The sequence below is a fragment of the Trachinotus anak genome, unplaced genomic scaffold (genome assembly GCF_046630095.1).
Source record: "Trachinotus anak isolate AG129_WGS33_773 ecotype Australia unplaced genomic scaffold, CSIRO_AGI_Tana_v1 ptg000016l, whole genome shotgun sequence".
Classification (NCBI taxonomy): domain Eukaryota; kingdom Metazoa; phylum Chordata; class Actinopteri; order Carangiformes; family Carangidae; genus Trachinotus; species Trachinotus anak.
The window spans coordinates 22,851,645-22,959,206 of record NW_027273867.1 but is presented as its reverse complement, the minus strand read 5'-3'; the positions used below and the strand labels follow the sequence as shown (position 1 = coordinate 22,959,206).

Sequence of the window (107,562 nt, the reverse complement as noted above, 5' to 3'; positions counted from 1 at the left end):
CACAGTATTAATATAGAACCTAGAGCTGCTTTATAATCACAAACACATGGACATCTACCTTTGGGACCTTATATGGGACCTTTAAATTTTGGTTGGAAATGAAAATCAGGTTCACATTAAATCCCAACGTTAGCTAACTGACATTGTGACATTTCACAGATGTTTAGCAGCTGTTCAGTTTTGCTCACAACTGGTTTGAGACGTTTGGAAGATGATGAATTTTGGCTTCTTAACAACTTACAGCAACAAAATATTAATGTCATCCGTTGTCAGTGTTTTATATCAGATTGACGTTGGTATTAGACGTCGTCCTGACATTGACTTTAAGTCACCTGACATCACAAATTACATTTGACTTTATGAATATCAACGTCTAACAATGTTGGTGGCCAGCTGCTCAAAATTACCTTATGATAGATAGATAGATAGATAGATAGATAGATAGATAGATAGATAGATAGATAGATAGAAAAGGAAACTGTACAGACAGCGACAGGCAGTAATTAAGACAGTGAGGTCTCTTAATAATGCTGAGACGTCCTCGCTGGAGAACAACACAGGGAGGGACTGTCAGCCCAGGGGAAATGTGACAGTTTTTAATCCCACTGACAATAGATCTGCTGGCAGAGCACACTGGAGACTGAGATGTGTTTGGGTGAAGCAGTGAGGAATGTGATTTGGTGTCAAAGTTTTAATTAGTTGGCCTCTCTGTCAGGAATCCTCCTGACGCTACAGTGCCATCTTTGTGTCTTTGTGCAGCAGGAACAGGCACAGCAGCTTCTGCAAAGTCAAGACTTGTCTCTGTATTTCTTCATTCCCACTATATGTCTGTGACTACACAAGGACAAAGGAATCCAAGCATATTTGTGAACTGTTCACAGGGAAGGTTGCTGCAGCACGCTGACGATTGCAATCCTGTGTCATGCTGCTCGTGCTATGTGGATTGTTCCCACTCTGAGAGCTACGAGCTCGTGTTTCAGGCAAAGCAGGTTGAGACACAGTTTATCTCCTAAGCAGAGAGCAGCACAGTTTACATACATGTTACTGCATTTCTGTGAGCAAATTATAAATGTGTTGATCATCAGCTATTGATTGGGAAAGGCAGCATTAGGGCTGGAAAATTGCTTTTCATGCCTCCTGATGCTTTGTCAGCTCATCAGTTTGGATACAGAGTCAAAGGCTCATTGACCCAAAGTGAAAGGTTCCATCTTAGTAATGCACGGTAATTGGAAGATAGATTGAGGTGGTCAAGGTCGGACTGAACCATTGGTCATGTGATTTGGGTTAGAGTTGGGATTAGTGACCGTCAGCTGTGCTCCCATTAAAAAGCCACTTTGGCTCATTTCAGAAACAGTCACGTGAGAGATAGATAAAAACACAGAGGAAAACAAAAAAGTCTTGAGCAATGATTTTAAAAAAAAATTTTAAAAGAGGCATTTTGCTGTTAATTTAGGTCTCACTTTATCCAGGTCAGCAGCTGCCTTTTAGATTCCTTCACACAGCAGGACTTCACTCACACAGAAAGCCCAGTAAATAGAAGACATTAAAGTCTGATGAGTCTTATTCATAGACTGTAAATAAAGATGGACGTAGCCTCTGTCACATCACCCACTGGTTTCTGAATAGGCTAGTGGTTTTTCAAGCTCAGAGTGAGCTGCTTTTCCGTCGCCATCTTGGCAGTGCCTGACTCAACCTAACTCCCAGCAAACAGTTTTTTGTACCAGGCTGTAAACATGTTTATTTCAGCTGTAAAGTTGGACATTTTAACATGAGAGTCTATGAGCATTTTGGAGCCAGACTCTAGTGGGCATCGGAGGAACTGCAGTTTGGCTTCATTTTTCAGCCCCAGATTTTGTTGCTTGGTCTTTTTTATGATTTTTTTTTTCCTGCTGAAACTACTAAAATGAGTTAAATTGGGCCAACAGCTCATTGTGTGCTGGTGAACCATCACATATGTTGAGCCTCTTTTTTCTCTGATTTCTAAGCAGATTTATGGAAGTTATCATGTCTGTGTGCCCAGGTTTGACTAAATAATAACTCATACTTTTTCACATAAAAATTGACACTTATGTGACTTCTGAGGTGTTTTTGGTATAAAATGTGAGTTTAAATTATTGATATTTGTCGACTTTTGAAATTTTCTTATTCATCAGATTTGGTTTGGAGATCAATTTGAGTGTTTTGATACAATATGTGAATAAGACATGAGGAGCTCTCTGCCTCTTTTATTTTGTCAAAGTAGCTCTCTGATTAAAAAACATTGGAGACCTCTCTTAATGTAAAGACTGTGGGACGAGCAGGCGGGGTAAAGGGAAGAGTACTAATGAGCAAAGACACAAGGAAGCAAACCTGGAAGAGAAGATTTGGTTGATGCTCTATATGAGCTTCCTTTGATGGATTAACAGGAACCATGTTGGAGTTCTCATAATCTGGGTCCCACTGCCCTGACACATAGCGGATCGGTGACACATGGGGGAGCAGACAGGCAGGTTTTCTGTAGGTGTATTCAGACAGGAGCCTCCACAACAGCGTCCAGCCTTCAATAACAGCTCAATATGCTGTAACCCTGCACAGCGAGCCATGTCTGCACTGGAGTTCTCCCATGGTTCGCCTGGCTCTCTTGTATTATTATGTCTGCAGCTCACTGCGGAGTTGTCTCACATACAGTGGAGAATGATAATAGCCACCACCCTGAGTCAACAGGAGTCTGCCACCTGTGAAGACACTCTGCATTTAAATTCTGTCTCTCCACTCGGGCTGAAGCTCGCCGTCCGGCCGCCTCCCCTCTCAGGGCTCTGTGGCGGTGAGGGTGCATGCCTGCAGTCACTGATAACGGCCGCAGGCTCGCTGACAGTCGTCCACGAGCCGGTAGGGAGGTCTGTCAGTCAAGATTATGCTCTCATTTCCTCTTGTCCTCAAATCCTTCCTCACACACACAGAGGGAGATCCCGAGATATGAAACCCGGGCATTCAGAGCGGCGCTGACTCTTTACCACACAGACCAGGTTCATACTCTACTTTACTTTACCAACATTCATCTTTTTTAATTTTATACTGCAAATGTCAGGTATTTCTACCAGGATTTAACTGACACATTTCATCTCATAAATTCAAATACATTCTGGTATTTTATTCTCTTGGATTACAATCATGTGTGACGTTAAACATTAACATTTAAACAAACAAAAACACAGTTCTAGGACGTGTGTGTAATACAGTCAAAGTGTCTCACTCCTGGAAAGTACTGATCAATTTCTCAACAAAGGCGTTCAGATATTTTAAGTTTTATGTCTGAAAGTCTAATAATATTATTGAATTACACAAATTTTGAGTCCATGTCTGTTTATTTTCTCCTTAATTCTCAGCTCAATTCTCTCAAATTCAAGTTCAAATTTGCAAAAACCAAACTTCATCATCATCATCATATTTCATTATTAACAACAGTCTCTCTGTTACTTGGGGGAGAAATGATGAGCTGTAGATCCAGAGTGCTGGTGTATGTGTGTGTGTGTCAGGTGTCTGGAGACGACAGTTCACGTTACGGTTGTGTGTGTTTTTAGGTTTGTTCAAGAGACGTGTGTCGACGAGGACGAGAGCTTCGGTTGTGCAAATGTGTAACAGAGAAATAATGTCATTGGTCAAACCAAACATCTGTGGGAGGAGTCTAAAAGAAGCTGAAAAAAAAAGATGTCAGCGGGATTTAAGGTTTTTCAGTCGGTGTTGATCATCTAAACACTTTATGAGATATTTGCTCCTTTTTTGAGTCACTTCAGTCGTTACCTTTTAGTAAATGTAAATATTACAATTTAAAGCCCAGAAACGTGTAACAGTGAGTGGTTTCGTCACAGCTTAGGCTCTGCTCCTCCCCCTGTTTCTGTGTGTGTGTGTGTGTGTGTTGTGGGCGTGGCTACCTCTCCTGGATCCTGCACACCTGATGGTAATCTACTCATCTCCTACTGCTCTACTACTCCGTCTCACCAGGTTGTTCAGCCTGCTCCAGTGGCGGCAGCTCTGTGGGCCACCGAGTGTTTACTTGAGATATCTCTTGCTTTTTTTCTCATGCTCCTTGATAACCTGATTTTCTCCTGTGCTTCGTTGATCCCCTTGTGCCAGACCACAGCTCCAGCCCACGCTGCCCCCTCATCTGCGAGACTACGCCTCAGTCCTCAGCCTGCCTCCACCGTCAACCTTCACCTACCTTCAACCCAGTTCGACTGTTAATAAATACCTTGCCAGCTCTCCCACTGAGACCTGTGTCTGCTGCTGGGTCCAAACATTAATTAGCTTCTTTTCTTTTTTTTGCATGAGTTATTTGATTGTGTTCATGCATGCGTGTGTTTGCATCAACATGTTTTAATCACAAAAATACAAAAGTCTGTTCACCACATGGCCAAGTCGTCACATTGGAGACAAACAGTTGGTCCCCACATGGCTGAACACTAACATGTAGGGTAAACACTAATAGTTGTGGTTTGGTTACTGCAGATATAGTGACTGATGTATTGGGGTAAACTGTGATAATTTAAATCACATGATGATGTGAATCACGCAAAAGCATTTCTCATATTTAACTGAAAGGAAATAATGTGATGACACATGTTTAAAAAATATAAATCCTGTGCAGTGACAGCTGAGCTGTTTTATCTGCGTGGATGTTTGGTTTGTGTTGTATGGGATTAAACCCACTGCCTGTCTGAGTGTGTGAGCACATGCAGGGGTAAAGACACCTGATATTCATGTATTGACCAACAGATGCAGCTGTATTTGTGTGTGAGCATTTAATAAGTGCAAGTAATTCTTTTTTTAGCTCATTACTCATTTAACTCTGTATTTATGATGCCTGTCTAGACATGTGTGACATTCAGGAGATCTCAGTTTAATGTATCTGGTAGGCATGTACAGTGCTGTGTTAGAAACAGTTTAGGTGTGTGTGTGTGTGTGTGTGTGTTGACTGGTGTTACCATAGAGAGACCATTTAGGAAGCTAACTTCTCCTACACACTTCTGTTCTGGACTTGAGCCAATAATGCTGCAAATATTTGAGAGGTTAATATCAGTTTTCGTTGAGCACACTCTTCACTTGTCGGGTTCTCATATTTATTGGAGGAGTGTATTTGCTTTCGGGTGGATTGGGTAACGTTGGGAGTGAACAGCTTTTGGGATTGTATCCTAAATCTAAAGAGTATTAATGTTAAAACATGCAAATTATAATGGGCAAACTTTTAACAAGAAACAAAATCCCCATGTCGAACAGTGCAGAGGGTCACATTGGGCTGAATGTCAGTTAGCAGCAATCAGCACTCGGCATCTTGATATGTGAGTGTAAAAGTAACATGAGACGTATCACAGAGCTCCATGGAGATCATCTGTCCTGTCGTCCAAACCACCTGCGCTCGGATGCAGGTGCATCGGTCCAAAAATATTTCTTTGGACTGTGACTGCACCATAAAGATTTTTTTTTTATTCTCTTCTATCTTCCAACCCTGTGTCCAGGACAGATCATTGACACTGGGAGACTTTGCAAGAGAACATTAATTTCATGTCTGTAACCGGACACAAAGTCCAATGCCGCAGCAGGAAAGTCAGATATATCACATGTCCAGCTACCAACCAAACCAAGGGCACATCTCCCACTGCCTGCTGGGGCTGGATGTAAATTTTGTGTTGTAGGTTTGCACAGTATGAACATGATACTAAGGGACACTGGGCTGAGATTTTGCTGCTGCCTGCTCAAGATAAGAAAATCATTTATTCCAACCCATACATTACAGAAATGTAACATATGGCATATATGTCCCTATATTAAGAGTGATGTTACCATATTTATATTTATACATGCAAGTTTATTAAAGCAACATACATATAAAAATTCTATATGCTTATATGTTTTTCTTTTTTCTAATTTCTTATTCATTTTAAACACATCTATCGAGCATACGAACAGGCTTTGGTATTGAGGTCTACAATAGAAGAGCATACATACATACATTTATATAGGACAGACATATATGTTAATATATGAAATTGTTTAATGTATAATTTTTACAATTGTGCCTTTATTGTATATGTATATGTATTTCATATATGGATATATTTACATTACATTACAAATTATATAACAAGAAATTTACATTTAGAGATGCTTTTATCCAAAGCAACTTACAAGTGGGGGACAAAAGACAACAACATGGCTTTTATTTTTTTGTGACCATATGAGTTTTGATTTACTGTTTTTCTTTTTATTTGTTTATTCCTATTTTAATATTCACTTATTTTATGTCTTTATCTTGTTTTATCCACTGCAAAAAATAAAAAGAATCTCAGCTGAGCTGATCTTTTTATTCTTTCTTTCTTGACTGGAAATTAAATTAAATTGTTAGCGTGGACACGAGTGAGGTGGAACTGACAGGAGTGAAAACATAAAACTAAAGAGTTCGGAGCCTGACAGGCAGCAGACCAAGAGAGAAAAATGGCTGACGCGGTGATGGATCGTTCACTGACAGACCATCTGGACATTAGCTTGTTTGCTTGGTTTTCTACTTAGCAAGCTAACGGTGTCTGATTATCCCCAGAGCTTTCAGACAGCAGAGTGAGTGACAGGTCAAAACTTACCTAACTGAGGAGGAGGAGGAGGAGGAGGAGGAGGAGGAAGGGGGCTAGGCCTGTTGCACACTTTGCTGACTCAAAGAGAAAAGTTGTAACTTTAACAGCGTAGGATCTGGGTTCATGTCATTTAATTGCTTCTAATATTAATTTGAGGAGGATGATTCAAGTCTCTGGGGCGCAGTTAAGTGGACTGGATGACGTCAGGGCTTCATTTTAAAGCAGAATCTGACCGAGCTCCCGTTGTGAGCACTTAACTGTGTATCATGATATTTGTGCATTACTGTGCACACAGGGTAGAGATTCTGTGTGCAAGTGCACATAAGTGCACACATGTATCTGAGAGTGTGTTTGTATGCACAGCTTGTCTCCAGGTTTGTGTTTCTCCTGCGACGTCAGTCCTATTGGCCACGGTCTATATTTAGCCAGGAGGTCGCAGCCAAACAGCGTGGGAGACGCTTCAGAGAGACGTGAGCCTGGAAGGAGGTCAACATGGTGACTGAGATGTGCTGTGAGCAGGATCACAAGAACTGAACCAGCAGTCAGAAGAGGGGGGTCAAAAAAGGACTGGAACCACAAGTCAGAGAAATCCGAACTCTCAAAAAGCCTTCGTATCACTGTTGTAGCTCTTCCCCGTTTAATTCAGTGATCTACCTCCATCCTAAAGTTCACCAGAGACACTAACATGGTTGATTGATTTATAAGAACCAACGCAAGAGGATTCAACTCTGCCAAGATCACTGGGATGTCATGTGATGACACCGCCACATGCCCATACTTCACCTTCCCTGTTGCCTTCAGATGCCGTCGTGGATATCAGCATCATGACTTAAGTGTTCAGTAAGAAGGGCCACGCTGGTGGCGCAGCAGTCGAAGTATGCACTGTATCATGTGACGGCATGTAACATGCAACTGCCACATCCTGAGTTCAAATTTAGCCAGGACCTTTGTTGTACGTTGTATCTCTCTTTCCCCACACTTTACTTTCCCTGCTGCTCTTTACTATTTACTGCCGACAGTTAAAACATAAAAAAGGCAGGCAACACAAGAAGAAAACTGAAATTTTCTATGATCGTGAAGGAGTTGAGATGTGATTTTTATACAGGCAGAGAGTGTGGTGTATGACCACTGATGAACACTTGTATATTTTTTCATCATAGGTTGAATTAAATGGATTTATAACTTACTAACTTTGTGTAACAATCATAACATTAAAATTATATGTTGCTACATATAATTCATATTTTTCTACACAGTAAGCAGTAGGTGTAGTATTTCAGATTTTTAGTCACAGTCTGACACTGGTCTGGTATAACACATAGTGTGTTCACACCTGTTTTATTTTCTTAATAGAGACATATTTTACATGGTTGTATTGGCTAAAACCGAATGCAGAAGGTCTCTGCCAGCACATAAAAACTTGTGAAAAGATGACATCACAGTCTACCACACCATCACCCACCACCTGCTACTGTTTGATTATCATCTGATGAAGATTCAGTGTCACACCTGCCACCTGCACTCTATATAATACCCCCTTTAACAAGCAGCAACATGAAGACAGGAGGGAGGTGAGATTGTTACCTTACCTAAGATGGCATCTGGTTGAATCCTCACTTAATCATCACAAAATACACTTTGATCATTCAAAAGCATTGAATGTCTCAATCTTAAAATTAAAATATTTATAACACCTGTGCAGAGATTATAGTGTGTTTAAATTTGGTTTATTATTACTTAGACCTGACATGCTGATAATTTCCTCCAAATACAAAGAGTTACCTTTCAGAAGGGAACAGGATCATGGCTGGAATCAAATCCAGTCAAGTGCAGTAACCATTTTATCTTGGGTAGGGCTACACATTTTTCATATGTGTGTTGTCATACTTGAATGTTCTTGTTAAAGGCTTCAGCTAAGTGGCACGTCAGCTTGGCCAAATGCAGCTCAGATGTTATGTCACATGGGCTGACAAGGAACTCATTCATTGGACAAAATCATATCAATCACTACGATGATACTGTAGCATGAGGAAGGTGTCAAATTCATTCTGCAGCAGGACGGGTCCAAACATACGGCAGGTTCTCCAAGATGCTGGAACAACGTACCTGCCAAGAATCTGAAAAACTGTGTGCAGGTGAACTGAGAAGAACTGGTGCTATTTTTAAAGGCAAATGGTGATCACAGCAAATATTCATCAGTTTGTTTTTTAATTACCACACGTTGTATGTGTTAATTAGGTTAATTAAAGGTTCCATATAGTATAAAGGTAGATGTCCATGTGATTATAAAGCAGATCTAGGTTCTATATTAATTCTGTGAAAGTATCAAAGCCTCAGGCCACAGAGAAATGCACACAGCCTGTATTCAGAAACTGAGCCTTAAAACCAGCCGTCAGGACTTCTGGAACTTTGTGATGTCACAACAAAGCACCCACCAGCCACGCCCCAAGCCCCGTCCACCTGGATCCATCATTAAACTTTGCAGGATTTGGTTTCTCTTATTGTTTATCTGATATATGTTTATTTGATAACCTACAACAGCAACAGTCAGCCAATGAGAAGAGAGGTTCAGAGCCTCTCTTCTGATTGGTTCACCGACCTGTTGATGCCAGAGCTCCAGATGCTTTTTGGTTCTTAAAATCACAAAAATATCTTGTTATGGATATCAACACTTCAAATAAAACACAGGAAAAGTGTGAAATATAGGATCTTTAATAAATAGAAATGATTCAGGGCATATTTGTTAAATTGTCCTCAGTTTACTTTTACTGCCTTAAACCTTTGTACTGCTCTGTATGTCAGATCTGCAAATGGACTTCATATCTTGTGTTGTTTTAGAATAATTCAGTTGAAGAGATTTGAGCATATTTCAATAATAAATAATTCAAAATAATGACTATAGTTCTGAAAAGGTGTAATAGTTTATTATACTTCTGTATCATTCATATGCAGCATTTAGAACCAATGTACAGAAGCCCAAAGAGGACATACCAAATATGCAGCTAGTCAGTGGGATGGTTCATAAAAGCAGCTTTTGAGGAGGTGGTGACTGTAAGCTGAGAACGTGTTGAGAGTGCAGAATAAGAGAGAAATGGAACCTGAGAGAGGATGACATTAAATATTCATGTCATGTTTAATAATAAAATGAAGTCATTCATACTCAATCAATTCAGTTCAAAAAAGTTGCAGAGACGGTTCACCGCCCATTCAGGCACAGAGAAGCACTTTGTTCTGGCACAAATCATCGGAGGAAAAACACTGAAGGTACAAACATGGCAGCGTCTCACACTTTTAGCTCATTAAACACAGTAGCTTCTACTCCACTATCAGTTTTTACAGTGTTTGAGGCATATGTGCCTGTCGAACACTTGATAAAGTTATTACCTTACACTCCATTTAAAATATTAAACATATATTCTTCTCACAATGTATGTAGTAGCCTACTTCCTATGTAACGCTTGTGTATTATAATGATAAAAAGACTGATAAAAAGTTGTGTTTACAATTATGCTTTTAAGCAGACAGATAAAAAATATATAGGGTGAAATAAATGAAAATGACGTATTGCTAATTAAAGTCTATCTCAATGTTAACTGATGCTCAACAAAACATCCAACATAGACATTAAAAAGGCAGCACTGCAGAAGAGAAGGCACTGGAGGACAAACGTAATATCGCTTTTTTCACATATCACTTAGAATGAACTGGTTTTAAAATGAGGTTCTGAGATTGGAGGACAATAAACTGTTCATTTGGTGTAAGTTTTATTTTGGTGGGTGTTAATGGTCGTCTTGTTGTGTGAACAGACAGGGGCTGTTTTTTAGTAGGCTAATGCCACAACAAATGTCTCATTTGAAAATCTAAAACTTTGGCTATTTTAACCACTGTTACCACATTCAGATTAATGAGCTAATGCTTTAAATTATCCATATGAAAGTTAATGTACTCTTTAAATAGGGGTAGCTAAAGTAACTAGCCAACATTGAATATTGATTTTTTTTTTACATGGTTCATATCATTCTGATTAGCTGAATGCTAACATGCTATCTAGGCTTACACCAAATTAAGATAACATCAAAACTGTTGACTTAAGTATTGTTTGACAATAAGTTCATAACAAAGAGGTGGAATTGCTAGTATTAAAAACATTAGTTAGCATTATGCAAAGGTCTTGTGGTTTTATTGAACAAACAGTAAACAGTAAATTGCCTCCAAACCCTGCAGGATATTTAGTAAGACAATACAGGACTGTTTCCCAAACATGTTTAAGCATTAAGATTACCAAATTTGATAACACTAAAAGGTATAGTTTGCTATAATATGGTGTTGGAGGTTTTAGCACCAAGCTAGCTCCATGTTGGCTAACAGGATGAACATCAGGGTCATAAATCAAAGAACAAACGTCTCAAATTGACTTTTACATGTATAGTGTGCAAAATCACCTTCTTGGCAGTGAAGTTAACAAGACAAAGAGGATGTTTTACACTTAACAACTAGAAGGGCACTTAGAGATCACAGAACTCCATCAAGGCCAGTGTCAAGCAACATACACCAGACGTCAGAGAAATTTAAATTGAATTCATAATAAATAATCCGGATCTGCATCAAAATTTAATGGGTTCTTCCCTGGCCGGTGCCCCATCCGTCCACCAAGTTCAGCGCAAATTAGTCAAGTACTTTCAGCATAATCCTGCTGAGAGGTGAAAACATAACATCCTTCACAGCGAAAATAATATTATTGTGAAAAGTGAATATTCTTTCTTTGGTAAGTACGTAACAGTACTAGAGCATGGGACCTTCGAGCGATCCATTGAAAAAGAATTTTGCACATGCATGACTCCATTACATACTCTGAAAAGGCAATCTGTTTGCTAAGACATCTTAGGGAAGCTTAAAGTGCAACACCCCCTCCGGGCCACTAGCTGCTGTTGTCCTTCTGAGGGAGACACCTCTGCCAGGGGCTGTAGGGCAGCACCAGCAGCACGAAGAGGATCCCACCGACGATGAGGACGGCCCCCGCGCAGCCGATACACGACACCGACCAGGACAGCTCATGGTGGAGAGGAACCGTGTGGTCGCTGGCCAGCAAAGCCAGGACTGACTGATGGAAAACCACGAGACAGAGAAGCACCAGGATACCTGTAGAGGAAACAGCAGAGACAGGTTAGAGAGGTTATCTCCACTTTGTGTACTTCGATTCGTTTCTACATTTATTTTGAGATTATGGGAAAGGTTTGTGACTGTGTTGCTGTCTTCACTGACCTGACAGGATGAAGCAGACTGACGCTGGCTTGAGGAAGAACAGGATTTCTTTACTGAGGGACATGGTGATGCATATAGCTCCCATCACCATCAGGAAAAGGCTGAACATGGCCAACATGGCTGCCGCTACGTTCAGATCTGCACAGGTAAGGAGGACAGTGCTGTTTTCATAAACTCTGTCAGAGTAATCAGAATAATAGAAACTGCTTTTGTTTTTTAACTAATGAGGTGAAATCAATCTTATTAATTTACTTGTGTTTAACAAGGACAGATGTATGTAACACTATTTCATATGTTGAACACGGAACAGACGCTAAAATTAATACACGCTATTTCCATCCAAAACCTGCCATGAAGCTGTTTCACAAAAGTGACTTGCAATAATGAAATAATTGTTACTAATCAATTGCAGATAAATTCTTACAGGAGTGATGCAGGAGTTTTTTATTAGTCAAATGTGTCCAAATGAGTGAGAGAAAATCAGCTCATGTTGCACTCAACAGCTTGTATGTTGCAAAGCTGGTGAAAGAATTTGGCTTTGAGAGAAACTGTAGAGTCACAGATTTGCAGCAGCTTTGAATGTGGCTCAAAATTTGAATTGAACAGGAAGTTGCACCAAATACGCTGCTGAAGGTGTGTTCAGTTTCCTTTCAACAAAGTAAATTTTGGAGGCAGCACAACTGCATAAAAGGCCATGGAAAGATGTGAGCGGATGTCAGGTCAAGTTGATCTGGGTAGTACAAATTAAAGCAAAGAAAATCTTTGAAAATGTTTGTGCTTCAGTAAGAACCCATGTTTTTATCATGACTGTAAGATTAAGGTAGCAAAATGCAAAATACTTGGGCCACTTTCTTAAGTTTCTTCTGGCCCAGTATACACCCTGGTTCCATGGCCCCAGTCTGGCCCATATACAGCATGGTTGTCAAATGCTTCTTCCATATTAGGACCAATTCTGAGGCAGCACACAAAAAAACTTCTGACTGTGAGCCAACAATAGAGGATAAAAGCCAGAGTTTGCTCAGATGTGGCAGTTTATGGGCCAGACTTGGGCCAAGAAACCAGGATTATGTTGGGCTAGAAGGTGCAGAGACCAAATGGAAAAAAAGGTGAGTGGTTGAGGGAAAAGAGCAGAACACTTCTGAAAACGTTAAACACTAAATCAGAATTAGACTTTTTATACAAAGACACAAAAAGACACCCTCCACACACTCATGGTTCAGTGCATAGGTTAATAGCTGCGTAGTAAGTTTCTATTTCCTGTTTGCAGGGAGCATACATTTGGTCTCTATCAATCAAATGTGCACAAATAAGCTGCATAAAAACTTTGCTTTAGCATCTGTGGCATCATCATTCCAGTGATAGAATTATTTTCAAGCAAAAGAAGATTTATACTAATTATTGATGCAAGATATATGTAATTTATTTTACAGTACAAAAGCAAGCAAGCTACCTAATACATTATTTTATACACTCATGACTGTATTTATTAAATGGCTGCACTGAAGCCTACAGCGTGACAGTGAGCAAACAATGAGATTTGAATGTATGTCTGTCTCCGTATGGCACCGTGTGATCTCAGCACATTATGGAGCTGCCAGCAAAATGAGAGGTTAGACGGCAGCTCGGAGACACTTGAACGTTGCGTGGGCGGAATAGATTTCAAACACTCACAGAGCAGACAATGGCCAACCTGAGAGAGCATGGTGAGGAGGTGAAGGGAGACAGGACAGAAAAAGACTGGGATGGATTGTGGGAGAGAAGGGCGAGAGGAGAAGAGGTGGGAGAGAGATGACAGACAGAGGACTGAAGAATAAAGGGAGAGCGGGAGAAGAGGAGGATGAAGGGGCAAAGAAAGGAGGGAGTGGGCGGACGAGGTGGGACAGCAGCTGAGAGAGGCCAAGAGAGCCGAAAGAGGTGCATGACTCACTCTTCTGCGTTGTCTTCTGAAACATCACAGCGTTTTCCCCCGTGGTGAAGAACTTGAAGTAGGTGCAGTTTGATTCTGCAAGAGGAGAAACAGCCGCTGTAAATGACACGGACGTAAACACTGACAGCTAATCTGCTTTAGCTGCAGACAATCCTGATGAACATCTTATTGAAATTCAAGGAGCCACATCTCTCTCAGCCCCTGTACACTTTAGCTTCAATTATTCTCCATCAAACATAATCAGCCGTGAGCGTCAATGACAAGCTGAAGGTGACAATGCGATGCTTCCTGCACAATTAGTATTCTGCCGTCCTGATGATGCGTTACAGTAATTAGAGTTTGGCCGTCAAATAGAACGTGACACCTCTATCTGTTCCCTCGCACATTTGAGCAAAACACGCACACACATCACTCTTAATTAGCGTGATCAAAGCCACATCCTCAAAGTGTCGTCCCCGCAGCTCAACGAAATTTAAATCCACTTTACAAATGGAGAAGGACAGTGAACTTTTCTCTCACTGGTCACTGAGCATGTGCGAACCTTCATCCCTTAAGGAAAACATGGTTCACGCTGTCACAGGTTTCTGACTCGTAAAGAAACACAACATGGATCACTACCTCACCTTTAACTGCCATGTACTGTCATGATTATTTATGCACTGTATCACTTCACTGAATCTCTGAATGTCACTGAATGTCTTTTTTGTAAAAGTGTTTACATTATATTTTACATTTTTATATTTTTATATCTTTTCATACCTTGCCTTTTTGCACTGTGGGCCCGAGAGGGCTGTAATTTCAGTTGTGCTGTATGTCCCGTATGTGTAGCATAATTGATAATAAAGCTGACTTTGACTTTGACTTTGACTTTGAAAAGTCAGAGACCACTTTGTACATAATAGATCTCAAAAATCAGCATTTAAAATCTATTTGGGATGTAGCAGTAATGAAAAGTTACAATATGTAAGGTTTTGCACTTACATTACTGCAGGAATAAGTCCTAGAACCCATAAATTAGTTAGTACTTTTGCACCTCTGGTTCCCTCAGAACTGGGTTGTCCCACAAAAAAACATAAATGCTATATATTAGATTTTGGATGAATTTTAACTTGTGTCTACAATAACATTTATAAATTAGCTGGTGTGGAATCTGAGGTTAACAGTACTGTTGCATGTTTGAACTGCGCCAACATAGAAAGGTTTGATAAAACCCTTATAATTCTGTGATGGCATTTCATTGTTGTGAGATCATTGTTGCTCATAAACATGATTTTATGCAATGATAAAATCAACAGCGTTGAATAGGCTGACATACAGTGTCTGTGGGCGACACCAGGACAGAGACAGTTAACCACAGCATGGACAGGAAACTGCCACATGGTATAATGTACATATATACTGTCCTGTAGGCTGAACAGTTTCAAATAAGAAGGTTTCCCTCACGTTGTTTAGACCAGAGTTACTCTATTATCTTTCTGTCACTTTCTATGCTCAGAAAGTCCCAGGGCGCACAACAACCTCATTACTCTCTAAACCAGTAAACCCTGTGAAACTCTCCCACTTGCTTTGATGAAAATCAAACAGGTATCCTGCCTGAAACTGATGACAAACACACACAGAGCTCTCAGAGGAATTTTCCCAGTCTCTCTCTGTTTAGTTTTTTATATGAGTCATTCTTCAAAAGCAGAGATGATACAGGTGAGTCATGGAAAAGGGAAGACTGCAAAAAGCTTTTCATACTCGAACAAAGAAAGTCTGAAGCAAATCACCCGAATCTAATTTTCAACCCATGGTCCTGCATTATTTGGAGTCCCACTCTCCAAACGAGCCCATAGGCCGTCTGTGCTGCAGGTTATTATGACCCATAGTTAGGTTTTGTTGCAAGGTGACATCTAGGGGTCGCAGTAATTGTGACAGGAGCAAAGGGAAAAGTGCGGTGATGTAGTTTATAGAGTTGACATCAGGAGGAGGTTGGGGTGGATGGATGACAACACAGCATCAACAAAACACAGGAATATGACACAGGAGAGCGGTGTTCGATTCCCATGTCAAAGAAGTAGTTTATGTTGTTTCTGTCATCCATTACCATTCATTGTTATTATTGTAACCATGACAACCAAAGTCTGGAACAGACTTATTTCAGGAGACGCTCCTATGGATCGTATCAGGGGGTTAAAGAAAATGACCTGTATGGTTGTTGAGGTTGGGGGACTGGTTGGTTATGTCCATTAGCTGTTCTTGCAGCTGTCATGAGAACCTGCACTGCAGCTTACAAGTGGAACATGAGGCTGTGCAGCCAGAGCACGTTTATATTTTTCTAAACTCGTGTAAATCACTTGTTTATTCCAGAGAAACCTGCTGTCCAGGCGCTCAGGACTTCCTAAATCCAATGATGCATCCTTCAACTTGACCCAAAAGCATAATGTGGACTCAGTCTTTCACTGTGACTATGTAACAGTGACTCAGGCAGTCAGCCAGCCAGCCTTCAAACAATGAGCCAAGCATTATTTGTCATACCAGAAAGCCAGTAGACCACTCATTCATCTTAAAAAACTTCCTCAAACTGAGCTGTCCAGTGACCAGTCAGCCAGCTGGTCTGTCAATCAGCCGCTCAAACCTCCCTCCCTCACACAGACAAGTCAGTCATCATGAAACTTAGATATCCATCCACCACCAACCAGTCTGTAAATCTCTGAATCACCTCCAGGCAGTTCAGCAGGTCCACAGCTCTCTCTCTCTGGGTCGATATCAGCCACCCACAGGGTCTTGGTGCAGCCCTTCCACAGGCCATAGTGAGCTGTCAGACATGTCTGCAAAATGGAGATCAAAGAGGTTTTTTTAAGACGAGAGCAGCAGTAATATTCTTCCTCCATCCATCACAAAGTCCAGACGCGAAACAGAGATTCATTCCTAACAGGAAATTACTGCTCGGTTGTGATTTTTGTATCCAAGTAAGACAGGTTAATAACATCTAAATGTACAGTATATGAGTGTGTGAGAGAAAATAACTCCATGTTTTATGATGTTCCACCTGATTGTTATAGAAACTCTTCGGGGGTGCCAGCTCCACCCAGAACTCTGTCCCCACCCCGAGCACCGTCAGGACTACGCCCACGATGGCCACAAAGAACGCCAGCTTGATCTGGTGACAGAGCACAAAGAAAAACACTTAAAAGTTTGCAATACTGTGCTAAAGAGTTGTTTAAAAATCTTTCTGCAATCATTTGCCTGGACTCCAGGCTGCCCCGACCGTGAAACAGGTATAACAGAATTCGTAAAGCTTATGATTCTCTTGTCATTTATCCAGTATCCAGATGTTTAGCTCAGTGGGCAGCCAATTCATATAAATATATTGTCTGCATTTCAACACATCACCACACTATCACGCCCATACAAAGTGTAACAAGTGGTTCTGATGTATTTTACTATGCTAACAAGCTAACAACCTAGCCGTGGTGTCACAAAACCTTATACGCTAACAGGCTAACAAGCTAACCATGGTGCTAAAATACCTTATACGCTAGCAGGCTAAAATTCGATGCACATCTGTAAGAGGGACCAGTACATATATGATGTTCCTAACAGTATAAGAACAGACCCGAGCCTCCTGTCAATTATATACATAACGCAACACAATGCAGAGTCAAGGTGTTGTTTGATAACCAGCCAGTTTCAGAGCTGTCTACCGGGGCTCAGTTATTTGAAGTTACACAGGGAAATGCTTGAGTACTTGCTGCATATTTTCTGTAAGTCTGCAATGAACCTGAATGAATCATAGTACAATAATGTTAAAATCACTGTCAGGGGAAATGTGAAATCAAAGAAACTGAAGGAGCTGGAAACAAAAGTTTACACAGTAGTATGCACAGTGGCTAGCTTTTTATTTCTAAGGCGTGATCGTGTGGATTTTTGTTACAACAGATTTCATACTGATTCTACATTTCACCAGCTTCTGTCCAAATAAAAACGATTAAACAAAGTTATGTCTAATTCCTTAGATCCTTTTTCTTAGGCACTTATATTAATCATGTCTGTGACGTCATTTAATGTCTCAGAGAGTTCAGTCCTTAGGGGCTAAACATTGGAAGTGGGCCATAATGTGCTGTGGTATAGAAAGAGAACAAGAGCACTATGATTAAAATAAGCTAGGAACAGATATCCCACAGTAATGTGCAGAGAGGAAGTAACCAAGTCAAAGGGGAACAATCATCTCTGCATGTTGTTTTTAAAGTCCTCAACAGATAAAATATCAACCCTTCAACAGGCAGTGGAGATGTGTGGGTGGGCTTCTCTCTTTGTGTGGACCGGTTTGAGATGATCACAGTGAGGACTTGTCTGGTCCAGGTTTGTTTGAGAGATTTGGTTTGAAGGGGAGAATTAGAGTGTGAGGAAAGGGAATGATTTATGCCACGGTGGTCCTCTGAAGTACAGAGATACAATCTGTGTATGTGTGGGCACATGTCAGAAAGTGATCCAATTTAGGAGTCTGAAGCCTCGGCTCTCTTTGAGTGATTACAACCGTGCTGGGCACCTGCAGATCACTCTTAAGCTTACATGTTATCTCCTTAATGTCAAAGAACTGCATTTGATCTCTTGCAAACACTTATTTTCTAACAGTAGAAGTCATTCATCTGCTGTGGTGGTGTGTTCCCTGCCCTGCAGACCAGCCAGATTTCCAGCCGAAGAGGCAGCTGTGTGATTGATTGGTTCCATTAGCTCCACAGTTCTTTCATGCAGCCTGAGGGAGAACACACATTCACACAATATGAAGCCAGTCACCTTTCCTTCCTGGGCCTCGCTCATTGCGTGTCCCGCTGACGTTGTCCTGCGGCGCTTGTTTCCCCCAAACGTACTGCGTCCGCTCATCAGGTTGGTCAGACCCACCGGACCCTGGGGTGGTCCCCCTGGTACAGGCCCTACCACTGTTCCTGGTGGTTGCTGGCCCAGCGTGCGGCCCTCCTCATCAGTCACAAAAAACGTAGACCACATTTTGTACAAAATGGAGAGCAACTAAGACGACCAAGTGGAATTCACCTAGGCAACCGAGTTTGCTTTGAGGAGTGACCCTCTACAGGGATGGCAAAACTCCACCAATAGAAAAATATTAAAGACAGGAACAAAAAATTGTTGTGTACTCTCAGTTTGTGCCCAAAAAGACAACAATAAAAAGCAGCATGGGACAATGTTGATGTAAAATAAAGTTGTACAAGTGTATCTGACAGAAAGGAAGTGGCAAAGCAAAGAGGTAGAAAGATAAAAACTGAAAAAAACAACTGTATAATAACAACTAACCATCAAAAGCGCAATAGAAAAAATTTAACCCAAAAAGTCTCATTGGTAATAAAAGCTAACTCTACAATGTCTCTGAAAACCTTAGCAGGAAAAGGCAGGAATCAGCCTCCTCTTGATAAAAAGCTTGGTAAAAAATGGCGGCTTGGACGACAGCTGCAAAACTGATAAATGAATCATCATGTAGAAAAGAAAATTACGAGTACGGCAGATGGATAGAAAAGTGCATCCACTGAGAGTCAATAGAGGTAGAGGTCAGGAGTGAAAGAAGGGAGGCTTCCTAGAGATGAGAGAAGAGACAGTAAAAGTCATTCGCACTGTGTAGTAATAATGGTCTGGTCTTGCACAACTTGACCTAACTTCAGTCACAGAGAAGGTCACCCAGAAAAACTGTAGGAGAATAGTTTATGAGCCAGAAAAAACAAGCCAAAATAGGCTGAAAGACTCATCACAGCTGACAGAGCCATGGAGTTGGTTGAGAATTTCCTGATGACATTAATATGATAAAATGTTGACTTAAATAGGTTTAGTTCTAGTTAGTAAAGTTTCAAGATCTCAGAGAGAACTGAGTGTGACGAAAAAAGTGGTTCTTCATGCTTAAAGAGCCAAAAGAATAAAGTCTGGACTGATGTTTCCTCTCCCCTGATATGAGAGAGGGTCAGTTACTGAGTGTCCTACAGACAATCTGAGCTAAGGTTACTGCATCAAGGATTAAGACCAGATTTAAACCAGGATAAAAATTCATCTTATCTCAGTAAGTAAAGACATATAAATGCATGTGTACTGAAAATGCATGCAGTAAGCAGACTGCTTCTAACTGGCTACACGATATATGGAGGTGTCTATAGCTCGCACTGCGATTTGATTTCAACTAGTTATAATTGCAGTCTGCGCCGGCTGGCAACATACTTCCAAAAACTATTTGAAAAACTCCACATCCCTGCAGAGGAAAAATAAGTAGATCCCACAACACTGCAACACTGTCTCCTTGAGCTTGGACACATAATGATTATTGACAAGCCCACCGGGTCCACCACCTACAATGTGGGTAAAAACCTAGATTGATCAGACGTGATTTGACCACATATACAGAAAGGCTTTTAGCTTTTAGGCTTTTAGCTTTCTGGTTTTGGAGGAATGTACTTTTACATTTACTTTTACAATGCTTTAGACAAAAGTATCTGCCAGTAATGCATCTAAATACCAGGTCTGAGTGGGACCTCCTCATTGCCAGAAAGTTTCCACAAATCCAAGTAACTGTGAACTAAAAGAAATGGTTCATCTGTAGTTTTTGCAAAGTGAAATCTAAAAATGTAACTGTGGTTTAGACAACAGAAAATTAAATGTATTTATTATCAAGGATTCAGAACTTTCCTCTGTGTGAACTTACTGTATAAAAAAAGCACAGAAGTGGAAAGGGCTTCCTCGCATCACACATTTATCTGTGGTGTCTGTTGTACTTCTTTCATTAGGACACAGAAGCAATATAAAAGCACTTAGCATAGCAGAATCACAATCACAATCTATTTTGAGATGTTATGCGACAACAAACACGTACAGAAAACCCACTATCTATTCTCAGGCGCTTTGTGAAACCTCAGTGGCACAAAGACACTCATCATGTTCAAGCCATAACCAATTATCTTTTCCGAGAAGCTCTGCCATGGAGAAGTCACGCAGATACGCTGCCGATGAATTGAATCTTAAAACCCTTTGTGTCTGTTGGGCGAGTGAAGCAGCTGTCCTGCCACGTACCACCGGGATGTGGTGACAACAGACATGACATGCAGCCCTCTCTCTTGTTAGCAAAAAATGAAAGACATCCCCTGGGGAGAACTCATAACTTCACTTCCACATCAGCGTCTGTCTTGTTAACAAGCTAACGAGCTGGAGGGAGCAAGTTTGGGCTCATTTTAGAGAGAAATTATCCAACAACTGAAAAATTACCTTATATTTTATTGTTAATTCACATTGTATTAGCAAATCCAAACAATTCACTCTGCTTTTTTGAGGTATTAAAGGTACTTCATGCAAGTATTGAAGAAGGCCCGGTGTCAGATGTTTCCAAACATCATTCCCAATGATCAACCAGATGCTTCATGTACAATATATTCTATGCAGCATCAGTTTTAAGAACATTTATGAACCTTGAGACAGACATTCAAGTCTGTATTTTCTGATGGATTTGTCCTAAATACTGCATCATTTTTATATATAACCTTTTTATCTGGTCAGTTCTTTAGAATAAAATCATGTTTGGAGGAAATCAGCTGTTTGAGGAACCACTGATTAGAGGTTTATTACTTGAAAATATCCGAATAAATAATATGTATGTTGCAGTTGCAATTAGGTTTGATGAAAGATTTCCCATTTTAACGGTTCATGATCGATTAGTTTTGAATGGTTGCACCACATCCATTTTTCATCATGGTTCATTAGGTACATGTCACTTCAAACACTGAGCACAGTAAAAAGTCTGAGTCCCTGGTTTGTGCCAGCACTGATGCTTCAGGTAGCAGCGGTGCACCTGTAGCAGCAGCACCAGACAGGTGGATAATGAGGGAGCAGGTAGGCATGCAGCGTCTTGCTCAGAGGCTCTTTGCACACATCACACGTCGGCTTCAAACCTGCAGCTTTTCTGTTACGTTTGAGTGAAATTTGAAAAATCATGCTGCTCAGACAAGTGCAGTACAGATACAGATACTATAATTATTTAAATTGGTCATTATGGGCTTATATAGATAAAACAACAGCAAAGAAAACTACAGCAACAAAACCTGTTGCACCAGAGCAGGTTAGTTGGTTTAAAACACGATGTTAGTGATGGAAAAAAAAATCAGCTTTTAAGAGCAATAAAATAGAGGAAACTCTGTTGTCCTTACTCATCAAAACTGACTGCGGCTCTCCTTATAAGGCATCCAATTGGACACACTGGAAAAGTGGCATTGAAGCATGAGGAAGAAACTCATTACAGCAGCTGTGACCAGCGACAAGCCCTCTTTAACAAGTTCACTCTCTTAAAATATCCTTGCTACTGTCTCCAAAAATAAGCCGTCATGGAGTCAGCACCGCGAAGAAAGTTCCTGTGTTATATCACACAAACAGCAAACTCCACTCCATAAACACTCTGTCAGGGGAACGTTTGAGGAACAGGCCAGTTCAGCGTTACACCCCCAACACCAATCAGCCAAACCTCCCCCCACACAGTTCAGCAGCCAGAGAAATATCAAGCTGAAATTAGACACATTAGTTTTATTTTGTCACTCTTTAACACGTGCTGTACGCAGGCTCCTCGACCGCTCGCCGCCGCTTCACAAATATCACAATAATGATATTAACAAGTTGCTGACCTGGTTTTTGTGTGTGTGGTTCTGCTCGGAGTGACGGAGGGCGAGGTGAGGCGAGGGAGTGAACGAGGGACAGAGAGAGAGAGAGAGGTGGATGGAGCGAGGGAGGGGAAAAGGGGGTGGAGGTCGAAGTAGCTCAATGTCCTAAGTGTGTGTGTGTGTGTTTGTGTGTGTGTGTGTGTGTGTGTGGAGGTGGACGTGAGAAAGTGCATCAGCTAAATGCCCACATGTGCGTGTGTGTGTATACGTTTGTGTACATTGCATGTGTATAGTGGTGTGTGTACCTGTGCACACATAAATATAGGGTTGCAGGTTACATATCTCTGCGTATGTGTGTGTGTGTATGTGTGTGTGTGTGTGTGTGTGTGTGTCTGTGTGTCTATGTGTGTGTGTGTGTGTGTGTGTGTGTGTGTGCATGTGTGTCAGTCAGAATGCATATGCAGGCCTGCGTATTAGCTTGCAGGCCCCTTGTGTATATGTGTGTTTCATGAGCCAAATGCCTAAATGTGTGTGTGTGTGTGTGTGTGTGTGTGTGTGTGTGTTATGCAGTCACACTGTAGCTTCTGTAAGTGAATCTGTTTGTTTACGATAGTGTGGGCAGCTCTGCTGGACCAGTGTCTCAGCTTTAAAATGTTCTTGTGTGAAAATGTATCACACACACACACACACACACACACATACACTCACACACGCGTACACACACAACCCCATCTCCTCAACTGCGTGTGTGTGTGTGTGTACGTGCACGTTATGCCTCCTCTATCTATTTTTGCCCCCCACCTGTTAATGACATTAAAGCCGACCCGGGGGTAAGAGCCGCAGCCGGGGGCTGGTGTCAGCTCGACCCTGGCTGGGAGGCTCATGTCTGCGGCCGCCACTACGATCGCGCTGATTGAAGAGGGAATTGTTGATTCAACACCTCGAAAACAAGTAACGCTGCTGGTTGGCTGTTGTTTAGATTACATTGTCGGATGCTGGAGCCGTGCGACCAGACAGTGAAACCATGACACCCCCAGCAGTTTATCCACCATGTGTTTGTTCTTTAACAAATGTGTTTAAAGTTAATCTGATTTAAAATATTCATGGTTGTGTTCTCTAATGTGCATTGCATCCACAGTAATGGATGCTTTATGAAAAACAAGAATTGCTGTGGATTTTGTTTCAAGAAAGACAAGTTTTTGTTGCGTTGAAACTGCACCATTTGGATAAGTCATTGTGAACCACTCCTTAGGCTGAAAAAAGTGCATGGATTTGCCAATGAGACAAGCTGGACCTTCCCCATATCAAGAATTAATCAAGAAAATACGAACCTTCAGCGTCTGTTAGAGATTAACAGTCACCTGGACCCATTCCCGTGCAACCCTGACCCAGAAAGGCTGAGTGATTTTTGCCAACTGGGATATTTGCATTTCCCCTGTTACACAATAAGACGTTAGAGCTGTGGCAAAGAAGAAAGGAGGAGGGTGAAGTCAGAGGAGGACTCAGACTTTAACAGGTTCGTGCACAGTCAGGTTCAGACTCATTATCACCAACAGCCTTCAATAGAAGCGTCTGCACCTCAGTTAGCAACCGCTAATGTGTTTCTATTCACACCCACTGTATCTAAAAACCACTTCACTCAACTAGACTCAACTGACCATAGACTGTATATAAAGGTGGACTAATGTTTTGTGATGTCACATAGGTTTCTGAAGAGCGCTGCACCGCCGCTGCCGCCATCTTGGTAGAGCCTGACTCCGCCTACTGCCAGGTAATCCAGAAATGGGCAAAGTGAGGTGTGTCTGGAGCTGAGACTTCAGTGCATGTTTAATAACTCTGACAAGCTTATGCTAATGTTAGCATCATTAGCACAGCTGGATGTCCGGGCGTCTTGCTCGGGGGTTAACCCGAGGTTAATTTATTTGCTGGCTAATTAGCTAGTTAGCAAGCCAGCCAGGTATGGTGAATGCAGACACAGATACCTGCTAATTACAAATAACTAAAATAAAACTAGAATTTCTCTCACCTCAAAATACAGGAGCACAGACTTCCTTGTGTTGTGTCAAATAACTGCACAAGACATAATATTTGTCCAAAAAAAAACCTCCAAAAGCCGCAGAGACAACAAATCCAACCCAGAGGTCACAGTGACTCTGGCTGAGGTGACGTCTAGCAGCAGCCACGCTCTCAGTTGTGCATTCTTTTAAACCTTAAAATAATAAAATCAAAAACAAAAAAAAAATAAATAAAATGTAAACAGGAGAGATGTATGAAATTCACCCTTGTGCAGTTGTCATGAAGGAGGAAATTAGCTATAGAGACTAAAAGTGTTTGTACCAGGCTGTAACCATGTTTATTTCTGCTGTGGTAAAGTTGGACAGACTCTAATGGACATTCGAGGAACTGCAGTTTTTGTTTTCTGTGTTGGCTTCTTGTTTTTAGCCTCGGAGGTTCCAGCTTGGGCCTGCACAAAAACTCACCTAGCAACATTATCATATCTCAGTTTTTCACACATATGTTGATATGATATGTTACCATTACATACTGTATTTTGTAAACCAGAGAGATTAAATTTCAAATGTTAAATGCTTAGTTTATTAGTTTATCTCTGTCCCAGTTCCTTATTAAATGAATGCCAGGGATCCTTCTGAAATATTTTGCTTATATATAAAACACAAATATTTGCTGATACTGCATGTTGTTATCTGATTTTTTTTATTCCAATCTGTATTCATATTGATTAAGTCTGGTTCTGGTAATTTAGTGACACGATCCATAAATAAAACACTATCAAGCTGTTGAATTTGAGCAGTGCTGCTCTCAACAGTCATATCCAACAACCAGAAAATGTCCCTTTCGCTAGAAGGATCAGCTCTGCAAAGTCAATAATGTTTCCATCCGTATGATCAGAGGGTCAGCAGCTGCCTGGTCCTCCTGCAGCCTGAGAGACAGAGAGAACACTGCAGTCAGATGTGCCCTGCATTGTGATAAACACTGTGTGTGCAACCAAGGTCAGACAGACAGAGACGGAGGACTGAATGTGAGGGGGTGAAAGATTAAGGGAAAGACAAGAAGAACCGAGAGGAAACAGAAGAAGCAAGGGAGTGATGGACGGGGAGACAGGCCGGCCACAGACAGTTACCTCACCGCTCAGCCAGAGCAGCCAAATTAAAATGCACAGCGTGCTGAGGTGGACGGCGGAGGCTGACGTGGAGCAGTTCAGAGTCATCAGCTGATTACATGGGTTTTTTAGCAGTAGTAAGTTAACCCCGAAGCCACCAGGAAAAACTGGTTTAACACAAGTTTACGCTTAATGAAGAGGTGTACCGCTGAGACAGATCTTTCAAATACGTTACGTGTAAAAATATATTTCATTTGATCATTTTTTGTTGCTGAGATCCACTTTAATGCACCAACAGCAGAACACAATGTGAAAGCAAGAAAAAGTTGCAGATTTATTTATTTATTGGCTTTTCTGTACTACAGTGATGTTTTATTGCTACTTCACTAAACCTCCGAAGTCGTTAAAAGTCTCCAAAAAGTACAGCGTGGTTCAGTTGCTTCCCTTTTTTTATTTGAGCCATTATTCATACAGGAAAAGGTGACTTCACACCAGACTTAATAGTGTTCTGCTAGTGGCTTCCTGCAGCAACTCAACCATGGGCTGCTTCGTTCAAGGACAATTTCAAGGAAAGACAGCATTACTTATTCACTTTCTATTCCCATGTGCCAGTGACCTTCTGATGTGCTGACTCCTTATCAGCACAATATTAGTTTCCAATAAACGTAGGAGTAAAGTAAATGTAGTCATGTATCTTTAATGGAAAACTGCAGTCCTACATCTGCATGTGTATTTGTCCCCGGTGCAGTAGAGAGCCCTGGCCATAAGATGGCACTACTTGGCAGGGAGGCATGCAGGGAGGGAGGGGTGGAGGGTGCGATACTGAGCTGCCCTGATCCGTCAGACATGCAGAGAGTCAGGACCCTGAACCCTGAACTTGTGTGTTGCAGTGAGGTCTGATGAGATTACAACAACACAAAGGGGTAATAGGATTCATTAGGATGTACGAGGTGGCGAGGATGATGCACACGTCCAGGTTCATGTTTACAGACCGTGAAACTGCTCCGGTGATATTCTCCTCACATCTTGACACATACGCTCTGTGGAGGATGGACGGTGGATTCAGATCAGTTTAGCAAAATAAAAAACTGTCAATTAAAAGTGCTTTGCATAAGGTGAAGAAATGCCTTAGAACAACATTTAAAAGGACAAGGAAGAGGAAAATACTTCCAGACAAAAGATTCATACTCCAAGAGAAAATCGATCAAAGTAAAACAGATTTAATACTTTCAGATGATGCATTATGAGAAATTAAATTTGAACGCTGCAGGAATGGGTCCTAAAACCAGGAAATAAGTTTAGCGCCTTCAGTTAGTTCCCTTATTCTGAAGTTTTGGTTAGATGCCTGTGGTTAACACAAACTCAAGACCTTTTTATATTCTATTCTACAACCTAAAATACATCAGTCAAGACCCCACTCATTATTTTTGATGTCTTTATGTGTCTTATAAAAGGCAGTTGGTAACAAGTGTCTACATGAGACTATTAAACATCATCAGACTAAACAAAAACTGATCTACTCGCCGATCCACCTTTACAGCCTCATTGTGTTTATACTCACACTCTTACAAACTGTTACTAACTTTCTAAGAGAAAAGGTTTTTGTAGAGGAGGTCAGAGCTGAATCAAACTACAAGTTGGAAGCAATTGTGTTTGGTCTTCAAAAATAAAAGAAATTTTTAAAAAAAGTGATGTTCACTTGTGAAGATTATCTTGCTGAGCAAAACACAAAAGTATCATCAACATTATCAAACAACAGTATCTACACACAGAGGTTATTTTCTACAATGATCAAAAGGCCAATGTAAAATCCCATCAGCTTTTTGTTGACAGGACTGGGGTCTACAGATATACGTCGCCCCTTCATCACTGGGCACACATTGCTCTCATGTGAACTCAGCCAGCACATTAGCCATTAGCTAAAACATTAGCATATCCAATAAGCACAATGTAGAAACAGGCAGATAACCATGTATATAACCTTGTTTATAGGGGGAATTCAAACTCTGAGTCTTCACTTAATCCAAATGTTCATGAACATACTATACAGCATCATAACTTCACCATCCTCCGTAGAACCTGCATGGTGCTCCGCTTCACGTGGTAATGTGTAGAGTGTAACTAATAATAATGACCTGATTCCACTGTAACACAAGAATATTGGTTCCGCTATGGAAATATTAGACAGGTCCTTTCAGATACACTGTGTGTTCTTAATTATGTTTTTGTCTTGTATTAAATGTTAATTATTCTTATATTTAACTCAAAACTATTAAATGAACTTTTTCCGCAGACATAAGATCATTATGTTACCGTGGTGGGAGCAGTGTTTCCCGTAGTCGCATTACTGAAGCTATTTTCTTCTGCCTTTATGATTGAATTAAGGCAGTGTCTGATGCAGAGACAGATAAGGAGATTAACATCAAAGGACAGAGCTGGAGAAAAGAGGAGAGATATAAAAAAGTCTGCAAAGCCGAAAAGAGGAGTTTTTTTAAGAAACAAATAGAGATGATGGCAGCCTGCTGGTGTTTCTAATCAAGCTCACCTGTTCCTCCTAATTCCTCCTCTCAGTGTGTGACTCATAATGTACAGATGTAGACAGATGCAGGCAAACAGAGACAGACTTTTCTGAACACTGCGTTTCTTTTGTTCTTCATTCTCCATTTGTGACCTTGTTATCCATCCGCTCCACTCCATCCATCTGCTGCTCCCTTCAATCTTCACCTGTTATTGTGTAATAGACAATTAGGTATAATCATCTGTCTGCGTCAGCGATGACCTGTAGGTCACGGTCCACATCGTCATATGTAAATACTGATTCATTTCCTTGATGATGTGTTGTGGTAATTATGGCCGAACGAAACTCAGAACAAAAGGATTGTCGTGTTTTTTCTGTGTGTGCCATTGATTTTATTTTTTTCTCTACTGAAATCTCACTAAACACACGGCAGAGACAAAGTTTTCAAAGTGTGGTGAATCATCAAGTTTTCTCTAGAATGTGGGGAACACAAAGCCTCACCCCACCCCACCTGCTTTCATCGTGAGTACCAGCCCGTCAATGGGCTTGAAGACCTTTGAAGTAACTTTTGAATGATGGAAAACGTAGACTATATCCAAAGACATTGAAGAGAACTAACAATTTATTTATTTAATTTAATTAATTCAACAAGGTGAACAGAGCTGGATTGTGCAAAAGAATCCGGAGGTATACCCGATTGTGCGTTGACTTTCCAGGTGGTTTCCTGATTTGTTTACACAAACAGGGTGAAGACAGGCCGAGGACTGAGGGTTGAAAGTTGAGAGTGTTGAGCACTTGCGAGCCCGTAGCGTTGGTCGAGCTTGTGCTTGTCCCAGCCCTGAGCTACCACGACCACATTTGTGCAGAGGAAGTAGAATTGCTCCCTCGCTATGATACTTCTCCACTCGTGGATACTGTTATATTTATAGAAAAGAGTCCAGTGGATTTTACATTGTTATGCTCTCTGTCAAAATATTAGCAACAAGTACATGATGTGGTCATAAAACTTCCTATCAGCTTATCACAGTGATAGGTCATAATATGAGAAGAAAAAAAATGATGAAAGGAGTTTTTAAACATCTTTAAAGTTTTTAAAGATCATGTCGATTTATATTTAAAGTTTTTTATAATCACATCTTTTCAATATAATGTAACTGTTTTGCAAATGATCTGTTGGCCCACTTAAAATGCGTTTGGGCCCATTAGTGGGCCGCAGCCCACAGGTTGGGAACTACTGTTTTACAGTATTCTAAAACATCAAATAGTTTAATTCAGTCACATTTATATTCAAAGCTCTCAGTCTCTCTCTCTCTCTCTCTCTCTCTCTCTACTGGCTGAACTTAGAGGTAACATGAGGCCGTTTGTAAAGGCTCTGCAGCTCCTGAACTGTCAGTCAAATGTTTTATCAGACAAACTTTTCTAATCCACAATTTGAACTGAAATATTCAAATTTATTCATAGTTTTGTTCCTGTGTGGTTGTGTTTTTAATATGCGCTTATCTCATTCTGGAAACTATTATGTATCTGTCAGACCTACACTGAAATGCTTTTACCACATGAAAAGCTTTGTTTCATTCTGGCATGAATACATTTGGGAGTAAAATTATTTCCCAACTTCCAGAATTCAGTAGCACCAGAGAAGAGAGAGATGGTTTGTAAAAATAGAATATATGTTCAGACAGACACTCACCATATCTGTTGTCTGCTAGAAAACTAGTATCTCTGCAGAAATTCTACATGAAGAGACAGAAATACATGAGGATCCATCATCTTCAAGAGTAATTACATTTGCATTCAGCTACAGAGAAGAGAGACTATCATTGTGAACTAGGCTAATATGTGCCTATGTATGTTGAAATGCATTGCTTCACTCATTTCATTCAGCTTTATTTATTAATATTTGCAAATTTGCTTTGAATATAATAAGCATGTACGTGTAATTTGAAAGAGCAAATACACAAAGAATTTTTACTTTGTGGCTCTACTGCGTTTTTTTTTTTTACCTCTTTACATCTGCAGCACTTCCACACAGTAACAGCACAGAGCACTTGAATCCATGAAAATTCAGGAGTTACTTTTATTACACACATACACAGACAGAAGTATATAATGTATTTTCAAGAAGACATGTTTAGAGTCTGTGAGTGGATTTTTTCAGTTATGTCAGTGATAATATATCAAGAGTTAATGTCCTTGAAGTCACTGTGGCACAACCACTTCCACAGCAGAAGAGTCTAAACTCAATAAACATAATAGTTTTTTGAAGTTGTTGTCATTTTTCTTGTTCTTCAAAAACAAAGCAGAGAGAGTGGGAACAGGATCACAAGCACTAAATGTATCACTGCTGTTATGAGCACAAACCATTTAAAACCATTTAAATTCCTATTGTTTTGGTAAAGACAGAAGCTCGACACCTGATGCTGCTTCATTGATTGATGATTTATTGGCCTTATAGGTTTGATTCCTGCAGCAGCCAGTTTGCTGAGCTACGGTGAAAGTGGGAGCCTCAAATCCTTTGAGAAGGTTACATAAAGAAACTACACAATTTTTTCTTTTCCAGTAAGTACATTATCTTCTAAGAGGCTTTCTAGACCCCGACTTAAGGTTTGCAGCATTTAAATCCTGCTAAGATGGTAATTTGCAGTGGGTTTCTTCAGGAGGTAGAGTTGATGACTTTCAGGTCTAAGACACTTAGGAGATTATTTACACTTTCCAAAAAAACCCAACAGGGGGGATCCATGGCAAGAAAACGACAAACAAAACCAAAAAAAACCCACAAAAACACAAATACAAATCAAAAGTAAAATAGTTAATATACTATAACATATTAAAAAAACAGTAACAGTGAGCAAAGTCAAATAATTTCTGCTTTTACTTTCCCTTCTTAAGGGACATTTTATAATAAAAAAATTAAGAATTCTTCAAAAATAAAATTCTACAAAAGCACAAATTAAGTATTATTCATTATCAGAGACATTTTTAAACAAAACAATCCGTGTTTGCGTCTTTAGTGAAGCGCTCCCACGTTTATTGTGGCAGGAATATTTCAAATATTTTATCAATGCATGTTTTGAGTGATTCATTTATTCCTTCATCAGACATTTACCTTCAGTACTGAAACATTCAAACAGAATGTCAAGAAAAACTCATCTCTGCGTCTTAGACACAGTTATATATAGTATTTCTTGTATTTGTGAGGGAGCAGGCTAAGCCTCATTAAAGCCAAACACTAAACACATAACTCCCAGCCAACAGGATCTATTTCAAGTATTTCAACTGGTATATATTTTGCACATGTTTCTATATATGGAACAAACTATAGTTGGCTTTACCATGATGACCTCATCTGAAGGTTACAGCAGTGATGGTTAAGTGGTTGTCTGCGCTGTCATAACCAGAATCACAAGGGTCAGAGCAGGGAAAAAGACCTGTATTTAGCCTGCCCCGGGGTTAGGAGGCCAGCCTGCAACAGGCTTATGAAACATGCTTAGGCTGGGGAAAGGCCCAGACCTGCTGTAAAATGTAATGGTGACCACTGTGTCACTTCTTCATGACTCATGGAGTATATAATGATCTCAAACAGAGCCAGGTAGAGGGAGGCTTGTAGTCTGTCCATACTGAGCGTTGATAGTTGTCATAGAAGAGCAGAGTCAGACAATGAGTGAAGGTTCGTGTAGACAGGCTGAGCAGTTGGGTCCATATATTCCTGACATGACATTCCTGACTCACACAGGACTCACATAGTTTCCCCTGAAGATAAAATATTAAAAAATAAAATATTATGTACAAAGTTGTGAATATATATTTGACTCACTATAACTTTAGATAAAAGCATCAAAGCGCCAAATGAGTGAATGTAAATGTAAATAAATATGCAGACAGAAGTTTACTGTGAAAAAAATGACATGCTGGTGAGTCAACAGGCTAAACAGGGCAACAGCCATGTAAACAGAGTTTATCTGTAATCGTGAAATAAAAATTGATGTTAATGATGATGCATCATTATTTCCGGTATTAAAATCAAGAAGTGCAGTGTGTGTCAGGGGTTGGAGAAAGTCTCTCAGAGTCAAGGAGAAAACGACGGCTTCCTTCTACAACCGGTGTAGACGTACAGGGAGAAGAGGAGAGCCGTGCAGATACAGGACCTGTTTTGGTGGCTCTCGTGTTTTTTTTGTTTTTCTGATTTAAACTTACTGAACTTTCACACTTTCGTTCTTAGTGCCACTGCCACACTCCACCTACGTGTACTGTGAAACCCACAGCTGAATGCAACACTTTCACAGCTGCTCTGTAGGGGCTCTTACAAGGGAGACTGAGAATCAAATGAAATCACTGGTGCTGCAGAAGCAGACGGTGACTTTCTACAACATGATCTTCGATTAATATACAGGATCTGTCAGACCCTGTCTCAGCTTCAGTTTGTCTCTGTCTCTCCTCCGAATATGTTCCTGTCTTTATAGCAGTCGGTCTGCGATGATGTGATGATGCCTGCCTGTGCATCAGCCTGGGAGGGTCGTCAAGGCAACCGTCCCCACCTGTAAGATGGGAGCGGTTTTGGCTGTATAAGCTTCCCCACCACTTTAAAACAACACACACACAGACCTCAACTCTTCCAGACACCAGACTCAACCCCTGACTGACACTCTTCACATCTCACATCTTCCATGTTATTTCCTTTGTCGTGTAAATCTTGTTACTTATGACTGCAAATTATTATTTTTTCCTTCAAAAAAAGCCCCAGTCACAGTTTGTGTCTCTCAGTTAAACCTTCTGAAAGCTTTAAAATCCTAAAGTTTAGACTGAGAGGGAGGCAGACACTGAGATAGCTGCAGGGTTTTACTGATGTTGTGTTTGTAAGCATGTACAGGCAGATGTGTTTGTAAGTTGTGCATGCTTTGGGATGCACTGTATGTCTAAAGGTCTTGTAGTTTTTAACGGAGTGACTGGTTTTGTGATAGATTTTTGTATCTTTTCTTGGGTCCTCTTATTTACTTATTGTTTTTTTTCTTTTTGTTTTTTTTCTTTTTGTGAAACCTTGAATCTTGTCCAGCAATTCCTGCCCTGCTGTTGTGCAGCTGCAGTGCTTTGTCTACAGTTCTGTCTCCTTTTCTGAGGATTTTATTCATTTAATGCTTTTTTTTATCAAAGTTGACAGCACCTGACTGTGTCTAATATACTGTCTCAAAATATCTCTGTTTTCCTTATAAATATTCATCTGCATTTCCATCTTATCTGTCCTTACTGGAAAAGCAACAATGTCACAAACTGTTGCTTTCTGCCAGTAAAATCAGATTTGGTTGTCGGCTTGTCGTGCGCTCATTAGTAGGTCTGTCAACCAGCCAATCAGGTATGTGGGACTTTTCCTGTCTGAATCTTCTGCCATGCTGCAGAAGGCAGGTCCAGCTAAAGACCGTAAACAGGTGGGTGTGGTCCATATCCATGGGGGGGCTGGATCAAGACTAGAGGCTCAAGTAAATCTTCAATTAAAAATACGTCAGATGCCAAAGTGATTGGAATCAATTCAAATACTGTTTGACCTAGCTCTGGGATTTCACAGCGACTGCTTACACTCGATCTAAGACACAGAAATGTGTTTACACTTTTAAAGTATAATTAAAGAAAAGAAGAAATATATATATATATATATATAATTTTTTTTTTTTTTTACATAGGGTGATCAATGTCAGTCTATTATGCATTGCAGCTATTGATGAAGAAAATGGTCTGAAAACATCATGTGTTGCAGAACCAGTCTCTAAACTTATCCTAAGAGTTCGCCTGAGACAAAACCACAGTTATGAGCTAGTTAGCTAGCTGACAGAACATAAAATAGGGAAGTGTGTATGTGAGAGAGCCAGAGAGAGAGAGAGAGAGAGAGAGAGAGGGAGAGGGAGAGAGAGAGAGAGTGTTAAAATTATCCACCTAAAGCCAATCCTCCTCAAGCTGATCAGTGAGCTGAATGGACTAACCAGCTCGGGGACTTCAAACTTGCAGGCAGGTAAGAAAACTTTTGTTTCCGTCTCTTAAAATGATTCTATTTATTTTCTTTAAGTAAACCCAGTTCAACAGAAATGCTCCGTGTCATGTGAGCTAATGGATCAGGTATCACTGCAACCCAAAGGTTCAGCTAAACTTCTCAGGTAGTTTGTTTATAGTGATGTAAATAAAGCTGCTACAGACTGAATGAAAATATCATATTATTTAATCATTATTATTTATATTCAGCAGCTTTTTATAGCTTCATGTTGTGAATATAATGTGGCATTCATTGACTTATGTACTGCACTAAAGGATTTTCTCCAATGGCCAGAACTGGACCATAAGCTCACAGCTTATGGTCTATATGTATACACAGCACAGCGCTGCGTAACATACACATTTCTTAAAATATATAATCCGAACTTAATGCAAACCCTCTCTTGAAAACAATGAATTCACAGGCTAAACATATTAAGACAACACAGATAGCTCTATGATTCTCTGTTAAAATTTGCAAATGTTTTTGTTATGAAACTCAAAGGCCGGCCATTTAACAGCGTTCCCTGTCATCGTCACAGCAGGTTTAGCTAAAAACAAGCTCCACCTGAGCAGAAACATGAAACATGAAACATTGTCAAGTTCACATGACTCATTTAGTTTTTTGTCAAGTTGTGTTGAGATGAGCTCAGCGATTGTCTGGTTGATGTAAGTTTGGTTGAGTTGGTTTGAGTTGGACCTGACTGAAGTCTAGAAGTAACAGTCACATGTTGTTCATTATAATTTACCCCTTTGGTGTTTTGACATAATAGTGTTAATTGCCTCTAAAAAATGTGAATTTTATGTAGATTTGAATTGTGGCAGCCTCAGTAAAGTAATAATAATAAAAATTATGATGACAAACTTTATTTATAGAGCACTTTTCATACAAGAGATGTAGCTCAAAATGCTTTACAATGAGAAATGGAATAGTAGAATAAAAATGCAACATATGCAGCATGGGACTGAAATTCATTTTAAGGTTTTTTAGGTGACGTTTTTTTTCTTGTAGTGCCGTTATTTTTTGGTTAAATCCACCCATTAGATATGTTGTAAACACACTTTGTTATTGTCTTATCATACAGTTTCTTTGTACACTGGAAATGCTTTGCTCCCCCTCCCCCTCCCCCTCCACCTCCCCTCCCCCTCCCTGTCTCCATCTCTGCATGTGCCACATATTCAGTGCAGTTTTGATGAGCTTTGGATCACGTGCAGCTAAGATCTTGACGTGTTTGACACCTGCTGGACTTCACGCATGCACATAAATACATATACATTCTATATTCATTTTCTAAGTAGAATAAATAATTAGTAGAAACTATATACTGTAGTAGTTGCAACTTCATTGGTCGTCCATTGTTGTATTTCTGTTCTGCTTGAGAGATTTGTCTTGTAGTTGAGGTTGTATCTGCTCAGCAAAGGAGATGTTGTGATATTATACACATTAATTGTTATTTCAGTGGACATTTCAAAGCCAGTTTGGTTTTTAACAAAGAGGAGTCTGGTTTGTTGAAGCTTTCGCCCTCGCATCTTTTCCAGTCATTGTCTCCCCCTGAGTCTTGGCCGGTTCAGCACTGATGGGCTTGAGGCCACGTGCCGCACCGAGACCTTGGTTTGACTCTTCTTTATTAGCTGCAGCGAGGCCAGCCACAGCTTACAGAGGCCAAACGAAATGTGAGGAGATCCATCACCCTCCAGATCAGAAATCCACCTCTTGACAAGCGTGACGCTGCCCTCACTAAATGACTGACAGCCAAGAACTGAGATAAATTATGGTATTACTTTAAAGACTGGACTGTGGCTTATATTTCCTGGTGATGAGAAGACAGTTCAATCCTGGAAATCACATACACCTTATACAGGACAAATTATTAACTAAAGGTCATGTTCAGTGTCTGATTCTTCACTTTTATAGAAAAGTTGGAGAAGTATAAGTTATATAACTGGCAAAATTTTGCCTTCAGTTGTTTTTTAAGTGTTTTTTCATTCTGGTTCTCCAGAAGAAACCGTCTCAGATGCGGTCTTCATATTGGGCAGCTTTCATAACTGCACTCTATTTGTGGGACACTCAGCGAGAGTGCTTCACAGAAAAAACAAAATCAAAACAAAAAAGCACAGAGTAGGTCTCGGTTTCACATCGAGTGCCTATTAAACTGAAGTTACAGAGAGCCTCACAGAGCGATATGATAGAAAGTACAAACTTGCCCTTCGTTATTGGCGAGAATCAAAAAGGAAACAGAAAAATCATTGTTACCAAGCTGATGATATTTCTGACTTGTAGGTTTGTTTTGGTCATAACTTGTGATTGAAGTTAAGTCTGCACTAAGCCAGTGTTTTGTAACGTTCCTTGGTCAGTGTTTTCGCTCCTGACACTTGAGCTTGAGAGCTTTTCACAGCATCACAAGTATTCCCAGCTGGCCAGACAAGGGTGACCCCAGGAAGGAAGGTCTCTAATGAAGTTGTCCTTGTGTAAAGGTGGTGTTGCTGGTGGTGTGTTTACCTGGGGGTGAAGGCAGGGCGCTGACCTCTGAATCCCTCAGACAGTGGGAAGGAAGTAGTACAGTTCATTTAGGGGCAACATTTACTTTAGAATTACCATCATGGCTGGAAAGTTATTTTGACAACTTTCTTGTTGTTCTTCTTGTGAATCTGGACTTTGTTTAAAAGTTTAAAAGCATCCTGCTCTCCTCAAAAATCTCATTGCTTTGTGAATAGAAATTTTCTTGTCTTGCAGCCAGTTCCCTTTTCTTTTTGCAGCATTTTAGTTAAATATTTCTACAGAATAAGTTCAAGTCTTATAAGATCACATGTACATTACAAATGTACATTGCTGATTATTTTTCTGAGCACCGTCTCAGAAATGTTGAATCTGAGCTGTGGACATGAATTATTGAAGCATGAATATGACACAAACAGGCCGATAAAAGTGTTTTGGTAATGGCTATGTTCAGAAAAATGAAATGGCACTGAGCACATCAGATGTGTTCAGTTTCAGGTTGTGGATGTATTAAATCTGTGCTATAGTTTAAAGTGCTATAGTTTAAAGTGGCGTAAAGGACTGTGTTTTTGTGAAAATTATAAAAGATTACATTTCTGACATTAGAGTGTGCTAAAATTAAAAGTACAAGGGTGCAGCAAAGCCACTCAGCACACGTGGCTCTTAGCAGCTCCACAGTAGAAGCCTGTTGACCAAGGCAGCTCTAAACTGTAATTACCTGTATCCGTGGGAATGTGAGGCAGTGCTGGGTTCAAAAAGGGCATCAGAAACCCGTCTTTAACCCTTTCAAGTTGATTTTAATGGAACTGGTGCCTGTTTTGAAGTGACACGAAGACAGATCTTTATTTTACATCCACAGTATTACTGTTTTAGTGGATATATTTGCTCACAGTGTGTTTGTCTTTGTTCAAAAGAAGCTGTTTTTGTTATACTAGATAGTGTTTGTCTGTCAGCTGGACGCACTCTCCTGGACTCTTACCAGATATAGCAGAGATAAGTTACAGTATCTTTGCAGGGTCAGGAAATCAGTTTAACTCCAACTTAGACAAACAGAGCAGTAGTAGTAGTAAAATAGCAGTCTTTGATATATAGATATATTGTCAGTATATGTCTAGTAAGTTAGCCAGTTTAAATCAAGGGTAATTTTATATGTGATGTTTCTATTAAAGAAGCGACATTTACCAACTTTTCACATTTTATTATCAACTGTAATTAGCAGTATGTTTTACTGGGGGATATTGATCAATAATAGGATGATGGTTAGGTTAAAGTTAAAAAAGCAGAAGTATTATATTGGCTGTGACATTATATTACAGTGTTGGATCTTTTGTAAGAAAATGATAAAACATAATAATGAAAAGTCCTCCTAATGAAAATTTCCTCATAATGAAGAGTCCTCATAGCGAAAATGTTCTCATAATGAAAATTCCTCACAATGAAAAGTCCTCACAATGAAAAGATCTAATAATGAAAGACCTAAAAATGAAAAGTCCTCATAATGAAAAGTCCTCACAACAAAAAGTCCTCACAGGCAAAAGTGTGTCATAAATGAACGTACAAGCTTAAACTTCTCATGACAAAAAGTTATTTCAGTTAAAAACCCTCACAACTAAAGATTTTCACAATGAAAAGTTTTTAAAAAAGCAAAGTCCTCACAACATCCCGACACCCAATAATTCTCACTGAGAGAGGCCCTCATAAAAATATCTCATAAATAGAGTCTTTACAATCAAGAGCCTTCATAATTAAATGTCCCCACAACCAAAGTCAAATTCAAATGACAAAAGGTTCTCTTAGTTAACAGTCCTCATAACTCAAAGTCATTTAAAAAATGGTCATCTCAATGACAGGTCCTCCCATCAGAAAGCCCTAAAACTTGAAAGTCCTTACAAGGAAAAAGTCTCCGAATTGAAGATATTCACAGTTCAAAATCTTCACAACTAAAAGTTCTGAAAGTCTTCAAAACGCAAAGTGCTCACAACTAAAAGCTCTCACAATTATATGAAACTCTGAGTCCATTTAAGAGTAAGTCTCTCTGAAAAAAACTCAAATGTAAATGTTTCTGAGTGCAGATGTTAATGTGAGGAAAAAAGCTAAGACTCTTAGAAATAACAAGGACCTCAGCACTCAGAGCTTGTTTATAATGCAGAGCCAGGTGGGAGCTTTTTATCAGGACATACAGACAGGTATAAAGACTTCTAAGAGCTCTGACAGAGACTAACAGAGCTTTTTATTACTGTCATGTCTCAGGCCTGCTCATTAATGCACTCTGATGCATTTCTTTTGCATATCATTCTGGGGAAAAAAGTATTAATATTAATAAGAAGACAAATGAAAAGTGCCCTTTCAGGAAAGATTTAATACTAATAGTGGCTACATATTGTGGTTGTTTTACTGTTTCTAATTGCTTTAAATAAATTTAAAGTATTAATTTAATTAATTTAAGGACAGGAAGGAAGTATTATAGTGGTTTACTCATTAGAGGATAACACAAGTTTTCTTTTTGTATGGAAAGTCTTATATTGTGTCAGTTTTGTTACATGGAAGAAATATGGGAGAAGCTGTTGTTTTCAATCTACATTTTATTTTAAGGTTTAATTTAAAGTCCTAGCATTTTGGATTCAATGAGGTATAAAGCATGACATTTTACTTTCCATATTGCTCCTAAATGTATTCACCAAGTTCTGTAAAATGTCACTCTTTCATCAGTGGGAAAGTGGGATCATGGGGGAAATTTGAAAGCTCTGTGATTGGATGTTATGTGTTTAAATACTATTTGGGACTATCAATCAATCATTCCCCAAAGGTTTGTCTACATTAGAGAAAGATTATTCTCCATCCAAGTGTTGGAATGCTCCCACAGCCTATCACCGAACGGTGTTTAAAGAACAGAAGACTTTTAGCTCTGACACATGATGTCACAACAGGTACTGCACCATCAGCCCTCTAAGTGTTGTGGCCAGTCACGTTTAGACAGACATGACTGACCTCCACAATGAGTTTACCGTCCAGAGAGGGCAGGAGAGAAGGTTGACTCGTGTGATGTGCTGCGTGAGGCAAGGAGGTGAGCTCAGGGCCCACGCAGGGAGAGAAGGAGGAGTGTCCTTAAGCTGCAGGGAGGGCAAGGCCACTAAGTGGGACGTACATCAGCTGAATCTGAATAACTGACCCCACCAAGGGGCTGGCACTGGCTTGAGAAGCTCAACGTGCATATATACAGAGGGGTTTCAAAAGTCTGAGACCACGTTCCCATTAGTATACACTGTATATACACGTGTCAGTGTGGGCAATATTTTTTATAACCCATGAAGTTTATTTATTATTGAAGTTCATTTTAGAACATTTATAGAATGCATAATAGTAACACATCCAAATCATAAGGGCTAATCAAAATTAAGAGTAAAAGTCAACAGAATGAGAAACATGAACTCTGTGAATCCAGCTCACATCTGTTAACTGTAAAATCAAATCTTGAAACTGTAAAATGTTCATTGCAATTATGAATTTGAACAGTATATGTAAACATAACACAAACCTGAGGGGGAAAAAAAGCAAACTTCATATGGAAATATGCTTTGTTTATATTGGCTGATGATGGCCTCATAATAAAAACTGGTTGCATGCACATGTTCTCCTTCTGCAGTAACACGTGTGACAACAATGGCTCGGCTTTGTTGGCGGGAGGGGGCAGGGGGTTTCACAGGCAGAACTAGGACCCTGCAGCCAAGCCCTCGTTAAACAGCATTAAATCCAACCAATCCTATTAGTCTGTTGCCCTTAAGAGGAGGAGGAGGAGGAGGAGGAGGAGGAGAGGTGGGGAGACATGTTCCTGTGGTCTGCTCTGGCTCCAGTGAGGGAAACATGAGCAAATAAGGTGTTCATTTATCAACCTGACCACCTAACTACCTTAAAGGGCTGCTGATAGCCTTAGTCAGAGTGTACTTTCAACCACTGAAAGAAAATTACAGAGAAAAAAGACTGCAAATTGTGATTTGAGAGAAAGAAACATATAAAAATCATATTTATACTACATGAAAATTTGGTGTAAAGTGTAAAAATTCAAATAGATAATGTCTGATCCTATGGTTCATGTGATGCTAAGTGTTTCAGTGAAGTATCATATCTTCTAAATCTCCACTCATGTTGTCTTAAAGTATCAGACAGCAGCAGTATCAAACTATCAGATTAAGGCCCTCGTGTGTTGACTGCATGCACAACTCTGAGCATTCATTAAAAGCCTCTCAAAGCACTCACTTAAAAAAAAAAATTAAGAATTAAAAAAACAACATTTGGTTGTTGGGCAGTGAACAATTCAAAAATCAAATACTCCATGGACAACCTAACACCAGGCTGTTTTTCTCTAATCTTAAATATTTGACAAGTTTTGAAAGTTGAAGTGTTTCATGATGATCGAAATTATAGCAGTAACAGTTTATAGGCTATAACTTAAAATATTAAAGATTCAAACCTTAGTTACATGAAATCCTAGCAAATACACATACTGTATGTCATACAGAGAAAGATATTCTTGACCGTTATATTTGAACAGAACTCCATCCAAAAATTAGGTCTGGCGAAATAACAGAATTTGATACTGAGTTTATTATTATTATTACTATTATTATCAGTATTATGTGTTCATTTAAACTCAAAAATCATTAAGGGCAAAGCTTGCATTTACAATCACATAGAATACAAATTAAAAAGAAGAACATCAATATAACAAACTTGTAAATACAATTGATAAGTAATGTAACAAGAAAAACGTTAAAAGGTCAGAGACTAAATTCATTTTAATTTAATTGATATTAAAGTGCTTGTAGCGAGTTCCAGTTGAATTATGTTGAACAAAAGTCACTTGCTCTTAATGAATTAACCCTTCAACGATAGACCTGAAGAGAACTCAACAAGTCCTCATTTATAAATGATAAAAATTTGTCAGTGTCTTATATTTACCTATCAGCTCTATGATGAAGGTGGTTAAGTCAGTTTGAACAGAAAACAAAGGCTGTCATTTTTCTCAGGAGAACATTGTCACAGAAAGTCCAGTGTCTGAGACTCAGAGGTTTGTACTTAATGGGTGCTTTGGGCGTTTGAACTGGTGGTAGACTATGGAGATAAGGAGCTTAATGGGGAACAGTGTCCTGTGCGTTCTGAAACTTCTTCTTCTTGGCTTCAGACCTTGCTCTCTGGCTGACCCATCAAGCATGTTGAAGAATCACCCTACACTGTTTCAGAGAGGGAAACTATTTTAACTGTTTCATTAATAATATTAAAATTCCTTTTGTCTAATTGGAACATTAATTAAATATAAATGTTGTCTACCATAGCTGCAGTGCTCCCTCTGTTTCCTCTTTTTAAATATACATATTAATTTGTTCCCCTCACAAATATGATATAAAACAGTCGCATCTACACAAAAAACCAATTGCGAACTGAACATGGATTTTCTGTATCTGCTGTTTCCACTGACAAGTTTATGAGGATGAGCATGTGGGCAGAATTAAACCCAAATGAGAACAACATGCATATATGCAGTTTATGCAATATATATATAGTATTATAGGTTTTGGACCCCACTGTACGTTATATGAAATATTCATGGGAACTGTTTTGAACCTACCTAGTTCCTGATATAATTAAACAACACAGCTATGTGAGACTAGAGGCATCAAAATGTTCGTCAGGATCACTCCCCTCTGATTCCGACTTCCCTCACTGTGCTGCCTTTAAATAGCCAGTCAACATGCTGGCTGAGGGTGGAGGAGCACTGACACTGATTCATGAGGCTCTGGTGTGAGTGACTGAGCTCCACATGCCCACCCACGTTTCAAATGAAAACCAGCTTTCATTATGTGAATTGCTGGACTGTGGTTTGGGGGGCAGATTAATTGGCTGTAATCTGGTTACACTGGCCTGCTGCCGCCTTGATGACCCCCCCCCCCCCCAACTGGCCTCCACCATCGGCCTCCACCTCAGTGCTGTCTACCTGGCTGCTGGCGTCACTGAACTCATGGTGTAGTCTGCTGGCTCAGTGCAGATAGGAAATGCTGACAGACTGAAGGGGTGATTTGATAATTGGAGACGAACTGATTACGATGCAGATCACCTCTGACTTATGTATTCTCTCCCTGTTATCCATCCATACTCATATACAACACACACTATACAACAGCTGACCCAGTTTTCCTTCATTCAAGTCACACACCTTTACATCTAGTGTGATCTCTACTTGTTTTGTTGTTGTAATTTGTTGTGAAAAATGAATTTCTCTAAGCTTTCCTTGTTTTTTTATCCTGACACCTTTTTTCCTTTCCCCATTCTATAGGTAAGAGCAATCTCCAATCTGATGGGTTGTTAGAAGCCGAAATTAAAGGGATTATTCTTGGCTGCCAAACACAGGAGGTCCTTGAAGCTGAGAGAGATCGCCTGGCTGGAGGTGGCCCAATACTTTTCCCCCGATGCAGCAGACAAACCTATCAGGATACATCAGCCGAGCTCTCGCAGCTTGTTAACTTGCAATGGAGCCAAGAAACCTTGCGTGATCCCAAAGGGTCATCTTGAAGGCGAGCAGCTTAAGACTTTGGCAGCACCCACTCTGCGCTTTGGAATACTGTGATTCTTGTCCTCTAAAACGAATTTATGCTTTCCAGGAGGAGATTTTATCTGCAATTTCATTGTTGAGATGCTTTTCCCCAACACCTTCAAATCCAACACCAATGACATCCATTCATGGTGTTCGTCACAGCAAAACTAAAGCCTGGGAGGACTGTCATTTGTCAAGGAATAACTTGGACTTCAATCAAATATGGCCAGAGACGTCAGTCCTCTGAGTCTGATGCTTTTGTCTGTGAGGCACCGACAATGGGTTGGAGCCTCTCTGGGGTTTGTCCTGCCTTTCTTCCCCCTACGTTCTCTAATTTTCTACTACTTCCTGTCTTGCGCAGCAGCAGCAGGCAGTTTGCCTGGTATAGAATATAGCTATGGCATTAGCCCCAAATTTGTTTGCACCCCAATTCCCCCAGATGCAGACCCCAGCTGCTATTCCCCACCCAGTGTGCCCCATGGACCCAGCAGTAACGGTCATAGTAACGGTCATAATGGCAGCAACCGGCGAGGCATGATGTCGGACGAGGCCAAAGCCACCATCTTACATCTGCGAGAAAGCCTTGTGAGGCAGAAGGAGACCATCCTGGACCAGCGGGAGACCATCAGGGAGCTGACCGCCAAGCTGACCTTGTGCGAGGGCTTTGGCGGTCACCATAGTATCGGTCATCGTGACAACCACCACGACAATCACCATGACAACCATCATGATATCCATCACAACAACCATAACGAAAATCATCATGAAAACCGTCATGACAATAACCATGATGAGCACCACGGGCATCACAGCAGCCACCACGCATCATCATCGTCACACCACGGACCGTCAGCGTATCACAGCAATGATCACCACTACCCCCATGGCAGCCACAGACCAGACACCCACCAGAGGAAGGGCTCGTCATACAGCAAACACAGCTCCTTCTCTCCTGAGCAGACGGGCAAAACCCTGCAGACACTTAAGGAGAGACTGGAGAACTTGCAGGTGGGTGTAGAAATCTGCAATGCACACTCTTGCATCACTCTTGACAACAACAACAGTGTAGTTTTAAATACAGACAAACTCTACCTGTGGATACAAGAAAAAGTGCAAAGTAGATTGAATTAGAACTACATAAATAAGACCTGGGTACACTATTATAGGTAACATTACAGTCAAAAGGTACAAAGGTACTTAGGTCTTGCATCATACTTGCAAGATTTCCTTGGACAGTTATAAAGCACTGAAATGCAAATTTTTAGATATAGACAGCATCAGATGCATCACCCATCATTGTCATCATCATCTTTCTGAAAGTGACGAACCTAAAGTCATGCCTGACAGTGTTGAGTAGAACCTTCAGCATTGACTTTTAGATAGACTTTCATGCACATGGTGGTCATTTTTGAGTTATGGGTAAACTGGATACAATGAGAGACACTGTATTTGTGTTTTCCAACACCAGGGATGAAGAGGGGAGTTAATTCAACCTTTATTTTCCATATACAAGTTACCAGTTAAGTCAGAATTAAATCTTAAACTGACTGAAATGTTAAAATAAACAGAGGCTGTTTCATTTTGAAATTAAATCTGCTCTCAAATAACTTCTGTATAGTGTATAAATTCTGCAGGGCTAGCATTGTGGCTGTGCTGTAATTAAAGCTCTAATGTTAACAATACAGGCTAAACAATGTGCACTTCTGCACCACACAATATTTTAAAATGCTTACTAACGGGTCTGCAAAGAAAGGCTGAACAATCTCTAGGGAAGCGGAAGCCCATCAAAGGTTTGACTTAATTGGGGTCATATCTTGCGTCACTGAGGGTCACGAGTTCTGGAGGCGTTCCGGCTCTCGATCTCTCTCCTGGATATCAGTGGCCAAGGCTGAGCTCAAACAGGAAGCTGCTCTAAGTTGATTAGCCCTCACCCATGACATCAAACAACCCCTGTGTCCAACCATCACCTGATGCAGGGAGGTGAGTGCAACTTAGGAGGATGGTGGGAAAAGGTGGAAGGTTCCAACCAGCAAGTCAGAACACCAGATCAAACTGTTGTTCTATGAACATTACTTTAATATTTATTCAACCTGATTAATCCCATTGAAATCAAGAATCTCGTTCCCTCAGGGAGACCAGGTCACAGTATAGGAAAACAAACAGAGCTACAGTAAGACAAGGAGGAAAGGTCTTTGTTTAGGCTATTTTCCCTTTAGCAGAATGTTAAAGAGAATTACTCTTATCTGATGTTTAATTTCTTGTGACAGTTTAACTTAGTTTTGCCTTGAAAATGTCAGGTCTCGGCTGCTTTAAGACTTCTCTGGGATTTGAATGTGGCTGAGGTCTCTGTTAGTCTTAACTTTAATGTCACAACAAAAAGCCTAAAAGTAATTTTGATTTGATTATCATTACAGTAGTTATTGCAATTTTGTAGGCATAGATTTGGTCAAAATATATTGTAAAGTCTCAAATCTTAGAATTGGGTAAAAAAAAAATTTAAATGTTTTGAAAAGTTTTTCTTCTATGAAATCTATTCACATAAATGCTGCTGAAACTATGGTTATGTATAAGCTAGACTAGTCGTTCCCAACCACTGGGACATGTATGCACATGCTTTTCTCTTGTAAAATACTGTAAAGGTTTGCCTTTTCAGGTCCTTAACATTACTGAAATTGGACCATCAGAGAAAGTTTAAAAAAATCTTTGCCTTGTTAGTGGTGATAGTATGTGATTCATTTTTTAAACTGTGTTCCAGTACCTAAAAAAGCCAATACATGTGCTTCTGCTGTCTCACTTGTGTTACAACATTTCCACGACACTGGTGTCACATTGCGAGACTAAAACCCTGCTGTCCGCTGGACTGTGAACTCCTCATTATCAATGCAGGTGGTCTCAGAATATGCTCAGGCAAAGTGTTGCCAGAAATCCCCTTCGATCTCCCTCGAAGGTGTGAGACAAAACAGAATTGGAGCCAGGATTTACCCTGCATCACTCCCTCCTCAAACAGGATGTCTATGCCACCAGCCTCTGGCCACGCGCCGAAGGGTGCTAGCCAGCCTCACCTTCAATTAGCTTCATCCTCCCTGACGCGGCTATTAATCATGGCGTGTGCTGGCAGGGAACAAAGCCGGATTTGCTGGTGAGGAAGACAAGGATGAGCAAGGGAAAGGATGGAGGAGGGCTTGAAGGCACAGGCAGAAACTATTGCAAATTTATTATTCTTTATTCACATCACTAAATTTACTGCAAAGAACTTCTGACTCTTCACTTCTAAACTTTTTGTCATTTTCTTGTAGACCAGTTCTTGACCTTGGAATTAATAGTAACAAAACAATCCAAACTCAAGGTCCACTTACTTGCTTTTTTCAAGAGTATCACATGGTTCTCAGCAGAAGGCATTTGTTCAGTTAATGCAGATAGCTCTTTTGATATGTTAGCTCACTATTGTTGTATGTGCTGTTATTATATTATCTATAGCACTTTTACTACATTTCAACAGAAGAATTCAACCTCAGATTTTATGTTCCATCCACCAATGAAGACTGTGTGATATTGTTGAAACTTCAGGCTAGATAGTGAAGTTAAGTAGTTGACCTTGTGTTCAGATTTATTTTATTTATTTATTTATTTTTTTTCAAATTCACAATTGTATGTGTACAGTATTTCTGCTGAGTACTTTTCTTTAAACTATTCAGTTTTCTGCTTTTCTATAAAGCTTTTTATAAAAATAATAAATTTTACTAATATAGTAAAGTATTTTGTCACCATTGTAAATGAGAAGCCCTACCAGAGGATCTGTGGGAAATTAGGACTGGACATGCGCTTACAATGATGATGGTCATGATGCTGAAAGTATTCCCACAGCAGGACTGTTTTACTGCATGAAATGAAACACCACAATCATAACAACATTGATGTTGAAAGATATACTGCTGCAATATAAATACATTGGCTATAGGCTTTATACATGAAACATGTATGTCACTGACATAGATATAAGTCCTAACTCATAAATGTAAGACCAAGTAACAACCAATGAATATTTACAACTCTCTATTATATGATTTATTATATTATGTTTGAATTGACTCAGTCCCATGGAGCAGAGTCTCTGAAGCTTCAAGTCTATTTAGGCTGTTATTTTTATTATTATTATCAACATATGTTTTGTGTATCTACAGGCAAGGAACTCCTCCAGCTCCTACTCCAGCTCCCTTAGAGAACTCCTCCAGAGGAAGATCAATGCCCTGGAAGAGCAGCTGCACAGCTACTACCGAGATCACCATGACTATGGTCACCATAACGACCATCACGGTGATCACCATGATGACCACCATGACGACCACCGCAGCAGCAGCCACTACGATGACCATCATGATGATCACAATGGCAATAGCCATAATGACAACCACCATGATGAAAACCATGGTACTGGCAACCATGACAACCACCACAACAGCCATCGCAACAACCACCACAGTAGTCATAGATACAACCATCACAGTGGTCACCACAATCGTCATCCCAGTCACCATGACCACTATGACCACCATTATGACTGGCACCACAGCCGGCATCGTGGTCCCTATGACAACCATCACAGTGATCATCACGATGACAATCACAACGACCACCACGATGATCATCACAATGACCATCATGACGACGATCACCATGACTATCACCACGAACTTGGTCATCACAATGACCACCACGATGATCACCATGATGATCACCATGATGATCATCATGATAAGCACCACAGCAGCGACCACCATGACAGCCACCACGGCAGCGATCATCACCCACGGCGACTGCCTTTCAGCAGCAAAGAGACGAGTCTCCGGGGTGCCGGGCACGGCAAGCTGGAAACAGTGCTTAGCCAACTGCATCATGGCAGCAATGACCATGGTACAATTACACACACACACCTACACATAGCTACTCTACAGTTTTTACCAGTCAAGTAAGGATTGTTTTTACATTTGAGACTGTGCAGTGACGTAGTAGAAAGTTCATATTATGAGGTTGGGGTGGGTGGATGGGTCAACAGTACTTATTTTAATCCAAACCCCACTCTTTTCCCGAACCTTACCAAGTATTTTTGTATGTAAGCTAATCGAACTGTTCCACAACCTTAACTGTGTACTACCATTACGACTAATGTCCGGTAGGCCTTACCTATATGGTTGTTTAAGTTGGAGGACTTTTTTGGAGCAATTTGCAACTTGTAATGTTGACTTATCACAGATCTGATAAAATGCTGGATTTAATTATGTCATTTAAAGTGTCACTGTTCAACTGCTGGTAGTAGTACTGCTAGTATGTACTATACAGATGACTGAGCTGAATCTAAACTCTCCATCACACCAGGAGACCACAAGAAGCTGAAGAGTCCTAGTGCTTTCCTGCTGGATTTCCCCATGAGGACCAACTACATGTACGCCAGGATGAAGCGGTCGGTGGTCAAGGAGATCTTTGCCCTGACCATCTGCCTGTGGCTGAAGGCAGGGGCAGGTCCTGGCCTTGGCACTCCCTTTTCCTACGCTGTACCAGGGCAAGCCAATGAGCTGGTGCTCGTCGAATGGGGAAGCAACCCCATGGAGCTGCTGATCAATGACAAGGTAAAAGCAATGCAACATTGTCACCTACAGAAACTTGCACCACCACAAGAGAGCCGAACCAATCTGTTATTACATCATGCTTCAGCCTCTCTTGTAGAGGGATTTTCCAGCCATAATTTCTGCTTCTCTCAGCTTTAAGAGATCAGTGTCCTCAGGTAAAAATGCAGTTCACACCCATCCACAGCTCAGAGTGTTACTAATCCTGCACACAGTGAGGTGTGATAGTCACAGCTCAGACTGTCAGACTGACAGGACAGCATCACCTCACCAGTGGAGGTCAGAGCTAAAAGAGAGGTGAGTAACCTCAGACTCAGGTGCACAGTATTTACACAGAACCTTGTCATGCTCTCAGTCATGAGTTGGTTGAACTTTGATTTGAAGCACCTCTGCTGTGCACACAGGTAAGGGCAAAATGCACCAACCACTTTTTTTGAGGTCTGTACCACAGACTAGATACAGCATGCCGGCAGAAGTAAGGAGTATTTGAGGTACTGTGGCAGGTATGTGCATGTGATCATAAAATTGCTGCTTTTCTAGTCTGTTGACACCTATTGATGGTAACAGTGGCCAAACATTTGCTTTAGTCTGACCAACACATAGTCTGGGCCCTGTCAAGAAGCATTTGGGTCATTGCAGGGGGTCATGGGAATTTTAAGAGCTGTAAAGGAGGTCATGGCACAGAATTTTCTCTGGACGTGTTGAAAAACTTATTTTGTAGAATTCTATTAATCTTGTAGTGTAAATCTCGGTTCGAATGACTCGTTGCAATTTAACCTGTACACGCATTGTTGACATGCAAATTATTAAATTGTTCCATTTGCTCCTTAATCTCTCATTCCCTGAAAGGCCGATACCTTTTTCCCCAGACAGACACTTGTCTTTTTCCCTTCCTCGCTCCTGTGCTCAGTGCAGTGAGCACAAATCAACAAAGCAATTAATCTGATTATTGTAATTGATTGGCCTAATTGTCTGTAGGAGTGACATTAGCAGGGGAGATAAACTGTCATGTTTGTTTTCTTCTAGTCACACACTTGGCAGTCATCGAACCGATCAATGACACAGTTACACGATCTTCAGAATGAAGATTAATTTCCGTCTTTTTAAATTAATTTGCTGGAGTTGATGAGGATGAACGGAGTGGAGATTCTCCTATTGTCCCTACAGCAGCGAACGCTTTCACTGAGAGCTGTCTAAAGCTATCATCCACTTGTAATGATGTTGGGTGAAGAGGCCTGTTGCTTTTTCTTTCCTGACAAAACAAAGAAGGAAAGAAAAACCCTGTTTTTTGTGCATTCGCTCATATCTGATTAAAAGTGGGATATCAGAGATCAGAGTGTTGGAGTCTGTGCTCGTTCCACTCCTACGACATGATGACATGTCCTGAGTCATGAGGTCAGCTCAGGCCTCAGTTATCCCATTAACCTATCACAGACTAAGTGTCATCATTCATGCATATTGTGATGAATAACAATTTAAACAAGTGTGGATTATATTTATCATTTGAATAAGTTTCATTTAAAAAGTTGTACGTTAAAGACAGATATCCATCATCTGTAAAATTTGTGAAGGATTTGCACAAATCTATTTTCTTTTCATAATTAAATCCTTTGAACACAGTGATTTCATTCAGATAAATTAAGTTTGGTGCAAAAATTACATCTACCTTTAGACTGTATGAGACCTTAAAAAATGCATTCACAACTTCCCAGAGGTCTTGCATCACATTCCTGATGAACTGTAGCAAACACTCTGGAGTCCCAGTGGAATATGAATGACTTGTTCTCACATTTGTCCCTGTCTATCTGTCTCTCTCTGTCCACCTGTGTGTTTAGGCGGTGACATTGCCCATAACCATGACAGATGGGAAGTGGCATCATGTGTGTGTGACATGGTCAACACGTGATGGCATCTGGGAGGCCTACCAGGACGGGGTGAAGAAAGGCTCGGGGCAAAACCTGTCAGCCTGGCACTCCATCAAACCAGGGGGGATCTTCATCCTGGGGCAGGAGCAGGTAGGAGAAACAGTGTCTGACACTGTAAAGAGTACAGCCAGGGGGCAAAACACTGAATATGGACTGTATCAGACAGACTTTACTCTCTGGACTTGGTGTAATATTTACATTTGTGTATATGTGTATATGTTCTGCAGTTCCAAAAAAAAAAGGCAACCCTACGCCACCATCTTAGCCAGTGAAATTGATAATGTTTTTATAGTGACTTCCTGGTTTAATAAAATTTAAATTTGCACTTTATTAAGTTGTAGATTTTATCTTAAATGGATAAATGTACCACTTTTACCACTTAATAATCCATAATGACAAAGTGAAAATCTGATTTTTAAATTTTTTATTAAAATCAAAAACTGATATCTTAAATTTTCAAAAGAATTTTGAACAGTAAATCTATGTTTGTCTAAATAGTTATGATGTCTTTGCTAAAAAATGTTATAATTTACAAAAGCACAGTCACATTTTAGTCACTTATCCATCTGTTAAGACCAAGTTTATCCTACTTTTTTAATCTCAACAAAAACTCTGCTTCGCCGTCCTCAGGACACAATGGGAGGCCGCTTCGACGTCACTCAGTCCTTCATGGGAGAGCTCTCAGATCTTCAGTTCTGGTCCAGAGTCCTGACACCAAATGAGATCTACAGCCAGGCGACCTGCGCAGGACACCTCATCGGTGATGTCATGTCCTGGTCAGAGGAGTTGGTGGAGCTCCACGGGGGGCTCACTGAGTTCCCCTTTGAACCCTGCCACTAAGGACTGACACCGGACCATCACACATAGAGCTGTAGGATCTGCAGTGGCTGCAGAGTGGAAAAACAGGATTTCGTCTTGGATCAAAGATGAGGGAATAATTTAATTCATTGCGTGCAGAACTTTAATAACTCAAGGTCAGGCATGGGCAACAGGCAGTCCTTCTGCTATTTCTAAATATATTTATATATATTGCCATTCCTGTCGAATCTTTCTGCCTTCTCCACCCACACCCTCACTTCCTCGCTCTCACACTCTCAGCAGGATGACTTTGAAGGCTCCAAAGAGCGCAGGGCTTTGGATTTACCGGCTGTGTGGTCATGACTACGGCTGCTCTGAATGGATTCAAAACACATAATAGGATTTCCTTCCATCAGAACAGGTCCAAAGGTTGCTGGTTGCCATTAGCTTGCCTGCTCTAGCTTGTTTTCTTTGGTATGTGAGCAACATAAACATGACAGGAGGTGAAAGAGTGGCTGAAAGGCACAATCACAGATCAAGTCACCTGAGTTATGATGATTCAAACATGTTGCTAAAGTACTGCCAATCAAATATCTGCTTTATTTTGTTGACACAAAGAAATAATGCTATTGCAGGACTTTTTTTATAATGCAGGTTGAATTTGGCACGGAGTTAGCACAACCTAATGATGTTGATTTTGCACACTGAGTTTCTGGCAGACTGTTTTATTAGTATTTCATATTGAAAACTCTCTAATATGCTTTTTTGTAGAAAGAAAACTAAATCTGCATATGTGGCATTCAGAACAAAATATATAATCAATGTGTAATGTGTTCTTCATACCTGTAAAACTGCATTTTGTCAATGCAGGACTATGATTTTCTGTGTCTATCTGTAAGCAGATCTGTTCCTCTGTTCAAAAGTCCAACAGAAGAGCACCACAGCTCAATGTCAGACATGACAAATCGCGCCACCACCTGACTGCATCAGTGCAGGTTAACTGTCCCTCAACATGTCACCACGGTAATACTGATGTCGCCTCGGCAACCGGTGGCTTACAGCAGGATTTACCTGTGGACAACTCATCCGATCCTGCCTATTTCTGACCAGCTCAATCCACATGGCAGAGACAGACACACAAATGCTCACATGCAGATATACACTCGCACATGCCCAGGGAAGATGAGGAGGTGAAAAGAGACATTGCTGATGTCATGCTAACTGTTTGTAGGTGCACTTTCACATTTTTATAACAAGAGATTTTTGTACATGTAAATTATACCACATAGACTGTTTTTAATTATTTAAGGAATTTATTATGGTATTTCTCACACTGTAAATAAGTACATAGCACTTTCTCATCCCTCACTTAACCCTGTCTGTTTGTAAAGCACACCTTTGGAAGTATCTGTTTATTATTTGTTATTATAACAAACTCTCACTTTTGTCAGTTAAAAAAAGAGGCATCTGATGTTGCCATGGTGACAGACAATCATCAGGACCACATCATCCCGACTGTGTCGCACTACAGCTGTAAATATCTGCAAAACGTTTCTTCGACTGTAATGCCAAGACAAGCAGCACTTTGAAAACATGCTCTTGTTTTCCTCTTATGATAGTGGGCCAAATGCATGTGACATTTATTTCTTTGTTACTTAGACCTGGGTTCATCCACCTCCTACTCCCTAACTGTGTAGTCAGTGAGCTGAATGTTGACTCATAAAGATAAGATAAACAACTTTGTGCATAAAGACTTGCTTAACCTCGCCTTTGGTGTACATTTTAATGTTCAATAGCTTTTCTCTTATGTTTATTCTTGTGTCTTTTTTGGCTGTAAATATACAAAGTATTTCAGTGTGTTCAGTCAACTTCCCCTCCCTCATGTGTAAGCCAAAACTATAAACTGAATAATGAAACTTGAAAGAGGAAGAAAATGCACTATAAACGCTGTCAAATATTTGTAAATAGGCCAATGTCAGGATTTTGAATAAAACTATTTAAAATATTTTATGAATTCAAATGGGACTGCAAACTCTTTTTTTGCACTATACAATATATGCACATGTTGTATTGTTTGTGACTGACTGACTGCATTTCAATATTAGAGTTGCATTTAAAATTATGTGTGTATCAGCCATGTGGGGCAGCAAATATTTCTTGATCGTCTTCTCTGTCAGGTAGTGCAACAGATCCTCTCAGTTGGCTGAGAGGATTTATGGCCTCACACTGTTGTGATATATAAACTGAATTCACAATCAAATGCTGTCTTCTGCAATATGAAATACAGGTATGGATCATTACCTGTGAGTCCCTAGTGCACAGATACCCCATTTGAATAAGTATAAAATGCAAACACACACAAATTATATTTTGTTTAACATTTCCCACATAAAAAGTGACAAAATTGAAAAACTGGGGCTGGAAGTACACCTACAGTTTGCCTACTTCCTTACTGAGAAATCTGGATCAGGCCTTGAGCCCCGTCCACCACCTGCTGGCTCCAGGTGTCCAGGTGAAAGAGCAGAGAGGATGAAGATGGTTAGAGGAGGAAACATCAGAGAGACTCAGCCACAGGTTTGAGCCTCAGTCAGACCCAGACTCAGATGAGGAGTCTGTTGAGACCAGAATCAGAGATAAGCATTGATTAGCATTGATTAGCATTAGCATCTGATGCCTGTTTGCATTCATCATGTAATTTACTGCCCTCTTGTGGTCGCAGCAGTTCGGCTAGCTAGCTAGCTAGCAAGTTAGCACGCTGGCTTGACTTCCAGCCGCTGTACCTATCGTGTCTGTCATTTTCGTGGGTGTGACCGTGTCCCGTTGACAAAGGCAGCAGCTGGTCAAGCGGAGAGGAGAGCAGTTTAATTTGGAGGTTTGTGCGTGTAATCCATCCATGCCGTAAACTGTTGGTGACCAGCTACCGCCTAGGAACGCTGTCCTTAGATGAGCGTTTACGCATGCGCAGACGTGTGAGGCGCGGTAACCGTTAAGAGGAAGAACTAGCAAGAAAACGAGCATATTACACTAATTTAACATCTCTGAGCAAGCTCTGCAGTAATTTGGAGAATTTTAAGACAGAATATTGTTACAGGAGTAGAGCAGCAACTTTCAGGAATAGACCAGTCCGTAGGTTGTGTGTGTAGCGGGAGAGAAAAAGACAGAGAGAGCGGTGAGGCCGGAGAGTTAGCTAGTACATTAGCAGTTAGCACTTCAGGCTGTTTGCCAGTCAGACCTAATTACCATAAATATGGTAAACGATTACCATTTAAGTATTTTTTTTTATAGACATTTTCCTCCATACTACACATTTAATATGTTTACTGTCTCTTAAGAGGAATAATCCTAATACTTCCTCAGGCAGGAAGGAGAAAAGTGAAGCTGTCCAGGCAGAGAGCAGCAAGATGGAGGAGAAGACAATCAGCACAAAATCATGAGACAGAACAGGCCCTGAGTTTATGCTGATATCATGAAAAGGTATGTCTGCTTCATATTTTTGTGGTTAGTGTAGTACACAGCTGTGTTGCTGAGTTATGGTTTTTTAAGGGGGGTTGGGGAGGGGACAGTTGGCTGCTCGGTTCTGATTGCCTTTCTATAAAAGTCACCGCACACCGTTGGTAAAAGTCTGCATTGTGAAAACTGGCCCATTTCAGAATAATATATCTTGGATCATTGGTTGTGTTGATATTTTTACATCACTTTAATATTGCTGGTGTAGTTTGGACTATAATTCATGAACTGCTGGGCAGCTTGTGGATTTTCACCATGAGGATAAATAAAGTCTTGCCTCATCTTATCATAATACATCATAATTTATTCATTGAATATACTTTGTATTATAAAGCTAAACCTGGAAATAAATAATGAATGAAAAATAGTGAAGTAAAACGTATTATATTTGCATACAGCTGCAAAGGGACCAGTGTCTCCATATTCACACATAACTATACTTTAAACACCAACCAGAGGGACACTTGGATTTTAGTAATTGAATCAACATATGAGGACTTAGAGAAACACCTTAAACAGAACTACTGTGCAGTAATGCAGTAATTACTAAAACTCTCTCACTCTGGCGGAAGAAGAAAAACAGGCTTTTCACTTTACACAGAGATCAAGTGCATTAAGTGGATTTTTGGAGTACAAGCAATTTTCCTGTTTTTAGGCAGGTTCACATGAAAATCAATTACTTTCATGGGCAATGTCAAGTGGGTTGAAGAAGACTATATCGTTGGATTTTACTCAGTAAACCATTTACTCGTTTTCCATGTTATTAATGAGGTGCTTTTTGCTCTTAGTGTCCATTAGTTTAAAAGTTTTGATTAAAAAACCTGTAAAAGACATAATTTAATATTGTAATAATAGACAAGTGCCACTCACCCTACAATTAATGTGAATTTTATTTGTTTTGTTTAGAGCATCAAAACAACACTTCAACAGCGTCAACATTTTCATTGCAGAAACAATTTCCCAGTTGCTCATGTACAAACCCCCCAGCAGGGAGCTGGATGTCACACATTTTTCAGATCTTTAGCAAATCATCAAAAAATAGTTTGACTTTAAAATACTGACTTATGTGCATTTCTGACATATAGTAATAATAAAGGAATATCTGAGCAAGAACCATTTCATTATAGGTTGACTCAATGAGCTTCAAAATATAGAAAGTAACTAGTAGTTACAGAATCCAATAAATAAAATACAAGAAAAGAAAAATAATTTGACATATGTTAGCTATATATAAATAGATACATTTATTTATTTATATTTTACAGTGTATAAAATTATAATAAAAATATATAAATATATACTTCTATTAAATTCAGACAATCAATTATGATAAGACAGTTGTTCTTCTATACTTTCTTATTGGCACAGAGGCTTTGGATACACGATACTCATCAGTAGGAACACTTCATTGTTGGTTTGGGTGTTTTTATAAGATTTGTTGGCAAAAAGACAAATATAAAATTACACCAGACTTCTCCATAAAGAATCTTAGGTGTTTATAATAGCTTGGAGGGATGTTTTCAAAATCTAACCAGGTCTTTGTCTTAAAAACTACCCGGAATACTCTTTACTGTGGTGCCAGCAGCTGTCATCGTGTCATAAATGCAGACATCAGTCTTTTCACATCTTATTTTTAGAATGAATCTTTTCAGAGAGGATTAACTCTTCATGTTTCCTCTGAATGGTCTCATCTGTTTTTATTTTTACCTCTGTCAGTCTGCTTTGTTTTCTCCTCGACACATCCTTTATTATCCTGTAACCATGGAAACATAATGGGACATTGTGCATGTTTTCTGTTTGTGTGTGTGTGTGTGTGTGTGTGTGTGTTTGTGAGAGATACCACAGTGGTTCAGATCACCTTGTTATTCCAGTCACAGACGACCGTGCAGGAAACCAAACTGAGGGAAGTGACAGACAGACTGGAGAAGCTGAACCAGTCGTATCACCTCCAGTTCTCCCAGTGTCCTGCTCTGGACCAGTACTGCCCCATCAGCAACACCACCACTGGTGGTAAATCTTGTGAGGACCAGTTTTTACTTTTAGATCTTTTCGTTATGGTTTGCTTAATGGTCAAAGTCAGAGCCACAAGGGGTCACAAGTTAAATCTTTGGGGTCACAAGGTTGTTTATAGGATAAGTAAGCAAAAAAAACAAATTTCTAATAATGATAAATGATCATCTTCTCAGATTACAACTAATTGTTCTTATTTTTCTAGTTCTTCTGTATAATTTTAAGAAATTAGTCACACAGCACAAGAGAAAAAGTCTTAAGTTGAAAAGGCCATAACTGGTAAACAACTGCAGTTGTTAGGAGGGGAACAAGTACATTTGCTTTGTCTTATGGGGTCACAAGCTGAAAAGGTTGGGAACCACTGGTCTTGTGAAGAGGCGTCCTCACGTACCTCAGTCCAAACTTTCGTTTGTGTATTTTGATAATGTTTGAGGGGACTCACTTACCATCTGGGGCCAAAATGTTTCTCCAGTGGGGGGGGGCATTTTACATTTACATTTACTCATGTGGCAGCCACTTCTATCCAGAGCAACTTACAAGTGAGAGATCAGTAAGCTTCAGTGCAGTAGGAGACCTTGGTGTAAGTATTAAGTACTACATCTGTTTAATAAGTGCAAGGAGATTGTATAGTTAGACACTTACTATGCACTTTCTTGATCTTGTTGAGTCAGAACTGAAGATAGAGAAAGGTTTGGTATTTCAGCCAGCTCCTCTGAAGATTAAACACAAATAAACATCTCTAAAAGTTGTTTGACCCAGCAGCTCTAATTTTCTTTTTTTTGTGATTTGAAAAAGTACACGGACCACAATCAGCTCAGTGTGAGTGTGTGAACTTTGCATTTTGGATTCAGATAAAAGAAAATTCTCAGTCTTTTTGTGTCTGTAACTGAAACTACAACTGCTCACTGAAGGGAACATGATAAACTTTTCAGTCACCCCTCCAATACCATTTAAGATGAAATAATGATGCAGTTTGCATTAGCATACTTAAATCAATCAATATTTTCATGATAATCTGAATTATGCATAATGCATGATATATAGTTGTTAAATTTAACACACAATTAACCTTTTCAAAATAAAAGGTATTGGGTAAACATTTGGATTTTTCAGTGTTTGTTTTGCTGTATTAAGACAGTTTTTACACAGATTTTGAAAAACTACTTTATGATTTAATAATTCACACATGAAAGGGCAAGAAACAGTCATTTTGGGATGTGTCCACAGCTGGAAATTTTCAAATCACTGCTGAAAATTGACGCAGGCCTGACATTTCTGTTGTGTAAAGGTCATCTGGAGCTGGAGGCAGATTAAAATGAACTGAGAGGATAAATTATTTCCACCATATCCTTACACCGTGTCCGGATGGTTGGACACCTCAGGGAGAGAAATGTTCCTTATTCAGTCAGGACAGAGCTGACTGGATCAGCAGCCAGTACCGCTGCATGACACTGGGGGGCGCTGTGGCCACAGTCAGGAAACAGGACAAGGAGGCGAACACACACTCTCTGTTTTTAGTTTTATTTATTCACTGAACACATTTTATTTACATATTTCATTCATTAAATCATTATGAGTGAGTTTATATTTTATTATTAGACACATTACATCACCGGAAACCGCTGCTTTATTTTCTGACTGTGTGTGTTTATGCGTCTTCATTGATGATATATTCTGCATCTGCCCAGTTGTAAACATTTGAGATGCTCTGCCTGAAATATCAGCTGTTGGGACATGCACTTCAACATGCACACACACAAACACACAAACACACACACACACACCATCAGAGAGAGAAGTTAAGAATAGATTTAAGACCTCTGTGAAATATGGAGATGTCTGCAGGAGCAGTCACTGCCTGAGGTCATCTGAGGTTTTGTCTTTCACTGTTACTGCACATGCTCCACAGTTTATTTTATTGATCTTGCTCCAAACTAAGATGTGGGGGTAAATCATGCACCATCTGAAGACGAACAGGAAGAATGTTTTTGACATGTTTTTCAGATGTTTCTGTGGAGAACGGCCCAGAGTCTGAGCCGGGGAGACTCATGCTGGCTCAGTCTGAGGAGCAGTGGTGCTGACGGCGCCTGGCAGAGGAGGAGGAGGACACGGGCAGTTAACCAGGGACAAATGAGGCTCTTCAATTGACGAGCCACCAGAGGCTGATCTTCATTCCTGAGGCTTGTGACAGTTTGATCACATATTGCTGGTTTTACACCAGTGAGGACACACAGGTGTGGAGATATAAAATTTATCAGAGCCCATTTATAAAAAATAAATAGATAAATATATAAATAAAAATTGCTAAGCAGAGTTTAAAACAAGAAGCACAACAAAACACACAACAAGATTTACTGGATTAACTTTGTTCATATTAACTGGACACAACTTAAACACCTCATTGAATTCTTGCTCTGTGTGTTAGTTTTTGAGAATTATATACTGTATCAGTTCATAAATAAAGCATAAAAAAATCTACAGAATGGAACATTTAAGTCTTGAAAATGATCATCAGTAGTTTTCAAATGTGCTGTGTTAATGTGAATAAGTGTGAAAACAGCACTGCATAAAAAGTCATAAAATAAACTGATGAATTAATGTTAGATCAAAACAGTCTAAAAATTCAATAGTTAGCTGAGCTTTAAGGTTACAGAGGGAAAAAAACAATGATGTTAATCATGACAGGATGCAGGGTTAATTTTAGCAAAGATGATCGTTGTAGATCTCAGTTTGGGTCATTCACAAATTTTTATTTTAGTCTAAATTTAGTAAATTGTTGTAGACTTTGACTTAGACTGAGTAAATTTTTGTGAATTTTCAGTGTAAATCAGAAGTAATTATTTAAAAATGATATATAAGATATTAAATAAATATGAAAATATTTTCACTGTACTGCATATCAGATTATCAGAAGACGACTATTTGCACTGAAAGTCAACCATTACTCTCAGTTTGTAAAACCAATAATCTCGTCATATCCAGGGTGATCCTGAATTCATTTGTAATATTACCGTTTCAGAGTAGAGTTAGCGGTTATATGCATCTTGTTTTAAAAAGGTAGTTTTGGAAATACCAATGAAATCCATTCTCATATCTGTCTGTTGTGAAATTTAGCTCAGTGTCAGTGAATCAGATCAACAGAATCAGCTCTATACTGTGATTACATTTGTCATATGCACTATTAGTAATTGCCGATTAAAGTTTGTTAAAAAAATACTTAAATGTTCAGAAATACAAACAGTCAGAAAACAAACTACGGACTGAATGACTGACTGTACAACCTGGAGAGTAAAAAGCTTGCATGATATGATACAAAGCCTGTAGACATGACCATAAAAACACAATTGAGACAAAAGGGACTATAGTCGTTGTTTTGTAGTCTATCACATTTTCAAAATAAAAGAAAATTCATTCCATTGACTAAAAGGTCTGGAATTAATTTTGTCCACAATATTTGTGTTTTAAGTGTAGTGGAGCAAAAGTCACAATTTTCTAAAAACAAATAATACTTAAGTAAAGTACAGATACTGGAAAAATATACTTGAGTACAATATAAAGTAGAAGTACGTTTGTTTCCAGTTGTGTTGTTGCACCTGCTCCACATGTCCAGCAGGTGGCAGTGTTAGCTTTTCAAATATGACCTGTTTTCTGTCTGATATGTCCTAAAAGTGAGTTTACCCCCTCAAACTAAAGGACACAAGATGGTTGAGAAAAGTGAATTTCCACTTGATTTAGTTTATTATGAATTATAGAAATATGAAAAATAATAAAAGTATATAAAATACAAAAAACATAAATGAAACACCTACATATAGGATTTGATGTGATCTTTTTTTTTTTTTTTAATTTTGAGAAATGTGGGAGGAAACCGGAGCGCCCGGAGAAAACCCACACCACCCTAGTCAATAACACTCACACTGGAAAAGGTTTGGGGGGGGGGGGGGGGGTGACGGGACACTGGTAGCTCACCTAGTCAAGTATGTATTTGAATCCAACCAGGGTTTTTTGTGTCTTTTGTCCCCTCTCTCCCTCCTTTCAACCCCTACCTTCCAGTTGTGAGGTCAGTGTGTTTGCAAATGAGGCGGCCCAGAGAGCTCGAGTCCTGCCCCAAATCTAGGTAAGCTCCTCGTCCACTGGTCTCTGTCCCTTAAAGACCTCTGTCCTCAGCCAGTGGAGGCTGAGGACACCTGGATGCGAGGCAGGACTAGAGTTCTTTATTACATTTATCCTTGGTAAGTTATTTTCATCAAGCTGAATACTACATTTCAGCTAAATGACACCAGTGCTGTTTGTTCTTCTGAAGATGCTGACGATGGATTTGCCCACGGATGAGAAAAACCTGGAGATGGCGCCACCCTGTCTTGGTTGTGTCAGGTGACGTTTGACAGAGGAGACGATACATTTTACAACCTCCGGGTCCTTTAATTTCATGGAACACAGCAACATCTCGACACAGCCCCACTTCTTACACAGTTCCTTGGAAATGGCCTTGTCAAGGTTTTTAAAGGTTTTTTGGGTGTTACCAAAATCGATGCCCTCAACTTCAGGCCATATTTTGTCTAACAGATGCTCCGTCAGGTCCTCTGACTCAGTAGTGGGAAAGAAAACCTTTGCTTTTTCGAATATCCTTGTGACGAGCTTCTCCACAAGTATCCTGACAGGTATTTTTCTGTCTGACTCCTTTTCCCCACACACTGAAGCAATGACTGTACCTGTACTTGCACCTGTACTTGTACCTGTACCTGCAGCTGTTTGTGTACTATTTGCCAGAGGTACTGCCCGCTTGACTGGAACTGTCACCTGTGTTCCTGGCTGTGCTTTTCGCTGTGTCCTTGGCGGTGTTCCTGGTGGTGTTCCTGGCTGTGTTCTTGGCTGTGCTTTTCGGTGTATTCTTGGTGGTGTTCCTGGTGGTGTTACTGGCTGTGTTCTTTGTGATGTTCTTGGCTGTGTTCTTTGCAATGACTTTTGGCTCTTTAAAGCACGTGCCACCCTGGCACTGTGAATGATAGCCTGAGTGTTCAGCCACCAGCTCATCAGTCCCATGCAACAATGCACTTTATTCTGTACGTCAGCGTACATGTCAGCTTGTGCCTGAAGGGCGGACTCTGTCCTGCAAGTTTCCTCTGTTCTTACTAGGTCTGTTATATCCTCAGGCAACCCCCCATCTGTGATGTGTGTGTAGAGGAGGTCACTTAGTTCTTGTTTAAAGTTCAAGACTTTACCACTGCAAATGTGCTTCAATCTCCAAAACACATTTATATCATTTGCGCCATTGACGCTAGTCGCTGTCACGAGCAGAGAATCCACATTATCCATGAGCGTCTGCACTGACTCCCGGCTTTCAACATTGGAGTCACGGTTAAATTTGGCTTTTAGTTGTGCCACTAAGTGATGTATTGAAGCTTTGACAAACTGTTTTGCCAGAGGGGTCTCTATGTTGCTCCACATTGTTTGTAAGCTAGCACTACCTTCAGTAACTGACGTAGCGATGTCATCTGCAGCGAATATCACATCCCGGGAAGATTCAGATTGCAGCAGCTTATACTTTAAGTCTGGCATATCATTCAGAAGAGGTTTTGTTATTTCGTTCACCTCCTTGCTTATTATAGCTCGCAAACTTTCACAGAGCTCTGGGGGCACGTTCTCTGGGGTTTCTGGTTCCTCTGATTCAATGAGTGATGGATCCTCCAGCTTGATCTGGTCCTGAGCGTCCTGTGTACGTATGGACGTGACATTGCTTGATCTTTGCCGGCTTGCTAGAGATGAGCGAAACGTCATTACCCTGGCCTTGACCTTGTTTAAAATTCTGCGGGCATGACAAACCATCGTGTTTAGCGTGCAGGGGGGAATGACATGATTTAGAACCGGCTCTGCAGGACATTCATCAGCAGAGAGGGCAGAGTTTACACTTTCTGCAACCTCTTTCACAATCAAGTTCCTCAGGGGCTCTATGCTGGGGCACTGGACTTGATCCTCCAAATTGAGAATCTCAGCAAAGCTGTGGTTGAGTGAGCTGCCCACACTGGACAGAAGATACTCCTCTGACATGACGACTTTTGGGGACTTGACAGCCGCCAACACGGCTTTTGAAACACATGTTATGAGCTCCAAAAGCAGCTCTGCCATCAGAGTTTTTGTGGCATTATCAGGCACACCTGATTCTATCACTTGCCACTGTTCCTTTGTAATCTTTTCAAAGAAAGATATGATGAGTGGACGAACAGAGTCTATGATCTCCTGTGAGCCCTCTGTTTGATCCATGGTGATCAGTTCTGTTGTGTGATCGATCATCTACAAATAAAGACGAACTGAGCTGGACTGAACTGTAAGTGTGTTCGGTAGGAACTGATGGCAAAGTGAGGGTGTGTTTACTTATAGGAATCTGATGACGTCATTCATCTCGAATCAAAGGCAATCTCGGACATAAGCCCCGCCCACAGAACGATCAAAGCCCTAGCAACCGTTTCCAGGAAGTAGCAGCGGCCTGTGGCAGTGCTCTCCTCCTCAGAGTAACTGGCAGCCTTCAGCTGATAAAAGGAGCAGCGGAGGGTTTTTGTTTTTCACGCGTTACAACCATGGATGTATTATAAGAACATCCATGATTACAACTGAGAAGCCAAAGTGATCACAGGTTCTTTCTCCCAACAGTCACCGAAATAAACACTGGATCCATTTTTTCTCAGGCCTCCACCTGCTATTGGTTCGTTGCGCCGGAAGTCAGAGAATCGTTGCTTCAAAATAAACTGCAACACGAAAAAGCTGGCAGCTGCGAATCACTGTCTGCTCGTCAGTCATGTTTACATTTTTCAAACATGAAAACCGACAGGTCGGCTATAGCACTGTATAGTTTTATAAACTATTGTAATCCCGTGGTGAAGTACGGTCCTTTAGTTATAAGCAGCGCTTGATGTGGGGAAAAATGTTCCTCTCCGTGATCCGTATGGACACATTTAGGTTAATTTTCAACCCAGCATCAGAGAACTTCGAGGAAAGTCACTGTCAGCTGGGACTACCGTGATTTGTTGAGGTGAACAGGTGAGCCACGTAGCGCCCTCTGGGTAATGCAGTTTATATCGGGTCAATACGTTATAGAGCGTTTGAGGTGCTGCATCCATACCAATAGAAGTCAGTGGAAATGTCCATGTATTAAAAGGTCATCTAAAAGAACATAAGTAGAATTTAACATAATACAGGTATTATCAAAACGTGGCTATATGGCAGTCAGCTCTGGGCCGATTGTAGATTATCTGTATCAGATTGTCTGTATGTGCAGCAGAACTGGTCCAGATGTGGGAGTAATTATTGGTTTGTTGTTGGCCTTTTTTTTAAAGTGTCTGAGTTTTGTCCGTTTTTCTGGTAAATCTTTATAAAGCTGTCAGGAGACGGTTGTGTGCAGTGGGTTAAGAGAGGATTGAGGTAAAAACCCATCAGCCTGGCACTCCATCACCCCAGGAGGGAGCAGGTAGGAGAAACAGTGTCATCTGACAAATACTGTGTAATATGTAAATTAGCCTGAAGCTGTCAGCAGCTACAGCCACATCTGCTGAAAAGAGCATCAGTGCATATTAACCATCCCTCAACCTGTCACCACAGTAATACTGATGTCTCCTCAGCAACCGGTGGCTTACAGCGGGATTTACCTGTGGACAGCTGATCTGATCCTGCCTATTTCTGAACAGCTCAAACCCAGTGGCAGACACAGACACACAAACACACACATGCAGATACACACTTGCACATGCTCTCAGAGAAGATGAGGAGGTCTTACAGTGTGTGGATTTTTTAAAAATTATGAATTAAAATGGGACTGCTTGCTAATGTTTAATTTTTGTGCCTCAGTGACAGTTGTGGTCAGAGACATTATGTTTTCAGGTGTTCTAATAGGATAAAATGAGGAAGTGATGGCATTTTATATCCAAAGGGTCAAAGGTCAATTTCACTGTAATGTCATAAATGTCCTGCAAAAACACTTCTGGCCATTATCCAGAGCTGTAATTCAGGGAGGGGAGAGTGTGACCAAATTTCCTGCAACTTCCTTTCCAAATTATCTGTGTTAACCGTGGGGAGGACTCGGTATCTCTTTACAGAAAACCAAAACAAAACTAAAGAAGATAATCAGCAGTGTTCCTGACATGAACTCACAATCATTATCAACTAGAAAACATAACATTAAAAAGTAAAAATATAAGATCTAAAGGTTTTACTGTCCAGGATAAAAGTGGAAGATCAGAATAGAACAGAAATAGAAAGCCTTTATTCATCATCGTTCAAGTCATCGTATTGCAAACAGATACAAAATATAGGAATATTTAGTCAAGACTTTAGGCCTAAATGAAGTGCAGATGTTTCTGTTTAATATAACTTAACACCAGCTGCTGACTTCTCCTCCTAACAGGCTTGTTTGGTTATCAGACCCAACTCTGCTTTGCATAAAACTGCGGAGGAGCCGGTGTCTCCATATTCACATTTAATTCTACGTCAAACACTGTCTGGTCACTTCTTTTACACCTGGATTTCAGTCATTAAATCAACACATAAGGACTTGGAGAAACAGCTTAAACAGAACTACTGTGCATTAATGCAGTAATTACTAAAACCAGACCTTCATGCCTGTTGGTTCTCTGCTGGATGAAACCATGGGGGTGAACAATGGATCAGCTCTGAAGGAAGAACAAAAACAGGAAACATCTACAGACAAAAGTAAGTTGTTTTTCTGAGTTTTGTCTTGTTTTTCCTGTTTCTTCTTTGCTTGTGTGCAGTTAAACTTCAAATGTTTATAACCTAAAGACACATTTTAACTTGTTTTCTTTATAAAATCTTGATCTTAATGAAACAAACTTTTTGCTAATCAAAGTGGATTCCTGGAGTTCAAGCTAATTCTGGGTTTTATATTGTTCGTACTGTTTTACCTGAAATGTACATGTGGACATGTAATGACAGGACTCTGTTAGAGGTCAGTGGGAAAATGCACTTTCAGTGTATTAGGTACACCTGCAGAATCTCATGCAATCCAGTACAACTGTTCCTACTTCCTGTGCCGTCTCTCAGGCTGGTTCAGTCGGCACAGACAGCTGGATCTGTACTTGTCTCTGCTCTGCTTCCTGCTCACCATCGTCACTCTGCTCCTGACTCTCTGCTGTGAGTACGTCATGATGTTTTGACTTTATGAGACTGACTCACTAATGGGAACAGGTGCAGGTAACCAGGAAAACATCTTCAGGATTAAAAAGGAATGAGATGCTCCTGTAGTTTTAAGAGTACAGCATGGAATGTGTGATACATATTTTTATGTATGTGTAATATTTTTTGTTTTTTTCTTTAGATATAATGATAATCATAGTGGCAAAGCAGTGTAGATTTATTAGCATCATTTATTATCCTGTTACTGTGGAAACATGTGATGGGACATTGTATATATATGTTTTCTGTCTTTTTGGGGTGTGTGTGTGTGTGTGTGTGTGTGTGCGCGTGCGTGTGATACCACAGTGGTTCAGATCACCTTGCTGTTCCAGTCGCAGACGACCCTGCAGGAAACCAAACTGAGGGATCTGACAGACAGACTGGAGAAGCTGAACCAGTCGTATCACCTCCTGTTCTCCCAGTATCCTGCTCTGAACCAGTACTGCCCCATCAGCAACACCACCACTGGTGGTGAGTGCTCTGTGTGTGTGTGTGTGTGTGTGTGTGTGTGTGTGTGTGTGTGTGCGCGCCTGTGAGGACCTGTTTTAGTTTTAGATCTTTTTACATTTCATCATGTGAGGACATTTCCCGGGGCAGTTTGAGGGTCATACCTGGCTTTCAGGTCACTATTAGAATCAGGTTTAGGTCACGGTCCAGGTGCTTCCCAACTTAACTTCCCCGCATAAGGGGCGTATCCCCACCAGCTAAATCTCCGGGGGCCTTAAGATCATTTACAGTTTAAGAAGCAGAAAGAAACAAATTTCTCGAAGTAATGTTTTCGATTTTCCTGTTATACACACAACAGGAGAGGTGCAAATTCAAGAAGTTCGAGAACGAAATGTAATGTCAATCAGAGTCCTCACAAGTATGTTAGTCTAAACCTTTGTTTGTATGTGTGTGTGTGTGTGTGTGTGTGTGTGTGTGTACATGTTATACACAGTGTTCATTCAATGTGCCTACCAGAAAATAAAAGAAGCATAAAATAGAGGTAAAAAGCATAATAAGAAAACAGTATAAAAACACAGGTTATAAAACAGATGATATCTGATAAAGTGTGAGAATAAAAAAGAAAGAAAGAAAGAAAGAAAACTTGTCTGCAGATTGAGTACAAAGAAAATATTTGCAAAAACCGTTAGACCCAGGGGCTCTGATTTACATAATGATTTGAAAAAATACAGAGACAACAATCAGCTCAGTGAGTGTGTGAACTGTGTGTTTGGACTCAGATGAGAGAAACTGTCTGTAACTACAGACACTAAGATTTCTACACATGCAGTGAACTATGTTTTTCCTTTCACACCTAAAATACAGGTAAATAACAACATCATTTGCACTGACACACGTAGATTAAACAACATTCTGCATGGTGAGATTTGTATGTAATGCACAGTGGTTTAATTTAAGCAAACCTACAATTAGCCTTTTGAAAATAAAACTTATTCAAGAAACATTTGGACATTATTTCAGGGTTGATTTGATGTTTTTACACTGAATTTTTAAAAAGTACTTAATGATTTAATAATTCACGTGTGAACAGTCACATGACCTTCTCTCTCTCTCTCTCTCTCGCTCTCTCTCACCGCTCAGAACGAGAGTGCAGACCGTGTCCGGATGGTTGGACGCCTCAGGGAGAGAAATGTTTCTTATTCAGTCAGGACAGAGCTGACTGGATCAGCAGCCAGTACCACTGTATGGCACTGGGGGGCGCTGTGGCCACAGTCAGGACAGAGGACGAGCAGGTGAACACACACACACACACCATCAGAGAGAGAAGTTAAGAATAGATTTAAGACCTCTGTGAAATATGGAGACGTCTGCAGGAGCAGTCACTGCCTGAGGTCATCTGAGGTTTTGTCTTTCACTGTTACTGCACATGCACCACAGTTTATTTTATTGATCTTGCTCCAAACTAAGACGTCGGGGTGGAAATCACAAGTTTTACAACTTCAGGAAAAGAGAACGAGAAGTTCAGACATTTCTTGGCAAATTGATAACATTTTTATTGACGTGTTTCTCAGTTATTTCTGTGGAGAACAGCCCAGAGTCTGAGCCAGGGAGACTCGTACTGGCTCGGCCTGAGGAGCGGTGGTGCTGACGGCGGCTGGCAGTGGAGCGATGGCTCCCTGGTGGAGAAGGGACCACAGTAAGTATGAGGACGAGGGGCCCCGTTCACTTTATCTGATGTATGAGCACATATGTTTTTATTGGGCTTTTTTTTTTTAGTTATGGCAGAGTCGTGATCGCCATGGATCACCTTTTTTTTCCTGCCTCATCTCTGCAGGTTTTGGGAGCGTGAGCCTGATATAACAGACAGCAGAGAGCTGTGTGGTCGACTCACCCCGAGAGACGACTACAGGAAGAGCTGGTTCACCTCCAGATGCTCCAACCAGCTGAGGAGGATCTGTGAGAGGAGACAAGCTGCTCTACAGTGAGAGGAGAGGAGAGGAGAGGAGAGGAAGCCAAACTAAATCAAAGGAAGCAGAGCTAATGATTAATGTACATAAAAGCCTGAATAGCTTTTGAGTTAAATTTATTAACTGTAGTAATAATAATTATTGTTTTTCCACAGCAGAAATCTGTCTCCACTGAGCAGCGTCAGTGTGGATTAAACCGAGGCTCAGTTTTCGTTGCTTTGATTGAAAACACATGTCACCACATCTGTCGAAATTCATGAACCAAACCTTTTTGTATTTATTATCCACTTTTACATGTTTACATAGTGTTGTAACACGGATAAAGTTATGTTGAAAACCTAAAACATAACATAAAATCACTGTAAATTAGGCTGAAAGGAACAATAAATAAATAAATAAATAAATAATAAATCCTAACTGGGCCTGTTTTTATTCCATGATGATGAGGAGGAAAGGAAGCAGGTGAGTCTGAATCCACATCATTTTATCACTGTATGGAACGATGTGGTGTTTCATCAGTCTGTGACTGGTTGACCGTCCTCCCCAGTCTGGATGGCGTCACCCTCCATTCTTCAGCCCCACATAAAGGAATTCCTCTACTCGTGACGGTGGGAAGTTCATGATCTGACGTCTCTCCTGGACACAATGAAAGCTGGAGGTCTGGACTCATCTGCAGAGGACTGTCAGGACACATCAGGCTGCAGGTGGACTGAGGAGAGAGAGGACGGAGGGAGGGATGTGGATGAAAAGGTGTGGTCACATGCAGAAGATATTCTATATCTGCAGCTAATCTGTAGCCTACCTGTAGGCTTCTGTATGTATTGTGAATATACTGTGTGTGTGTGTGTCTGTGTTATACAGGTGAGCTCCAGGCTCTCAGGTGAGCTGTGGCATCTACACACACACACACACACATATATATATATATATATATATATATATATATATATATATATATATAGACTATATATTGTAGTACGGGACTGTGGTTTACACACAAATAATATCACATCCATGAAGAAATAAAAAACAAAGAAATAAAATAATTTACTGTTTTGTTTACGGTCCCAAAGACTCTCAGTTCTCTGATCTAATCACATTTCTTCTTCTTGTGTCTCGTGTTTCAGACAGAAAACCTGCAGAGCCTGATTCTCCAGCTGAAGAGGAGCAGGAAGTGTCTCGGGTCATTTCTCTCTGCACCTTCTCATTTCACTGTCAGACCAGCAGCTCTGTAAGATAAAGTGCAGTGATGAGTTTGTTCCAGCAGGTGTCAGTGTCGGCTCAGTGTGTGTGTGTGTGTCAGCAGACTGTCAGAGAGGACTGAGTCTCTTTGCTGCTCGATCTCCAGCTGAAAAAGAGGAAACGCATCCAGTTCCACAGACATGATCGTCAACGTGCTGACAGTTATTGAAGTTTATCACAGGTGTTTCTGAGGGGGGTGAAACTGTAGGCTGTGTAGTACTTCAAACAAACCGCCAGTATTTGTCTGTTTTATTGATTGATTATCAATCAACATCTTCACAGACGTCACAGGTTAGTTGTGTTACTGTTTTCTATCACACAGTTTCACACAATTTCATTTTCTATCAGTCCTGGAGGAGACAAAGTACAACACACTTATATTAGCAAGAGACGACAGAAATGTGTGTCAGAGGCTGAACATCAGACCAAAACCTAGTGTGTGTGTGTGTGTGTGTGTGTGTGTGTGTCCTGCTCCACTGTAAGTATCTGGTTTATATGTGATTGGCACTACTGGGAGGTGCTGTGGGTCGTCTTCTATAACTACAGCCAAAGTGATTTACTTCATATTTACCTTAACAAAGGAGGTCGTTTTAACCTTTGTTTGTTTGTTTGTTTGTTTGTCAGCAGGAATACATAAAAAGCACTGAACTGATTTGCAGCAAACCTGGTGGAGGGGTGGGTCATGGACCAGGTTTAGTTTGATCTCCAGTTATTATCTCAGAACAAAGTTTTCATTTTTTAAAAATCTGCTGTTTTTCTGAGTTAACGAGAGCAGAGATAATAATCTCATTAATTCAGATAAACAGAGCAGAATATTGTTTCCTGAGGTGACTGCATTACACCTCCACAGCCTCCTTCTTGTCCACGTTGGCTCATAAAAGCTAAAAGTAAAAAGCTCATTCTCCATCTTGGAAACAAGAGTTGAGAAAACTTCGCAGCTGCTCTCGAGCTTTTACTCACTGAATGTAGTTCAGCTCTTTCATATAAATGTTTCTGGTTGAGCTGAACTTTTGTCAGTTGCATCAGGCCTATTTTTATAAAGTCATTCAGGCAGAACACAAATATGTTTAATCTCATTGCATCATTCTACACAAACCTCTGTGACGCCCAATCAGCTGACTTTTGTTGTTTCTGTTTCAGGAGTGAATCATGAGACTGAGGGAACTGCAGTATGTGTCCGAGTTTAGTTCATACTGACGTGGACAGTCGTGAGGTGGCTGTTACCAAACTGTCTTTGAAGAAAAACCTTTGAAAAGTCATCGTTTCTCCAACTGGAGCATCATCCGAGCTGGACCGCATGACCCGTTGCCACAGTAACGGGAGGCGTTGCATCAGCAACCGCAGCATCAGCAACCGCAGCATCAGCAACCGCAGCATCAGTCACACAGCGGCTCCTGTCAAGGTCGCCAGCGAGTGGCATCATGGGAAGCTGAGGAGGGCACCAGAGAGAGAGAGAGGGGGGGGGGGGGGGGGGGGGGGAGGAGAAGGGCACAGTCATCCCCTCACGACCCTCAGGAACCCTCCCTCCGCGCATGCGCCCACGCTTTCGTCAACTGATCCGACCAACTAACCGAATACCGGCTGCAACCATAACAGGACATGGACGCCGCCTCGCCGCACGGGACGCGGTGATGATGCGCCGGAGTCACGTACAAGCGAAGGGGCGTGGCCACGTCACGGCATCCCAGCATTCCAGTTTTCCATAGGTTGATGGAGCAGACGGAAAAAAAATAAAAACAATTGCGTGCGGTTACGTGCGGCTGTGCTCGCAGCTGGTGTGTGAGGAAGGGAGGAGGCAGTGCTGCAAACACCGAGGCTCTCTGTCCCGGACCCTCGACAGGTCAGTGTCCGTCTGGTGTCCGGGCTGTGCTGCACGGATTTGGGATCTTTTTTTGGGGGGGGGCACGCTGGGGCGGGAAAAATCTACTGCCTGCTCCGGTTTGACCGACATTACTGACATTAAGAGGTTAACCGACAAAAAACATCTACTTATTGAATTTACTTTATCGCTTCGAATGTAAGCTAGACTATAAAATGCATGCCATTGATTATTGGTGATTGGTTTTGTGCTGGGGGAGCAGAGAGGGGGGGCGGCCGTGCCCTGCCTGGCAGAGCCGGCTGGTACCACGGACAGCGCCTACTGAGGTCTGTTCCTTTCCATGCAGCTCTGAGCGCCGGCGGGCGGGGCCTGCGAAGCTGTTCACCACCACCTGAAGATATTATCTCCTCTCTGCGGCTCTGGTCTGGAGTAAAATCTGCCCGGTGATCATCCAGCTTGATTTCAGAAGATGGAGGGGCAGGTGAGTGTTTTTCTTAGCTCACAGTTTCTGCTGTGACCCACATTTCCTGTTATTTCGATGAGGAGATGGAGAAGAGACAGTCGAGTCGTTGATGTAGCTCCAGACCATCTTCACAAGAGATGGCTTGAGTTGTAATTTCTGAGTAATGCGTGTGTGGTGAGTGTCTGAGCAGAGCAGTGTGGGCGGCCTGAGCTTGCACGGACGCTATAATAACTCTGAGTCACCCATGAGCACTGCAGATGTGTGTTAAGTGTGTGCCAGAGAAACATCATGTGCTGTGTATGTTTGAGATTTGAGTTGTGTGTAGATCTGGGAGAGAGAGGGAAGGAACATGCAGCCTTTGTGTGACTCATGTTTCCTCTGTATATGTATGAGAACCAAATGTCCTCAGAACAAGAAACAAAAGCATTTTCACTCCTCACTTCTCCAGCAGGCTGGTTTTGGATTCATGAGCAGGGTTTATAATGACGGTTATGTTTGTCTTAACATGAGGATCAAGGTTAAGAATTTAATGGTGGAAGTTTTAAAAAAATCGGGTCTCTCCTAACACAGATGAAGTAATGCTGCATTCAGACATGTTGAAGGGCGACATGGAGTCTGTCAGCGATGCAACGTAAACACAGAAAACTTGAATCTTTGTTTAGGCTGTTTCCAGTTTCTGCAGCTGCAGCAGGAAACAGAAAATAAAGAAGCTCTAAGACGTTTGTGCTCCTGAAGGATCATGCTCGTCTTTGCTTTTAGTTCGCTGCCACATGTTCACATCCGTCCGCTGGGGTTTGCCTAATGGACCTGTAGGAAATGAGGGAAATCATTAACTGTGGAAGAAGTAGATGAAGCAGGTGGAGCAGAGCGGGCACAACAGAGGAGTAAAGTATGGTCAGTTTTTCCAGAATAAATGTAAACACCTGGGATCCATTATCACAGACTTGGTATTGATAGTGTTATGCTGAGATCAAATGTTTTTACTAGATAAGCAACAACCATCATAAAAAAAAGGTCAGAAATTGTATAAAGTGAGATTTCCATCTGTTTTTTTTTTTTTTTTTTAAATGAGCTTTAAAACGAACTGTCAGGACTTCTCTGACATTATGCCCCAAGCCCCGCCCACCTGAACCTGAAAGTATTTACCTGAAATCTGCTATATTTTTATCAGATCACTCACCAATCAGAAGAGAGGCTCAGACCCTCTCCTCTGATTGGCTGACTGACCTGTTGTTACTAGAGCTCCAGAGAGAAGCCTGAGAGAGGAGACGTAAAACTACACTGAGATGGTTTTTGGTTCTTAAAAACACAGATATGGAGATCTACACTTCAAATAAAACACATGAAAGTGAAACATATTGGAGCTTTAAGTTTCCAAACACATTTCCTGCTATGTATAAATTTAGAACCATGAAGATTTGATAGTTTTAGCTTCATTTGACACAAAAAAATGAGGACAAAAATTTACTTTCCTGAGAAAATCAGTTAAACAAGTTTTTAATAGATAAGCTTTACTTATCGTCTTATTTGACCCAAAGATCTTTGAAAAAAACAGCTGATGGTGTTTTTACTGTTCAGCTGACTTCCCCAGTGAAGTCTGTTAACAATCAGGAAAAAGGTGTGCACCATCGTAAAAAAAAAGACACACTGCATTTTGGGTAAAACTGCTCTGTGCCAACCGAAGGTCAAATTCTGTGATGAATAGCATTTGGGCGTGTACAGTAGTGTCCCTGAAGGACGTCCTGAAGGACGCCCGATATTGACCAGCTTATCAATATCCAGCCGCTAATGTTATTGAATTTATCACCAAAACAGATCAATATATTTACCCTTCTTCCTATAACTGCACTCGCAAGCTGAGTTGATTGGCACGTTAAAGAGAAGTGGTTGGCTTAGTGCAGATGTAGGTCAGATGTATAGTTGTGTGTGTGTGTGTGTGTGTGTGTGTGTGTGTGTGTGTGTGTGTGTGTGTGTGTCCACACGCATATGCCGTGTTGTTGCAATATATGAGCAGGAGAGCCGCTGAAGTTAATGAAACCCTGCTGTGTGCGTGTGTGTGCATGAGTGCTGTGGTTACTTTCAGCCTGTGTCAATAAAACTGTCACCTCCAGGCTGTTGCCATGGAGATGAAGGAAAGTGGGGGGGGCAATAGAGCGATGTGGACGCACTCAGATGGATGGAGAGAGGCTGCAAGCTTCAGGCGAACAAAAGTAAATATTTTCTTGTAGAATGAGGGAAGAAGGAAGAAGACGTAGTCATGGAGTTGGAGGAGAGCGGTGAGATGCGTCACAGCCGTCGTCTGATTGATACACACAGTCGTTTTACCTGAAACCTACAAACCTGTAGGCGTGTGACTGTTTTCAAACAGCAAAAACAATCTTACAAACTTAATCAGTCAATTTGTTTTGTGGAATCTGAGCTTTAAAACAGGTCGGGTTTGTTTTGTGAAGGTGCATTCTGGCATCATGACACCAGTTGCCATAGTAACAAAGCATCTGTTCAGCAAATGTGCATATTGCAATAGGCTCCTAACACACGAGTTTGCTTCTTATTCAGAGGGTTTCTTTAGGAGGTTGTATATTATTGTATATTATGGCCTTTGAAACATTTTTATCATGTTTCTTTGTCTGTAAACAAAATGTGACATAAAATCTTTGTTATGTTTGAAGCAATGAGAATAAAATGAAATCCAATCGGAGGAGTCAGATTATCCAAATATCCAACATCCATAAGACAACAAACATTAACCTGTGTGATAAATGTTTTTCTTTTCAGATTTCAAATCCTAAATGTTAAAGTGTAACTAAAAGGGCAGAGTCTTGTTATTGATTTTTTTTTTGGGAGGGGGGTCATGTGACCGATGATTTGTACTGAGTCACTGTGACTTGACAAAAAAAAACTGAGACGGACACAGTCGATGAGGGAGACGGTGAGAAAGAGGAAGGTGAATGTAGCAGGAAGTGTGTGTGTGTGTGTGTGTGTGTGTGTGTGTCAGTCATGAGGGGGAAGCTGCAGCACCATGAGACATCACACCGAGCTTCACTTCAGTCTGATGTCGTGCTCGGGGCTCTCGTCTTTCTGTCGCAGTTAATTAACTTCAGTGATGGTGATGATTTCAGACAGATGATGAAGGATCAGTTTCTTCATATTGAAATGACTTCAGTCCCAAATACTGAAATGTTGCCAATAGAAACTCATTGCATGTCCAAAACCACCACTTTAATGTTGTAAAACTGGTCACACTTAATCACTGAACCATCATTTTCTTATCAGAATGACAAAACATTATCCCGTAAAAGCAGCTAATTGTTTAACATTGATTTTGACTGAATTCATCAGCAGCAGTTTCACAGGAAATCCACAGATTTTACACATAAAGTTTAGTTATTATGAGGAGTACTAGTCTGTCTGTGAATGCAGTTCTATAGTGGCTCCTGTGGTACTGGTGGAAAGCCTAAGATCAAGATTAAGATAAAGATGTTATTATGTTGTGTTATGGAAATTGTTTAGGATCTAACATCTTTAATCTTTGGAGCCATGCTCAAGATTAAAAATGAGGATAAACCACATCATCTGCATTGATTCTTTTTTTTGTCAAACCCCCAACTTTGTGAACATGTAATATATATTTCTGGAATAAACTTGAAATGAAGCAGCCTGTTTTACACTCAGTCTGATGAGATGTTCAGGAGCATGTCGAGGTTCAAATGTTCGGTGATGCCTTGAACGCACCCCGAGGTCACATCACCTGCCCAGGTTGGATCATTTACAACTGAAGCGGCCGAAAAACTGAAGAATGTCGGTTATATTAACCCTTAAATACATGTAAGTCACAGTTGAATGTTAACTGTGGTCGTTTTTATTAGGTTTATAGATTAACGTATTCCTCCCAACTTGTATTTAACGGTTGAATAACGGGTTAGCGTGTTCGGTTCAGTTGCTTGCTAGCTTGTTTTCCCTGTAGCTAAAGGTTTAAGGTTTGTGATTCAGCTCTGGTGGAGCAACGATTTAAAATATGTGTTGGTTCATTGCTGAGAACTAGAGAATAATAAATAGGAATCAAGGGTCAAGACAATGAATCGGTGTCCAACTGTGTGTTAGTCAAACCCCGGCTAACAGCTCCTGGTACTCTGCTAGCATCTTTGTTAGCGTCATTTCAAATCAGACCAGAAATGACTTCAGGTGTTTACCTGCTGTAGTGGGTGTGATTAATTAGTTAACCTATCAAGAACTATTGGACAATTGAATTTCTCCTAGGGGATGAATAAAGTATATTTGTCTATCGATCTATATATATATATCTAGATATTTGTTATAGATAATTTGTCACTTCCTGTTACAAGTCAAGCGGCTGAAGTGTGATAAACTTTAGCCTCAGTAAATAATCTCAGCTCATTCAACTTTGAATCTATATTTAGCTGTAAAGTTCAGTTTAAGTTCGTCATTAGGGAAAATTACAGGCTGCTATTAAGTTGTTGGTGTTCAGGCAGCAATGGTTAATATGATTCATAAGAAAGAAGTGTAAGGCTGTGTGTTAATAATGATGATAATGATACATTTTATTTTCATCGTGATAGATTTTATTAAAGTATAACAAAGTTCTTGCAACCAATTTAATAATTAACCAAGCATGTAAGAGCTGATTTCATAGATGACTATAGCCAAGTATAGTCTGCACTTATTTTAAATCGGACTTAGAGCTCTGTCATTATTGAAACTGTCCTGGGATATGATCGCTAGTAAAGAGTGGGAACCCGGAAACACTGATAATATTCTTTATAGTTTCATTATATTGCAGTGGCACAGTGCATCAGGGCTGAACTGGTTCCATATTCTCTAAGAGACACTACCTGTATAACAGCAATGTTACTTTTATGTCTAAAAAGCATTGAATATTACATTAATAAATAACACAGCTGTATCCATCATAGAGGGAAATAAATCCACTTGTAGCTCATTATTCAACATCTGTCACATTTAGAGGATCCAACAGATGCATGCCGTGAGCATTTGGTCACAGGATGTTAGAAGATACTTACTTTAAATAGATGGAATTAGATGGTGAAGCTGTTTAAAACAAAGGTGCTTTCCATTTTAAACAGTGACAAACACAACAAGATCAATCAAATCCCTGCCCGAATGTTTGCAGACACACCCAAAGAGAGGCAGTGGCTCTCAATCTCTGTGGGTCCATCAGATTATTGACTGCTCTTAAATGTCACCTAAATCCTCAGGGAATGTATGCAAATAAAGGGAGGAGCAAAACCCTGAAAAGAGCAGATTTCATTAACCTTGAAAGCTGGAAAGGGTGGAAAACAAACTGGTTTAACGAGGTTTTACTGAACAAGTCAATGATACTCAAAGTATTCAAAGAAAGGATTTTTGTAGTGAAAGCAGGTGGAAACTGCTCTGTGCAGATGCAGGACTAAATGCAAGCAGGTTGAAACATCACCACATTGAATTTTTGTGAGCTTTCAATATTTAATGTGCAGATTATCTCCAGTTTCCCTTCATAAGAACTGATTTTTCACAAGTTTACAGTATGTCGATGCATAAACCACAAGTCAGTCTGATTTCTTGTAATATGTAATAATCTGAGCAAAAACATGTACAGCATTAGGACAACATTAACATATAAACAGGTGCATAAAGAAAGAAAGAAAGGATGAATAGATAAATAGAAACCTGAATCATAATCCATTTTAAAAGATATTACAGCCAATTTTCTGAAGTATTTTGTGATACTCAGTGATGACAAAAACTGTGTATTCTTCTACTCATCCACTATCTATACTGCTTATCTGTACAGGGTCACTGGGGGCATGGACCCATTCTCAGCTGACATTTGGCGAGGGCGGGGTCTATCACAGGGCTGACACGTAGACAAACAACCATTCACATTCACACCTATGGCCAATCTAGAGTCACCAGTTGACCTAATGTCCATGTCTTTGGAAGCTCTGACCATCAGCTTCAAGTACGAACCAAAAGAGATCCTCTGCTGCGTCTCAGGAGACCACTCTTGTAAATAATCCTCTTTGACCTTTATATGATTTCCTGACCATGTTTCTCTCTCCTTCTCTGATTGGTCCTGTGTAGCCAGCGCCCCCTCGATCTGGCTGAGAAGTGCAGTCTATGCTAATATTGTCTGACCTCGCTCTGTTGTTATTGTTGTGCCAAGGGCAGTGGATCACCTGAGCCCAGCCAGGTCTCTGTACCGTCTCAGATAACAGCAGCACACTGTGCGTCGTCAGCACCGAGTCTCTTTATCACTGAATGTGAGCTGAAACACAAAGATCAGCAGAAACAAAGACACAGTGGCCTAGTTTCTACTGCTGTGACCCAGCATGACCTGAATCTCTTATGTGGGATCAATTAAAAGGCGATTAGTAAACTTCAGCGTTTACTGACTAATTTCTGTCTAGTAATCTCCCATGATTCCCTCTGATAGCCTGGTGATTTGTCCAGAGTGAATTCTATGTCCTGCCCATTGCAGCTCCCACAACCCTGAATGGGATAAACAGGTTAGAAAATGAAGGAATGGAACATGATCAGATTTTACCATCTTTTATCGAATAAAACCTCTGATAGCTTAGTTTTTATAAAAGCTGAACCTCTCTTCTTTAATTCTAAATAGATTTAAAAAGCATTAGATCCTGGTTTAAAGACCAGGATCAGTCTGCTTTTGTAAACAAGAAGCTAAGGATGCACAAGTCTATATATTAATTCTACCATAAAAAAGTGTCATAAGCCGTCCTGCAGGCACGTAGCTGGCAACCGACAACAGCTGACTTTGATATTTTGTAGATTTAAGTCTTCCAAGTGTCTCGTGCCAACACCATCTTCACATATAAAATACTGACTTCTAGTCTTGAGCAAAATCCGTCTGCTAAACATCACAATGTTAATTAGGTAATATTAGGTTTTGATGTCAACCTGATTTTCATTTCCAACCAAAATTTAACATCTGTCTGATGTTAAAGAGTCCAGTGTCGTTCTAACGTTAGATTAATGTCTGGCGCCTGCTGGATCTGGTTCAGTCAGGGGGAGACTGACTCCCCGTGATGAGGGTGTGAACCAACTTTTGGTGTTTAATTGTTCTATTAGTGTTGCAGTTAGAAGACTCTACCTCCAGTTTTTAATCTATACTAAGATGACATGGAAGAAAAGTGGACAAATTAGTGGCAGAATAATTAAAAATGGGATAATATAAAACTGTATTAAAAGAAACATGATTTTAATCACGGTCTCTCGGTGAGAATAGTTTGGGCTTGTGAAGTTTGTGACATCACAGGACAAAACAGTCAAAATTATAAATTATAAAATGCCACAATCTCATTAATATTTCCTATTTATTCATCATAATTCATCCTATGGAGGCTTGATGAGGGGATTGGCGTCATAACATCTGATCGTCATGACGACAGTGACGGCTCCAGCCCTGATTTCATTACAGAGATGAATGGTCGGCATTATGGGGCCCGGCTCCGTGGCAGGAGCAGGTGGACGCTTCAGGATTGAATTTGATCTGCATTTAGTTGATTATGTTCTGGAAAGAAAACAGTTGATCACGGAGATGCTGCTCTGCTGTACCTGAGGCTGCAGTGTGCCAGGCTTCCAGAAATGTGTCTCATGATATTTAGTTTTATACTTCACTGTCACTAATAGAGATATTCAAATGCATGACATGAATATGATTGAGAGGTGTAACAGTAGCAGGTAACAGCATCAGTAGTCATGTGGGGTGTATTTATGTGTCGTCTGAGCATGAGTTCACTGTGTGACACCTGATATTGTGTGTGTGTGTGTGTGTGTGTGTGTGTGTGTCACTGCATCACTGACCTGTCTACCTCCAGCATCGCAGTTTTATTGCATCTCTCTGCCGCCGGCAATGATTTAAAATCCCTCTATGAGCTCAGATTTTATATTTATTTTGTCTTTCTCGCTTTATCTCCTCAACCCCACCCGTCCTTACCTCTCCACATTCATCTCCATTTTCTGTTTGCTTCCTCTGCTCTCCATCTTCCTCCCCTCTTCCTCATGTCCCTTCTTCTCTGCATCGCTCCAGGAAAAGCAGGTCACAGGTTATCTCCTGTTCTCCATGGGCACCGCCGTCATCGGCTCTCTGCAGTTTGGTTACAACACAGGAGTCATCAATGCTCCCGAGCAGGTTGGTGACATCAGCGTGTGTGTGTGTGTGTGTGTGTGTGTGTGTGGTGCCAAAGATCTAACAGAAAACAAACAGTCTGAAACAAACCCATGAGAGGGGAGAGCTGCTGTAGGTGAGTCAGCTTTGTCTGGACAGAGAACTGACGGTTTCAGTTTGTCTCTCATCTCTTGATCCTTAAATGACAGTTTGCACAGAAGCAACCACACTTTACACCAGGATTTGATCTGGGCTGTCCACAGTGTCTCAATCAGTTCAGATAGGAGGGTCATCTCTACTGTAAGATTGTTTTTAAATTTAGATGAGTGGATTTAATCACAACAATCTGAACCCCGTGCAGGTTTAAACTGAGTTATTTTGGTACCAATGTAGCTGCAAAGCAGGTGGAGCTTTTCACACCTCCCTTGGCTTGGTTAAGAAAGAAAAAAGACCACAACTTGCTTACTTGTTGCACTTGGTATCAAAATCACTGACAACAGGAACACAAAAATGCAGTTGAGCAATCGTTGGAATACTGGATACCAGATACTAGATTCATTTTGGGAAATCCAGTGCCTTCTATCTGGGGTTAGATTATGTTAGCAAACAGACTGGAAACAGGGGGAAACAGCTCGTGTACAACACCCCTAAAGCTGTTTGTTTAACCTGTTCACAAACAGAAGTCGGAAAATTAAAATGAGCATTTCTAGGGGAGTCACATGTCATAACAAGCTAAGGACAGAGCCAGACTTGCTGTTTCCTGCCTCTTCTAGTCTTTCAGCTAAGCTAAGTGAATTAGCTTCTGGCTCCAGCTCTGTACTTAGAATCAGAATCAGAAATACTTTATTAATCCCTCACAGGAAATTGTTATGTTGCAGTGCTCTATTTCACATTTACAGAATATAATCAAGATTATAATAATGATAATAATAATGTAACCGCCCATCTTCAAAATATAAAAAAATATATATATAAAGAATAATAGACACTGTATACATATTTAAATTAAACATGTGGGGGGTTCAAATTTCTCAGCTAAATCTTAACTACTGAAAATATTCCAATATTTTCATACATTTATTTAAATACAGTAAAGATTTGAGTTCTTGCCTCCACTCTTCTCATCATCTATCCCTCCATCTGTCCCTGCTTTCAGAAACTGCGCTCCTTCTTCAACAACACCTGGGTGGAGCGTTACGGTGAGTCCATCAGCCCGGGGGTTTGCACCATCGTCTGGAGCGTGGCTGTCGCCATCTTTAGTGTGGGCGGTATGGTGGGCTCCTTCAGTGTGGGTGTCATGGCGGACCGCTTTGGCAGGTAGGAAGTGACATTTTCTGGATATTATCAGCTGACTTGCAAACTTGGTTATTATGATGTTATGGCGCGTTTCTTAATTCTCAGATTTCACATAAGAGTTTATCCAAACTTAATCAACATCAGTAGAGCAGCCTTAATCTTTACTTTGAGTCTTTTTTTCCCTCTAATGCCTCTGTCTGTTTCCTGTGGTTCAGCTGAGCCGTCACAAGCCATTACTCTTAATGGAGTTTATGAAGCGTGTCTATCTTCAGCCCACCGCTCGGCTCTAATGTTCCCCGGAGTTGTTCCTTCATTCCACTCTGAGTTTTACCCTTCATCTCAGCCCACAGAGACTGATGTTGTTGTTGTTTAGTCTGCTGCCATAAATTGTTTCACAGCGAAAGATATTTGGGTTACACTGCAGAAATACATTTGGCTTTTTTCCCCACAGACAGAAACTTTCAAAGAATTTAGATTTAAAAAAATACATTTCTGTTGATGTCAGATTAACCAACCAACATATATTTTATTAATTATTTAGCTATAGCAGTGATGGTAGACACACTTTTTAACTTTGGCTAGTTGTTTCCCTGTGCTTTCAGTTTTTATGCTAAGCTAAGCTAACTTCCTCGTGGCTTTAGCTCTGCCCTCAACACAAAGATGTGAGATTGGTTTTTGTGTTTTCATCAAACTTGGAAAAAAATGTTGACGTATTCCTTTAAATAGATGAAGCCTCACTAATAATAACAGACAAAACTACAGTTAAGATGAAATACATTTCATGGACACACAATCACATGCAATCACACATAAACATATGTTTGCACTGTAAACATTCACACACAGACTAATTTCTTAGTTAATCACTTTCATCACCAACCCCCTTTCTTCCTTCTGCGGCACTGATGCTAATCTACTTAAGTATATTAAGACTGAAAAGGTGTAAGATTAGATAGAGTTAAAGAAGAATGAAACCTGTAAAATCAATCAATAATCAATGTTATCAAATTTTCAACCAATATTATTTTTCCAGAAAAGCTTCTTCTTCATAGATGGCTCTTGTTGGATCATTCAAAGAATTCTGCAGATGTGAATCGACCTTTAGATCTTTCACAGACCTCTTTACCACACCTCTTGTCTCTTGCCATTGTGGTTTTGGTTTTGTTGTGTTAAGAAAACAAAAATCCACACAACCATCTCTGTCCTCTCTCTGTCCCCCCTCCTCCTCCTCCTCCCCAGGCGTCGCTCCATGTTCCTGGTGAACTCTCTGGCTGTGATCGGTGGCCTCCTCATGGGCTTCTCCACCATCTGCTCCTCCTATGAGATGGTGATCGCCGGTCGTCTGGTCATCGGCCTGTTCTGCGGTCTCTTCACCGGCCTGACTCCCATGTACATTGGCGAGGTGTCACCCACTCCCCTCAGAGGAGCTTTCGGCACCCTGCACCAGCTCGGTGTGGTGGTGGGCATCCTGATCGCTCAGGTCAGTGTGAAGCTTCCAGTATTAACAGTATTCTGATACGTTTTTAACAGAGCTGATTATTGTATTGTTGATTGTTGTTTAGATCTTTGGCCTTGAGGCTCTGCTGGGCTCTGATAAGCTGTGGCCCCTGCTGCTGGCCCTCACGGTGGCCCCCGCTGTGCTGCAGTGCATCCTGCTGCCCTTCTGTCCCGAGAGCCCCCGTTTCCTGCTCATCAACCTCAAAAAGGAGGAGCAGGCTCGCAAAGGTACTGCTACAATATCAGTATCAGTAATATCAGTATCAGATTCTACTGATTCTACTGCTGTTATTACAATTCTACAGCTGCTACTGCGACTACTTCTACAGCAACACTACTGCTGCTACTGTTTCTATCTCCTGCCAGTACTACTACTACTGTATGACTGTTACAGACACCACTACTACTACCACTACAAACATTACTACAGTCAAAAGTACCACTACTACTTCAACTACTACTAACACTACTGCTGCTTCACCTGCTGCTTTACTACTGCAACTATCAACACTTTACAAGGAATTACTACAAACAGCTTGTACTGCAGCTAATACCACCACTACTACTACTACTACATTACCACTGTTTATATGCACTAAATACCTGTGTTGCACACACACTCATACAGTGACTCCCACATTGACCCTGCTGCTATCTGTCCATGCTTACATCCCTAATATACCTAATATACCTAATATACCTATATACTGTAGACATGTAACATAGTGTTTTATTGCACTGGACTAATAGAGCTACTTATTTATGTGCACAGTCATTTATTGCACTGTAAAGTCATTCTCCTGTGTTATTGTCATTCTCATTATATCACAGGTTTCATTTTGCACTGTTCATGTACTTCATGTCATCGTCTTCCATAATGTGTACAGTTTATCCCCCTAGAGACAAATAAAGTTTTTTGAATTGAATTGAATTGAACTAGTGCAGCCATGACTACACTATTACAACCTCTACTACTGCTGCTGCCACTTTACTGCAACTACTAACCCTACTACTTCTTTTACCGCTACAAGTAATAATACTAGAGCCAGTTCTTCCACTGCTGCTACTGCAAAAGCTGCTGAGGTACTTTTACTGTTACTGCTGTTACTACTGTGACTGCTACTACTGCTCCTCACATAATGCTGCTAATTCTGGTGATATTACTCAGGAGAGGATGAAGGTGACAGAGGCAGAGGAGGGCGGATGCTGCAGTATGATAGAGAGAGGGAGACAGATCAGTGACAAAGTGAGAGGGAGCAACAGTAGGTACAGATCCAGAGGGGTGAGATCAGATGAGCCAGGGCGATGCTTTAGCCCAGAGAGAAGAGTTCTTGAGCAAACAGAAGGTTTTGGCATCTATTCAACACAGAGTCTGTCAGGGTCGACTCCGAGGCACTGACCCACTTCTCCTTCACACCTCTCGTCTGACACAAACACAAACAAATACCAGGCTCAGGCGCCGCAGCTAAAGCTTCAGCTGGATTATCAGAACAGTGTCACATCAACTGAGATTTATGGGCTGTTGTCTCTCTTGTTTTATAACACAAAGGCGCGCTCGCAGTTTCTGTGAGGCTTTAAAACAGACCTATTAAAACTGTGATGTTTGTGCTGACAGCGCTGGTGCGTCTGCGCGGCAGCGAGGACGTGAGCAAAGACCTGCAGGAGATGAAGGAAGAGAGCGCTAAGATGGCCATGGAGAAGAAGGTGACCATCCCCGAGCTCTTCCGCTCGGCGGCGTACCGACAGCCCCTCCTTATCGCCGTCATGCTGCAGCTCTCCCAACAGCTGTCAGGGATCAACGCTGTGAGTCAGCAACAGGCCGCATGCTCACACACACACACACACACACACACACGCTGGTACACACAGTTCATGCCTTGTGGTGCAAGATATGTAATAACTGATCCCTCATTTCCTTCTCTTCCATCCTCTCCTTATCCCCCAGGTGTTCTACTACTCCACAGGGATCTTTGACTCCGCTGGTGTGAAGCAGCCCATCTACGCCACCATCGGAGCCGGCATTGTCAACACCATCTTCACCGTTGTTTCTGTGAGTGCTCCGTCACTGTTCACATTTGTTCTTGTGTGTTTGTGTGCGTTCTGCAGCACATCACTCTGTCCTGTCTCTGTCCGTGCTCCAGCTCTTCCTGGTGGAGAAGGCAGGACGAAGGACGCTGCACCTCCTGGGGTTGGGGGGCATGGCAGTCAGCGCTCTGATCATGACCATCTCTCTCCTACTGGTGAGTCCGGCACTGTCACAGGGTTGAGGAGGGAGCGACTGCGGTGCCAGCCTTATGGTTAGAACCACTGAACCCAGACAACTACATGCACATACTATATAAACAAATACCATCTATTCTGTAATATGATTTTGTTTTAGCTAGTTATGAATGGCAAATTATAAATTATTATATATATATAATACAATTAGCATACTGGGACAGTTTGTGCAGGATCGCAGTTATTACTACCAGTAACATGGTGATGCAGCACATTTATTAGATCAAAATAAATCCCTTGTGCCATCTTGTTTTCAGTGGGGTCTCAAAAGAAGGAGCTTGATTTTAAGCCCAATTTTGGCCCTAAAAATCAAGACTGGATGAAAGGCCTATTGTTGGTGACCTTCAGCGGTTTAGGTTGCCTAAAACCTTTCCACTCATACATATAAAATGATTCACAAACTTCCACTACAAACATAGTAGATCACCAGAACTGTGTTCAGCTTAAAACTTCCTTATCAAGCATCTGTAACCGTGGCAACACTGTGGGTGCCTGTAACCACAGAAACATACAGTAAATGTACCAGGGTAGGATTTCTGACAATTAAAATCATATGAAAAAATAATGAAGTTCTGATGTCATTATCTTTTTAAATGGGCACAAATAAAGTTGAATGTGTCAGCAACCAGCTGTCTGTTAACACATCCAGCAGATTCATTTGGAGCTGACACAAAACGATGAGCTGAAAGAAGCTAAAAAAGTCTGTCGCTACAGGTGATAATTCTCTGTGGGGTCATGTGACCCAGCACTTCTATAAAACATTGGTTAGTGCAACTTGACCTTTTCCCAGAACTCTGAGATTGATCTCAAAACTAATCGTCTTCCATACTGTTCACCCCAACCCAACTTTGCAGTAATGTCTTTTTGCCACAAGTTGCTACTACTTCATTGAGTTAGATGTAAAGTACAGACATACAGATTTAATGACATGTTGTGGTTTTGAATGACCTAAGGTAGTCAGCTGTTATTGTCCCATAAAAGATGTGAGCATTCAACCCTTACTGTCCGTTATCTCTTTCTCTCTCTCTCTCTGTCTGAGCAGAAGAACATTTCTGCTATGAGCTACGTGGCCATCATGGCTGTCATGCTGTTTGTGGCTATGTTTGAACTGGGCCCTGGTCCAATCCCATGGTTCATCGTGGCCGAGCTGTTCTCCCAGGGGCCCCGGCCGGCGGCCATGGCTGTGGCCGGCTGCTGCAATTGGACGGCAAACTTCCTGGTTGGAATAAGCTTCCCCAAACTAGTGGTAAGGGAGCGGCCGTGGTCCAGGTTTGGACCAGTTAGGACTTTGTTTGGGTTTAGTTTGGACTTCTATTCTTATCTCGTCTCCTTTTTGCTTTGTTTTCTGTTTATGTAGCTTTTTTTTTACTTTCTTTTACTGTCACTTTTTGTAATTTTTTCTATTATAGAAAATCTTAAAATGATATCATATTGTTTTTCTACTTGTGTTTTTATTTCCTTCTGTCTCCTTTCTCTTTTCTTTTGTCTCTTACACTGATGGAAGAAGTTTTCTGATCCTTTACTAACATTAAAGTACCAATTATAAAGTGTAAAAAATACTCCATTACAAGTAAAAGTCCTGCATTCAAAATTCTACTTCATTAAAAGTGCAAAGATAAAATCAGCAAAAAGTACAGAAAGTATGAAAAGTGAAAGTAAAATGTCTCTGACTGATTTCTGTCTCTACCTGACAATATTACATTATTGTCACAACTGATGCATCAATGCCTCAGCAGCATTTTATTGTTACAGCTGCTCAAGGAGTCACAGGATGAACAGAGGAGGAACAGAGAAAAAAAACATGGTTTTGAACCACTGTTTTAGTTTTGAATCAGTGTATTTGAAAAGCTTATAATATTTGTTTTTCATGTAAAATCTCATCTGAAAAGTAGCAACGAACTATAGCTCATAAAATAAATGTAATGCAGTAATTATTTACAATTACATGGAGTAGATGTATACAGTAGCAGAAAATGGAAAGTACAACTAACAGAATTGTTGCATCACTTGAGTAAATGTATTTAGTTACTTTCCACAACTGAATCTGCAGCTTTTCAGTCACATCACAGAGTAAATACGAATTTGAATGAATGTTTTGGAAGCTTGTGTCATCCAGACACAGGCGACTGATCATATAGAACCTGTAGCTGCAGGATATCACGGTAAACATAAAGAAAACACAAACACATCAGTGTTTAATTTTCAGCTTTGTCGGATTTGCAGAAGCAGTGGTCAAACTTCACACAGGGAAAATGATGAAGGGGCCGACAAAGGGCTGCATTATCAACTACAGTATTAGTATCAAGTAGAATTCTACTTCATGGTATACATGTATTTCTAGGTCTAACAAGTTGTTGACAGCAGTATTATGGAGTCTGAAACTGATTTATTTTTTCTGTTGAAAACAAATACTTCTTGGGAATTATTGGAAAGATATATATTTATTTCCTGTTGAGCTGCCTTGTATTCTTCTTAAAGATCATTGCTGTAACATGAGAACTCTGATTATGTAAAATCAATAATCTACAAAAGCCTGACCACCTTCTCTTCCCTCTGCAGGAGTTGTGCGGGCCATGGGTCTTCCTCATCTTCATGGCCTTCCTCATCATCTTTTTCATCTTCACCTTCATTAAAGTCCCGGAGACGAAGGGCAAGACCTTCGATGAGATCGCCCGCAGCTTCGGTGGCGCCCCGCCTCCCACCTCCTCATCCATCGAGGATCCTCCTGCCAGTGCCAGCGCCACCACAACGGTTCCCGCTTCGCCAGTGAAGGAGAAGGTCCCACTGGTGGAGGCGCCAGCAGCACCAGCAGCACCAGCAGCGACCCCAGCTCCTGTAGCTGAAACCACACCTCTGGAGGATAAATCAAACGTGGCACAGGAGAGTGTGTAGGATGTAGTTTTAAAGGGTGACGGAGGTTATAAATGAAGGAAGCTTTCAAAACTGCTGTAAATTGTTGGAACAATAGAAACTACAGTATAACATTTGATAATAGATCTCCTGACAGCATTATAAATTTACAGGCTTCAACCTTTAAAAAGTCATGCTCTCTGCTTTCACTCTTTGGACTTTTCTTCTTATTCCTTCTTTTAAATCCTCCTGTCATTAACTGGGAAAGGGAAGCAGTCAATGTACAACACCACAGGTTAAATCTACGGTACATTCCTAGGAATTCAGCCACACTCATTAGAAAGGGTGAGTCTTTCTCAAGACCGCTGTGTGTCTAGTCGGGACGACGCACTTTTCCAACACGGCAACACCGGCCATGGTCATGGAAACTGTTACTAAAGGTGTGAGGTAAAGGTCCAGGTGTGACGTCCTTCGTTCCAGACTAGAGGCAAAGTGTGATGACAATGACGCAGTCTTTGTGCAGGTGTTTCCAGATGTGTCGAGTCCATTAACTTCTAAGTTGGTCCATGTAGTGTGAGTGAGGTGACACGGACAACCACGATGCACATTTGTTGAATTCACGTATTTGTCTTCTTAAAGTTTCCACTGCTGTTATAGTGGGTATTGTAGTGCAATATAACTTTGTAGCCGTAGTTTTATCTCGTACTATGTGGCTACGTTCTATCTTTTCATGTTTTAGGAAGTGTTCTCAAATCACAGGTCAAAGAAGGGATGATTTTAATTTAAATTCATGCTCTGCCTGTAGTTGTCGATGATGAGCTGGCAAACTGGAGAGCTTTTTAGCAATGCCAAAGTACTGCTGGAGAACAGATGTGACCTCAGATCTGTTTCTTCTGGTTGTTAAATTCTTTGTGGGGAATTAGCAGCAGCCACAGGCCATGCTTAGTTCATTACATTTATAAATTCTGAAAGCCAGTTTGGTGGTTAAATCTGTAATTCACACATATTTAACTTTATTTAGTTGGATCAGCCTTGGTGATAACCACTCATTGTGGTGTCGTCCTGCTTATCCTTGGATTTTCAGTGGAAGTTGCTGCTGAGTTTTACTGTTTATTCCAAACAAACACATTTTCCTCTTTGACAGAGAATTAGTTTAAAAAAACAATAAATCATGACAGCGACTGTAATGAATTTTAGATTTGCTAATGACTGTGGCCTGTGGATAAAAACACTACCCGCGTTTCCATGAACCTGCTTAATGCACAGTTGGAAATTGTGAATTAAGAGCTCGCTCATTTGAGGTGTTTTTTTCAATTACTCGAAAAAGCAGTATTTCGCAAAAGTGAAATGGAAACACTTTTTCCACATTTAAGTCACATGAAATCCAGGAACATCACAGATTATGAGTCTGATATGTGGCAGATATAAGGGGTTATAAGGGTTTTCTGTCATTATATCCACTAGATGCTCTCATTGCCTTTGAATAACTACAATGGCTGTTGTGAAGGATGCAGTCATCCCAGCAATTAGCAGATGATATAATCCATCACCACGTTTGGAAATTAAATGATATCACGAGAGGAGAAAACCCAGCTTTATTCACATAACATCAATCAGTGGAAACACAGACCATTCGCAATTTTGTTATTAATATTTTGTGCAAAACAGCAATGGAAACACGGCTACTGTTGGCTGAATTGTTTTACATTCATAGATTCCAGTAGGGTAACGTGCAATGTATATTTTTTGTTGAGGAGAAAATTATGAGTATTTATTTACCATAGAAATAGATTTTTTTATGAAGTATATATAATAAACTAGAGTAAATTTAGAGTCATGATGCTTTCCACACTAATCTCGAGGTATGAAAAGCTTAATGAGTCTGCAGTGAGCTTCGCCTGCAGCGGTGGAGTCGAACCTACATTACTTGAACTGCAGCTCAGAGATGTAGATGACGTGGCAGGAAGAGTCTAACACTGTTAATCTCAATTGTTCCTCTCTACTTAGATGCACTTTGTTAACTAGATGAGCAGCAAAGCGAGCATTAGAGCCACAATCACTGATGTAGAGGTCATCGGGCACAGTCGCGCTTTAAGTCAAATTAACTTATAAATGATAATTCAAAGTGTATTTACCTGAGCGATGGCTTGTATCTGGCCAAGCTGATATTAGAATAGGTAAGAACTGTATCAAATGTGCAATCAATGTAGAATCTGCAGGATCAACACTGTAGGAGTTCATAAAGAGCAGAGGTGACTGGAGAGGAAGTGCTAATGCTTTATAAACAACAGATAAACAACATTTTAGTGGAGGACCAAGTGTCTTGAATAGTTCATGTTTGCTTAAAGTAACTAATCTGTTGAATTGATTTTTTTTCCCCACAAAGTCAGAAATGACTGCTTTTACTACTTAATGTATGTACTGTGAGTTTTATATGTGAAATCAAAGCAGAGTGTTGCTCCAGAATGACACATCCACAATTATTAAAACTACAGAATACTTGACCTTTCTTTTCAAATTAAATTGTAGTGTTTATTAAGGATTGACAATTAATTCGGTTCTATGGGTGGAAATTATTTGAGCAGAAAACATGTTTTAGCTCTGCAAACAATATTTGGATGCAGCTGCTCTGGATGCAGGGCTACTCTGATTGGCTGAGCAGTACTACAGTGGGTGGAGCTTAAGAATGCTAGCTTTTCTGTCTATTTTCTTGGGCTGAATCCCAGTGAAAAGACAAAACCTTAGAGAAGAAGATGCTGATATAATGAAACCTGGCATTCCTGCTACCAACTGAATGCTATGTTATGTAGCCTAGCTATAGATTAGCCTATACCTGTTTAGCTAGCTAGTCATTAACTATGTATCATCTGACCTTATGGGTGGTCATGAATGAAGGAAAAGTCTTTCATCATTTTTTTTTGTCAGTCATTTGGTGATGATGGCTTAGCTAGCTATCTTGTGCTTCAAAAACTGTAGGTCTTTGAATGGCTTACTAAGGGATCACTCAGAGAACAGAGGTTACAAATAAGTAACCAGTCGGTTTTTAATCCTTTAATTAAAGAACTTGGTGTAAGTATTATTTTATCTAAGTCAAATCGATTATCGCCTCCTCCAGAGTTCAGCAGAGAAATTGTTTTTGAACCAGAAAAGCTATTTGCTGATAAGTCAAAGTTAATCATTTTGACTATAATGACATTTTGGAGCAGCTCTCTGATGTATGTGTTGTTGCATGTGTTTCAGAGTGGCCTGTTGTTTTTGATCCATGTGTTCAAGCACTAAAAAAAGCGGTTGTGTGCCTCCTAAAGCCTAAACACACTGAATGTTACTTTGGACGCGTCATTACAGTGAGTAACATAATTGTATTATTGCAAAGCCGCCTAAATAGTCAGCTTTAAATAGTCAGTTATCCTGCTGATTGCCATGCACCATAGTAGTTCCTCAATTATAAAATGTAATGGTGCTGTAAACCATATATTCCAACATGGAAATACATATTTACATTACATTACTAAAATTAGCAAGGTTTCCTCCTTCATAGTCTCAAAAACATCATTGTTTTTGTGTTTGTGTGGCTGTGGAAAACCGACCGCTTCCATTGTGTTTCTGGCTTTATCTGTCGGGTCCAGACGCTGTCTACGTCGTGACGCTTTGTCTGAAAAGTCAGCCATGTGTAGCATTGTACCTTTACAGATTTATGTATTACCAACATTGTACAGTATGTGTGGTGTATAAATGTATGACACAAAGTATATTTTCTATATTCTGTCGTGATTGTGTGAATTATTGTAGTTTAAAAGGCTATTTTCACCCGTGCTGCATTGAAGAACATATTTATTTATTTATGTATCATTGATCTTTAGGCTTGACTAGAAAAATATTGATCTTGACGAGTCATTTAAGTAATTTATACTGAAGTGTAAACGACTGAAAACACGAAAATGTCTTTTTGCTGACATTGTTCACTTGTTTTGAGAAGTATTAGCCTGTAAGCCTGATGTGATGTGGAAGGACTTGTTAAGATGAATATTTTGTCGATTATGGTCGGAGTCCTGGCTTTGTTGTATATCGCTGTATTTGATAGTGATGTACTGTGTTTGCACTGAAGGAGGCGTGTGCTACGCTCCTCATGGTAGTGTTCGGTGTTGTACTCGACCTCTCCTGTACCGGTCCAGCTTCTGTCTGTGGCTGCACCCACACTGCTCCTTCAATATGGCACCAACACTGATCTTTACCCGGACTTGGTTTACGCTGCTTGCACAGTTTGGGTTTGCATTTTTGTGACATCACAGTTCAAATACCTCGTACACATCACCGTCCTTTTTCTCTGACTCCTGAGGTGAAATGAACGTATCTCAGAGGAAAAAAGTTGAAAAAATAAATTGAGAATCGTGTTGTAAATGGAGTCAAAAGTCCTTCAAACATTTGACAGGAAGCTTAAATGTTGCTTTTGATGATGAATTTTGGTGGCCAATGCTGGAGGGAGGGATTCCTACAACATGTTTTTTCTTTGGTTCAAACCAATGTGGAAAAAGTGATGTGATTTGTTGGTAGGTAAAAGTGCCCATTCAGATAGTGGGGATTGCCAGTTGAACTAATTCAGTCAGCTGCAACTTTGTTCAATAGAGATTTGGAAATGTGTCAAGCAAACGTGTCAAAACAATCAAAGAAAATCCCAAATTTTCATTGTGTGTTACTGAACTAATGAAGGAAATAATCCAGAGTTCAGGCAAATAGTTTGATGTGAGTGCAGCGTAAAAGACATCTGTCTACCTGCAGCACATCACAGAGTCGGTGAAAGGATGTGAAAGAAATATAAGGACCCAGGTGCACTCTGCTCTTAACCGGCTACTTTATGCACATGTACGGACTCAAAACCTTCCACTCACTGTACAGCAATAGGAGAGTATAAGTTCATTTGTAAATATGTATTTTTTAAAAGAGCACTATTTATATGTTGACTTGCACGGTCATACGTTGTGTGTTTGGTTTATTTTTTTCTTTCGGGGAGCACACATTGATCGTGTAGAAGAGAGGGACAGACTCTACTGCGGTGAATAAAAAGTCTCTTGGCACATTTAGCTTTATGTGTGTGAAAGAGCAACACTGCTGTCCTTCATCTCACGTCTTCCTCATCGCTCAGTCACCGCCATGTGTTCTTTATTCATCTGTTCGCCTATTCAGATTGCACTCAGAGCTGTGGAGTATTATCAGGTTTTTTGGCTGCCATGTTGTTCTGAATTTGTTGATTTTAGTGACGTTGCCATGGCGACTGCCGCCAACAATCTAAAAGTCAGGTACTTCTGAGCGATGTTACCTAGCAACAGTCAGGAAGTAAAATTCCAAACCGTGTTTACATATTTTTAGAAAGCAGCCGACGTCTTCACCTTTAACTCCAAGAATTCAGATATAACTCGCAGACTAAAAACAGAACCTTCTTCAGCTGAATCTCTGCCGCTGGAGAAATGTCCTGACCGGTGTGAATCAAACCCGGGTCACAGACTCACGGCTGCTGTGATCCGTGTTTGGGTCTGTGTGTTGACTGTGTGTCCACTGTTTGTGCCTCTCTGCACCCCATGCATACATAGACTGTTATTCAGTTTGTGCACGTCAGTGAGAAAGCTTTTCACCTTTTGCTTCTGCAGGTGAGATGTGTCGCTCCCTCGCTCTCTTGGTGCACAGGTTACTTTTTTAGACTAAAGAAATATGAAATACTGTGTGAACTCCACATGTAGACGTTGGACGTTCTAATTAAATGGCAGATGTGAATGTAGTGCAGAGAGGAGTGATTATAGACACACAGCCATCACCTGCTTTGCAGTGGCAGCCAAAAAACTGAGATAAGCCTGAGTTGAAAGGTATTTACATGATGTTTTGGGACTTTGATGGAACTGCTGCTCAGTTTCCGGTGATGGGCTGTAACCATGGTTTCTGTAATGGGATGGATGGTGTTGTTGCTGTGCTACACCAGTGATGCCCCCCAACGGTTTCTGTTCCACTTGTGTTTGTATTGTACATACCAGATATGATGTTGTTAAATAAAATATTAATCATGTAACAAGACTTTCTGTCTAAGAGCTTCTTTACCTGAATTCTGGGCACGTTTAGGTGAAACAAATTAAACATCACTGATCATGAGACAATCAACCACAGTAATGACATGATATTAAAATGAACATTATTTAATAAAGCATCCTTTTTAAGGCGTTAATAAGTTGTAACTAAGCTCCTTATTACCTGTTAGAGTCATTTACTAAAGCTTTTTGAGTTGTTAGGCTGTAGAAATGCTTTTGAGTAGGATTTATATTATTCATATCTATATTTTCCTATACCATAGGAATTTGTAGCTATTAGTTATTTTTTACAGATTTTAATTTTCATAAAATTGTGGAGTTATAATAATTATAGATTTTATTATAATAAAATGTAAATCTTGGGACCATGTGGGAAAAGTATCCTCACTCTAAAATGTTCTCTGATGTGTTGTCTTGTAATAAATTAATAAATAAAAAAAACAGTCCCTGTTACACATATATCCCAGACCGGCTCGGCTCGGCTCGGCCCGGCCCGGCCCCGGGTGGCCCCTCTCCCCGTCCCGCTGCTCCGTCATCCCGTCGCGCCGGAAAAGGCCGAGCAGGAGAAGGAGGCGTTTCCCTCCAACAACACATCAGCTGCAAATTTATGCAAAACAGAAGAAGCGCTGCTGCTGGTGGAGGCGGCGGCGGCGGAGGAGGTGGTGCTGCGGCCGTCCTGCACACAAGAGGAGCGGAGCAACAACAAACAGCACGGGAGCGAACAGCTCCGGAGGCCACCGAGTCGTTTTCCTGCCCGTGGCCGGTGCAGCGGGAGGCGGAGGAACCGGACCGGGGCCGGTAAGGACGGACCGAGAGCCCCGTTACCGAGGCAGACAGGAGCGGCAGCGCCTAGCGGGATGCTAGGAGGGGTAGCCTCCGGTCTGAAACATGGAGGGTAGCTAGCTAACATTAGCTCTGTGTGTGTGTGTGTGTGTGTGTGTGTGTGTGTGTGTGTGTGTGTGTGTGTGTGTGTGTGTGTGTGTGTGTGTGTGTGTGTGTGTGTGTGTGTGTGTGAGGATGGCTGCAGCTGAAGAGGAGACGGGTTTTACTCCTGGGGGGTCTGAAGCTCGCAGACTGACCGAGCTGGGTCAGGACTGTGTGTGTGTGTGTGTGTGTGTGTGAATTTACTGCAGGTTATAAATAAAGGTTATAAATCTGTACAGGACTTAGTGCAGGAGAAACTACAACTAACAAAAACAACAACAAAAAAACAAAAAATTAAAAAAAAAAAAAAAAAAAATTGAGGGTTTTGAGTCTGAAATGAAAATATAAAAAGCATAACAGACTTTTGTATTCACTGGTCCTGGAGCCTGGTTTTCTCAGACTGTAGCTGGAAAGACTTTTGAAGTTTGCTATGGTGCATTCAGGTGCAGTCTGAAATAAATTACAAACAAATAACAACACATTTGAATAACTAATTTGCTTCTATTATGTGATAGGATATTAGCTTGGTCAAGAAATATCAACGTCTGTATATATGTCGGATAAAAACTGGAAAAAAATGCTGAACATATGTTTGAGGTAAATCAGTGGAGTGTTGCTATTACGTGTGAACTGAGATCTAACAGGTCTGATTATCGAGTACAAGATAAACTTATCAAAGGTGTTTGTTTGTTTGTTTTTATCAGCTGATTGATATTATAGAAGGGACATATGTATTTGTCATCGTGATGCACAAATAAAGGCAAGGTTTCTCCATGTAAACGAGCATTTAGCAACAGATTATGTCTTAAAATGTTTGGAAAGTTGTCTTGCAGCACAGAGCTCTGATTGGTTGGATTCACCTGGATTTATTGACAGTTCATTTTTGTTTTGTATGAATTTTCATTTGTGTGTGCAAATGTCGCTGAATTCCTCAAATGAATGAAAAGTCAAGTGCACTATTTATTTATTTATTTATTTATTTATTTATTTATTTATTTATTTAATGGTCATGTGCATTTTCAAAATTTGAAAAAATAAAACTGTTGCAAAGAAGTTTTAATTTTCCTTGTAAATACTAATAATCATTCAGTAACTGCTTTTCATATTCAGTCTGGTTGTGTCTCACCCGGCTGGTACAGTTTGACTCTATCATTCCTGCAGGAAACAGGTGTTTGTGAAGCACTGAGGTGTTGTGACGTCCTTCCAGGTGAGGCGTCAGGAGACAACACCAGTTATCAGTGTCAGTGTGAAGGGGAGCGTAGCAGCCAGAGCAAACGTGGGCCCCTCAGTCACGCTGTCTCAGCTGTGTGAGGGACCAGTTTGTCAGGAGAAGTGACGGGTGCTTCTTCAAAAGTGTGTGTTTGACCGATGGACGTCCGCTCTGTCTTCTCAGCAGCCATGGAGACGGACGGAGAGCAGAACCAGCAGGGGGCCTCCACCAATGGGAGCGCTGCGCCCGGGACCAGCTCCCGCCCCTCTCCCATGAACTCCATGTCTCTGTATGAAAGACAGGCAGTGCAGGTAGGTGTGTGTGTGTGTGTGTGTGTGTGTGTGTGTGTGTGTGTGTGTGTTTCACAGGAGTCGTTCTGCTCAGACTGATGCTGTTTTTCCTCAGTCCTGAAATGATCAGTCGGCTTAATCATTTATTTGTTTGTGGACAGATAATTAATGAACAACAATTGATAACTGATTAATCGTTTCATTATATCACTAATGCACAACAATACATTTTAATACATCTTATACAGAGTTTATTCGTTTTTCTGCTCATTTTGAAGTCTCAATTATCTGAAATTGTCTTAAACACACAACACATGGATTCACTTGTCATTGTCAGCTTCCTCCATGTAAAGTGACTCTGTACTTAAAACGACTCCTCGTCACGTTTTACCTCTTGGTCTCGAGACGCTGGACTTTCTAATCAGAGCACACAACCTTGTGATTCAGGTCTGGATTTAAAGAAACGAGACTCGGAGAAGCTTTTGGCTGCAGACGAAGGTTAATGAAATTCATTCATTCATTTTTATGTGGCCTGTTAAATCAGGCGAACATGAGAGCTGTGTCCAGTATGAGGCATAAAACAGGAGCTTCACATGACAAAGGGCTGGATTTGGATTTTTGTGCGTCACAGTTTGTTTGGTAGAGGAAGGATGTGCTTATTTGTCTCTGTAATCTGTGATGTGTATGTAGGCTGAGGGACAGGAAGTGATGGAGGGCGGCTGAATCTGGGAGGTGAAGAGAGAGATGGAGTCTCTCTGGGTTGATGGAGGCTGGGTGTAATTTTCTCAGGCTTCTGTCACCATGCACGGCCATCTGTCTTTGTCAGGGCGCTCACACTAATCCAGCCCGCCACGCTCACTTTCATCTTACAACTTATTACTGTATGAGCCTCAGCTCATACATCAGGCAGCTGGCAGCAGGCTCAGCACCCTCCCTTCCTCCCTGCTTCCTCTCCCCTTGTTTCTCTTATTTCTCTTTCCTCTTTCATGGTGCTGAACCTTCTTTTCTTTCTCCCAGGTCTTACTAGTCCTACTTCTTTCATTCCTCCCTCTCCTTACTTCTGTCTCTTCTTCATCTCCTCCTCTCTAACCTCTCGCTCCAGTTCCTTTACTGCCCCTTTATTTGTCCTTTCTCTCCCCTCCTCCTCCCTCCAGGCCCTGCAGGCGTTACAGAGACAGCCGAATGCAGCTCAGTACTTCCAGCAGCTGATGCTGCAACAGCAGATCAACAACGCCCAGCTGCAGAACCTGGCCGCCGTGCAACAGGTAAAGGTGCACGCATGTTATACTGTCTGTAAACTTATGTCAAAGGTTGAGACGAACAGAAAAAAATAGTAAAGTAATAAAAGACACCAGAGGAATCACAGAACAAAACAAAAGAACCGCAGCATGCAGCAGCAGCTCTGCATGAAGAACAAACTGGAAACCACCAGAAAAAGATGTGAAGCCACAGAACTGTAGCTGCTGGACCCAAACAAAGAGCCGGTGTAAACATGTCACTGTCGGCCGTGTCGGGAAATCTAAAACTTCTCTTCTCTTCTCGCTTCACCTCACTTCACCTCCTCTTCCTCTTCCTCTTCCTCCCAGGCTACTCTGGCTGCCAGTCGTCAGTCAAGTCCTTCCAGCAGCAGCTCGTCTCAGACCACCAGCACCACAGCTGTACGTGCACTTCTCTGTTCTTGTTTTTTTTTTTTTTTTTTTTGCTGCAGCTCATGCACAGACTCTTTCATAGTCTCCGACAGCGTTCTGCCGGTTTCATGTAAAATCAAACCAGCCCAAGGAGCGAATTGAAATGATCAAAGTTAAGCTGAATCCCTCCAGCCTCTGCACTGTGGTGGGAGTGTGTTTGATTTACACTTCTAAAAATACGTGCTTTTAAATAAATCATTTACAAACACATTAAAGTTGCACATTGTTGTTTTCAGGTCAGTGTCACATCTGGAGCCGGGTCCACAACCAGCAGCCGTCCCATGGGCGCCTCAGCAACATCCACCATCAGCCAGTCGGTGCTGCTGAGTGGGACGGCAGGAGGGCAGGGACAAATGTACCTGAGGGTGAGTTTCACATACGCCAGGGGTCGGCGAGCAAGTTCAGCCTCGGACCAGTTCTCTCTAATCTGATGGTGGGCAGAAGATAATCAAAGACCAAGTTCATGAATTGATCGATAAAGATGCAGCTGGAGTTTTTGTTTCTGTTCACATGTCACAGTCACATATTCTTTGTTTGACTGATTTACTGAACAGTTTTTTCACACCACCACCACCACCACGGCTAATTCAGAGGTCTGTCAAGCAAGAAGCAGAACCTGTGGAACTTCCTGTCAGAATTTTTAAGAATAGTTTTTAGAATAAAAACTCTCATTAGCTTGAAATAAAACACTGATGCAAAAAAACGCACTTTTATTTTATAGGCAAAATCACTAAAGAGGAAGTGATTCTGTGGGTAGCTGTTGTTGTCATGACGGAGATCTGTTGTAGCAGATAAAAGTCTAATGAGCATGAATTATAGCAAAATGTAAGTCTGTCAGTCTGATGATGTAAAATTTAAAAAAAATTATCAAAATAATCTGGCAGCCAGATATTATTGCTGATGAGCAGTTTTGGCTGCAGTTTGCCATCCACTGACAAACAGTTTCACCAGGAGGGAGAAAGTAATGAGCGTTACAGAGGTTCCTTAAAGCAGAGTGGGAACATTTTCTGGCTGATGTTAGAATTAAAGTCAGATCACGTCCTCAGTCGGAGCTGATGCTCTGTTTATCTTGACACCAGTGTTGGTTTAGTTTCTGTGTTTTGGTGACTGTCCTGTCGTCCGGCAGGTCAACCGATCCCTCAGGGCCCCCATCTCCTCACAGCTCATCTTCATGCCCGGCAGCACGGCAACTGCTGCCGTGGCAACCGTCACCCAGCAGCCACAGGCTCACCAACAGCAGCAAGAGGTGACTCCAACCTCCTCCGCCAGCAGCCAATCAGACAATGATCAGGTTTGTGGAATGGATGTGTGGAGGGTCTGAGGAGAGAACTAACCTCTGACCTCACACCACACTGATCCCTCAGCTGGCGGCTCCACCGTGGAGCACTGTTGTCACACGGATTTTCCTCTCTGTCCCTTTATCTAGGTGCAGAATCTCGCCATGCGAGGTGTGTCCGGTCCCAAAGGTGTGGGTGTTAAGACGGAAGCCCCAGAGAGGAGTGACTCAGGTAGGGGGGGGGTGAAGGCAACCTGCTTGACTTGTAACAGCATCTGACAACCGAGCTAACTGTTATTCCAGGTTTAAATGTCATAAGTGTGTGTGTGTGTGTGTGTGTGTGTTTCTTTCTTTTTCCCAGCTGCCTACTCTCTGGTCCAGCCCTCCCACCAGTCAAACCCCCAGTCTCCCGCTAAGCCAAGCCAGCCTCAGCCCCAGACCCCCCACATCAAAATCCCCACGTACCCTCAGCCCACCAACCTCAAAGCCCACCCTTCTTCTTCCTCTGGCGCCTCCTCCTCCTCCACCTCTTCCTCCACCTCCTCCATCCCTCTCTCCCAGCTGCTGCTCCACGGGACCCGGACCATTACCACGGGAACCACAGCTCCCACAGCAACGCACACTCTGGTCCTAACGTCCAATGCGGCATCCCAGCCCCACGGGTACCCTGTTGGCACGGCGACCATCAAACCGGCAGTCAACACTCAGACACTGGTGGTGCAGCCTCTGCAGAAGACCTCGCTCAGCGCAGAGAAGTCAGGCCACGGCAACGGACCCATCCCCATCCAGCCTAAAACTCTGCAGGGGCTCCGTCTGCCCCTCCAGCTGCCTTCTAGGAACCCCCCTCCCATCCTGCCTGCCCCCCCACCGGCCAGCAGCTCTGCCCAGCCTGTGCAGCCCCCTCAGCAGCCGCCGCACATTCCAGTCCAGATCGTGGGCGCCAGGCAGAGCACGCTGGGAAACGCCCAGGCTCTGGCTCTGGCCCGGAGCAGCTGCAGCCAGGACGGAGCCGCCGTCCTCACCAGCTCGTCCAGCCTGCTCACCATGGTGGCCTCCATCGCTTCCAGGGAGGGCGGGGTCGTGGGCCGAGGGGTGGGGCTAAAGGCGCTTCAGTCACCACAAGAAGCTCCCCCGTTGGCTCAGGTGTCTCAAGTGCACCCGCAGGCCAATCAGAACTCCGGACAGAGTCAGAACGGACCCATAACTTCAAGCCCCGCCTCCTCCCAGTCCCCCATTGTTTCCTCTCCTCCCTCCTCGCTCTCTCGTTCCTCGCTCTCCCTCCCCCTGCCGACTGAAGAGCAGAGAGGAGCGTCAGCTGCTGTGACCACCAATGGAGACTCATCAGGAAGTCAGACTCCACAGGTCAGCTGATCGCTGTTCGCACTCGTTATTACACTGATGCAGTGTCAGCGTCTCAGTCTGTGTTTGTCTGTGTAACAAATACATTTCATATATTCACACTTTTTCTCATACAGTGGTCTTAAATGGAATAGTTTGACATTTGTGTGCAGTTGAGGTACTTAGTTTCTGACCAGGAGCACGATGGAGCTTTGTTTTAATGGTTCCGTGTTTGGTCTCTATCATGCACGCTCACACCATCACACGTGCACATGGGATCCACTGTCTGCTGCAGGTTTCAGGTTGATCATTAGATGGTGGTAATGCACTAAGAAATGTGACAATGCTTTTGCTTTTGCAGTGAAGAACAAGGCTTCAAGCCAGCGAAGAAATTCTGGATGTAAACGATGTAGGATTTAAGATAAAAAATAATCGGCGCTGCGGATGTTTTATGAGGACAGAAATGCATTTCCAACACGTGGTGGTTTTAGTTTTTGGTGAGAAACAACTTTTGTTTGTTTACCAAAAAACTCTGCAGGGCACCAGAGCGAGGACGTGATTCGCTGAGCTTGTCTGACTCTGAAGTTCGGGGGCCGCATCCTTCATGGGTTTATTTGAAGACCCCGTCACAGCGGTGCAACAAGGCCGCCCAGAGAAATGCATCCTTAGTTTCCTGGGAAACGAAAAATCCACCTGTTTGATCATTCGTGGCCCAACCTATCCCAAGATTCATTGCACGGCAATTGCCCAGTGATGAATCACTTATCAAGAAGATGCAGGACTCTGCAAGTGAAACAGTAGCCAGGATAAATAGGAAACCCTCCGTAGACCAGACCTTCGTGGGCCGCGCCTTTGTTGACCGTGTTCTCCGAAGGATGCGGCCCCTGAACTGGGACACAGCTAAAGTGTGTGCAGTGGCTTCCCTAGGAGTCTTATCATCACTGTGAGGTTGCTAGGCAACCAGTGGAAGCTGCTGGTCCAAGGGTGAAACTGTTGTTGTTGTTGCAGTTACTTCCTAAACAACAGCCTGAAACACACGGTTCATTAGCATCTCCTGTAACTTGACGTAATCTTTTCTAACTCATGTTTCAGGGGAAGCAGATGACTGGCTCACTGAAAAGGAAGTCAGACTCAAATTCAGCCAATGATGAAGATGGCCCCTCCCCCCCACGGATCCAGCCTGTCAGAGATCATGCCTCTGTGCTCCCGACCAATCCCATTGAAGCAGGTAACAACAACAGAGACACGTGTAAATCTTCATAGTTGATAAATAACATGAGACTAATCTAACACACTGTCCTCCTCCTCACCCCCCCACCAGGCTCTGCTGCGCCTCCTCCTGCCCCCCCCTCTCCCTCCCCAGTCCTGTCAGTGTCCCGTGGGGTATGCGGTCAGGGGGAGAGAGCTCCTCCCCCTCAAGCCGTGGTGAAACCTCATGTCCTTACTCACCTTATAGAGGGCTTCGTGATCCAGGAGGGGGCGGAGCCTTTCCCTGTGAGTACGCAGGATCTGTAGTCTTTGATACCCCACTCCCACAGGAGACACGCCCTCTGTTATGACACTGTTTTCGAGGTCGCTGAGCTTTTCTTTCTGTTTATTGGCAGGTGTGTGGTCCAGTGAAGGACTCGGCCGGGGAGGATTTAGCTAATGACAGTCCGGATACTAACCAATCAGAGACAGTTACCACTGCAACAGGTAACAGCTTTTAAAGTACTGCTGACATGTCTGAGGGTCGAGACTTTCTGTTTATGCTTCAGATTTTGTAAAACGTGATCTGAGTTCTCATCTTTAAGGTTAAGCTTTAGCTTCATGTGACTAAAATCTCCCAAAACAGCTGTAGTTAAATGGGCCTGACACAAGTTTGAGCTGTTTATTTGCTCTTCCAGCTAACTGTCCATACTAATTAGCTTGTTAACCTTGCCAAACGTAATTAACATAATATGGATACGGAGAACAGGATTTTAAACTGTGCAACAAAATGACCCTTGTTTGACCCTTGTTTGTTTGAGCTTGGAGACATGAACATTTTAATTACAACCTCCATGCTGGAATTTACCCACAGGCAGCACCACAGCAGAGTGAAATGTCTTTTCTCAGTGTGGTATCATCGTGTAGACTGATGTTTGCTTTGTTTGTCGGAGTTTTTCTGATGCAGCGTTATAGTAGTCCAACACATTTATGTGCAAACAGTAGAAATGATAAACTTTTAACTTGTGCTCTGTTCTCTCTCTGAACTCTCCCCTCAGTGCTTAAGTGTGAGTACTGTAAAAACTTTGCTCCTGCCAGCCAGTTCAGAGGCACCAAAAGGTTCTGCTCCATGTCTTGTGCCAAGAGGTACTTCAACATGCATGAAATATAATATATACAGTGGGAGAAGCTGCCTGAGAATTCACTGTAATGCTGCTGTGGCCTGTTTTCCCTCACATTTTAAAGGGATTGTTGCAACACAAAGGCCAGAGAAAAATTTTCAGTTTCTCAGAGACCGGCCACAGTTGGAATTTTAGAAATAATTGTCTTTTTTTTTTTTTAAATACATCACCAAAATTTCACGTTTTAGTTATTTGTTCAACTATTTAAAGGTCCCATATAGCATAAAGGCAGATGTCCATGTGTTTCTGATTATAAAGCAGGTCTAGGTTCTATATTAATACTGTGAAAGTATCAAAGCCTCAGTCCACAGAGAAATGCACACAGCCTGTATTCAGACACTGAGCCTTAAAACCAGCCGTCAGGACTTCTGGAACGTTGTGATGTCACAACAAAGCAGTCGCCGCTCTCAGCCACGCCCCAAGCCCCGCCCACCTGGACCCACCATCCAACCTTGCAGGATTTGGTTTCTCTGAGTGTTTACCTGAAATCTGCTGTGTTTTTATTCAATTACTCAGAAAACAGTCAGCCAATCAGAAGAGAGGCTCAGATCCTCTCTCACTGACCTGTTGTTACTGGAGCTCCAGAGAGAAGCCTGAGAGGAGATGTAAAACTACACTGAGATGGTTTTTGGGTCTTAAAACCACAAATATATCTTCTTATGGTTATCAGTGTAAAATATGGGACCTTTTTAATTTTTTAATTTTACTAACTCTAATTTTGTCTCAAATCTCTTCATTACCAGATATTTAAATCTGGTCAAGGTAAAGATAGATTACATCCTTTTTGAGGTAAAGAAAAGACAAAGAAATATCAGAATCATCTTTTTAAAACTTGGTGGTTCTAATTTGTTTGTAATCTTAGAACGTGAACTCGTCTTCGTGTCATCAAACCCTCCAAATAATCCAAAATCTTACACGACACGACCTCTGTGTCCTGAAAAGAGACTAAATGTGACAGTTACATGTGAATTCTCAGGTGACTGCAGCTGTATGTGTCACAGCATGTGTGTTTTCTGTTCTCATGGTTTATTTTTGTGTTTGAAAACTGTGGTAGCTTCACTTCATGCTCATTTCTTTGTAAATAAATAAAAAAAAAAAATAGCATGAAAACTTCTCGAGTCAAATCTCAGTCCAGTCCAGTTAGTTTTGTTGATGTTTTTTCTCTTTTGAATTTGCTTCACATTAAAACTGTATTTATGGTGTCACTTTATAAACAATGCTCTGTCCGCATTGTTTGTAACAGTCAACATATGATTTTACATTTTCTGCTTCTGCTTTGCATTTGTCCCTTTGCCCACTACGTGTGTATAGGTTATATACCACATATGGCGCAAAGAGATAAAGACTATGTTTTGCTCGTCTTGGCTTCAGTACCGTATATGTCACTCTTTGTCTACGATACAGTATGTATTGGTTCCCCAGGTACAACGTCAGCTTCCGGCAGCACTTCTGTGTGCGGCAGGGTCATGGCCAGGGTCAAGGTCAGGATCACGCTCCGGCTCGGGATCAAGGCCAGGGTCACCTCTCCAACTCGGACGAGGAGGGAGGAATCGCCAGGCGGAGAGTTCCCCGCAGGACCAGCTCAGAGATAGCCAGCGCCAAGATAGCAGGGAGACCCATACCTGTCAAGGTGAGTCAGGACCGCGTATTCATCGAGTCGCCTTTAAGTTCCCATATTTTACACTTTCCTAAGCCCCCGGTCCAGTCATGTACCAGGTTTATATATTTTTATGGCTATCAAAACCTCAAATAAAAAAAGATATGGGACCTTTAACTGCTTGAGTCACTATGCTCATATACATGTAGCTGAACTATGAGTAAGCTACTGCAAAATTTAGTTGAACTACTGATTTTAATTACAAGTGGTTCACTTCTCCACAACACTGGCAATAACACATGAATGAGTTTGACAATATGGATGGGCACATTCTGAGGTGCAAAGCAGCTCATGGATCCGTACCCGGCGCTCAGTCACCCCTGTTAACGCTTCCTACCCCCTACTGGCTGCAAAGGGTTAAAACAGCCGTCACAGACAGGGAACAACTGCTTTAGGGGCTTTATTTCAGTGATGACACTTTTCATTTTCATCATTTCATCTGCTACAGTTTGCTCATTATTTCTGGATGTGGTCGCACACAGTGCAGCCTCAGGCTTCTACAAAGGGGGCAGTTTAAAATGTCTCACCCCCCCTGTGCTCCTCGCAGTGCCGTTCAGAGTCCAGCCATTCAGAGGAGGAGTCCAGCGGGGAGGAGGATGAAGACGACCCCCTGTCCCTCTCCCCAGCGTCCTCCGCCTCCTGCCACCAGCCGCCTCCTCCGCTCCCGGCAGACTCTGCACCCAGCTGCCTGCCTGCTGTCCCCGCCCAGTGGAGCGTCGAGGAAGTGTCACAGTTTATTTCCTCGCTACAAGGTGGGAAGATTGTGTCATAAGAAACAAAGATCTTCGAGCTTAATTACAGAGTCTTTTTTGTAAATAAGATTTCTAACCATTTTCTTCATCACACTTCTCACCTTCCCCGTTTTTATCCCTCCTCTTCCCGCAGGCTGCGAGGAGCTCGCCTCCCAGTTCCTGTCACAGGAGATTGACGGACAGGCGCTGCTGCTGCTGAAGGAGGAGCATCTCATGTCCACCATGAACATCAAGCTAGGTCCCGCCCTCAAGATCTGTGCCCACATTAACAATCTGAGAGACTGATGTCTCCATAAATCCACTCCATGTTCAAAGTCAAGCCCCGGGCATTTACCCCAAACTCTTGTCCTGCATCCAGCTCAGATACAGAACTGGTTCCAGGGCAGTGAAGTCCTGCAGGTGAAGGTACAGTTCTCAACGGCCGCAGCACTTGAATCTGTTGTTGGTTTGTCCGCTCTTTAACGTGTTTTTAAAGGTTGTTTTGTGAGTTCCTTAAAAATCTGTCATATATGTCAGTTGCAAAAAATGCAACCGATTACAAACTACACTTTGGTGAAGACACACGTCTCCTGAAATGCTGCTTCTGTGCAAAATCGGTCCTTGCAAGCAGAAATGGTTTTTACCAAGTGATTACATTTTCCTTTTTCAATCTTTCAGTCTTAACACCTGTGTTGTAAAGGTGCAGAAATGAAGGTTTTGAATGTATTTTCAATGCAGAAATCACTTTTACTGAGTTCAATGAGTAAATGAGGATAAACCTGAATCCATGGTACCTGCACAGGGTTCCCACATTTTACAAGTTGCTGCTCTTTCTACAGACTTTGGCCCAGACTTTTGTTACATCTCATATTCCAAGTTGAGGAATATGACAAACACACAATTGTTTCATTCATTGTGCAGGAAAAATGTTTTTTAGAAAGATTTTGACTCTTTCTTGGCTTCAAAATAAATTCCAGATTGTAGTTTAGCACTGAAATATATTTGATGACAGCTCCTCACCTGGTTTTAGCCACAGTCAGAACAGGATTCAGACAGATTTAAAGAATTCACTCAATATCTCAAGATTACAGCTGATTTTAATTTGAAAAAGTATTTTGTAAGGACAGCACTTAAACAATTTCCACCTTTAATGTTATGTATTTAATAAAAAAAATAGTACTTTCAGCATCATAATCACTTTGTAAAAAAAAGGAGGCATCATCATTTGTAAATGGTGGCACTTTTATTTTGAAAGTGGCCTGTTCTCTTACTTACAGGGTACAGTGAAAGGTACAGGGTACTGGCTGCAGAGATGCTGGTCCAGAGTCCAAATGAGACCCAAGGTTCAGTGATGATTTTATATTTCAAGGACAATATGCTGATGTTACTTGTCTTTTTCTCTCATCTCTATTACACACAGAGCACAGCAGCAGTAGACAAAAACTCTACTGCGAAATGCTTTTTCCCTCAGTATCTTCAGGGGATTCAGCCTTTTCAAGTTTTTTCTTAACAGAGGTCTCATTGTTGACTCTTAAAAAGCACTAAAATCTGCGACAGTTTTGTTCTGTTAGTCAGTTTGACCAATTCGAGATGGTACAACCAGCTGCTTGTGGCGGTATGTGTACGAGTGATGGGTAACGTCACGGGCTTGATTTTGTGTAGGGACATAAAGTTTAAAACAAAAGCTGAAAGAGATAAAGGATGATGATGATGATGAAGCTGTTAATCTGAAGTAACTTTGAAGGTCCCATATTTTAAGATATATTTGTAGTTTTAAGAACCAAAAACCATCTCACTGTAGTTTCACATCTCTGGTC

The 107,562-nt window shown here is 41.2% G+C and overlaps 5 protein-coding genes across 12 annotated transcripts; 4 read left to right on the top strand and 1 right to left on the bottom strand.

Annotated features, from left to right (window-relative positions):
• Window positions 1-9,711: 9,711 nt before the first annotated feature.
• On the bottom strand, window positions 9,712-22,549 carry LOC139633874 (voltage-dependent calcium channel gamma-6 subunit-like). 3 transcript variants are annotated; one of them, XM_071499895.1, is made up of 7 exons: window positions 22,431-22,549; window positions 18,571-19,360; window positions 16,823-16,933; window positions 16,493-16,601; window positions 13,792-13,866; window positions 11,865-12,002; window positions 9,712-11,741 (listed from the first exon to the last, which is right to left on the bottom strand). In XM_071499895.1, the coding sequence occupies exons 2-7, from the start codon at window positions 18,778-18,780 to the stop codon at window positions 11,521-11,523; spliced, it is 864 nt and encodes a 287-aa protein (XP_071355996.1). In that variant the 5' UTR covers window positions 18,781-19,360; window positions 22,431-22,549; the 3' UTR covers window positions 9,712-11,520. The 3 variants fall into 3 exon arrangements, with proteins under 3 accessions (XP_071355996.1, XP_071355995.1, XP_071355997.1); XM_071499894.1 differs by having other exon boundaries at window positions 21,963-22,477; XM_071499896.1 differs by lacking the exon at window positions 22,431-22,549 and having other exon boundaries at window positions 18,571-21,956.
• A 751-nt stretch (window positions 22,550-23,300) lies between these two features.
• LOC139633607 (uncharacterized) lies at window positions 23,301-53,507 on the top strand. 2 transcript variants are annotated; one of them, XM_071499374.1, is made up of 7 exons: window positions 23,301-23,922; window positions 24,112-24,177; window positions 42,886-44,151; window positions 47,325-48,054; window positions 48,517-48,767; window positions 50,600-50,779; window positions 51,320-53,507. In XM_071499374.1, the coding sequence occupies exons 3-7, from the start codon at window positions 43,366-43,368 to the stop codon at window positions 51,527-51,529; spliced, it is 2,157 nt and encodes a 718-aa protein (XP_071355475.1). In that variant the 5' UTR covers window positions 23,301-23,922; window positions 24,112-24,177; window positions 42,886-43,365; the 3' UTR covers window positions 51,530-53,507. The 2 variants fall into 2 exon arrangements, with proteins under 2 accessions (XP_071355475.1, XP_071355476.1); XM_071499375.1 differs by lacking the exons at window positions 23,301-23,922; window positions 24,112-24,177 and having other exon boundaries at window positions 40,482-44,151.
• Window positions 53,508-64,325: 10,818 nt separating this feature from the next.
• On the top strand, window positions 64,326-68,956 carry LOC139633610 (galactose-specific lectin nattectin-like). Of its 2 annotated transcripts, XM_071499379.1 has the most exons (7): window positions 64,326-64,466; window positions 64,618-65,704; window positions 66,053-66,142; window positions 66,491-66,655; window positions 67,772-67,923; window positions 68,203-68,327; window positions 68,466-68,956. In XM_071499379.1, the coding sequence occupies exons 2-7, from the start codon at window positions 65,611-65,613 to the stop codon at window positions 68,614-68,616; spliced, it is 777 nt and encodes a 258-aa protein (XP_071355480.1). In that variant the 5' UTR covers window positions 64,326-64,466; window positions 64,618-65,610; the 3' UTR covers window positions 68,617-68,956. The 2 variants fall into 2 exon arrangements, with proteins under 2 accessions (XP_071355480.1, XP_071355479.1); XM_071499378.1 differs by having other exon boundaries at window positions 64,437-65,704.
• Window positions 68,957-71,724: 2,768 nt separating this feature from the next.
• Window positions 71,725-94,251, top strand: LOC139633609 (solute carrier family 2, facilitated glucose transporter member 1-like). Of its 2 annotated transcripts, XM_071499376.1 has the most exons (11): window positions 71,725-71,806; window positions 72,006-72,140; window positions 80,191-80,292; window positions 81,425-81,585; window positions 82,804-83,044; window positions 83,127-83,289; window positions 84,677-84,864; window positions 85,007-85,111; window positions 85,203-85,301; window positions 86,384-86,587; window positions 87,901-94,251. In XM_071499376.1, exons 2-11 carry the CDS (start codon window positions 72,129-72,131, stop codon window positions 88,231-88,233), a joined length of 1,608 nt encoding a protein of 535 aa, XP_071355477.1. In that variant the 5' UTR covers window positions 71,725-71,806; window positions 72,006-72,128; the 3' UTR covers window positions 88,234-94,251. The 2 variants fall into 2 exon arrangements, with proteins under 2 accessions (XP_071355477.1, XP_071355478.1); XM_071499377.1 differs by lacking the exons at window positions 71,725-71,806; window positions 72,006-72,140 and adding an exon at window positions 73,536-75,947.
• Window positions 94,252-94,796: 545 nt separating this feature from the next.
• LOC139634088 (polyhomeotic-like protein 1) lies at window positions 94,797-107,119 on the top strand. Of its 3 annotated transcripts, none has more exons than XM_071500340.1 (15): window positions 94,797-95,060; window positions 96,580-96,707; window positions 97,841-97,951; window positions 98,273-98,344; window positions 98,611-98,739; window positions 99,501-99,665; window positions 99,801-99,882; window positions 100,012-101,012; window positions 102,081-102,216; window positions 102,310-102,482; window positions 102,593-102,683; window positions 103,235-103,322; window positions 104,762-104,987; window positions 105,562-105,766; window positions 105,900-107,119. In XM_071500340.1, the coding sequence occupies exons 2-15, from the start codon at window positions 96,585-96,587 to the stop codon at window positions 106,049-106,051; spliced, it is 2,754 nt and encodes a 917-aa protein (XP_071356441.1). In that variant the 5' UTR covers window positions 94,797-95,060; window positions 96,580-96,584; the 3' UTR covers window positions 106,052-107,119. The 3 variants fall into 3 exon arrangements, with proteins under 3 accessions (XP_071356441.1, XP_071356439.1, XP_071356440.1); XM_071500338.1 differs by having other exon boundaries at window positions 94,927-95,060; window positions 96,583-96,707; window positions 105,900-106,203; XM_071500339.1 differs by having other exon boundaries at window positions 94,928-95,060; window positions 104,780-104,987; window positions 105,900-106,203.
• Window positions 107,120-107,562: the final 443 nt, after the last annotated feature.

Excerpts from the sequence above, each read along its gene's own strand:
- LOC139633874 (XM_071499895.1), bottom strand. The coding sequence starts at position 18,780 with ATGTGGTCTACGTTTTTTGTGACTGATGAGGAGGGCCGCACGCTGGGC. Across the intron at positions 13,867-16,492 it reads ACCTGCTGAACTGCCTGGAG|AATCAAACTGCACCTACTTC; the intron begins GTGATTCAGAGA and ends CTCCTCTTGCAG. Across the intron at positions 11,742-11,864 it reads AGTCTGCTTCATCCTGTCAG|GTATCCTGGTGCTTCTCTGT; the intron begins GTCAGTGAAGAC and ends TTTCCTCTACAG.
- LOC139633607 (XM_071499374.1), top strand. The coding sequence starts at position 43,366 with ATGGCCAGAGACGTCAGTCCTCTGAGTCTGATGCTTTTGTCTGTGAGG. Across the intron at positions 48,055-48,516 it reads TCATGGCAGCAATGACCATG|GAGACCACAAGAAGCTGAAG; the intron begins GTACAATTACAC and ends CCATCACACCAG. Across the intron at positions 50,780-51,319 it reads TCATCCTGGGGCAGGAGCAG|GACACAATGGGAGGCCGCTT; the intron begins GTAGGAGAAACA and ends CGCCGTCCTCAG.
- LOC139633610 (XM_071499379.1), top strand. The coding sequence starts at position 65,611 with ATGCCTGTTGGTTCTCTGCTGGATGAAACCATGGGGGTGAACAATGGA. Across the intron at positions 66,143-66,490 it reads TCTGCTCCTGACTCTCTGCT|TGGTTCAGATCACCTTGCTG; the intron begins GTGAGTACGTCA and ends GTGATACCACAG. Across the intron at positions 68,328-68,465 it reads CTGGTGGAGAAGGGACCACA|GTTTTGGGAGCGTGAGCCTG; the intron begins GTAAGTATGAGG and ends TCATCTCTGCAG.
- LOC139633609 (XM_071499376.1), top strand. Across the intron at positions 80,293-81,424 it reads TCATCAATGCTCCCGAGCAG|AAACTGCGCTCCTTCTTCAA; the intron begins GTTGGTGACATC and ends CCCTGCTTTCAG. Across the intron at positions 83,045-83,126 it reads TGGGCATCCTGATCGCTCAG|ATCTTTGGCCTTGAGGCTCT; the intron begins GTCAGTGTGAAG and ends ATTGTTGTTTAG.
- LOC139634088 (XM_071500340.1), top strand. The coding sequence starts at position 96,585 with ATGGAGACGGACGGAGAGCAGAACCAGCAGGGGGCCTCCACCAATGGG. Across the intron at positions 101,013-102,080 it reads CAGGAAGTCAGACTCCACAG|GGGAAGCAGATGACTGGCTC; the intron begins GTCAGCTGATCG and ends CTCATGTTTCAG. Across the intron at positions 102,217-102,309 it reads GACCAATCCCATTGAAGCAG|GCTCTGCTGCGCCTCCTCCT; the intron begins GTAACAACAACA and ends CCCCCCCACCAG.